This window comes from Leucopleurus acutus (assembly GCF_964270905.1).
Source record: "Leucopleurus acutus genome assembly, chromosome: 1".
NCBI classification, from domain to species: Eukaryota; Metazoa; Chordata; class Mammalia; order Artiodactyla; family Delphinidae; genus Leucopleurus; species Leucopleurus acutus.
In genome coordinates this window covers 63,472,230-63,616,408 of record NC_139142.1, presented here as the reverse complement: position 1 = coordinate 63,616,408, position 144,179 = coordinate 63,472,230, and the positions used below count along the sequence as shown (strand labels likewise).

Sequence of the window (144,179 nt, the reverse complement as noted above, 5' to 3'; positions counted from 1 at the left end):
AGCACCTGGCAACGGAAAACCCAAGAAAAAGGGATTTAACTTGAACGCCTTTAAAGAGATTCATGTGAGCTACTCCTATGACAACACAGATGGATTACACACCAATGAAGTTAGTTTGAGGCTAAGAGTTCATTTAAATATGAGACGGCTCCTTTTAAACTCTGTGAGTTGAAAGATCCATGACTGTTGCATACCTGTTTGCATTTTTTTTTTTTAAGGATCTTCCAGAAAAGGATCATCTCACTTTCCCATGACAGCCTATGCCTGGAGGGAGCTTCAGTACTGCACCTGCACAGCTAAAGAAGAGGCCTTGTTCGTAAAGGCTGGGCCAGGGATTCTGCAAGAAGCTCAGAACATGACTTAAGGCTCTGTGTGAAGTCCTCGGATTTTGACACATATGCAGATAACTTCCCCTGCCATCCTTCACTGATCAAGCAACACCGGGAGTCAAAAGCACTTCTACAGTCCTTGGGACTCTAGGGACACACCGCTTAGGGGACTGCTGGTGCTTCCTACCTCCACCTTGGATGTGTTGAAAGAGTGGCAGATCAGTAAAAACTGAGGGGTGAGCAACCCTGATGACTCATCTGTGAGTCCATTCAACATTGTGTGCCAGAACTGGGAGGACAAAGGGAATCTTTGAAAGGCCCGGTACTCAAGAAGCTCACAGCCCAGATTCATAACAGATGATTACATACCAGTCTTTTACAGAGGTAAGCAGCTGAGGCCGGGAGCATGGAGGCCTATTAGTCACAGGCTTCACAGAGGAGCACCCGTCTTCATCAGACCCCTCTCTGCCTTTTGTCGACAGATCCTGCCTTACTGTGATGTGAGCACTGAAAAAGTCAAAATTTGGTAGGACTGAGAAAATTTTAAATCTGCCTTGCCATTACCCAGGCTAGGATAACAGACACAGTTAAAAGCAGCTGCAAAATAACAAGAAAAGCCTCTCTCCCCGTGACACACTACAGGTGTAAAGTATCAAAATCTCACCCTTCTTTGCATGACTCCTGCTTTCTTAACACACTGAAAGCATTTGTTCTCTAAAATCATAGATGATCAGAAACTTTCCTATTTGAAATTATATCCATAAAAATGAAACATTCCATTCCTGATTGAGAATCCAAGCCACTTTGACACAGAGCAGCAGCCTTGATTTACAACCCAGGTGTAAAGCTTCAGAAAAGGAGTTGTGGACACAACATTCCACACCTAAACTTTTACTTTCCAGGGAAACATCACTCTGAGCTCAGTTCAACAGTTTAAGCCTGACACTGACCACATGAGCCCTGCTTTGCTTTCAGCCTGTCACTGCTTCTTTGAAATTTTATCTCCACCATTCCCTCAAATCTTGTATTTTTAAATTTTTTTTTAATTTATTTATCTGCTCCAGGTCTTAGTTGTGGCACGAGGGGTCTTGGTTGTGATATGCGGAATCTAGTTCCCTGACCAGGGATCGAACCCCGGCCCCCTGCATTTGGAGCGTGGAGTCTTAACCACTGGACCACCAGGGAGGTCCCTCAGGTCCTGTTTTAACTCTATACTTTGTTTGGTCCTCTGGTGAGTAGCCTCCCTCATTGTAATGGGTTAATAAACCAGACTTTGTCACATTACTGGTCTGTGGATGGGCTAAGACAGCATCATAATCTATGAGAGCCTTGTTGATTTCCAGAATCCTATAGTAACAATCTAGATAGTATTTGGGATATGACTATACAGCTGTGGCAGAGGAAAGGCTTTGTACCTGAGGTTTAGTTTCTTAGTACATCTACCCATTTGTTAGCTTGAAATTTGATTCCATGCTTGAATTACAATGATTGAAATGTGGTAACTGCACTTAAAGAGTCTTAAAGTCTACTACAAATAAATAAATAAATAAATAAATAAATAAGATACATGGAAAATTTGCATTCAGAGAAAAAACTTTCCCAAAGAAGAGTTTGATCTAACAAAGAGTTAAAACCTCAGAGGGCTGAATTCCTGGCCAATTCATACCAATCGTGTAAGACTCAGCTCAAACATTTCCTCCTCTCCAGAGCTGTCCCGAGTCCTTCCTTTTCTGTACTCTGGTGGCACCTGGTGTTACATTTGTGCCATGGCCGACACCACACAATATTGTGATTGTTTGTTAACCTGTTTTCGCCACTCATCTCAACTCGTTGAGAGCAGGCCCCTGTCTGTAAATTCCTAGCACCTGACACAATCCCAGGCAGAGAGGAGCTCAGTTAATGTTGATGAACTAATGAATGAAGGGGAGACTGGCAGCAAGAAAACCAGTTGGCAGGTGGTTGTAATGGTCCAAAAGGGATGGAAATGACCTGGACTCAGTGTGACTAGAGGAAAATGATAGATAAGTAGGGGACATTTGAAAGGAAGATGGAAAAAAAACAAAAAAGACTCGATAACTAAGTGGAAGTGGGAAACAAAGAAAAATTTTCAATTTTAAGCCTACACAGCTAGGAAGTGGATACCACAACAGGCATAAAGGAATCCTAGAGTAGACAATTTTTTCAGTTTTGGGGTTTTCGGGTTTGTTTTTTTTTTCTTTGGCCATGTCCTGTGTGGCATACAGGATCTTAGTACCCCGACCAGGGATCGAACCTGAGCCCCTTGCAGTGGAAGCCTGGAGTCTTAACCACTGGACTGCCAGGGAAGTCCCTGTTCAGTTTTAGATAAGCAGATTTTGCAAGGTCCTAGGAAAATCCAGTGTGCTTCTAGACATTCAGAATTAGAGTCAAGGCTCAAAATAGACTTGGGAATCATTAACACTGAGACTGAAACTTTTGAAAAAGTGGATGAACACTCTAAGGAAGAGACTATGCACTGAATGGTTGAGGGACTGAAACTTGGAGAATGAAAAGGTCTAGAGGAAAAGAAGTAAAAAGGCAACAAAGAGCGTGTTCACAGAGGAACAGGGCAGTACAATATCCTGCACAGCAATGGAGAAGGACCACCTGCAGGTGAGAGGAGGAAAACCCAAGAAAGTCACCTGAAAAACTATCAGAACTCCAAGTTCAGCACGGTAGTGAGTTATAAAATACAGCAATTGCTTACAACAATCAGTGGCTTTCCTCCAACTATTACCTGTTAGAAAATATAATGGACAAAAGATACAATTTGCAATAGTGAAAACAAAAATACCTAGGAGTAAACTTTGAAAATGTGAGGTAAATTTTACAAAGTTACAAAAACCGAAAGATTTTTTTTTAATATTTATTTATTTATTTACCTGGCTGAGCCAAGTCTCAGTTGCAGCGTGTGGGATCTTTAGTCGCAGCATGTGATCTCTTGGTTGTGGCATGTGATCTCTTGGTTGTGGCATGTGGGATCTAGATGGAACCCGGTTCCCCTGCATTGGGAGCGTGGAGTCTTAGCCACTGGACCACCAGGGAAGTCCCCAAAACTGAAAGATTTTAACAATGAAGAGATGTAGTAGATGGGAAACACTGTATTATGAAATGTTAGTGTCCTCCAAATTTACACATTAAATACAATTTAAAGCCAAAATAAATTCCAAGTGGACCAATGAGATACTTGAAAAATAAAAAACAGATAAAAGATGTATAAATGGGGAGAAAAGGGAGAATGTGTCCTAGGCATAATCCCAAAAGCAGGACTAGTAAAAAAAAAAAAAAAAAAAAGATTGATAGCTATGATCGTGAACGGACCTGATCTTAGACCCCAAGCACCCCAGCTCAGGCCTTTAAAATGTCCTCCCCAGTCCTTGGATCTGTGATCCTTACAATCTGCCCCCCCCCAGCCCCCAACACCAACCCTGGCCTTAGCTCAAGGTATTTCTATCCCTTGTACAGATGAATCATCTGTAAGTATTTGCCAGTGACCTTCACAATCCCACTGTAGGTGAAGCAACACTACAGATTCTCAAATTCCGAAACCACTCCCACAGCCTTGTGATACAGCTAGCCCTCAGCCCTGGCTGAGAAATAGGATCAAGATAAAAACACAACCAGGCCACGGCTGGCACTGATAAGCCCAAAGCCAAAATTCCACACCATGAGTGTGTTTGGGCTGGGGTTGTTCCTGTCCTAGAAGTAACAGCAACACACCCCACCTGACCAAAAACAGGGACCAAAAGCAGGGGAAAGATAGTAGCAAGTACCTATTAGGATAAATGTTCAAATGTTCTCTGGCTTGTTTTTTCCTTGTCTTAAGAAAAAACAGGGACTTCCCTGGTAGCACAGTGGAGAGGAGTCCACTTTCCCAATGCAGGGGACCCGGGTTCAATCCCTGGTCAGGGAACTAGATCCCACATGCAAGCCGCAACTAAGAGTTCGCACGCCACAGTAAGGAGCCCACTGGCCGCAACTAAGGAGCCCACATGCTGCAAGTAAGACCTGGTGCAACCAAATAAATAAATTTTTTTTAAAAGATAAGTTATTACACAGCCTCACACCATACACAAAAATAAACTCAAAATGGCTTAAAGACTTAAATAAAAAAATAAATAAACAATCCTTCATAGTGGTTCTCAAACTTCAGAGCACATCAGAATCACCTGGAAGGTTTGTTAAAAAGATGGCTGGGGGCTTCCCTGGTAGCACATTGGTTGGGAGTCCAGCTGCCAGTGCAGGGGATGCGGGTTTGATCCCTGGTCAGGGAGGATCCCATGTGCTGTGGAGCAAGTATGCCCTCAAGCCATAACTACTGAGCCCGCATGCCACAACTACTGAAGTCTGCATGCCTGGAGCCCATGCTCTGCAACAGGACAGGCCACTGCAATGAGAAGGCCGCACACCACAACAAAGAGTAGCCCCTGCTCGCCGCAACTAGAGAAAGACCACGCACAGCAACAAAGACCCAATGCAGCCAAAAATAAATTAATTAATTATTTAGGAAAAAAGAAAAGATGGCTGGGTCGCACCCACCATGGCCTGGAGTGGGACCTGAAGGTTTGCATGTCTACAGGTGAGTTAAACCAAATTTTGAAAAAACAAATCATCACAATCTTATACAAAATCTTTCAGAGCACAGAAAAATAGAGCTCTCCCCACCTTGTTCTATGACAGGATATAAACTTGATCCTAGAAACAGATAAGAACAGCTAAGAAAGGACAAGTACTGGACAACATCACTTGAGAACATAGGTAGAAAAATTAAAATTGACAATCTGATTCTAAAATTTATATAGAAATACAAAGGGCCTAGGATAGCCGAAACAACTTTAAAAATACCAAAACTAGAGGGATTATACTACCTGATTTCAAAGCTTATTATAAAGCTATAGTAATTAAGACAATGTGGTATTAGCATAAATATAGACCTATATTTCAATGAAACAGAATAGAGTCAAGAAACAGACCTACACATATATGATCATTTCATTTTCAACAAAGGTCCCAAGGCAATTCAATGGGAAGGATAATCTTTTCAACAAATGGTGCAGGAACACTATTGGGTAGCTATATACAAAACAAAAAACAAAAAAAACACTCAACCTTTATCCCACATCACATACAAAAACTGACTTAAGACAGATCACAGACATGAATGTAGGAACTTAAAGTGTAAAACTTGTACTTTTTTATTATTTTTGGCCGTGCTGCACGGCACGTGGGACCTTAGTTTCCCAACCAGGTATCGAACCTGTGCCCCCCGCAGTAGAGGAGCGGAGTCTTAATCACTGCACCACCAGGGAAGTCCCTAAAGTATAAAACTTGTACATGAAGGGACTTCCCTGGTGGTCCAGTGGTTAGAATCCGCCTTCCAATTCAGGGGACGCCGCTAGATCCCTGGTCGGGGAACTAAGATCCCACATGCCGTGGGGCAACTAAACCCACGCCTGGAGCCACAACTACTGAGCTCGTGCACTCTAGAGCCCATACACCACAACTAGAGAAGCCCACACGGCACAACTAGAGAGAAGCCCACAACGAAGACCCAGCGCAGCCAAAAAAAAAAGAAAACTTGTAGAGGAAAATAGGAGAAAATCTTAGTGACCTTGGGTTTTGCAAAGATTTCTTAAATATGACACAAAAAGAAAACATTGATAAGTTGGACCTCATCAAAATGTAAAACTTTTACTCTGTTAACTAAAATGAAAAGGCAAGCCACAGACAGACAAAATATTTGCAAAATACATACCCAACAAAGTAGACCCAATTTTAAAATAGACTGTTCACCAAAGATGGCAAGTAAGCATAAGAAAAGGTGATCAACATCAATTAGTTAATAGGGAAATGCAAATTGAAACCATAATGAGAAATCTCTACACGCCCAATTGAATGGCTACAATTTAAAAGACAGACTAGGGACTTCCCTGGTGACCCAGTGGTTAGGATATGGCACTTTCACTGCCTGCTAGGCCCCAGTTTCAATCCCTGGTCCTGGTGGGAGAACTAAGATCCCACAAGCCATGAGCTGCAGCCAAAAAAAAGACAGACTTAAAAAATAAAAAGACAGACTATACCAAATGTTGATGTGCACCAGCTGGAACTCTAATACACTGCTGGTAGGAATGCAAAGGGTTGCCATCACTTTTGAAAATAGTTTGGAAGTTTCTCAAAAAGTGATATATATACCAACCATGCAACCTAACCATCCTACTCCAAAATGTTTACCAAAGAGAAACGAAGGCATGTGCCCCTACAAAGACATGTATATGAACATTTATAGCGGTGTTATTTGTAATGGCCAATAATTGGAAACATCCCAAATGTCTATCAACAGGTGATAAATTGTAGTATAATCCATAGGAAGTTCATACAATAGAATACTACTCAGCAATAAAAAGGAACAACTATCTATAATATGCAACAACATGGATGAATCTCCAAATAAGTAGTCTGAGTGACGGAGGTCATACAAAGAGTATATACTGCATGATTCTATTTATATAAAATTATGGAAAATGCAAATTATAGTGATAGATCAGTGGTTATCTGGGGTGAGGGGGTACAGAGGAAGAGATGGATTACCAAGGGGCGTGAGATAACTATCAGGGTGATAGATATGCTCAATATCTTGACTGTGGTGATGGTTTCATGGGTATATACATATGTCAAAAGTAATAAAACTGTACATTTTAATATGCATTTTATTGTATATGTTTATACTTTAATAAAGCTATAAAAACATTAAAATATGCAAAACAACTCCAGCGACATATGAAAACTATAATTTGAACCTAAAACTGCTTTTAAAAAATTCAGTCTATTAAAAAAAAACAAACCTATAATTTGGTCAGGGGAGAGGTTCCCAAGACCACCCCCAGTTTCAATGATTCATTAGGAGGACTCACAGGACTCAGCGTGTAGTCACATTCATGGCTATGATTTATGACAGTGAAAGGGTACAAAGCAAAATCAGCAAAGGAAAAAGGCAAATGGGCAAAGTCCACAGAAAACCAGACACAAGCCGCCAAGAGTCCTCTCCCAGTGGAGTCACCAGGACACACTTAATTCCCCCAGTTGTGACAACACGTGTTCTCTACCAGAGAAGCTCATTAGAGACCCTGCTCCCAAGGTTTTTATTTGGGCCTGGTCACGTTGGCACCCTTGGTCTAGCAGTACCAAAATTCCAGACTCCCAGGAGGAAAGCCGGTGTTTAGCATAAACCACATTGTTTATACAAACAGTTTAGGCACAGTGGGTTATTTCTATCAGTTAGGGTGGTTGAAACCCTCCCCAGATTCTTAGTTTCCAGATGCCAGCCAGGGCCAACCTTGTAAGCAGGCTTTTCAAAGGATAGCAGTCAGGGGGACTTCCCTAGTGATCCAGTGGGTAAGACTCCACACCCCCAATGCAGGAGGCCCAGGTTCGATCCCTTGTCAGGGAACTAGATCCCACATGCACGCTGCAACTAAGAAGTCCGCAACTAAGAGTTCACATGCCACAACTAAGAGACCCACATGCTGCAACTGAAAATCCTGCATACCACAACGAAGATCCGAGTGCCGCAACTAAGACAAGGCACAGCCAAATAAATAAATAAATAATAAAAATTAATTGGCTTTAAATGGGAAAATTGTATACTGTGTGAAATACAAATTTTTTTAAATCAGTTAGGGTTGGTGAGTTTTGGTGAGTGGGGACAGTGCGACTGAGCATCTGCAGTTCCCAGGCTTGTACTGACAACAGGGATGGCTCCACTTCCCATCTAAAGGAAAATACCAGATTTTTTAAAATATAGCAGATGTAGAGAGATATAATCTACATACCGTACAACTCACCCATTTAAAGACAACCTATTTTTTTATATATCAATCTTATATTCAGTCATCTTGCTAAATTCCCATATTCCTGAAAACCTGTCTGGGCTTTTTTAGGTAGAGAACTCTATCATCTATGAATAATGACATTTCTTTTTTCCTTTCCAATCCTTATACTTCTTTTTTTTTTTTTTTTTTTGGCCGAGCCTCGTGGCTTATGGGATCTTAGTTCCCCAACCAGGGATGGAACCCGGGCCCCAGCAGTGAAAGTGCCGAGTCCTAACCACTGGACCGCCAGGGAATTCCCTAATTTATTTTTCTTATCTTACTCCACTGGCAAGGAGCACCAGAAAAGGAGCAAGGAGCAACCTAGGCCAGACACTTACTAAAGTTTGGGCACTCTAACAGAGACCATGATAATGATATTGTTTAATTGTACCTTAAAAAATCCAAAAAAAAAAAAAAAAATCCAAACATAATCTGAAGTTAGAAACAAAAACTAAGTTCAAAATTTTAAATCTGAAGATGCTCCACTTCAAGTGAAAACTCCATCCTTAAACAACAAGCTCTACCAGAGAGATTTAGAAGTTACATCCGTACTACCAGTGAAGGAACCATCAACAGACTCCACTGGTGTGCAGGGGTTTCAGGGTAAAGGAATTGAAAAATGTGGCAGTACTAAAACAAAAACAATGAATAAGCTTTCCCAATTCTCTAATTGTAGCACAATTAGTGATTATTTGAATTTGGATGAAATTACGGAAGATGATTTGCATGATGGTTAATGCTTGAGTAAAACAGAGGAACATTCTTTTGAGAGGAAGCACTAGACCCAGCATTAGTGATCCGACTTCAGTGAGAGTGAGGAAAATGAAGAACTCACTATAAGTAGAAATGAAGGAAAGTTTGTTTTAAGTGAAGGAAAAGCCCCAGTAAAAAAGAATCCACCTAGGGCTTCCCTGGTGGCTCAGTTGTTGGGAGTCCGCCTGCCGATGCAGGGGACGCGGGTTCGTGCCCCGGTCCTAAAAGATCCCACATGCCGCGGAGTGCCTGGGCCAGTGAGCCATGGCCGCCGAGCCTGCGCGTCCGGTGCCTGTGCTCCGCAACGGGAGAGGCCCGCGCGTACCGCAAAAAAAAAAAAAAAAAAACCCACCTAAATTAAAATGTAATACTTTGAGGATACCAGTAGATGGGGCTGCTGTAGCAGCTAAAATAATCAACTCACACCAAAAAGTGTTTCTCTCACTTTAGAGCCTATAAGGAAACCATTACAAATATTCAGCCCCGCAGCTAAAAGCAAGAGGTCAAAAGATCCCACCAGCAGCATCAGGAAGTAGTGGCAAGAGCAGCAGACTACTTGTGAATGTTTGTATTAAGTCTTGATACTTGGTACAATGTTTTAAAATTCCAAGCATATTCCTATAGAACACAACATCTGCTGAAACAGAAATACAGAAATTGAGAGATCAGCACTTCTATTTAAGGCGTGGAGGAAAGCTATGTGAATGCCTATCTGTGCATGTGTCTGTCTGTTTAAACAATCACTTTGTATTAAATCAATAATATAGCAGGGCTTCCCTGGTGGCGCAGTGGTTGAGAGTCTGCCTGCCGATGCAGGGGACACGGATTCGTGCCCTGCCGTAGAGCGGTTAGGCCCGTGAGCCATGGCCGCTAGACCTGCGGGTCCGGAGCCTGTGCTCCACAACGGGAGAACAACGGGAGAGGCCCACAGTGAGAGGCCCGCGTACCGCAAAAAATAATAATAATAATAATAATATAGCAAGTGCTTCTCAGGTACTTAGTTAGCCCTACTATAATGCCAGGTAATATCTTTTTTAGGTAGATCTAAATTTATCATGAATAAATAGAGTTACAAGTATTTTATGTAAAGGTGTGAATTTTAATCATCTGCTAGTTATAACTATAATTTATATCATATATAGACATCATTTATATATGTCTCAAACCTTGTTATCCATTAAAAATTAAAAATACCTAGCCTAGTTTATTGTGCTTTGTAAAAACATAGGTGTTAACACAAAAAAAGCAATCCAGAATTATGATTAAAGTGGGCATTTGCCTTTTTATTAAAAAGCAATTGCTCCTTCAATAGCTGAATGGCTTAACAAACTGTATCACATAGAGAAAATGTAATACTACTCAGCAATAAACAAGGAATGACCTATTGACACATGCAAAAATTTGGATGGATCTCAGGGCATTATACTGAGTAGAAAAAAAAAAAACTATTCTCAAAAGACCACACACTGAGGTGGGAATGTAAATTGACACAGCCACTATGGAAAACAGAATGGAGGTTCCATAAAAAACTAAAAATAGAACTACTGTATGACCCAGCAATCCCACTACTGGGCATATACCCTGAGAAAACCATAATTCAAAAAGAGTCATGGGGCTTCCCTGGTGGCGCAGTGGTTGAGAGTTCGCCTGCCGGTGCAGGGGACACGGGTTCGTGCCCTGGTCCGGGAAGGTACCATATGCCGCGGAGCGGCTGGGCCCGTGAGCCATGGCCGCTGAGCCTGCGCGTCCGGAGCCTGTGCCCCGCAACGGGAGAGGCCACAACAGTGAGAGGCCTGTATACCGCAAAAAAAAAAAAAAAAAAAAAAGAGGGGGATGGGTGAGGTGGATGAAGAAGAGTTCATTGAGAACTTATCTACGAGACAGACTCACAGACATAGAGAACAGCCTTGTGTCTGCCGGGGGCGGGGGGAGGGATGGATTGGGAGGTTGGGGTGAGCAGATGCAACTATTATATAGAGAATGGATAAACAACAAGGTCCTACTGCATAGCTCAAGGAACTATATTCGATATCCTGTAATAAACCATAATGGAAAAGAATGTGATAAAGAATGTATATCTATATACGCATAACTGAATCACTTTGCTATAGAGCAGAAATTATTACATTGTAAAACAACTATACTTCAATAAAATTAATTTTTTTTTTAAAGTTCATTGAGGGGGCTTCCCTGGTGGCACAGTTGTTAAGAATCTGCCTGCCAATGCAGGGGACATTGGTTCGAGCCCTGGTCTGGGAAGATCCCACATGCCACAGAGCAACTAAGCCCGTGCACCACAACTACTGAGCCTGCGCTCTAGAGCCCATAAGCCACAACTACTGAGCCCACGAGCCGCAACTACTGAAGCCCGCGTGCCTAGAGCCTGTGCTCCGCAATAAGAGAAGCCACCGCAATGAGAAGCCCACGCACCGCAACAGACACAACGCAGCCAAAAATAAATAAATAAAATTATTTTTTAAAAAAGTTCATTGAGATCTCAGACAACAGGGGAAAAGGGAGCCAAGGTATAGAATCTACCACATGGAATGGAGCAACTCTGTATCTGGAAGGTATGCTCATCACCTGAGGAAGGACTAAAGGAAGACAACATAAAGAAAAGACTTGGTAAAACTGGAAGAAGAAAAAAAAAAGATTTGGGGAGAGGATCTGGTGGGTACTGAGGAATTCAAAATTGTTTCCACTTTCTAGCTTAAGGTCTTACTCTCCTATTGATATGTTTCTTTGAGGGGTGGGAGGGCAGTATATTCCCATTGGAAGATGGTAGGAAATAAGATTCACCTTAATTGAAATGTGCTTTATCATCAACTTTGCTATTGCATAAAATAAAGGATGACAATTGTTATGGGCTTAACTGTATCCTCTCATAATTCATATGTTGAAATCCTAACCCCCAGTGCATCATAATGTGACTGTGCTTGGAGACAGGATCTGTAATGAGGTAATTAAGGTCAAATGAGGTCATATAGATAGGCCCTAATCCACTATGACTGCTATCCTTATTAAGAGGAGATGAGGACAGACATGCATACACACAGAGAAAGATCATGTGAGGACACAGCAAGAAGGCAGCCTTCTGCTAGCCAAGGAAAGAAGACTCAAAAGAAACCAAACCTGCTGACCTTGATCTTGGGCTCTCAGCCTCCAGAACTGGCAGAAAATAAATTTCTGTTGTTTAAGCCACCGAGTCTGTGGTATTTTGTTATGGCAGTCCTAGCAATACATCAATCTAAATAAAAAGTACTCTGCTAGAGTTGCTTTCATGCCAAAGAAACTTTCCTGTGCTTCCCTAGGTCTCACAAGCCAACATCTATTAAGAGATAGTAAAATCTGTCATGCTATTAAGAATTATTGAAATTGCTTAATTATCCGAATATGGGATGTTGATAAACTACTGCCAACTTTTTGTCCCCTTACTGATCCATAGGAAGACTCAAACAAATCCAATTTATCCATTTGGCACTGCAGGCAGAGTGCCCAGGGCCCACAAGCTTTTCCAGAAAAGGAAATGTACAAGAAAATGTCTGAGATCTGGGCATGAAAAGGGCAGGTACTAGTTCTAAATAAGAAAACAAAACTACAAAATTAAGAGATGCTTCATTAAATTTATATATAAACTTCATTAATTTTTCATTTTAAAACACATACAAATTTCCCTACATTTGAAAATAATGAGGACTTTAGCTTTTTGCATTTCTCAGGAATTCTCACATATGCACAATGATTGCTTAAAACTCACATCAAATCATGAGTCAACACACTCAAATAATTTCAAAAACAAGAATAATCCATTCAAAAAATTTTTGAGAAAAATTTTCAACATTGGATATGGGTGCATCTTAATATTTGATGACATTGGATATGGGTGCATCTTAATATTTGATGACTTTTCTCCCTCCATTCCCTAACTGCCTGTCTCCTTCAGCTCCAAATCACTAATCATAGTTCAGAGAGGCGGGGGCAGTGATTCCTGCAAGGGAGGGCTGGGGGGTTGTGAGGGCAAAACTTCCAGGGGCTAGGAGGATGAGGAGCTCAGAAAAGAAGCAAACACAGGGACTTCCCTGGCAGTCCAGTGGTTAAGAAACTGTGCTTCCGCTGCAGGGGGCACAGGTTCCATCCCTGGCTGGGGAACTAAGATCCTGCATGCTGTGAGGTGCAGTCAAAAAAAAAAAAAAAAAGAAGCAAGCACAAACAGGTCGTGTATGATATACATGGAAATGCAAAACATATAAGCCTAAATACATCCTGGACCCTTTAAAACGTAAGTGACAGATTTAACAAGTAGTGTATCTAATGCTGTATTTCCACATCTAGAGGCAGGAGGCCACCTCTAGAGAGCAGCCCCTGGCTTACATCCAGCAAGAAAACAGCAACTTCAGTCCTACAACATTGCAACAACTTGCAGTAGCTTGGAAGTGGAGTAGCTAGTGGAATCTTCCCCAGTCAAGTCTCCAGATAAGACTCCAACCTAGCCAACAACTTGATTACAACCTTCTCGGACCCTCAGTAGATGACACTGCTAAGCCATGCCCAGACTCCTGACTCACAAAAACTATGGGATGACAAATATATGTCACTTTATGCCACTAGGTTTGTGGTCATCTGTTCCACAGCAATAAAAACTAATACAGTGAGCCAAGCTAGGCCCATATGTTTATTTAAGCCTCATTTAAATATTAAATAATTTATGCTTCACTTAAGAAAGGAATTGGGGCAGATTAAGGCTACAAGTGGTCCTTTAAGGTTCATGTGTAGCTGTTTAACACACAGATTAGAGAAAAACAATTAAAATTACAAAATGTGAGAAGGTTATGGTGAAAAGCACTATGATTGTTGAATAATCTGAATGTAATCAAATTGTAAATAACAGCATCCTAAGAAAACAAAAGAAAAAAATACTCAAAAGGTATGCATTAAAACTGAGGTAGGGACTTCCCTGGCAGTCCAGTGGTTAAGACTGTGCTTCTGAGACTTCCCTGGTGGCACAGTGGTTAAGAATCCACCTGCCAATGCAGGGGACACGGGTTCGATCCCTGGTCTGGGAAGATCCCAGATGCCGCGGAGCAACTAAGCCTGTGTGCCACAACTACTGAGCCTGCGCTCTAGAGCCCGCGAGCCACAACTACTAAGCCCACGAGCTACAACTACTGAACCCTCATGCCTACTGAAGCCCGCGTGCCTAGAGCCCATGCTCCGCAACAAGAGAAGCCACCGCAATGAGAAGCCCGTACACTGCAATGAAGAGTAACCCCCGCTCACTGCAACTAGAGAAAGCCTGCATGCAGCAACAAGGACCCAACACAGCCAAAAATAATTAATTTAATTAAAAAAAAAAAAAAGACTCCATGCTTCCACTGCAGGGGGCATGCATTTGATCCCTAGTCGAAGAACTGAGATTCTGCATGCCAAGGGGCACAGACAAAAACAAAAAGAGGCAGAAAAATTGTTGCAGCCCTCTCTGCTTGAAGTCAAAACAGTGTTGACCACCAATCTCCTTTAAGTAATATTTCAAGGATTTTTTTTTAAGTTAAAGGGACATAAAGAATAATTGTACATAGTTTTATATTTTGTAATACTTAAATGTATTATAGTCTATTCATGGATCACTTTATATTTTCTTCTTGTTGCAACATCTTCATGGTTACCCTTTGGATTACAACTGTCATCTTACATTTCTAAGAAACTAGCTTGAACTCAGCTTTAGTAGTATACAAAACTGATTCTATACAGTTCTGTCCTTCCCCTTTATATTGTTACTGTTACAAACTGTATCTTTGGACATTGTGATTTCCTGCCTCATGTTTATTATTTAGTCACATTCTGAGTAGGGCCTCCAACAATGTGCCTTTTTAATATCTGCTCCAGGTGATCTTTACGTGTAAGACCACTGAGATACTCCTACTGAAGTGGAAATAAGGGTACAATGAGGGTGGTGGAGCAACCTAGGAAAAAAGTAGGGTTTGCAATGATAGTAAGACAGAAAGACATCTTGCAAAGTTACAATAAGGCAAACACAAGGTTAAAATAAACAGACTAGGGCTTCCCTGGTGGCGCAGTAGTTGAGAGTCCGCCTGCCGATGCAGGGGACACGGGTTCGTGCCCCGGTCCAGGAAGATCCCACATGCCGTGGAGCAGCTGGGCCCGTGAGCCATGGCCACTGAGCCTGCACGTCCGGAGCCTGTGCTCCGCAACAGGAGAGGCCACAACAGTGAGAGGCCCGCGTACCGCAAAAAAAATAAAATAAAAAATAAAATAAATAAACAGACTAATAGTGTTATTCTGTAATGTTATCATCTGGCAACATGTTGAAATGTTTAAAAGTATATATATTGCTTCCAACTGATATCATAAAAATTATCAAGTATGCTATTAAGACATTGGAAATTTCCTAAAAGCAAATTCTTTATCATTTTTTTACCTCCATCTAATTCTTACCAACACCACACCATTACTGGTTCAAGTTCACCTTATGTGTAGCTTTTAGAAAGTGCAAACTACAAGGAGGTGGAAAGGATATGTTTTCCCTTCTGGAGGTGTATCATTCTCTGAGGGAGTATGCAGAGGTCCCCGTCAAGCTCTGTTGAGCCCTGACCTCTGTGGGGAATCACTGCTCTCCTTCAACCTTTTCATTTTATAAGTGGAAAACTGGGACTCAAAGGAACAGACCTGCCAAAGATTAGCGTTGCTGAGCCTGAATTAAAACCTATTTCCTTGGAATTTAAGAAAAAAAAATGTCATGAAGAACCTAGGAGTAAAACAGGAATAAAGACACAGACCTACTAGAGAATGGACTTGAGGATATGGGGAGGGGGAAGGGTAAGCTGTGACAAAGCGAGAGAGAGGCATGGACATATATACACTACCAAACGTAAGGCAGATAGCTAGTGGGAAGCAGCCGCATAGCACAGGGAGATCAGCTCGGTGCTTTGTGACCACCTAGAGGGGTGGGATAGGGAGGGTGGGAGGGAGGGAGACGCAAGCGGGAAGAGATATGGGAACATATGTATATATATAACTGATTCATTTTGTTGTAAAACACAAACTAACACACCATTGTAAAGCAATTATACTCCAATAAAGATGTTAAAAAAAAAAAACAACCTATTTCCTGATTTCTTTCCACTCTATCACATCTCTATTAAAATAACAAGAGGACCGTGAGTTTCCTAATGTTGTTTTTGGAAACAGTCCAATCATATTCTTTTTTTTTTTTTTTTTTTCCCCCGGTACGCGGGCCTCTCACTGCCGTGGCCTCTCCCGTTTCGGAGCACAGGCTCCGGACGCGCAGGCTCAGCAGCTGTGGCTCACGGGCCCAGCCGCTCCGCGGCATGTGGGATCTTCCCGGACCGGGGCACGAAGCCATGTCCCCTGCATCGGCAGGTGGACTCTCAACCACTGCACCACCAGGGAAGCCCCAATCATATTCTTTTAAAAGGCTAAAATGTACAGATGCCTACAATGCAATTTCCTCCAAGCTGCCACTAATAATTTTTCTATTATTAAGAGCAAAAACAAACACACCTTCATTGCTGGCAAGAGAAATTCTGGAATAAATGGTAGCACAAGCGACAGCAACAAAATTTTTAAGTCTAAGGCTGGAGGGTGAGTTTGCTCTTCCTCACCACAAATTTCTATTTTACTGTGTTAATTCATTAAGTTTAGAATACTGATTAAGTACCACCCTTTTAAGGAAAGACCTATGTTAATTACTCAAGGCACCCCAATACTAACTTCATGTAATTGTAAGTTATTAATACTATTCACTCCATCCTATGGGTTAGAAGGGAAATAAAGATACTTCTTAGCAAAAACAATATAGACAGAAAGGGTGGGAGGGAGGTCCAAGAGGGAGGGGATATATGTATACATACAGCTGGTTCACTTTGTTGTACAACAGAAACTAACACAACGTTGTAAAGCATCTATACCGCAATTTAAAAAAAGAAAAAAATATATATATATAGACAGAAGTGAGGAAACAGTTTCTAGATTAAGCACACCAAGGGTATATCCAAAATAAAAAATAAAAATAACACTCTGAAACAAAAGTTACCTGTAACTCCAGAACATTTTAATTCTAAAGAGCTTTAATAAATAAAAAGCCCATTTCCAAATATCTATCAAAAAGAGAATGAATAACAAGTCCCATCAGAGCTGGGGAAACATTTTTTTTAAAAAGGAAGGGGAGGGATGAAGGTAGATAACCATTTTTTTCCAAAAAGATAAAGATAAAACACTGCTTCCTCAAATAACCACTCAGAATGTCACTTGAGATGAGTAGGCAGGAGGAATATAACTGTCCATATTTGCCTTGTATACAGTACTGGGCAACTAAATGCCAACTTAGCTATTTAGGAATGGCTTGCTAAAACGTTGAAAAAATGAAAGACTTCATCCTTGTCGTAGACTGCCACTTCGGTGGAACATTCAGTGCACATGACTGGGTGATAGATTTCTTCCACATCTGTCTCTGCCTGCTCCGCAGCATCTTCTTGGTTAGACCTCATCTTCTTATGGCCTCGCCTTTTCTTCCTGTTCTCTGGGGTTTTGTATCTTAGAATCTCTTCTTTGTTGATAGAACAATTCATTACAAACATTGCTCTATACTGAGTTTTGTATGATTCATGCCTAAGAGGAAAATGAAATGGAGAATTTGGATTTACATTCTATTTTAATAGTTACACATTTAGATAAAATGTGAGAATACCAAAAACTTACTGAAATACCAACCAAAGTAAAAACATGAGAACAAAACGGGAAATTAAAGAGTTTTTAAGAGTTATTTTATGAAAAGGAAGAGAATTGTTAACAGATACTGATGAATATATTCTCTTTTCTACTGCTCTATAAGTAACTTTTATCTCAGAAAAAAATGTTTTGATTTGCTCTTCCACCTTAGAAAAGAAAAGCTATTGGAAACCTGAGAGGTAATATTTAAAAAATCTTTGACTGTGTCTTTTTCCTGTTGTGACCTGAGACTCTGCCCTCCTCTCATTACTAGGTAGTGCCATTCTGGTCACTATTTTAGTAAAAGCTACAGTTTTAGAAGCTTAAAGAGCATCTGATTTATAATGTCCACCCTTGGCTTTACTCCAACAGTCTAAAGAATAGATAATGTTTTCCTTGTTCTCCTCATACACTTAATATTTTCCTACTTCTTTCTTGACTTAGTAAGTTATTTTCCTTTTTTTCCCCCTTAAACATCATGCAACAGAAATATCTATCTGGTTAGAAACAGTGAAGTCAAGTTATGCCTTCATTAGTTCTGAATGCTGATCATCTCCTCTTCCACCACCACCACTACCAGGCTGGTGTTTCTCAAGACGAAACCATAAAACTTTCATTTATACTCCACCGTACTGGAATCCTATCTTAATATGGAACACAATTTTTACCAAGCCCAATTTCTACTGTTAGATCATGAAGCAACTTTGTTTGGGTATAGAAACCCTGTAACATGGTAACATGGTTTAATTTAAAAGAGAAGCAACTTAAGTACAAAGATATTTTACTTTTTATTTCATATTCTAGGTGTCAATTTATATACAAAAAGCTTAACAGGGCTTCCCTGGTGGCACAGTGGTTGAGAGTCTGCCTGCCGATGCAGGAGACATGGGTTTGTGCCCCGGTCTGGGAAGATCCCACACGCCGCAGAGCAGCTGGGCCCGTGAGCCATGGCCGCTGAACCTGCGCATCCGGAGCCTGTGCTCCGCAACGGGAGAGGCCACAGCAGTGAGAGGCCCGCTTACCACCAAAAAAAAAAAAAGCTTAACAGCTCATATGGAGAGTACAAAAATTAATTGTTGCAGATGATCAGAAACCTCAAGCTAGCTAATAAGAGTAAATTACATCTGGCTTCCCATTAGTAACTAGAACAAATCCACCACCTAACATCATCATTTAATTTCAGTTAACCTGATTCAGAACATGGACTAAGCCAGACATTTATAAGGCTACCAGAAAAAGAGAAAAGAAAATAAAGAAAAGGAGAGGAAAAGGGCAAAAGTATATTTGGATTAACAGAATATATGGGAAAAAAACACATGATCATCTCAATTGATGCATAAAGAAAATCTGAAAAATTCAACACTCTTTCGTGATAAAAACACCCAATAAACTAAGAATAGAAGGAAACCTCCTCAATATAATAAAGACCACATATGAAAAATTCATAGCTAACATCATACTTAATGATGAAAGACTGAAAACTTTTCCTGTAAGACGAGGAACAAGACAAAAACGCCTGCTTTCACCACTTCTATTCAACAAAGTACTGGAAGCTCTAATCAGAGCAATTACGTAAGAAAAAGAAATAAGGGCTTCCCTGGTGGCACAGTGGTTGAGAATCTGCCTGCCAATGCAGGAGACACGGGTTCGAGCCCTGGTCTGGGAAAATCCCACATGCCACGGAGCAACTAAGCCCGCACACCACAGCTACTGAGCCTGCGCGTCTGGAGCCTGTGAGAAGGCTCAGCAAGAGAAGGCTGCGACAGTGAGAGGCCCGTGCACCGTGATGAAGAGTGGCCCCCACTCACCGCAACTAGAGAAAGCCCTCACACAGAAACGAAGACCTAACACAGCCAAAAATAAATAAATAAATTCATTTAAAACAAAAGAAAAAGAAATAAAAGGCATCCAAATTGGAAAGGAAGAAGTAAAATTTACTTTGTTCACAGATGACATTATATTATATGTAGAAAACTCTGAAGATTACACAAATAAACTATTAGAGCTAATAAACTAATGCAGCAAAGTTGCAGAGTACAAAACGAACACATGGAAATCTGTTGTGTTTCTATACACTAGCAATGAACAATCCAAACAGGAAAGTAGAATAGAGATGACCAGAGGCTGGGGTGAGTAGGGGTGGAGAATAGGGAATTATTGTCTAATGGGTACAGAGTTTCTGTCTGGCGTGACGAAAAAGTTCTGGAAATGGATAGTCATGATGGCTGTACAATTGTGACTGTAGTTCATGTCACTGAATTGTACACTTAAAATGGTTAAAATAGGGAACAAGATAAGAGTGCCCATTCTCAGCACTCCTAGTCAATGTATTTCTGGAAATCTTAGCCAAAGCAATCAGGTAAAAAAAAAAAAAAAAGGAAGGAAGGAAGGAAGGGGGGTGGAGGGAGGGAGGGAGGGAGGGAGGGAGAAAGGAAAAAAGAAAGAAAGAAAAGGTGTCCAAATAGAAAAGGAAGAAGTAAAATTGTCTGTTTGCAGATGACATAATCATATATATATAAAACTCTAAAGACTTCACAAAAAAAAATGTTAAATAAACAAATTCAGTAAAAATTCAGGATACAAAAGCAATGAACAAAAATCTATTGCATTTCATTAAGAAACTGAGAAATTAAGAAAACAATCTCATTCAATCTCATCAAAAATAATAAAATACTTAGGAATAAATTTAACCAAGGAGGTGAAAGATCTATACACTGAAAACTATGAAACACTGATGAAAGAAATTGAAGAAAACACAAATAAGTGTAAAGATATCCTGTTTTCATGGATTGGAATAATTAATATTGCTACAATGTCCATGGTACCCAAAGCCATTTATAGATTTAATGTCATCCCTATCAAAATTCCAATGGCATTTTTCATAGAAATAGAAAAAAAATCCTAAAATTTGTTATGGAACCACAAAAGACCCCAAATAGCCAAAGCAATCTTGAGAAAGAAGAAGAAAGCTGGAGGCATCACACGTCCTGATTTCTAACTATACTACAAAGCTATAGTAATCAAAACAGTATGGGATTGGCATAAAAACAGAGTCATTGATCAGCAGAACACAATCAAGAGCCCAGAAATAAACCCATGCATACACCATAAACTAATATTTGACAAGGGAGTCAAGAATATTCAATGGGGAAAAGACAGTCTCTTCAATAAATGGTATTGGGAAAACTGGATATTCATATGCAAAAAACTGAAACTGGACCCTTAACTTACACCACTGACAAAAATTAACTTGAAACAGATTAAAGGCTAAAATGTAAGATCTGAAATTATAAAACTCATAGAAGAAAACATAGGGAAAAAGCTCCTTGACATTGGTCTTGGCAATGATGTTTTGGAGCTGACACCTAAAGCACAAGAAACAAAAGCAAAAATAAACACGTGGGACTACATCAAACTAAAAAGCTTCTCATAGCAAAGAAACAATCAACAAAATAAAAAGGCAACCTATGGAATGGTAAAAATTATTTGCAAATCATATATCTGATAAGGGGTTAATATCCAAAATATATAAGGAACTCATACAGCTCAGTAGCAAAAAACAAACAAAATCCGATTAAAAAATGGGCAAAGGACTTGAATAGACATTTCTCCAAAAAAGATATACAAATGGCCAACAGGCACACGAAAAGGTACTCAATATCACGAATCATCAGGGAACTACATACCCGAACTACTCATACCTGTTAGAAAAGGTATTATCAAAGAGACAAGAAATAACAAAAGTGAACCCTTGTGCCCTACTGGTGAGAATGTAAATTGGTACAGCCACTATGGAAAACAGTATGGAGGAGGCTCAAAAAGTTAAAAATAGAACTATCATATGATCCAGCAATCCCACTTCTGGGTATGTATACAAAGGAAATAAAATCACTATCTCAAAGAGATATCTGGGCCCCCACCTCAGCCAGGTGATCAAGGTCAACATTAACAGTCATAAATCGGGCTTCCCTGGTGGCGCAGTGGTTGAGAGTCCGCCTGCCGATGCAGGGGACACGGGTTTGTGCCCCGGTCCAGGAGGATCCCACATGCCGTAGAGCGGCTGGGCCCGTGAGCCATGGCCGCTGAGCCTGTGCGTCCGGAGCCTGTGCTCCGCAACGGGAGAGGCCACAGCAGTGAGAGGCCCGCATACCGCAAAAAAAAAAGTCATAAATCATGTTGATAGTTTGTGCCCATGACATAATGTAATGAAAATAGCACTTTATTTCTGTGGTCTTCCTCCCAGAAACCTACTGTAGCCTCACTTACAATAGCCAAGACATGGAAACAACCTACATGTCCATCAACAGATGAATGAATAAAGAAAATATAGTATGTATATACAATGGAATATTACTCAGCCATAAAAAAAAATCCTGCCACTTGTAAGAACATGGGTGAACCCTGAAGGCATTATGCTAAGTAAAAAAAGTCAGACAGAGAAAGACAAATAGTGTATGATCTCACTTATATGTGGAATCTAAAAAAAAAACTGAACTCATAGAAACAAAGTAACTGGTGGTTGGTGGGGAAGGGCAGATGGATGAAGGCGGTCAAAAGGTACTTATAATGAATAAGTTCAGCAGATGTAAGGTACAGCAATGATGACTACAGTTAACAATACTGTACTGCATACTTGAAAACTGCTGAGAGTAAATCTTAAAAGTTTTCACCACACACACACAAAAAAAGGTAACTATGTGAGGTGACAGCTGTGTTAACTAACCTTATTGTGGTAAACATTCTGCAATAAATTGAATATCTAATCATTACACTGTATACCTAAAGCTTATACTACGTTGTATGTCAATTACATCTCAATAAAGCTGGGAAAACAGCTTTATTTAAAATTAAAAATAGGAACTTCCCTGGTGGCAACATGGCTAAGACTCCATGCTCCCAATTCAGGGGGCCCAAGTTCGATCCCTGCTCAGGGAACTAGGTCCCACATGCATGCCGCAACTAAGAGTTCACATGCCGCAACTAAGGAGCCTGAGAGTCACAACTAAGGAGCCCGCCTCCTGCAACTAAGACCTCGCACAATCAAATAAATAAATAAAGTAAAAATTAATTTTAATTGTTTTTAAAAATTAAAAACTAAATTAATTTTTTAAATTAAATTTTTAAAAAATTTTAAATGGTCTAGTTGACAATAAATTGAATATTCAAATGAAGTACTCTTTTACAGCAAAATTTTTAAGACAGTTAAAATAGTAAATTTTATGTTACATGTATTTTATCACAACAGAAAAAAAAAAAGAGTGTATTTGAGAGATTTTGTCATTCCACAACAAATATGCAGTTTTACTGAACCCTTGTCAGCACTGGCAAGTACTTTATTAGAAAACCTATTTATAACAGACTATGTGTAACAAAAATTATTTGTATAAAGATTAGTCATGCAGCACCAGGGATATATAAGGACAGAACTTTATCAGAATTCCTAAGTACCTCAAAAGTCTATTTCTGATTTAAACAAGAACTACCAAGTGTTTTTTTTCGTGTGTGTGTGTGTTTGTGTTGTTATCCTTTATCCGTTACCTTTGGCAATCAAGACACAGTGTGGTCATGCAGGCAGGGCAATTCAAGACAGCATCACTATTTGGAAAAGGCTGTTGTTGTTGACGTGGCCGCTGTATTCCAAAACCATGGTAGCTAGAACAGAAAAAGAAGGTGAAGAGGGGAAACACATTAAAGCCAGATCTTGCTTTCAAACGCCACTCTCCCAATAAAAGAAACCAGTACCCCTTAGAGAAATGGTTGATTCCAGGAATGGGGCATACAAGATGGACCTGGAACATCCTGTAGGGCCAGAAAGTAAGGAAGTGCTCAGAAAGAAAAAACAAAAAACCCACAATGAGACAGGAATGTTAAAGGGGCACAGGAGCCAACTGAAAGAGTTCCCAATGACTGAAGCCAAAACAATTAGAGCATCAAAATAAAGTAGTATTGAATTATAACCAAAATATAAATAAATACCCATGAGTCCATGCTGACATAAATGACTTAATAAATAAATAAATGGGGGAGAACAGACACATCTCCCATACATAACAATTACAAATAATTTATGAAGATACTCTCCCCTCAAGGAGGTAGAGCATAACTCCAGACTCCTTAAGTCTAGGCTAAACATGTGACATTCTTCCAAAGAGTATGGTACAGAAAGGGGTGGAAAGAGTAACCTTACAGTAGAGAAACCTGACAAATACTACTTCACTATAGTGAACAAGATCGACATTAACAGCCATAAATCACACTGATAGTATGTGCCCTTGATACAAAGTGATGAAAACGGCACTTTACCTCTGTGGTCTTCCTCCCCAAAACCTCTAATTCCAGTCTAATCATGAGAAAAACATTAGATAAATTCCAGTGCTCGCTTCGGCAGCACATATACTAAAATTAGAACGATACAGAGGAGATTAGCATGGCCCCCGTGCAAGGATGACACGCAAATTCGCGAAGCATTCCATATTTTTTTATCTATGATTGTTGAATCATTCCATGAAAAGGCACTCTACCACAAGATCAGCTGGATTGTGCGTTTAACAGATGTGGGAGTGGGGGAGTTGCTTGTTCATCCCTTCAGTTTGCACTTGGAACTCCTCTGATACCTCAGAGTTGGGATGGAGCTGGCCAGCCTGTGAAGACCTCCTTTGGGGGGCGCGGGGAGAATTTTTTTCCCCACTTTTATGAAGTGTTTTTTTTTTTTTTTTGATGAAGATATGTTCTTCTGTATACTATGCTTTCAAAGTGCTAACTGTCGTTATCTAGCGTTATCTTGTTGTTTGTACAGAACTACACTGGCCTAGCACAGGCAGATATAGATTTTGTTATACTTGTCATAGCTGTTTTAATAAACTTGAGTTCTGCTGCTGAAAAAGAAATATTCCAATAGAGGAGCCTCCCACAATATACCTGACCAGTGCTCCTCAAAACTGTTAAGGTCATCAAAACCAAGGAAAGTCTGAGAAACTGTCACAGCCAAGCAAAGCCTAAGGAGACATAACAACTAAATGTAACATGGTATCCCGGATGGGCTCTTGAAACAGAAATGGGTATTAGGTAAAAACTAAGGAAATATGGGGGAATTCCCTGGAGGTCCAGTGGTTAGGACTCCACACTTGCATTGCTGAGGGTGTGGGTTCAATCCCTGGTCAGGGAACTAAGATCCTGCAAGCCACGTGGTGGAGAAATAAATAAATAAAGGGGGTCATTTGAAGCCCACTGGGCTTCACTGGGATGGTGCAGGATCAATAATGTGACAGAGATGACTGTGCTTTAAATACAATTGCTACCCAAAGGTAAAACAGGATATTTTTAAAAAAGAGAAAAAAAACCTAAGGAAATCTGAATCAAGTATGAACTTTAGTTAACAACAATGCATCGATTATTAACTGTGACGAATATACCATATTAGCGCATGGCGTTAACAACAGGGGAGACTCGTGCGTTGCTGTTGTTGCGGGGGGTGTGGGCAGTACCATGGCAATTCTCTGCATCATCGGCTCAATTTTTCTGTGCACCTAAAACTATCTGGCACAGCAGCGGAACTGCCGCCAGATCCACTGTCAGTCCACGCCGCCTGTCGCGCCGCCTGCCCGCCCGGCGTCCACTGCCACTGCCACCGCCATGGGAGTGCAGGCGGAGACCATCTCCCCCGGAGAGGGGTGCACCTTCCCAAAGTGCGGCCAGACCTGCGTGGTGCGCTACACAGGGATGCCTGAAGATGGAAAGAAGCTGGATTCCTCCTGGGACAGAAACAAGCCCTGTAAGTTTGTGCTGGGCAAGCAGGAAGTGATCCGAGGCTGGGAAGAAGGGGCTGCCCAGATGAGCTTGGGTCAGAGAGCCAAGCTATCTCCCTCTCATCTTTGACGTGGAGCTTCTAAAACTGGAATGTCAGGAATGGCCTCCTCCCTGAGCTCCCCATTCTTGGATGTGCCATGGAAGGATCTGGTGCCTCCAGATGAGCACAGCGAGTCCGTACGGAGCTTTCCCTGATGTTCCACTACACTCTGTATAAATATCTTCCCAGACTGAATGTGTTGTCACCGGCTTTGCTCTTCCCCTTTCTCCTTGTATGTGTGTTGACCTGAACTATATGCCATAAACCTCAAGTTACCCATTTTAGTTTGCTTTCATTTGGGGGTGAACACTGGGTTTCAGTCCTTTGGATCTAGGTTTACAGTTACGTATTATTCAAGTATTAACAGCACAAGTAATGGGTTAACTTTAGGAATTGTTGTGGGGGGGGCAATAATCTCTATATATTTTTTTTGGATGAAAGTTTTATCTATTATATATTAAACATTATTGCTGTTGCAACTGCAAAGCCATAGCAGATTTGAGGTGCTCTTGAGGGCCGAATTATTCTCCAAGTTAAGCGACGTCCTCGGGCTGAATTAAAAGCCCTACCCAAAACTAAAGTGGGAAGGGGAGAGCCTTTGCCTCCACTGTCCCACCTCCACCCTCCCCTTAACCCTCTGCCTTCTGAAAGCAGATCGTTTTCACTGAGATGTTGGACACTACAGGTGTCTATCCCTGGGCCAGCCAGGGACCTCTGAAGCCTAATTCATGGCCTGGATTTTTTTTTTTCTTTTTCCATCCTCTGGTTTTTCTAATGGATATTTAGGACTTTTGTAATCTCATAGCTATCCAAGCTCCACTTCCTAAATTTTAAGAATTTCAATCGAAAGTTAAATTGAAGGTGCCGTTTGTAGACACAACACCCATGAAAGCCCAGCCATCATAACAAATCCCTGAGTGCTGTCTTAAAAAAATTAAGCTGGTCATCACAGCTTCAGCATCTCCTGTTTTTTGATGCTCAGCTCCCCGTGCTGATCTCAGAGTTTGCTCCTTCACCCCCTCTCACCCCTTTGCTGTCCTGTGTAGTGATCTGGTGAGAGAAATTGCTGCCTACTCCCACACCCCTACCGCTACCCCCAGCACTACATATGAATTTCATTACTGCAATGAAAGTGCCTTATGCTGGCTTTTCTCAAAAAAAAAAAAAACAACTATTCTAAAAAATAGTCTACTAATTTAAAAAAAAAACCCACAATAAAGCTACGTTTAAAAAGCAAGGGTTGGGGCTTCCCTGGTGGCACAGCGGTTGGGAATCCGCCTGCCGATGCAGGGGACGTGGGTTCGAGCCCTGGTCTGGGAGGATCCCACATGCCGCGGAGCAACTAAGCCCGTGAGCCACAACTACTGAGCCCGTGTGCCACAACTACTGAGCCCGTGTGCCACAACTACTGAAGCCCACGCGCCTAGAGCCCGTGCTCCACAACGAGAAGCCACTGCAATGAGAAGCCCGCAGACTGCAACGAAGACCCAATGCAGCCAAAAAATAAATAAATAAGTATATTTAAAAAAAAAAAAAAAAAAAGCAAGGGTTGGGCTTCCCTGGTGGCTCAGTGGTTGAGAATCCACCTGCCAATGCAGGGGACACAGGTTCGAGCCCTGGTCCGGGAGGATCCCACATGCCACGGAACAACTAAGCCCGTGTGCCACAACTACTCAGCCTGCACTCTACAGCCCGCGAGCCATAACTACTGAGCCCATGTGCCACAACTACTGAAGCCTGCCTGCCTGGAGCCCGTGCTCTGCAACAAGAGAAGCCACCGCAGTAAGAAGCCCGCGCACTGCAATGAAGAGTAACCCCCACTCGTCGCAACTAGAGAAAGCCTGCACGCAGCAACGAAGACCCAACGCAGCCAAAATAAATAAATAAATAAAAATTTAAAAAAATTTAAAAAAATAAAAAGCAAGGGTTGTGGACTCCCCTGGTGGTGCAGTGGTTAAGAATCCGCCTGCCAAAGCTGGGGACACATGTTCGAGCACTGGCCGGGCAAGATCCCACATGCCGCGGAGCAACTAAGCCCGTAAGCCACTACTGAGCCTGTGCTCTACAGCCCGCGAGCCATAACTACTGAGCCCACGTGCCACAACTACTGAAGCCGGTCCTAGAGCCTGTGCTCCGCAACAAGAGAAGCCACCACAATGAGAAGGCCCTGCACACCAGAAAGACCCAATGCAGCCAAAAAAACAAGAAAAACCCACAACATTGTAAATCAACTATATTTCCATAAAAGTTATTAAAAAAAGCAAGGGTTGTAAGCTCTAAGTGCCTAAGGATTTTGGTCTGTTTTGTTCCCTGCTGTATTTCAAGAATCTAGAACAGTGTCTGGCATATAGTAAATTCTCAACAGATATTTGCTGATTTAAAGAATAAAGCAGGAATCTGCTTATGAAGACACTAAAGTATAAAAGTATATATTCTTAAAAGGGGCTTATGGAAAACACCTAAAAATTGAACAGCAAAATGCAAATCACTTGGCATTACTTCCTAAACTCTTTAAATATTTGTGGGGAAAAATACTGAGACCATGTGGTATATATTTCATAATTGTTGTTAAATACCTCCAATGCTTAGCAAATTTCAAAACCCAAACTCCAAGAAAATAACTTAATCATTCATTCAATAGGTGCTAAGTGCCCATACAGCAGTGTGCAAGATGCCTGGCATACAGCATTGAACAAGACAGGTATGATCACTGTCCTTGTGGTGCTTAAAATGTAGTGAATTCATTATTTGAAGCTGGTTTCTGTGGTCTTAAAAGGCAACTACTGCTTGACACAGGAATGTGAATAAGTCAATAAGATGTTATTTCTTCTCAAGATTACATAAGAATGAAAATACATTCCATCTTACTTCCATGACAAATTCTGTTACCAGAATATGGAGCTAGACCGTAAGCTCCTTAATTATTTCAATAGCACTCATAGCACTTAAAACGTTCATTTCACACTGTAAGTGTGAAAAATATTCATCACATAAATGCAAGGGGCAGTTGGAGGAAGTGGTGCACGGGTGAAACTAGGAGAGGAAAAAAGGACAAAGTGGGAGGGTGGAAGCTAAAGGGTGGTGCACAAAGACCCACATAACATCACAAGCCCTCTGGGCTTGACAAGTACAGATTCCTGGGCCCCACCCTAGCAGAATCAAAACCTCCTCAGTAGGACTCAAGGGTTTGCATTTCATTCTAACCAGGTGATTCTGAAGCACAGCTAGGTTAGGGAAAAATAGTTGTAAGTTGCCCAGCTTTCACTTTTATGATAAATCAGCCTTTATCAGATCAAATTTGAAAATGAGTATGGAGTTTCCTCTTAGGATGATGAAAATGGTTTGAAATAAATATAGGTAGTGGTTGCACAACATTGTGAATATACTACATACCACTAAATTGTTTTCTTTAAAATGGTTAACATTATGTCATGTGAATTTTACCTCAACTTTAAAAAATCATATTTGTATACCGTATGCTAACGCATATATATGGAATCTAAAAAAAAAATAAAATGGGGACTTCCCTGATGGCACAGTGGTTAAGAATCCACCTGCCAATGCATGGGACATGGATTCGAGCCCTGGTCCGGGAAGATCCCACATGCCACAGAGCAGCTAAGCGCATGCGCCACAACTACTGAGCCTGCGCTCTAGAGCCCGCAAGTCACAACTACTGAGCCCACGTGCCACAACTACTGAAGCCCATGCACCTAGAGCCCGTACCCTGCAGCAAGAGAAGCCACTGCAATGAGAAGCCTGCGCACCACACGAAGAGTAGCCCCTGCTCGCCGCAACTAGAGGAAGCCTGCGTGCAGCAACGAAGAACCAACGCAGCCATAAATTAATTAATTAATTATTTTCAAAAAAGGTACTGATGAACCTAGTGGCAGGGCAGGAATAAAGATGCAGACATAGAGAATGAACTTGAGGACATGGCGGGAGGAAGCTGGGGCAAAGTGAGAGTATCATTGACATATATACACTACCAAATGTAAACTAGCTAGTGGGAAGCTGCTGCATAGCACAGGGAGATCAGCTCGGTGCTTTGTGTCCACCTAGAGGGGTGGGATAGGGAGGGTGGGAGGGAGATGCAAGAGGGAGGGGATATGGGGATATGTGTATACGTATAGCTGATTCACTTTGTTATACAGCAGAACCTAACACAACATTGTAAAGCAATTATACTCTAATAAAGATCTATAAAAAAATTTTTAAATTTAAAAAAAATCAAATTTGTAAATAGTTAAAAACAACAATTCAAGCATTCAAGTAGAAAACATAACATCCACTGTTTATCCACATAAACTCTTGTTTGGCAGTACCACGGCATGCAGGATCTTAGTTCCCCAACCAGGAATTGAACCCGTGCCCCCTGCAATGGAAGCACAGAGTCCTAACCACTGGACCGCCAGGGAATTCCCCACATAAACTCTTAATCTCCAAGTAATTTTAAATTGTTGATTTGAAAAAAGTCAGTTTTGTTTCTTAAAGGGAGAGACTGACTAGCTATAGCAGTCTGAATGCAACAACAGTTTTTAAAAAACCAATGGCCTAAAGAATGTGTGTATGTGTATAACTGAGTCACTATGCTGTACAGGAGAAATCAGCACAACACTGTAAATCACCTATACTTCAATTATAAATAAGTAAATAAATATTTTTTAAAATAAATAAAAAACCAATGGTCTGACTGAAATTTGCTTTTCATTTTTAAAATAAACTATTCAGCAGTTTTTTCACAAACTTAACGCATGTCTGTATAAACATATACACATACACTCAAAATGTGAATATAGCGAAAATCATCTTTTAATCATTTTTCCTAAAGATTCTAATTTTAAATTTAAGTTCTTACCCTCTTCTCTGTGCATCAACCCAGGCCTGATCTCTGTCATCTTTTTCAGGATCATATAGTAATTCATCATTTGTTGGAATTCTGTGTTGTTTCTTCTTCTTTTTCTTGGTCACCTGTGCTAGTTTTGAAAATGTTAACGATATGGCTAAGTATCATGTCTAAAATCCACACCTCTTTTATACAAAATGAAGAAACCTGTTTCCTAAGGTACATATTTTTTCTAGTTATATTTTTCTAAAAAAATATTTTAAACTATTCCTCCAAATAAAGTTCAGAACTGAGTTCAAATAATGAGACGTCAGAGTCTCAAAAAGGCCACTCAAAGTAAGTCAAGAATAGAAACTTTTTTTTTTTGGCCATGCTGCACGGCTTGTGGGATCTTAGTTCCCTGACCAGGGATCAAACCTGGGCCCTGGCAGTGGAAGTGCAGAGTCCCAACCACTGGACCACCAGGGGAGTCCCTAGAAACTATTTTTGATGTCTTAAATTCTCCGTAAGTTCTCATACATAAAATGCTAGTGAAATCAGAACAAAAATGAATGGAAAAAAAAACTATGGTCATCCACATACACTAGACCTACTTGGGCAGGTCAATGTTAATGTAACAACATATAAAAATATAAAATTGTTTACCATATAAATTTGTTATTTGTGTATTCCATCATAATTACTGATAAAATTAAGTTAGTTTTAGCTCTTGTCATTGTGTTCAACTTTGCTCAAATTTATACAAAATCAATTCCAAAGAACAGAGAGATTGATTGATTTAAAAAAAGCAACAAGTTAGGGAAAATTCTGCAAGAGATTAAAATCTAGACACTATCTGCAGTTGTGAAAGCAAATGTTGCTGTGCTAAAGAACCTGAACGAAGAGGGGGCCAAGAGCCCTGAGGAAAGAGGTACTGAGTCAGGACACACTCTTCCTCTCCCCAGACGTGCCGCTGCAGCACCACCCTCAGTCCCTGTCCTCAGGTGTGTTCCCATCTGTTCTTACGCGCAATCCTGCTTTTGTTTTCACATCAACTGCCTGCAATTTCTTAAAAGATGAAACTCAAAGGGAAAACCTAATATCAAATAATTGCTAGGTAAACCTTCCTTCATAAAATATAACTGCTAAACCTGGTAAACATGTTACTTACCTGCTTTGTCTTCATCCTCAGAATCAGAATCAAAATATATATCGTCATAGTACTTTGTCGGAGCTGTTCTAACTTTCCCATTTCCTGAGGAAGACCCTAGTCAAACCATAAGGGAAGTTTAAAAACTGAATCATACTGGATTGGCAAGGAAAAAAACTCCATATATTCTTCCATCACTTCAAAGTGATACCAACTCATTCCCAATTTCATTTGGGTGGAAGAATACTTTCACATCAATGACTTACTGGATTTCTGTGCCCTATGCAATTACAGAGAACTTCCCCTCCTTGAATAACTGTTCCAAATCATGAGAAAATTATTCTCTCTCCTTTGCCACAAAGAGACTGAAAGCATATATAAATAATGATAAAAGCACATCTAATTAAATAAAATAGCCATATTTTCACATTGCCGGCATATATCTCTCTACCTTTCAGCCATGCAGTATACTGTGGAGAACAGGGAATAAACATCTTGTTTTAAGGAACTTTAGAAGAAAGAGGATAAGAGCTCTACAAATAGTCAGGCAGAATGAGTCAAGGACACATTCTTTCTCTCCTCAGCTGTGCCTAGTGCCACGACATCACCTATACTTATGCCATCATATGCCTGCATCCCTAATTCTTCCTCTTAATTAACATCTGCTTTTGCTTTTATCATTATTACATATGCTTTCAATTCTTAACAGTTAATATACAGCATAACAACATGGAAACCAATTCTGAGGAGTCCTACCTTCACAAACAAGTTTTCGAGTCAGATATATTTTACATAGAAACCAAGTATCAAAATGAAGTATGTTTCATTACTTACTAAAATGAGACAGGAATTTGTGGTGACACATCATTCAACCTGCTATATCAGTGCTATATAACCTTAAATATACTTCTATAAGCTAGTGTGTCTCTTTTTCTTTTATCCTGAGGTAAAAATTACAAAAGGAAATCATACAAGTAAACAATGCTAAACAGTCTCTTTCCAGCAACACAGGAAACTTCTTCACTAGCAATGAAAGAAAACTACGCTCAGGTTGCCAAGCACATTTATTCATTCATTCAATAAGTATTTACTGAGCACCTACTGAAAGTGCTGGGGCCATAATAGAGCACAAATAAGGGTCCCTGCCATTATGGAACTTAGAAAAATATCTATATGAAAATCTAACTAAAAGTTTACCTGTTTCTAGAGAGGATAACTTGTCCTCCATTGTTTTTATGGTGGAATTTAATTCAGCTTCCATTTCTTTTTCAAATTCATCTTCACTAGAGGATTCACTTTCTCCAGTAAGACATTCTCTGATAAGTTTTCGTTTTTGCTCGGGAGTTCCATGTAAAAGCACATCCACCTCATCTTCAGAACTAGAACACATTTAAATCATAAAGAATATAAATATTAAAGAATTAAAATAACTTCAAATGCCTATCATCTCACTGCCCAACAAATTTAAATTTTATAAGGTTGCATTTGATTCAGCTATCATTACATACAGCTCTTCTCACTTGATAGTTCAACCATTTCTGCATATTTCCAAATATATTTTTTAATGTCTGCATAACATTTCCTCTTGCAGATGCTGTACAGTTATTTCTCTTTGCTATTAAACACTACAATGAATATCTCCGTATATATAATTTTGTTTCTGTTGATTTCCTTAGGTTAAATGTCTAAAATTAGATGCAAACGTCTTTCTGACTTCTAGAATTATCACACTACTTTCCAAGAGTACTGCACCGATTCATAATTCCATCAGCAATGAAAAATTTACCTTACAGAACTGGGAGTTTGTTTTAAACTCTGGATACTTAAATAAAACTTAATATATGTAACAAATAGATAGCTAATACATCCACACAAAATGTAACAGACAGTAAGTAAATATTACAGTTTAAAAGGCATAGTGCTACAGAGAACTAAAAAGAGAGAGAGGGCTAAATTATATTCCAAATTCTCCTGAGCAATTTCTGCCAATTTCCTTGGACTTTTGTGCCTGGGTTTCCCCATCAATAGCAGTATGACAGAATTAAACGAGATATCAGAAGGAATGAAATGTTATCAAGATGAAATGCCTAAGACTTTTCTACTATAATCAATAGTACACACATAATGTTCAATTATTCATGATCTGATGAGCGGTTACAGACTATTCCTGGGTTTTGCTTCTCTATTTTTCTCTTCTACAACAATGCTTGTGAGCCTCAAGCAGAAGGTAAATAAGAAAAATACAATTCACACCAATCAATTTTGCTAATGATAGAGGACTTATCCAGATTCTACTTCCAAGAAAATTCCCCATCTGACATTCCTCATCCTGACCAGCATGCTCCCTTTCTCCATTACCACTATATTCACTCAGGTCCTCTTTTTTTTTTTTTTTTTACATCTTTATTAGAGTATAATTGCTTTACAATGGTGTGTTAGTTTCTGCTTTATAACAAAGTGAATCAGTTATACATATACATATGTTCCCATATCTCTTCCCTCTTGTGTCTCCCTCCCTCACTCAGGTCCTCTTAACTCTGCCTGTACCACCATGGCCTAAGGATCTCCAGGTCTCAAAACTCTTCTGCTTCTTTCCACCCTTAACCCTGCTGCCAGAATGTTATTCCTAAAGAACTCTCATCACATCACTACCCAAATCCAAAAGAAAATCATCCATGACCAAAACTCTAAGTACAGCATTCAAAAGAACCTTCCACAATCTGGTTTCAACCTATCTTTCCAGCCTTACCTCTCACTATTACCCTTGAACTACCCCAGTACTCTTCAACTGGGGGGCAATTTTGCCCCCCAGGGAACATTTGGCATAGCTAGACATATTTTTGATTATCAAAACTGGGAGGTGGGAGGAGGGGTACTGGCATCTAGTGGCATATTTACTGCCTGCTGTAAAAGAGGTGGATTCTCCAAGCTCAAGTGGTCCTCAGCCATGGTACCAACCCAACGAATGTGTAGCACCCATCTGGGCCTCTCCATGTAACCCCTACAGGAGTTGGGAAGTAAGAGCAACCAACACAAACATGATGCTCATGCTGTATGCTCTGCTGTCAGGTGTCTCCAACTCAGAAGACTCATGTGTTCTGCCAGCTTCCATGAAACAGTACTACGCTATAAAAGATTCACTTCTAGGTATGGTAAAATCAAATCCTGAGAGACACCTCTTAAACACCTCTCTAACACAATCTCCCTTTTTAAAATGAGCATTTGATTCAGAGCCTTGAGCGGGCAATACTGCCTAATAACACTGTTTTGTTTTCAAAGTATTTATTTTTACCGTTACCTTACCAGTGGCAACTGTCACAGGAATATAAAGCCTCTTTAAAGACATTTAACTACATGGGAATTCCCTGGTGGTCCAGTAGTTAGGACTCCGTGCTTCCACTGCTGGGGGCCCAGGTTCAATCCCTGGACGGGGAACTAAGATCCTGCAAACCGTGAGGCCAAAAAAAAGACATTTAACTACAAAAATGTAAATTAACTTAAAGAAAAAGATTAAATAAATAATAAGAGGGGTGAATATGGGGATGGTAATGGCAGAATAGCTCAAGTTCAGGAAACACTGAATCCAATCAAACTGAATTACTAATTGAGTTTCACAAACTGGACCCATTAATTGAAATTCTTCATAAGGGAATCTTGGAATCCATCCTCACTCCCCACAACAGAAATCTTCAGAGCAGTGTGATCTCCCATGCCTATAATCCCTCCTCAGGATAATATAAGGAAACATTGTGACTGAAAGAAGGACAGTTCCACTGAAAGCTTAGTTGTACAGAATGTTTTAAAGTTTATGAACAGGATCTGCTGACAGTTTAAAAAATGGCTAAATTTTCCTGGAAATCTCTTGTCAAGATAACTGCAATTTTCCTCCAGATAGGATTAATCCCTCCCTTCTGGAAATTCCCATAGAACTTCATCTGTGACTATCCCAGGTCATCTTCTTCTACAGTGGTCTTCTGAGATACACGTTTACTTCCGAGACATATATCTTCCGAGATATATTTATCATATGTCCCCTACTTTACCGTTAAACCTGTCAAAGACAAAAATCTTATGACTGACCTTTGTAGCCCACAGCAAGCATACAATAGGTGCTCAAAAAAAAAAAGTTAAATACCCCCTTATTTCTGTTTATTGCAGTTTAGTCTCATGATGGTCACTTCACAGTAACTCCCATGGCCTCACAACATACTCCTGATATACTTATTATACCTCCATTTTATAGATGAGAAACCGACGATAAAGGACTTGCCTTCGGTCACAGTGCTAGTAGCTGCAGAAGCAGGATTCGATTTCACGGCTTTTGAATCTTACGCCTAATTCCAGAATGTGCCCCTTACCCGCGCCAGTGTCGGTCCCGCCTCCCCCGTGGCTACGCGACCTCACCAGACCCCCCTCGGCCTCCCACAGGCGACAGCGAGGCGCGACAGGGGCCCGAACCGCTGGACAGAGTATCCGCACGGGTCCGGCAAGCGCAGCGAGAGGGGGAGGCCTCGGCCTAGCCTCGGCCCGAAGCCTCGGGGACCGGGGTGGGGTAGGGGCCTACCTGCTCAAAGCCGGCTCCTCGTCACTAGGCTCTTCAACTGCGTAGGGGTCATAGTCATCTTGGAGGCGGTTCATGGCGGCCTGCCCCCTCCGATACCGTCCACAGGCGTCAGCAGAGTACCTGCTTTCTCCGCAAGTCCCTTTCCTAAAGCGCTCCAGCACCACTTCCGCCCGCACGTCCGCGCCCTCACTGCGCGCCTGCGCAGATCTTCCAAGCGAGGGGCTGGAGGAGGAAGCGGGGGAGGTGCCGCGAGAAGGGGCGGGGAAGGGGCGGGCGGGGAGGGGAGGGGCGGGGCGGAGGGGAGGGGCGGGGCGGAGGGGCGGGGCGGGGCGGAGGGGGCGGGGCGGGGCGGAGGGGGAGGGGGCGGGGAGATCAGTAAGTTTTATATATATATATATATATATATATATATATATATATATATATATATATATATATAGTTTTGGCCATGCCCTTTGGCTAGTGGAATCTTAGTTCCCTGACCAGGGATTGAACCCAGGCCCATAGCAGTGAAAGCCCAGAGTCCTAACCACTGGACCGCCAGGGAGCTCCCTTCCCTGGTTTTCAACTATTGTTCCACCCAACTCTTTTTCGAGGTACAATACTCTCCCATGAGTCACAGTGATGTGAAGAAGACACCTGTTGGGGAACCCATTTTTCCTTTTCTGAGAATTGTGGCCCTCCTCAAGGATGTGCCCTTATATCCATATTCATTCTGATCCACAAAAATTGAGTCATTACTTATTTACTCCCATAAACTTAAAATTAAGAATTAGAGATTCTGGGACTTCCCTCCCTAGTGGTGCAGAGGTTAAGAATCCGCCTGCCAATGCAGGGGACACGGGTTTGAGCCCTGGTCCGAGAGGATCCCACATGCCGCGGAGAACTAAGCCTGTGGCCCACAACTACTGACTGAGCCTACATGTCACAACTACTGAAGCCCGCGCGCCTAGAGCCCGTGCTCAGCAAAAAGATAAGCCACCGCAATGAGAAGCCCGCGCCCTGCAGTGAAGAGTAGCCCCCGCTCGCCGCAACTAGAGAAAACCCGCGCAGCAACAAAGACCCAATGCAGCCAAAAATATAAACAAATAAATAAATGAATTTATTTTTTAAAAGAAAAGAATTAGAGATTCTAAGGAGTTGGCTGTAATCCTACAACTGGTAACAGAACAAGTAAACTCAGGGGCTGAGCCTGCCATTTTTGGTGGCTGCTTGGGGGTTACATATGCTAATGACGAGCAAGCAAAGAAAAGCACGAGTATGTAGCAAACTGAAACAGAGAGGCTTTCCCTGAGCCCCTTGTCAAAAACTGTAAGCCCTCAACCCCACCCTCTTCTCTCCATCCCATCTTCTCTAACCCTAAATCCACTTTTCCCCCTTCAACTTCATGTTACTTATTTGTTTGCTTACTTCTGTCTCCCTCTTCCATTTCTCTATCGCTGCACAAAAACATCACCCCAAAACTTAATAGCTTTAGAACAGAAACACTCATCTATTTTTATCCAAATCTGCAGTTTTGAAAGGCATTACCCTGATCCCCAATGTCTAGGGTCTCAGTTTGGGACTAAAACCTGAGCATGTCTCTTTTCCATGCATCGTTCTCCACAAAGCCTTGGGCTTCTGTTGAAGGAGATGATTGGTGGGCTGTGACCACTGGTTGATCTTTGAGCTGGACTCAGGCAATCAAGTTTCCTCACCTCCTCCCCTATTCTTCCAATGTACACTTTGCCTCCTGTTCCCCTCCTGTTCCTCCCCTGTTCAGACAGTGGGAGCTGTCCGAATGATGAAGCCTTGAGTGAGTAGGGTGTTGTTGAGACCATCTGGACAGTATACCTGACAACCCAGTTAAGTCTTCTGTATAAACTTTTAAGAATTGGCTGGGGGACTTCCCTGGTGGCACAGTGCATAAGACTCTGTGCTCCCAATGCAGGGGGCCCAGGTTCGATCCGTGGTCAGGGAACTAGATCCCACATGCATGCCGCAACTAAGGAGCCAGCGAGCCGCAACTAAGGAGCCCACCTACTGCAACTAAGACCCAGCGCAACCAAAATAATTTTTTTTTTAAAAAGAGACCTTTAAAAAAAAAAAAGAATTGGCTGGCAGGGATAGAGATCTTCTACTCTTTCAGCACCCAAAACAATCCTAGTAAGCTCCCTTGCCTCTTAAACCTGCCTGCCTCTTTCTTTACTCTCTCCTTAGTGAGGGAGGGGAGTCAGTTTGTAAACCAGCAGCTTCCTCACAACATGGCAGCCCCAGAGTTGTCAGCTTTCTCACTCACAGCTCAAGTCTCCCACACAGCGTTCTCGGAGGCCCAGAAGGAAGCTGCAAGCCTTCTGCTGACCTAACCTCAGAATCCCCCGAACATTACTTTGGCCTCATGCTGTTGGTCAGCCTAGTCACTAAGTCCAGATTCCAGGAGAGGGGTAGATACACCTCTCAATGGGCAGAATAGCTGGGATATAAAAGGTCTTAGTTTACAGTCTTAAAAATTGTGTTTGGAATTCCCTGGTGGTCCGGTTGTCAGGACTCCGCGCTTCCACTGCAGGGGGCCCAGGTTCAATCTCTGGTCGGGGAGCTAAGATCCTGCAAGATGCCTGGCACAGCACAAAAAAATAAAAGAAAGTGTGTTTGTCTCACCGTCTAAAAACAAAATGAGAGTTCAATGGATTAAATGGACTATTTCAGAACTCGTGAATTGACTATTAAACATAATCGACTGTTTTTAACAAATTTTAAGTGTTTTAAATGTTTCAAGTGTTTTAAAATACTTTGTGGGGGAGGTCCCTGGTGGCCTAGTGGAGTCAGGCTTTCACTGCCTGACCCAGGGTTTAGTCCCTGGTCGGGGAACTGAGATACCATAAGCCACGCGGCACGGCCAAAATAAAACAAAAACCTTTTGTGTTTGCCGGTATTATATACTTAACTCCAGCACTGCACAATTTACAAAGTGGAAGAAGTTTGTAGCAATACTTTGCCCTGTTTAATTCAGTGTTAAAATCTTGACTTTTTTTTCCTTTAGTTTTCACCAGGTTTAGTTGTTGTGTGTTTTGAAGCAGTTCATGTGTTGAAGTAGTTGATGAGACGCTAACTCAAGAGGACGCCACGAACAAAACGATCGCTTTTAAGTTGATTGGGGAAATCTTACTACGTAAATGCTTAATGGGGGTGGGGAGGAGGGAAAGGTCTTCATAATAACCATGCCTAGTGGGGATGAGTTCGGTCGGCTGCGAAACCAAAACGAAGAAGGTGAGACCAGACCCGAGCCCCGACTCACACCCTCAAATGCCTGGCACCAGGCGTCCCGAACTCCAGCCGTCCCCATCACCCCTCCGGGTCCCGATCCTTCGCTGCGCACCCAAGCCACCTGGACCACCAACGGCGACGTGTCTCCGCTGGGAATTAGAAGGTCCCACATCCACCACAGAGGACGTGGCGTACACCTAGAGAAACCTGGAGGTCAAGGAAACCTGTCCTAGGCTCTTCGAGGCCACACAAGCCGAAGAAAAAGTAACAAACTAGAAACCCGCCTGAGGGCTAACTACCCCCAAACATAGTAATTTCTCAATGGAAATGACAAGGTTCACTCGACCTGTCTGCCTATTTCTCTACCATAAAAGACAATTATTGACCTACCTCACAGGGGTGTTGTGAGGATTAATAAATGTTGGTACAGTGCTTTGGAAATGTGAAGATGCTGTGTAAATGCTAAAAATAGCAAGTTCAGAGCAAAAAGCTACACAAGTTTTCACAATCCGTCAGCTAATGTGTTTCTACCGAGGTGGCCTTTTTCTGGGAAAGAAGTACAGTGGAAAGTACATCCCTTGGCCCTTTGGTTTACTGACGGGGTGGGCGTAGACAGGAAGCAGCAATTGTGGGCTGCACATGAGCGTGGGGAGGTGAGGGGTGCTTCCTAAACACATGTATTAATGAGTTGATGACTGTCCGAGGGTCTTCTCACTAACAAAACGTACAGAGAAGGGAAAGAATGCATGTTACTCCGTCGAGGTCATACGGGAGAGATTTACTTTGTAGGTCCAGAACAATTGAAAGGTTTATTCCATAGCTCACTGCTAGTCCCTGATAAAAGTAGCCAGCGCTGGTGAGTCGTGGCATTCATAAAACTTCTTAACCATCTCCTGCCTGAGGGCCGCAAAGGTGCGACGGGAAGACGCCTAGTGGCAGAGACAAGGCAGCAAGGGGCAGTCTGGGGTTTCCCTCGGATGATGCTTTATGCTCTGCAACCCCGGCTGTGGGAATGGCCTGGGGAGACAACGTTGGTTGCGGTGGGAAGCAAGGGACTGAGGGATTCGGAGTTTATGCGGTGAGAGTGGAGGATGGCAGGAGAGGAAATTTGTGAGAAAAAAGAAAGTGTGTCAAGCCTACCTGTATGTCAGTGAGGCACCAACCGGGTGAAAAAAGTGTATACAATATTATTAATGTTCCGTAGTAAAACTATGTTAAGTTGAGGTCAAAATGATGTTTCTCTTCCGCTGGAGAGGCGGGGTGGGGGGGGGGGAGGGTTCGAAAGGAAAACTGCTGAGAAGCGCATAGCTATTCAATACTGTAAAAATAAGAAGTGAGGGTCTTCCCTGCTGGCGCACTGGTTAGGAATCCGCCAGCCAATGCAGGGGACACGGGTTCGAGGCCTGGACCGGGAAGCTCGCACCTGCTGCGGAGCAACTAAGCCCGAGCGCCACAACTACGGAGCCCGCGCGCCTAGAGCCGGTGCTGCCCAACAAGAGAAGCCACCGCAGAGAGAAGCCCCCGCTCGCCGCAACTAGAGAAAGCCCGGGTGCAGCAACGAAGACCCGACGCAGCCAAAAATAAATGAATTTATAAAATATAAAATAATAAGTGAAATTCTGTGTTTCGCTGCTGCTGGATAGAAGAGTATCAGTGTCAGTTTCAGCTCACCAACCCTCGGCTAGCACATATCCGGTGACATTATAGAAAGAGCGGAGCCTGGGTTCGAGCCCTGGTCGGGGAAGATCCCACGTGCCACGGAGCAACTAAGCCCGTGCGCCGTAACGACTGAGCCTGCGCTCTGGAGCCCATGGGCCTAGAGCCCATGCTCCGCAACACGAGAAACCACTGCAATGAGGAGCCCCCGCTCCTCACAACTAGAGAAGGCTTGCGCGCAACAACGAAGACCCAACGCAGCGAAAAAAGAGTAACAAATATCTATAAACTCAGTTTTATAGATTAGATACGTACAGGAAATTGGTGGTTGCCAAGGGTGGAGACGGTGGGAGGTTGCTAAAATTTGGGGTAGGGCATGTGAAAAGGTACAAATCTCACTCATAAGTCAGGAGGACATACTACACAGCATGATAACTAAGATTAAAAAATAAATTAAAAAAATAAAACACAGAGGGGAGCACAAACGCAATCCCGCACTGCCATAAATCATGCAGTTCCGTTTCTCACACTTGGGGAAATCACAACGGTCAACATCCGCAGAACGACGAATAAGCTTCGTTCTGGGTGTGACCACTCGTACCTCGAGTCAAAGCGAAAACTTGCTGAGAAAGTCTGGGTTCTGTTCTTAAGCCTGCGATCAGTAACCTTTACACGTTATGTGTGTATGCGTATATATATTTGTATGTGTGGGTCTTTGACCACGCCCGTCGGCTAGCGCAACCCTAGTTTCCCGACCGGAAGCTGAAAACAGGCCTACGGCAGTTAACCACTGGGTCCTCAGGGAACACCGTGTTTCTTTTATTTTATCCCTTAACACTAGGTGATCTTCAACATTGTCTGTTTCCGATGTACAGCTTCAGAGCGTTCTCCATTGGACGTTACTTCAAGATACCGAATTAAATGCTCTACACAGTAAATCCTCCTTACTCAGCTACTTTAAATACACTGTTTCGTATCTGTTAGTAGGTCCGTACTCCCCACAAACTTTTCCAAACTCTGTTCCCGATGACGGCGAGTGTTTCTATCTTACAGAAAGCACAATTATTACTGTACTTTCTGGATTTCAGAAAGTGGCATAACGACGTTCCTTCTCACCTGACTTTCCTAGAATAATAACCTGTTTTCGCTCGTATTACTGTAAACAGTAGTACGTACTATCCTACCGTTCTGCGTTCCTTCGCGGCTCACTTTTTTATTACTATACGCAGACTCAGACTGCTTCTGAGAAACCACAATAAACATGAAGAGCATGAACGGCAAAAAAGCGTTAGGTGGTTGCAGTTAATAGCCAAAAACCAGAATGTCAAACTCCACTTTAGTACGCGGCTCAGCACACTACAGCTTCCCTGCAACGTCAGAACGAATAATTTCAGTGTAGCGAAACAACTATCTCACAGAATTCACAGCCGCACGCAAACACTGCACGAAACCCCCAACAAAAAGCGTGGGAGCGCACACAGAGAAATACTTGCTCGTTGACAGTCATTAGGTAGTTCTACTATTCAACAAACACAGACATCAGGGGAAAGCGCGAACGCAGTCCCCCACTACCACAAATTATGCAGTCGAGTTTCCCACATTTGGGGAAATCGCAGGGGTCAGCACATCCGGAGTGCAATGGATAAGCCTCGCCCTGGGAAAACCACCTTCGTGATCATGGTATCTCCCCTGCCAGGTAAGTATGAGTTGCTATGCGCTCCTCGTCCCACACCCTCGCGATCGCCCACCTCTTCACGCACGCTCACTTCCCTCACGCCCTCTCCGCGCCCTCCGCCCCTGCATGCCCCTCGCTCCGGGATCGCCCACCCCGGGAACAACCTCGCGAGTCCTCGGCTGTCCACACGCAGGACGCGGAAGCCCAGCCGGAGTGGGACCAGCAGCCTCCGCGCGCCTCTCTATCTGCATACGCCACGCCCCTCTCCGGAAGTCCCGCGCCTCTAGTCTTTCCCCAAGCCGGCTGAGGACAGCAGGGAGAACGCAGGAGGGATCTGCTCAGAGCCTTCGACTTAAAATGAACATTAGGTTCTTGTTTAAAGTTACATTGAGGGGTTTCACTTTTCGCACCGTCTATGTCTAACCTTTTCCCCATTGGGAAATCGCTATGTTTGGGGGCACTTAGCCCTCAGGCGGCTTTCTAGTCTGTTACTTTCTCTTTGGCTTGTGTGGCCTCGAGGAGCTTAGGGCAGGTTTCCTTGAGCTCCAGGTTTCTCTAGATAGGACCCAGGCGGAGTGGGACCAGCAGCCTCTGTGCGCCTCCTCATCTACACACGCCACGCCCCTGCCGGGACCTTTTCGGCGTCCCGTTCTTTCCCGCGGGAGATACGGACCTACTAATTCCCGGCCGAGATGCGCCGGTGTCTCCGGAGGGAGGGCGTGGGCGAGCGGCGACGAATCGGGACCTGGAGGCGGGACCCGGGAAGACAGGAGCTCGCGGCGCCTGGCGCCCTGCAGTTCAGGAGCAGGTCGGAGCTCGGGTGTGGTCTCACCTTCCTTTCAGTGAAAATGACACGGAACACAATGTCAATCAAATGTTAAATAGTAAGATCAGAGTTTCGTCATCAGTTTAACATGAAATTGTTTGAGTCCTCATCCATGATCTTTCGTTCAGATTATGCAGTAATCGAATCCTGCAATAGCAAAGAAAAACGAACAGAGACTATCAGGGCAAAGCGTTCCTGCAAGGGGTAGATGTGTGGGCCGGGAACGGGTGTTGAATGGTTTCCGAAAATCGAATGCACGGAATTGTCACGTTTTCGTCCTGAGGGACTAGGCTGCCTCTTTCAGCCGCCCGGATTTGTCTTTTCTTCTTCCATACGTGAAGATTCTTTCTCGAGATCAAGTGGATCCTCCCCAGACGTGAACAAAATGATTCAAGTATTGTGTGTCGACTTCCAGTGGACCTTGTGCTACATTATACTACTGTGGTCGGTGCTTCGGAGCAAAGCGAGGCTAGACACAGGACTGGAGACTATAGGGTCAGGGAAGGTTTCCTGAGGTCCTAACTGCGAAAAGATCAGAGCAAACGTATTGTAGCACCCTTTTTTCTTTTTCTTTTTTGGCTGCGCCGTGGGGCATGAGGGATCTTAAGTTCCCCAACCAGGGATGGAACCCACGCCCAGCTGCAGTGGAAGCGCGGAGGCTTAACCACACCACTGGACCGCCAGGGAAGTCCCAAGCACCCATTTTTGATTACTGCTTGTCTCAGGAAGTTTCCTTTCTTAGTGTGTGTTTCCTAAAAATAGAGCATTTTCTTATCTAAACCCAGGATAATTATAAAAATCAAGAAATTAGCATGGATGCAATATTATTATTTACTCTATAAGCATTATTCCATTTCTATCAATTGTCTCAGGAATGTCCTTTATAGCAAAGGAAAATTCAAAATCACATGTTGCATTCTGTATCCTGTCTCTTTAACCAATTTTAATCTGAAATAATCCCCAGGCTCATCGTTTTATTTCATTATGCAGGCATTTTTGAAAATTACAGGCCAGTTATTTTGTAGAATAGCCTTGGTTTTTAGGTTGTCCCGTATTTCCTCATAATTACATTCAAGTGTGCTTTTTTTTTTTTTTTTTTTTTGCGGTACGCGGGCCTCTCACTGTTGTGGCCTCTCCCGCTGCGGACCACAGGCTCCGGACGCGCAGGCTCCGGACGCGCAGGCCCAGCAGCCATGGCTCACGGACCCAGCCGCTCCGGGGCATGTGGGATCCTCCCGGACCGGGGCATGAACCCGTGTCCCCTGCATCGGCAGGCGGACTCTCAACCACTGGGCCACCAGGGAAGCCCCTCGAGTGTGCATTTTTGACACGTAGACGACATAAATGGTACTGTATCTGTTTACATGTTGACTTATGTCCCTCCCCCCCCACCCCAAAAAATGCTGAAATCCTAACCCCTGGTACCTATGAATGCGACCTTATTTGGAAATAGAATCTTTGCACATACAGTCAAGTTAAGGTGAGGTCAGTAGAGTGGGCCCTAATCCAATATGAATATTGTCCTTGTAAGAGGAAAATGCCATGTAAGGACAGAGACACGTAGGGATAACGCCATGTGATGACAAAGCACAGATTGGACTGATGTAGCTGCAAGTTAAGGATCGACTGTCACCACTAGAAGCGAGGAAGAAGCAAGGAAAGATTCTACCCAGACTCTCAGAGGGAGCATGGCCCTGCTGACTCCTTGAGTTTGGACTTGTAGCTTCCAGAACTGTGAGAGAATAAATTTCTGTTGTTTTAAACCATCCAGATTGTGGTACTTTATTATGACAGCCCTATCAAATTAATCCAGTGTCCTCCTCTGGGCATCACACTGCAGGCACGTGAAGTCAGTTTGTTCAGTTATTGGTGGTGTTAACATTGATTACTTGGTTAAGGTGGTGTATCAGTTATCCAGTGCCGTGTAACGAACTACCCTAAAACTTAGTGATTTAAAATAGTGACCATGTTATTTGCTCACCATTCTTTGTGTCAGCAACCGCAGCTGGGCTGAGCCGGGCAGTTCTGCGGCTCTGATGTAGGACCACTCGTGCAGCTGCAGTCAGCTTGGGGGACACTGGGGCGGGTCAGTCTGAGGGCCCTCAGCTGACATGATTCATCTTCACTCCCGTAATTTCATCCTCCAGTAGGCTAAGTCAGACTTCTTCTCATGGTGGTCTCAGGACAGCAAGTGAGAGCGACTCCCAACGAGCAACTGTTTTTCAGTCTTCTGCTTCCATCGCATTTACTAATGTTCCATTAGCCAAAGCAAGTCACGTAGCCAAGCCCAGAGTCAACATGGGAGGGTGCTGCAGAAGAACATGGTACCGGGGCCAGTATTGTAAACCTCTGCCACTGGGGGTGCTCACCAGGTCTGCCCCTTGTAATTATTAAGTAATTTGTGTGGAGATAATTGAGGATATGTAAATATCCGTTACAAAACCTTAGCCCAATAGTTTTTAGTATCCACTGTTGACTTGCATTATGGTTGCCAAATGTTGACCTTCTAATTCTGTCATTCATTCTACATTTCTTAGTTGGCATTCTGTCGTAAGGAAGAATTGTCCTTCCTTCCCTATGTAATCAACATGAACTCATGGTTGTGTTTAGTTGTTTATAATCCATGACTGTTTTCGTTTATTTTGATGTTTGGTTGTTCTCATGCTGGGCCTATGAAAGACCCTTCAGGTTGGCTACTGTGTCCTTCTGACGCGTCCATATAATTTTTGGAGCATTTTCTGGCACAAGATAGTCCAGGCTCATCTTGTGCCTTCCCTGACTCCTGAAAATCATCTGTTTCTCCAAAGAGCCCTGGTTCTCTTTAGTGGAGAATGACATTTAGAAAGCAAGATCAGGACAGTGGGTTTCCCTACACATGTCTATATCTATTAAAAATAATGGGCCCAGGAAGAAAGACGCATACATAGACACTGGACTTGAGGACACGGGGAGGGGGAGGGTAAGCTGGGACGAAGTGAGAGAGTGGCATGGACATATATACACAACCAAATGTAAAATAGCTAGCTAGTGGGAAGCAGCCGCACAGCACAGGGAGATCAGCTCGGCGCTTTGTGTCCACCTAGAGGGGTGGGATAGGGAGGGTGGGAGGGAGACGCAAGAGGGAGGGGATATGGGGATATATGTATATGTATAGCTGATTCACTTCGTTATACAGCAGAAACTAACACACCACTGTAGAGCAACTATACTCCAATAAAGATGTTTAAAAAAAAGGGGGGGGGGTTGCCCAGGTACTTCCGTCGTGGCACAGTGGTCAAGAATCCTCCTGCCAATGCAGGGGACACGGGCTCGAGCCCTGGCCCGGGAAGATCCCACATGCCTCGCAGCGACTAAGCTCTTGCGCCACACCTACTGAGCCTGCGCTCTAGAGCCCGCGAGCCACAACTAACTGAGCCCGCGAGCCGCAACTACTGGGCCCGCGTGCCACAACTACTGGGCCCGCGTGCCACAACTACTAAAGCCTGCGTGCCACAACTACTGAAGCCCGCGCGCCTAGAGCCAGTGCTCCACAACAAGAGAAGCCACCGCGATGAGAAGCCCGCTCACCTCAATGAAGAGTAGCCCCCGCTCTCGCCGCAGCTAGAGAAAGCCGGCGCACAGCAACGAAGACCCAATGCAGCCAAAACTAAATTAATTAATTTTAAAACAATAATAATGGGCCTATACTGATATCTTCAATTCCAATTTTCAACTTAACACCACATGGCTCCTCCTCGCCCTCCGCCATTCTGTATTTGTATCTCCTTTCTTCAACAGTGAGAACCTTGACTCCCAGCCTCCATTTACTCATTAGCTCAATCCTACAATACAACAGCATTGGTACAAAACTGTTACAACCACATAGCTATGAAATGCCAACCTACTAGTATTTGCAGTTCTTGTCTTTAGAGTTGAAAACGGTTATGGTCAATGTACTGTGTTCAAAAGTCATTTCGGTTGGTTATTTCCACTCCAGTGTGGTTACACTAGTCATCTGAGATACAGTTAGGTTAATTTGTACTTACATCCAATTTTAGGGTCTTTTCCCCCTGTATTTTTTAAAAAATGTCATTTATCTTTGGCTGCGCTGGGTCTTTGTCCCTGCGCGTGGGCTTTCTCCCGTTGCGGCAAGCGGGGGCTACTGTTCGTTGTGGTGCGCGGGCTTCTCATTGCGGTGGCTTCTCTTGTTGCGGAGCCCTGGCTCTGAGTGGGCGGGCTTCAGTAGTTGTGGCTCGCGGCCTCTAGAGCGCAGGCTCAGAAGTTGCTCCGCGCGGCCTGTGGGATCTTCCCGGACCTAGGGCTCGAACCCGTGTCCCCTGCATTGGCAGGCGGATTCTTAAGCATCGCGCCACCAGGGAAGTCCTCCCCCTGTAAATTTTTTTTAAGCAGCAGTTTTTCTTTCTTTCCTTCTTCCTTCCTTCCTTGATTTTGGCTGTGCCGGATCTTAGTTGCGGCATGTGGGATCTTTAGTTGTGGCCTGTGGGATCTTTAGTTGCGGCATGTGAACCCTTAGTTGCGGCACGCATGCAGGGTCTAGTTCCGTGACCAGGAACCGAACCCCGGCCCCCTGCATTGGAAGTGCGGAGTCTTTCCCATTGGACCACGAGGGAAGTCCTTCCCCCTGTGTTTTAAAAACATATCCAAAATGTTAACAGAGATCCCCAAATAATTACATAGAAAGGTACGCTCAGAAAACTGTCACTCTCTCCTTGCACTCACCCATATAGGCAATTTCATCAGTTCCGGTTTAACACTCCTGGGTTTCTTTTTGACAGACGGTGTACAATTTTCTTTTTTTTCACATCTTTCATAGACAAAGGGTAGCATACTACATATATGCGTGCACTTTATTTTTTTCACTTAACATCGTCAATGCGTCCTACCTATCTAGAGAAACCTGGAGGTCTAGGAAACCTGCCCTAAAGCTCCTCGAGGCCACACAAGCCAAAGAGAAAGTTAACAGACTAGAACAGACTAGCCTGAGGGCTAAGTGCCCCCAAACATAGCGATTTCCCAATGGGGAAAAGGTTAGACATAGACGGTGCGAAAAGTGAAACCCCTCAATGTAACTTTAAACAAGAACCTAATGTTCATTTTAAGTCGAAGGCTCTGAGCAGATCCCTCCTGCGTTCTCCCCGCTGTCCTCAGCGGGCTTGGGGAAAGCTGAGAGGCGCGGGACTTCCGGAGAGGGGCGTGGCGTATGCAGATAGAGAGGCGCGCGGAGGCTGCTGGTCCCACTCCGGCTGGGCTTCCGCGTCCTGCGTGTGGACAGCCGAGGACTCGCGAGGTTGTTCCCGGGGTGGGCGATCCCGGAGCGAGGGGCATGCAGGGGCGGAGGGCGCGGAGAGGGCGTGAGGGAAGTGAGCGTGCGTGAAGAGGTGGGCGATCGCGAGGGTGTGGGACGAGGCGAGCGTAGCAACTCATACTTACCTGGCAGGGGAGATACCATGATCACGAAGGTGGTTTTCCCAGGGCGAGGCTTATCCATTGCACTCCGGATGTGCTGACCCCTGCGATTTCCCCAAATGTGGGAAACTCGACTGCATAATTTGTGGTAGTGGGGGACTGCGTTCGCGCTTTCCCCTGGTGTTTGACTTGGTGAACAAATAGACGACAGTTTCGGTAGTGCACCCATGGAGTCGTTTTCGGTTGCTCAGTGTTGTTACGCGCTGCCTGTGCTGTAGCATTTTTTTCTGTGTGCTTGCTGTGCGCAGCTCGACGCTTTTCAGTTGCCGACTGTTGTGCTGTGGCCTTCCCGGCAGTTCCTCAGGAGCAGTGAACGCACAACGTGTCTTGCTTCGGTAGTCTGACCCGGCCTCTCTTCGTCGGTTGACTCACCTATCGGCTTCCTGGTTCATCTGGCGTTTACCAGCAACGTCCGCGTTACCAGGCAGCGGAATGCAGAAGTCAACGTTTGTGAAGAGGCCAGTGCCTGCAAGAAAAACCGTTTCCCCAGCACGAGTGAAACCGGAGCCTATCATACTGGCAAAAATCAGCTGACAACACACACTATGTAGGCCGGTATCGTATAGAGTCCCGAACATAATGTAACTTGACTTATGAAATAGCAGTAGAACCACAGACACAGGAAACAAAGCGCTGGAGAAAGCGAAGTCAGGAGTACGGGGTTGATTGAATATGGAATGCTATATATAAAATAACGGAAGTTAACCTGTGAAGAACATTCAACTTCTATACGGCATCCTGAAATAACGTATAATGAAAAACAACCCGAAGTTCTACTACACCTCCAACTGGCACAGTATTGTGAACACTTAGTTTAATAAGTAAAAGTTTTTAAAAAGAAGTATGGAGGCAACTCCCTGCCTGTCCGTGCTTAGGACCCCGTGTTTCCACTACCAAGGCCCTCGGTTCAATCCCTGGTCAGGAAACTGAGATTCCCGAAGCTTACGGGTTTAGCGAAAAAGACCCTAGATATGTATTTGCATGTTATATATACAACACCTGCATAAACACACACGCGTACACATATATGTAACTTATTGATCTCAGGCTTCAGAACAAAAAACGGAGTGGAAACTGTTCTCCAGCAGGTTCTGACTGCAGGTAAGATGAAAACTACGGTGTCCTTCGTACAGAAAAATCACGGAACACTCCCTGTTCAGCTTCATCAGCAACGTCTCTGAACCCCATTTGCCTGAGTCCTAGGGTGAGAGCTACTAAGGACAGAACCAAAAACCCAAACGGAGCCCCTGAGCCCTGGGAGAGGGCGCACCAGGCCACGCCCTCAGCCTCCAACCTAGCCTCTTTCAGTTCCTTATCACTTTAGGAGAATGGGATCAGTTTTACAGATAGCAGAAAAAATGCAAGTCAAGTGTGTAAGCACCTTATTTTTCTCACATACCTGCCCCTTCTCTTCATGTACGGCTTCTGCTGATTGAAGCTGTAGGGGAGGCAAAACTTTACTTTTTACCCTTTGAGGCTCTCTGGCAGGGCCTGAGTATTAATGGATGTAAAACAGGAGGGGGGCACTTCCCTGAGGGTGCAGGGATTAAGAATCCGCCTGCCAATGCAGGGGACACGGATTCGAGCCCTGGCCGGGGCACATCCCCACATGCCGCGGAGCAACTACGCCCGTGCGTCGCAACTACTGAGCCTGCGCTCTAGAGCCCACGAGCCACAACAACTGAGCCCGCGCGCCTAGAGCCCGTGCTCTGCAACAAGAGAAGCCACCGCAATGAGAAGCCCGCACACCGCAACGAAGACTAGCCCCGGGTCGCCGCAACTCGAGAAAGCTCGTGCACAGCGATTAATTTAAAAAAAACAAAAAAAAATTTTTAAACAGGAGGAAAACATGCAGATTTTTACATGTATGTAGATGAAAACCCAAATTAAGTGGGTCTCCGAGGAACCCTGGTTCCTTTTTTTTTTAAATAAATTTTACTTTTGTCTGCGTTGGGTTTTCGTTGCGGCGCGCGGGCTTCGCATTGCAGTGGCTTCTCTTGTTGCGGAGCACGGCGCGCAGGCTTCAGTAGTTGTGGCGCTACGGGCTTAGTTGCTCCGCGGCATATGGGATCTGCCCGGGCCAGGGCTCAAACCCATGTCCCCTGCATTAGCAGGCGGAGTCTTAACCACTGCGCCACCAGGGAAGCCCACCCTGGCTCCTTTTATTGGCCCTGGTTCCTTTTGTTGGAGAATGATACTGAGAGACCAAAATCTGGTGTGTCATTGCTGTTAGGCCCTTGTACCTATTTTACTCAGTGGATTATATTCCGTTATTATCATTACCTTGATTTGGCAGTGGGAACCCTTTCCAATTGGCTCTTGTGTGCTTGACATGCCACCGAATCAGTCACTGTACATTCCTTTACTTTTGGGCACAGTTGCATGTTCCAGGCTTGTATTTTCCCCACCTAAGAGCCTCGCCTCCCCTGGGGGCTGATATGCCCCTCCGCCCTCCTGCCCACAATGACTTTCTGTCGCAGTGAGGCTTACTGCGGAGCGATGGAGAAGGACCATCAGGTTTCTCAGGAGAGAGCACATCCGGGGCTCCACAAGGCCCATGGATATCCAGCCTCGGCTCCCCTCCTTCGCCCACCTACCCCGATTCCTTTGGCAGAGGCGGCTGCTTCCTGAAAGAGGTCAAGGTTCTGTGGACTTCCTGGAGAGGCACTGGAGTCCAGAGGGAGGGGCAGAGGGCACAGGTGTCCAGGTTGGACTCCTTACAAACGTTTCTGATCCCCCCTGGTGTGTGCCCACCGCCCAAGACCGCTAACCCACCCAGCAAAAGTCCCACAGAGGCACGGCAAGCCACACCAAAGTGGCCTTCCCTCAGCTGGGTGTGTCGCCGCTCTCTGACCGGGCAGCAGGCACCTCTGCCCCTCGGAGGGTGAGGGGCAGTGCCTCAGAGGTCCCCTGCTACTATTCTCTGTGACACCCAGACAAGAAGAGTTGGCCGTGCTGAGACTCACACTCCCCTGTGCCGGTCACCCAAACCCACGCACCCCGCCCACTCCCCCAAAGCCAGGTTCCCAAGGGTTCCACACCTCCACATCCCGTCGGGGGTATATCCAACGAAGGCCTGAGGTTCTCTCTTTGGTCCTCATCCGCTGGTCTCTGCAGATGGTGACATTTGAGGCTGAGGTCTTTCTGTAGCTCCAGAGCAATAGACTCTTCCTGAAGGTCACCTGTCAGACTGCAGTGGCACGGCCTCCCAGGCCCACGGAGACTCCACAGACTCCAGGTCAGCCCCTCTTAGTTAGCAGTGGGACCGTGAGGAGGGCTGAGGCCGCAGCGGGGGGGCTTGCCAGGAGAGGAAGACGGGTGGGGAAATGCAGTCTCCGGTTTGAGAGACAGAACCAGAACCGAAAAAGGGCTTGTGGGCTCAGGGGTCAGGGGAGGGCAGCGCTGGGCCCCTGAGGTTTCAGAGAGCCTCGCTCCCATCGGGGTTCTGCTGTGACTCCTCTCGGTGAGTCTACGGCGTTTCCTTTCCACAGGAAGGGAGGGGCAAGGACCACCCGCGGCGTTCTTCTCGGCACCCACACGTCCCACCCCAACCAGGCTCTGTCCGCAAGGTGAAGCTGCTCCTTCTTGCTGAAAGCCCGGCCCATTTCCTCCTGGGTGCTCTCTGCTTGGGCCTCAGCACCTTCCTCCTGGCCCCGCCAATTCAGCCTTAAGGACCCAATAAAGGTAGCCAGCTGGTCAGAAGCCACAGGCCAGTGGTTTGTGCAAGGAGGTGAGGTTGAGAGCCCCTCCATGATGGCAGCTCCCCACCTGCCCACCACCCCACCCTCCACCCTTCTGCTCCCTGCCATCAGCCCCCATTGCCCCTGGCTCTCAGGGCTCTCTGAGCTCTGCCTGTGCTTTTGCTGTCAATCTTCCTTTCTCTCTCTTTCTCCCGCCCCACCCCCTTTCTATCTATCTATCTATCTATCTATCTATCTATCTATCATCTAATCTATCTAGCTAGCTATCTATCCATCCATCTATCTATCTATCTACCTATCATCTATCATCTATCTATATCCATTAGATGTAGCAGAAGAATGGGTGCGGGCGTTTTCCCACCCTTGTACAGAGTGTGAGCGATCTTTGCTCTTTCGGCGGGAACTCAACCCCTCCAGCGGCTACCAGGAATAGGTGCGAAGGCATATGAAAGCTGAGGTTTCCAGGGGGCCACACTACCCTCCTCCCCCTCAGACTGACAGGACACCTGAAAGGTTCTCATAGGCACTGTCAAGGCCCACTGAGAGCCCTGCTGCGTTTTGCTCCTGCTGGTGTCGGCTTCCGCGCAGGTACACAACTGTCAGTGTCTTGGAGGGTGGCAGAATGCGGCTTGGAAGATCTCGGGGTGGCAGTTCTGCCCCACAAATAGATTAAGACGGTTGGGAAGGTTCTCTGTCTCCCTGGGTCTGTACCTGTAGAGACCATGGGAAAGACAGGGAAGGAGAGAGAGAGGTTGGGAGATTGGAAGACTGTGACTGGGAGAGACAGAGACAGTGACCTTCCTTTGGGGGACAGAGCTGGGGACTGAGCCCGGGAGTGAGAGGGGGTTTCCAGGAAGGGTGCCGTAGTTGTCCCTGACCGTGTGATGGCCTGTGTGCTTGTCGGCCTCCAGGGCTTTGGGTGGGCAGCTCCTGCGTGCCCACCTGTTTGGCAGGGATGTGCGCGTGTCGAGCAGAGCGGGGGCGGTGGGTGAATAAAAGTGGAGAGGGCGCGGGCCGCCGTGGGGCCGGCGGGGCTGCGCGCTAAGGCGGGAGCAACCGGGCTGCGGGCGGGCGTGTGGCCTGCGGGCGGGAGGAAGGCGCAGGCGTGTTCCCTGGCCACGGCCCCCACGTGGCTGTGCGGGCGGCCCCCAAAGGCTTTCCCGCCTCTGGCCGGGGAGAGAGGATGCTGCGCGGCCTCAGGGCCTTGGGCGGGGCTTGGCCCCGGGCGGGGGGGGGGGGCGGTGCCCTTCACGAGGGCGCAAAAGCGACGGGCACCTCCTTCGAGCCGGAATCGAACCAGCGACCTAAGGATGTCCACACGTGTCGGCTCTACAGTCCTCCGCTCTACCAGCTGAGCTATCGAAGGGTGCGCGCCGCCAGGCCCGGGCCCTTAACTCTTTCTGGAAATGCCGGAGCACGGCACTGGGACGCCCGAGGTGAGATAGACCCAGGGCTGTTTGGAGATGAGTTCGAACAGGCGAGGGCAAAAATGGGCTGAAACTTTCTTTTGCTGAAAGCAAGGCGAGACCGGACCCGAGCCCCGACCCACCCCTTCAACTGCGGGGCGCCGCGCGCCGCGAGCTCCCGTCTTCCCGGGTTCCCCCTCCAGGTCTCGATTCGTCGCCGCGCGCCCACGCTCCCCCCGCCACGAGACACTCGTTCCGGTGTCCCCCACGGGGAAGAACAGGGCGCTGGGAGGGTCGCGCTGGGGGCGTGGCGTATGTAGATAAGGAGGGGCGCAGAGGCTGCTGGTCCCACTCCGCCTGGGCCTCCGCGTCCTGCGTGTGGACACGCAGAGGCTGCCTGTTGTTCCCCGGGAGGGCGAAGGCGGGGCGAGGGGCGTGCAGCGGCGCAGGGCGCGGAGGCGGCGTGAGCGAAGTGACCGTGCGTGCAGAGTGGGGCGAGTTCGTGGTTGTGGGACGAGGAAAGAAAGACCTTCAGTTTTGTGTGAAAAGAAATACCGGTATTACTCCGAAGTTTTCGCTTCTCATGTAAAGCTGTTGTTGAACTGACAGTGTTTAATGTTTCGTGGTATATGGAAAGTTTCAAAGCGTAACTTGTAGTTGTAATACTCTTCTTTTTCTGTGTTTTCCGCGCGCTCTTTATTTCAGCCGGGTTACGTTAAACTCGGCGGTTGTGCAATAAGTCTGTTTTTGCTTTTTGAAAAGTGTTTCACCAAAGAGATAGTTCGGTGACTTTACGTTGTATGATTAAGATAGGGCTGTAGATGAGCGTAAGCAGTGTGGTAGAAAAAGCGAAAATGTCTGTGCGGAGCAAGAATCGGCGGCGCTGATGTGAGGTCGCAGGTGTCCTGGTTGTGAAGCTTCGAAAGATCTGTTGGGTGGGACTCTTAGGAGTGGTCGGTTTTGTCGGATCTATCTGCCAGCTGCTTGACCTGGGTGTTTGAGGGTAGCGAGTGTCTAATATACCAGCAGCAGGCAGTCTAGGCTTTTTGCGCTGTAACAGGATCACCCTACTTGATGTAGATGTAAGCATAGGGTGACGGTGCACGCGTATTTATGACTCCCTTCCAGAAATAGGGACTTATGCATTTTTTTGATACGTTTGGGAAACTAGGCAACACTCTGGCTGTTTGGTAAGACCGTTCTTGAATGCTGTATGGAGAAAGTCCCCTGATTGCTTAACATGTGCCCAGGGAGAAACAGGAGACTGCGGTTGTATTTTATGAGGTGGACCTTTCCTCGAGTGATAATGTTGCCGTTTCACCATCCGAAGTCCCTTATGTTCAGACCTCCCCTGACCTCACCGGCACTGGAACAAGTGTGATGTGAGAGTGAATACGAAATGGGAAGGAAAAAAATAATTTCCCCTTGGTGCCAAAAGGGAAAGATATTTCTCCCTCATTCTTAGAAAATTTGCTAATACTGGTTCTCTCCGTTTGAGATATATATGTAAATGCTATTAACAGTTAAATGTATCCTTTGCCAGTTTTACAACCTGAGAATGTCTGGAGGGCCTTGAAACCATCTTTTTGAAATGTGAACATTAAGGAAGGTAGTGCTCCATCTCCCTCTACCTCTGGGAGTTTAGCTTAGGTGGCTGGCTCCAGGTCGTAACCACTTGCTTGTCATGGAGATACGAGTTTTACTTCTCTTTGGATAAAGGCACACAGATGGCCACTACAATTACCAGTTGAATTTAGGATGAACTATGTGTAGCAAATGGTGTTGTCAAGTCCTCCTATTGAGGACAAGTTCTTGAGAACATCTATGTAATAAGTCGTATCTGCCTGCTTATATAACAGGGAACATATTGTTACGGGATAAATTGTGTCCCCCCACCCCAAGTTCATATGTTGAGGCCCGAGCCCCCATCTGAGTGTATTTGGAGACAGGGCCTTTAAGGAGGTAATTAAGTTTAAATGAGGTCATAAAGGTGGGGCTGTAATTCAATATGACTGGTGTCCTTCATTAGAGACGTCAGGGATGGCTGCAAGACAAGGGGAAGCCTCCGGAGAAAGCAAAGCTGCCAATATCTTGGTCTTGGATTTACAGCTCCTGGAACTGAGAAACATTTCCATTATTTAAGCCTCACCCCAGTCTGTGGTATTTTGTTATGGCAGCCCAAGCTGAATTATATACTGTCTTTGCAATCTCTTTGGTGGTTTTCTTGTGATGCACATTACAGTCTGGTTTAGTGGCTTTTCAATAAAAATGTTGACTTCTTTTCTTTCTACCTTTGTGGAGAGGATTCGCTGGGTTGGCAGGAGATGTTATTCTCCTCAAGAGTCTGGCAATAAGGACAGGATTGGTCTGGCAGTTGCTGATTGGACTGAATCAGCTAAAAGTCTTGTGGCCACACAACAGTCACTTAAGAGACCCTGAGTTATTTTTAAAAGTCTCCCTTACAGCTCTCTGCTCTTTTCCAATACTGGCTGGAGGAACCACCCTCTTCAATATCAACGTATTGAGTAAGCATTGGTAATATAGGTTCTAAAATCCTGTCAGGATCACTATTAGCATTGAGGGTAAAAAAATATAGGAAACCAGATCTGTTGCAGACATGTCTTGCTCTTAAATGGTTAATTTCTCCACCCCTCTCCCCCCCCCCGCCCCCCGGCCCCTCACCAATGGCCATGCATATGAGAATCTAGTCTTGGGCTTCCCTGGTGGCGCAGTGGTTGAGAGTCCGCCTGCCGATGCAGGGGACGCGGATTCGTGCCCTGGTCCGGGAAGATCCCACATGCCGCGGAGCGGCTGGGCCCGTGAGTCATGGCCGCTGAGCCTGCGCGTCCGGAGCCTGTTGCTCCGCAACGGGAGAGGCCACAACAGTGAGAGGCCCGCGTACCGCAAAAAAAAAAAAAAAAAAAAGGCCTCCCAGAACACGTCAGTGAAGAAAAAATCAGGAGGAGGGCCGCAGACTGTAATTTATACAAGAACTTGACACTTAAGTTTTCTAGAATAACCGACATTGGAAATGAGCTAAACTGAAAAGATAGTGATTCTTACAGTTACATTATTCCAGTCAATTCCACTATGCACTCTCAGTATACAGACATGGTTTGTAAGTCGAACAATATTGGTGATTATTAGCAGACCTCCATTACTTTAATACCAAAGTAAAGATGTTATGGAACAACCTGAATGAACTTCTTGGCAGCCCAAGAACATAGTTCACCAAATTCTCCCGCAGTGTAGGTCCGGCCCAGGGCTCGGAAGAGCAGATCCAGCTTTAGGCTGAAAGTCGGCATGGCGAGTCCGGCCTACAATTTTAAACTGTAAAAACGATAAACAAATTAGTATAGTTAAAAAGCTTCTTCCCCTCCAGCCACGAATGACTCAGCATTGATAAAACACAGTAGTACAAGGCCCCAATACATAAAAACATGTACTTGTTTTAAAGACACAGAATAAACCAGAAAAAAGCTTTAACGTTTGTCCTGGCTAACAGGAACGACGCACTCAATTTTCTCACATTTGGAAAAACTACAGCTGTCAAAACAGCCCGAGAACAACGTAAGAATTTTCATCCCGAAAAATTACATACTGCTAACTGAAGAACTCCGGGCCCTGCGCAAACACCTCCGCTACCGACATTCCCACCGCCTCCCCCGCCCCCCAATCCCTCCTCGGCCTATACCTAAGAGCCTGCCCCACTCTGCACGCACGGTCACTTCGCTCACGCCGCCTCCGCGCCCTGCGCCGCTGCACGCCCCTCGCCCCGCCTTCGCCCTCCCGGGGAACAACAGGCAGCCTCTGCGTGTCCACACGCAGGACGCGGAGGCCCAGGCGGAGTGGGACCAGCAGCCTCTGCGCCCCTCCTTATCTACATACGCCACGCCCCCAGCGCGACCCTCCCAGCGCCCTGTTCTTCCCCGTGGGGGACACCGGAACGAGTGTCTCGTGGCGGGGGGAGCGTGGGCGCGCGGCGACGAATCGAGACCTGGAGGGGGAACCCGGGAAGACGGGAGCTCGCGGCGCGCGGCGCCCCGCAGTTGAAGGGGTGGGTCGGGGCTCGGGTCCGGTCTCGCCTTGCTTTCAGCAAAAGAAAGTTTCAGCCCATTTTTGCCCTCGCCTGTTCGAACTCATCTCCAAACAGCCCTGGGTCTATCTCACCTCGGGCGTCCCAGTGCCGTGCTCCGGCATTTCCAGAAAGAGTTAAGGGCCCGGGCCTGGCGGCGCGCACCCTTCGATAGCTCAGCTGGTAGAGCGGAGGACTGTAGAGCCGACACGTGTGGACATCCTTAGGTCGCTGGTTCGATTCCGGCTCGAAGGAGGTGCCCGTCGCTTTTGCGCCCTCGTGAAGGGCACCGCCCCCCCCCCCGCCCGGGGCCAAGCCCCGCCCAAGGCCCTGAGGCCGCGCAGCATCCTCTCTCCCCGGCCAGAGGCGGGAAAGCCTTTGGGGGCCGCCCGCACAGCCACGTGGGGGCCGTGGCCAGGGAACACGCCTGCGCCTTCCTCCCGCCCGCAGGCCACACGCCCGCCCGCAGCCCGGTTGCTCCCGCCTTAGCGCGCAGCCCCGCCGGCCCCACGGCGGCCCGCGCCCTCTCCACTTTTATTCACCCACCGCCCCCGCTCTGCTCGACACGCGCACATCCCTGCCAAACAGGTGGGCACGCAGGAGCTGCCCACCCAAAGCCCTGGAGGCCGACAAGCACACAGGCCATCACACGGTCAGGGACAACTACGGCACCCTTCCTGGAAACCCCCTCTCACTCCCGGGCTCAGTCCCCAGCTCTGTCCCCCAAAGGAAGGTCACTGTCTCTGTCTCTCCCAGTCACAGTCTTCCAATCTCCCAACCTCTCTCTCTCCTTCCCTGTCTTTCCCATGGTCTCTACAGGTACAGACCCAGGGAGACAGAGAACCTTCCCAACCGTCTTAATCTATTTGTGGGGCAGAACTGCCACCCCGAGATCTTCCAAGCCGCATTCTGCCACCCTCCAAGACACTGACAGTTGTGTACCTGCGCGGAAGCCGACACCAGCAGGAGCAAAACGCAGCAGGGCTCTCAGTGGGCCTTGACAGTGCCTATGAGAACCTTTCAGGTGTCCTGTCAGTCTGAGGGGGAGGAGGGTAGTGTGGCCCCCTGGAAACCTCAGCTTTCATATGCCTTCGCACCTATTCCTGGTAGCCGCTGGAGGGGTTGAGTTCCCGCCGAAAGAGCAAAGATCGCTCACACTCTGTACAAGGGTGGGAAAACGCCCGCACCCATTCTTCTGCTACATCTAATGGATATAGATAGATGATAGATGATAGGTAGATAGATAGATAGATGGATGGATAGATAGCTAGCTAGATAGATTAGATGATAGATAGATAGATAGATAGATAGATAGATAGATAGATAGATAGATAGAAAGGGGGTGGGGCGGGAGAAAGAGAGAGAAAGGAAGATTGACAGCAAAAGCACAGGCAGAGCTCAGAGAGCCCTGAGAGCCAGGGGCAATGGGGGCTGATGGCAGGGAGCAGAAGGGTGGAGGGTGGGGTGGTGGGCAGGTGGGGAGCTGCCATCATGGAGGGGCTCTCAACCTCACCTCCTTGCACAAACCACTGGCCTGTGGCTTCTGACCAGCTGGCTACCTTTATTGGGTCCTTAAGGCTGAATTGGCGGGGCCAGGAGGAAGGTGCTGAGGCCCAAGCAGAGAGCACCCAGGAGGAAATGGGCCGGGCTTTCAGCAAGAAGGAGCAGCTTCACCTTGCGGACAGAGCCTGGTTGGGGTGGGACGTGTGGGTGCCGAGAAGAACGCCGCGGGTGGTCCTTGCCCCTCCCTTCCTGTGGAAAGGAAACGCCGTAGACTCACCGAGAGGAGTCACAGCAGAACCCCGATGGGAGCGAGGCTCTCTGAAACCTCAGGGGCCCAGCGCTGCCCTCCCCTGACCCCTGAGCCCACAAGCCCTTTTTCGGTTCTGGTTCTGTCTCTCAAACCGGAGACTGCATTTCCCCACCCGTCTTCCTCTCCTGGCAAGCCCCCCCGCTGCGGCCTCAGCCCTCCTCACGGTCCCACTGCTAACTAAGAGGGGCTGACCTGGAGTCTGTGGAGTCTCCGTGGGCCTGGGAGGCCGTGCCACTGCAGTCTGACAGGTGACCTTCAGGAAGAGTCTATTGCTCTGGAGCTACAGAAAGACCTCAGCCTCAAATGTCACCATCTGCAGAGACCAGCGGATGAGGACCAAAGAGAGAACCTCAGGCCTTCGTTGGATATACCCCCGACGGGATGTGGAGGTGTGGAACCCTTGGGAACCTGGCTTTGGGGGAGTGGGCGGGGTGCGTGGGTTTGGGTGACCGGCACAGGGGAGTGTGAGTCTCAGCACGGCCAACTCTTCTTGTCTGGGTGTCACAGAGAATAGTAGCAGGGGACCTCTGAGGCACTGCCCCTCACCCTCCGAGGGGCAGAGGTGCCTGCTGCCCGGTCAGAGAGCGGCGACACACCCAGCTGAGGGAAGGCCACTTTGGTGTGGCTTGCCGTGCCTCTGTGGGACTTTTGCTGGGTGGGTTAGCGGTCTTGGGCGGTGGGCACACACCAGGGGGGATCAGAAACGTTTGTAAGGAGTCCAACCTGGACACCTGTGCCCTCTGCCCCTCCCTCTGGACTCCAGTGCCTCTCCAGGAAGTCCACAGAACCTTGACCTCTTTCAGGAAGCAGCCGCCTCTGCCAAAGGAATCGGGGTAGGTGGGCGAAGGAGGGGAGCCGAGGCTGGATATCCATGGGCCTTGTGGAGCCCCGGATGTGCTCTCTCCTGAGAAACCTGATGGTCCTTCTCCATCGCTCCGCAGTAAGCCTCACTGCGACAGAAAGTCATTGTGGGCAGGAGGGCGGAGGGGCATATCAGCCCCCAGGGGAGGCGAGGCTCTTAGGTGGGGAAAATACAAGCCTGGAACATGCAACTGTGCCCAAAAGTAAAGGAATGTACAGTGACTGATTCGGTGGCATGTCAAGCACACAAGAGCCAATTGGAAAGGGTTCCCACTGCCAAATCAAGGTAATGATAATAACGGAATATAATCCACTGAGTAAAATAGGTACAAGGGCCTAACAGCAATGACACACCAGATTTTGGTCTCTCAGTATCATTCTCCAACAAAAGGAACCAGGGCCAATAAAAGGAGCCAGGGTGGGCTTCCCTGGTGGCGCAGTGGTTAAGACTCCGCCTGCTAATGCAGGGGACATGGGTTTGAGCCCTGGCCCGGGCAGATCCCATATGCCGCGGAGCAACTAAGCCCGTAGCGCCACAACTACTGAAGCCTGCGCGCCGTGCTCCGCAACAAGAGAAGCCACTGCAATGCGAAGCCCGCGCGCCGCAACGAAAACCCAACGCAGACAAAAGTAAAATTTATTTAAAAAAAAAAGGAACCAGGGTTCCTCGGAGACCCACTTAATTTGGGTTTTCATCTACATACATGTAAAAATCTGCATGTTTTCCTCCTGTTTAAAAATTTTTTTTTGTTTTTTTTAAATTAATCGCTGTGCACGAGCTTTCTCGAGTTGCGGCGACCCGGGGCTAGTCTTCGTTGCGGTGTGCGGGCTTCTCATTGCGGTGGCTTCTCTTGTTGCAGAGCACGGGCTCTAGGCGCGCGGGCTCAGTTGTTGTGGCTCGTGGGCTCTAGAGCGCAGGCTCAGTAGTTGCGACGCACGGGCGTAGTTGCTCCGCGGCATGTGGGGATGTGCCCCGGCCAGGGCTCGAATCCGTGTCCCCTGCATTGGCAGGCGGATTCTTAATCCCTGCACCCTCAGGGAAGTGCCCCCCTCCTGTTTTACATCCATTAATACTCAGGCCCTGCCAGAGAGCCTCAAAGGGTAAAAAGTAAAGTTTTGCCTCCCCTACAGCTTCAATCAGCAGAAGCCGTACATGAAGAGAAGGGGCAGGTATGTGAGAAAAATAAGGTGCTTACACACTTGACTTGCATTTTTTCTGCTATCTGTAAAACTGATCCCATTCTCCTAAAGTGATAAGGAACTGAAAGAGGCTAGGTTGGAGGCTGAGGGCGTGGCCTGGTGCGCCCTCTCCCAGGGCTCAGGGGCTCCGTTTGGGTTTTTGGTTCTGTCCTTAGTAGCTCTCACCCTAGGACTCAGGCAAATGGGGTTCAGAGACGTTGCTGATGAAGCTGAACAGGGAGTGTTCCGTGATTTTTCTGTACGAAGGACACCGTAGTTTTCATCTTACCTGCAGTCAGAACCTGCTGGAGAACAGTTTCCACTCCGTTTTTTGTTCTGAAGCCTGAGATCAATAAGTTACATATATGTGTACGCGTGTGTGTTTATGCAGGTGTTGTATATATAACATGCAAATACATATCTAGGGTCTTTTTCGCTAAACCCGTAAGCTTCGGGAATCTCAGTTTCCTGACCAGGGATTGAACCGAGGGCCTTGGTAGTGGAAACACGGGGTCCTAAGCACGGACAGGCAGGGAGTTGCCTCCATACTTCTTTTTAAAAACTTTTACTTATTAAACTAAGTGTTCACAATACTGTGCCAGTTGGAGGTGTAGTAGAACTTCGGGTTGTTTTTCATTATACGTTATTTCAGGATGCCGTATAGAAGTTGAATGTTCTTCACAGGTTAACTTCCGTTATTTTATATATAGCATTCCATATTCAATCAACCCCGTACTCCTGACTTCGCTTTCTCCAGCGCTTTGTTTCCTGTGTCTGTGGTTCTACTGCTATTTCATAAGTCAAGTTACATTATGTTCGGGACTCTATACGATACCGGCCTACATAGTGTGTGTTGTCAGCTGATTTTTGCCAGTATGATAGGCTCCGGTTTCACTCGTGCTGGGGAAACGGTTTTTCTTGCAGGCACTGGCCTCTTCACAAACGTTGACTTCTGCATTCCGCTACCTGGTAACGCGGACGTTGCTGGTAAACGCCAGATGAACCAGGAAGCCGATAGGTGAGTCAACCGACGAAGAGAGGCCGGGTCAGACTACCGAAGCAAGACACGTTGTGCGTTCACTGCTCCTGAGGAACTGCCGGGAAGGCCACAGCACAACAGTCGGCAACTGAAAAGCGTCGAGCTGCGCACAGCAAGCACACAGAAAAAAATGCTACAGCACAGGCAGCGCGTAACAACACTGAGCAACCGAAAACGACTCCATGGGTGCACTACCGAAACTGTCGTCTATTTGTTCACCAAGTCAAACACCAGGGGAAAGCGCGAACGCAGTCCCCCACTACCACAAATTATGCAGTCGAGTTTCCCACATTTGGGGAAATCGCAGGGGTCAGCACATCCGGAGTGCAATGGATAAGCCTCGCCCTGGGAAAACCACCTTCGTGATCATGGTATCTCCCCTGCCAGGTAAGTATGAGTTGCTACGCTCGCCTCGTCCCACACCCTCGCGATCGCCCACCTCTTCACGCACGCTCACTTCCCTCACGCCCTCTCCGCGCCCTCCGCCCCTGCATGCCCCTCGCTCCGGGATCGCCCACCCCGGGAACAACCTCGCGAGTCCTCGGCTGTCCACACGCAGGACGCGGAAGCCCAGCCGGAGTGGGACCAGCAGCCTCCGCGCGCCTCTCTATCTGCATACGCCACGCCCCTCTCCGGAAGTCCCGCGCCTCTCAGCTTTCCCCAAGCCCGCTGAGGACAGCGGGGAGAACGCAGGAGGGATCTGCTCAGAGCCTTCGACTTAAAATGAACATTAGGTTCTTGTTTAAAGTTACATTGAGGGGTTTCACTTTTCGCACCGTCTATGTCTAACCTTTTCCCCATTGGGAAATCGCTATGTTTGGGGGCACTTAGCCCTCAGGCTAGTCTGTTCTAGTCTGTTAACTTTCTCTTTGGCTTGTGTGGCCTCGAGGAGCTTTAGGGCAGGTTTCCTAGACCTCCAGGTTTCTCTAGATAGGTAGGACGCATTGACGATGTTAAGTGAAAAAAATAAAGTGCACGCATATATGTAGTATGCTACCCTTTGTCTATGAAAGATGTGAAAAAAAAGAAAATTGTACACCGTCTGTCAAAAAGAAACCCAGGAGTGTTAAACCGGAACTGATGAAATTGCCTATATGGGTGAGTGCAAGGAGAGAGTGACAGTTTTCTGAGCGTACCTTTCTATGTAATTATTTGGGGATCTCTGTTAACATTTTGGATATGTTTTTAAAACACAGGGGGAAGGACTTCCCTCGTGGTCCAATGGGAAAGACTCCGCACTTCCAATGCAGGGGGCCGGGGTTCGGTTCCTGGTCACGGAACTAGACCCTGCATGCGTGCCGCAACTAAGGGTTCACATGCCGCAACTAAAGATCCCACAGGCCACAACTAAAGATCCCACATGCCGCAACTAAGATCCGGCACAGCCAAAATCAAGGAAGGAAGGAAGAAGGAAAGAAAGAAAAACTGCTGCTTAAAAAAAATTTACAGGGGGAGGACTTCCCTGGTGGCGCGATGCTTAAGAATCCGCCTGCCAATGCAGGGGACACGGGTTCGAGCCCTAGGTCCGGGAAGATCCCACAGGCCGCGCGGAGCAACTTCTGAGCCTGCGCTCTAGAGGCCGCGAGCCACAACTACTGAAGCCCGCCCACTCAGAGCCAGGGCTCCGCAACAAGAGAAGCCACCGCAATGAGAAGCCCGCGCACCACAACGAACAGTAGCCCCCGCTTGCCGCAACGGGAGAAAGCCCACGCGCAGGGACAAAGACCCAGCGCAGCCAAAGATAAATGACATTTTTTAAAAAATACAGGGGGAAAAGACCCTAAAATTGGATGTAAGTACAAATTAACCTAACTGTATCTCAGATGACTAGTGTAACCACACTGGAGTGGAAATAACCAACCGAAATGACTTTTGAACACAGTACATTGACCATAACCGTTTTCAACTCTAAAGACAAGAACTGCAAATACTAGTAGGTTGGCATTTCATAGCTATGTGGTTGTAACAGTTTTGTACCAATGCTGTTGTATTGTAGGATTGAGCTAATGAGTAAATGGAGGCTGGGAGTCAAGGTTCTCACTGTTGAAGAAAGGAGATACAAATACAGAATGGCGGAGGGCGAGGAGGAGCCATGTGGTGTTAAGTTGAAAATTGGAATTGAAGATATCAGTATAGGCCCATTATTATTGTTTTAAAATTAATTAATTTAGTTTTGGCTGCATTGGGTCTTCGTTGCTGTGCGCCGGCTTTCTCTAGCTGCGGCGAGAGCGGGGGCTACTCTTCATTGAGGTGAGCGGGCTTCTCATCGCGGTGGCTTCTCTTGTTGTGGAGCACTGGCTCTAGGCGCGCGGGCTTCAGTAGTTGTGGCACGCAGGCTTTAGTAGTTGTGGCACGCGGGCCCAGTAGTTGTGGCACGCGGGCCCAGTAGTTGCGGCTCGCGGGCTCAGTTAGTTGTGGCTCGCGGGCTCTAGAGCGCAGGCTCAGTAGGTGTGGCGCAAGAGCTTAGTCGCTGCGAGGCATGTGGGATCTTCCCGGGCCAGGGCTCGAGCCCGTGTCCCCTGCATTGGCAGGAGGATTCTTGACCACTGTGCCACGACGGAAGTACCTGGGCAACCCCCCCCCCTTTTTTTTAAACATCTTTATTGGAGTATAGTTGCTCTACAGTGGTGTGTTAGTTTCTGCTGTATAACGAAGTGAATCAGCTATACATATACATATATCCCCATATCCCCTCCCTCTTGCGTCTCCCTCCCACCCTCCCTATCCCACCCCTCTAGGTGGACACAAAGCGCCGAGCTGATCTCCCTGTGCTGTGCGGCTGCTTCCCACTAGCTAGCTATTTTACATTTGGTTGTGTATATATGTCCATGCCACTCTCTCACTTCGTCCCAGCTTACCCTCCCCCTCCCCGTGTCCTCAAGTCCAGTGTCTATGTATGCGTCTTTCTTCCTGGGCCCATTATTTTTAATAGATATAGACATGTGTAGGGAAACCCACTGTCCTGATCTTGCTTTCTAAATGTCATTCTCCACTAAAGAGAACCAGGGCTCTTTGGAGAAACAGATGATTTTCAGGAGTCAGGGAAGGCACAAGATGAGCCTGGACTATCTTGTGCCAGAAAATGCTCCAAAAATTATATGGACGCGTCAGAAGGACACAGTAGCCAACCTGAAGGGTCTTTCATAGGCCCAGCATGAGAACAACCAAACATCAAAATAAACGAAAACAGTCATGGATTATAAACAACTAAACACAACCATGAGTTCATGTTGATTACATAGGGAAGGAAGGACAATTCTTCCTTACGACAGAATGCCAACTAAGAAATGTAGAATGAATGACAGAATTAGAAGGTCAACATTTGGCAACCATAATGCAAGTCAACAGTGGATACTAAAAACTATTGGGCTAAGGTTTTGTAACGGATATTTACATATCCTCAATTATCTCCACACAAATTACTTAATAATTACAAGGGGCAGACCTGGTGAGCACCCCCAGTGGCAGAGGTTTACAATACTGGCCCCGGTACCATGTTCTTCTGCAGCACCCTCCCATGTTGACTCTGGGCTTGGCTACGTGACTTGCTTTGGCTAATGGAACATTAGTAAATGCGATGGAAGCAGAAGACTGAAAAACAGTTGCTCGTTGGGAGTCGCTCTCACTTGCTGTCCTGAGACCACCATGAGAAGAAGTCTGACTTAGCCTACTGGAGGATGAAATTACGGGAGTGAAGATGAATCATGTCAGCTGAGGGCCCTCAGACTGACCCGCCCCAGTGTCCCCCAAGCTGACTGCAGCTGCACGAGTGGTCCTACATCAGAGCCGCAGAACTGCCCGGCTCAGCCCAGCTGCGGTTGCTGACACAAAGAATGGTGAGCAAATAACATGGTCACTATTTTAAATCACTAAGTTTTAGGGTAGTTCGTTACACGGCACTGGATAACTGATACACCACCTTAACCAAGTAATCAATGTTAACACCACCAATAACTGAACAAACTGACTTCACGTGCCTGCAGTGTGATGCCCAGAGGAGGACACTGGATTAATTTGATAGGGCTGTCATAATAAAGTACCACAATCTGGATGGTTTAAAACAACAGAAATTTATTCTCTCACAGTTCTGGAAGCTACAAGTCCAAACTCAAGGAGTCAGCAGGGCCATGCTCCCTCTGAGAGTCTGGGTAGAATCTTTCCTTGCTTCTTCCTCGCTTCTAGTGGTGACAGTCGATCCTTAACTTGCAGCTACATCAGTCCAATCTGTGCTTTGTCATCACATGGCGTTATCCCTACGTGTCTCTGTCCTTACATGGCATTTTCCTCTTACAAGGACAATATTCATATTGGATTAGGGCCCACTCTACTGACCTCACCTTAACTTGACTGTATGTGCAAAGATTCTATTTCCAAATAAGGTCGCATTCATAGGTACCAGGGGTTAGGATTTCAGCATTTTTTGGGGTGGGGGGGGAGGGACATAAGTCAACATGTAAACAGATACAGTACCATTTATGTCGTCTACGTGTCAAAAATGCACACTCGAGGGGCTTCCCTGGTGGCCCAGTGGTTGAGAGTCCGCCTGCCGATGCAGGGGACACGGGTTCATGCCCCGGTCCGGGAGGATCCCACATGCCCCGGAGCGGCTGGGTCCGTGAGCCATGGCTGCTGGGCCTGCGCGTCCGGAGCCTGCGCGTCCGGAGCCTGTGGTCCGCAGCGGGAGAGGCCACAACAGTGAGAGGCCCGCGTACCGCAAAAAAAAAAAAAAAAAAAAAGCACACTTGAATGTAATTATGAGGAAATACGGGACAACCTAAAAACCAAGGCTATTCTACAAAATAACTGGCCTGTAATTTTCAAAAATGCCTGCATAATGAAATAAAACGATGAGCCTGGGGATTATTTCAGATTAAAATTGGTTAAAGAGACAGGATACAGAATGCAACATGTGATTTTGAATTTTCCTTTGCTATAAAGGACATTCCTGAGACAATTGATAGAAATGGAATAATGCTTATAGAGTAAATAATAATATTGCATCCATGCTAATTTCTTGATTTTTATAATTATCCTGGGTTTAGATAAGAAAATGCTCTATTTTTAGGAAACACACACTAAGAAAGGAAACTTCCTGAGACAAGCAGTAATCAAAAATGGGTGCTTGGGACTTCCCTGGCGGTCCAGTGGTGTGGTTAAGCCTCCGCGCTTCCACTGCAGCTGGGCGTGGGTTCCATCCCTGGTTGGGGAACTTAAGATCCCTCATGCCCCACGGCGCAGCCAAAAAAGAAAAAGAAAAAAGGGTGCTACAATACGTTTGCTCTGATCTTTTCGCAGTTAGGACCTCAGGAAACCTTCCCTGACCCTATAGTCTCCAGTCCTGTGTCTAGCCTCGCTTTGCTCCGAAGCACCGACCACAGTAGTATAATGTAGCACAAGGTCCACTGGAAGTCGACACACAATACTTGAATCATTTTGTTCACGTCTGGGGAGGATCCACTTGATCTCGAGAAAGAATCTTCACGTATGGAAGAAGAAAAGACAAATCCGGGCGGCTGAAAGAGGCAGCCTAGTCCCTCAGGACGAAAACGTGACAATTCCGTGCATTCGATTTTCGGAAACCATTCAACACCCGTTCCCGGCCCACACATCTACCCCTTGCAGGAACGCTTTGCCCTGATAGTCTCTGTTCGTTTTTCTTTGCTATTGCAGGATTCGATTACTGCATAATCTGAACGAAAGATCATGGATGAGGACTCAAACAATTTCATGTTAAACTGATGACGAAACTCTGATCTTACTATTTAACATTTGATTGACATTGTGTTCCGTGTCATTTTCACTGAAAGGAAGGTGAGACCACACCCGAGCTCCGACCTGCTCCTGAACTGCAGGGCGCCAGGCGCCGCGAGCTCCTGTCTTCCCGGGTCCCGCCTCCAGGTCCCGATTCGTCGCCGCTCGCCCACGCCCTCCCTCCGGAGACACCGGCGCATCTCGGCCGGGAATTAGTAGGTCCGTATCTCCCGCGGGAAAGAACGGGACGCCGAAAAGGTCCCGGCAGGGGCGTGGCGTGTGTAGATGAGGAGGCGCACAGAGGCTGCTGGTCCCACTCCGCCTGGGTCCTATCTAGAGAAACCTGGAGCTCAAGGAAACCTGCCCTAAGCTCCTCGAGGCCACACAAGCCAAAGAGAAAGTAACAGACTAGAAAGCCGCCTGAGGGCTAAGTGCCCCCAAACATAGCGATTTCCCAATGGGGAAAAGGTTAGACATAGACGGTGCGAAAAGTGAAACCCCTCAATGTAACTTTAAACAAGAACCTAATGTTCATTTTAAGTCGAAGGCTCTGAGCAGATCCCTCCTGCGTTCTCCCTGCTGTCCTCAGCCGGCTTGGGGAAAGACTAGAGGCGCGGGACTTCCGGAGAGGGGCGTGGCGTATGCAGATAGAGAGGCGCGCGGAGGCTGCTGGTCCCACTCCGGCTGGGCTTCCGCGTCCTGCGTGTGGACAGCCGAGGACTCGCGAGGTTGTTCCCGGGGTGGGCGATCCCGGAGCGAGGGGCATGCAGGGGCGGAGGGCGCGGAGAGGGCGTGAGGGAAGTGAGCGTGCGTGAAGAGGTGGGCGATCGCGAGGGTGTGGGACGAGGAGCGCATAGCAACTCATACTTACCTGGCAGGGGAGATACCATGATCACGAAGGTGGTTTTCCCAGGGCGAGGCTTATCCATTGCACTCCGGATGTGCTGACCCCTGCGATTTCCCCAAATGTGGGAAACTCGACTGCATAATTTGTGGTAGTGGGGGACTGCGTTCGCGCTTTCCCCTGATGTCTGTGTTTGTTGAATAGTAGAACTACCTAATGACTGTCAACGAGCAAGTATTTCTCTGTGTGCGCTCCCACGCTTTTTGTTGGGGGTTTCGTGCAGTGTTTGCGTGCGGCTGTGAATTCTGTGAGATAGTTGTTTCGCTACACTGAAATTATTCGTTCTGACGTTGCAGGGAAGCTGTAGTGTGCTGAGCCGCGTACTAAAGTGGAGTTTGACATTCTGGTTTTTGGCTATTAACTGCAACCACCTAACGCTTTTTTGCCGTTCATGCTCTTCATGTTTATTGTGGTTTCTCAGAAGCAGTCTGAGTCTGCGTATAGTAATAAAAAAGTGAGCCGCGAAGGAACGCAGAACGGTAGGATAGTACGTACTACTGTTTACAGTAATACGAGCGAAAACAGGTTATTATTCTAGGAAAGTCAGGTGAGAAGGAACGTCGTTATGCCACTTTCTGAAATCCAGAAAGTACAGTAATAATTGTGCTTTCTGTAAGATAGAAACACTCGCCGTCATCGGGAACAGAGTTTGGAAAAGTTTGTGGGGAGTACGGACCTACTAACAGATACGAAACAGTGTATTTAAAGTAGCTGAGTAAGGAGGATTTACTGTGTAGAGCATTTAATTCGGTATCTTGAAGTAACGTCCAATGGAGAACGCTCTGAAGCTGTACATCGGAAACAGACAATGTTGAAGATCACCTAGTGTTAAGGGATAAAATAAAAGAAACACGGTGTTCCCTGAGGACCCAGTGGTTAACTGCCGTAGGCCTGTTTTCAGCTTCCGGTCGGGAAACTAGGGTTGCGCTAGCCGACGGGCGTGGTCAAAGACCCACACATACAAATATATATACGCATACACACATAACGTGTAAAGGTTACTGATCGCAGGCTTAAGAACAGAACCCAGACTTTCTCAGCAAGTTTTCGCTTTGACTCGAGGTACGAGTGGTCACACCCAGAACGAAGCTTATTCGTCGTTCTGCGGATGTTGACCGTTGTGATTTCCCCAAGTGTGAGAAACGGAACTGCATGATTTATGGCAGTGCGGGATTGCGTTTGTGCTCCCCTCTGTGTTTTATTTTTTTAATTTATTTTTTAATCTTAGTTATCATGCTGTGTAGTATGTCCTCCTGACTTATGAGTGAGATTTGTACCTTTTCACATGCCCTACCCCAAATTTTAGCAACCTCCCACCGTCTCCACCCTTGGCAACCACCAATTTCCTGTACGTATCTAATCTATAAAACTGAGTTTATAGATATTTGTTACTCTTTTTTCGCTGCGTTGGGTCTTCGTTGTTGCGCGCAAGCCTTCTCTAGTTGTGAGGAGCGGGGGCTCCTCATTGCAGTGGTTTCTCGTGTTGCGGAGCATGGGCTCTAGGCCCATGGGCTCCAGAGCGCAGGCTCAGTCGTTACGGCGCACGGGCTTAGTTGCTCCGTGGCACGTGGGATCTTCCCCGACCAGGGCTCGAACCCAGGCTCCGCTCTTTCTATAATGTCACCGGATATGTGCTAGCCGAGGGTTGGTGAGCTGAAACTGACACTGATACTCTTCTATCCAGCAGCAGCGAAACACAGAATTTCACTTATTATTTTATATTTTATAAATTCATTTATTTTTGGCTGCGTCGGGTCTTCGTTGCTGCACCCGGGCTTTCTCTAGTTGCGGCGAGCGGGGGCTTCTCTCTGCGGTGGCTTCTCTTGTTGGGCAGCACCGGCTCTAGGCGCGCGGGCTCCGTAGTTGTGGCGCTCGGGCTTAGTTGCTCCGCAGCAGGTGCGAGCTTCCCGGTCCAGGCCTCGAACCCGTGTCCCCTGCATTGGCTGGCGGATTCCTAACCAGTGCGCCAGCAGGGAAGACCCTCACTTCTTATTTTTACAGTATTGAATAGCTATGCGCTTCTCAGCAGTTTTCCTTTCGAACCCTCCCCCCCCCCCACCCCGCCTCTCCAGCGGAAGAGAAACATCATTTTGACCTCAACTTAACATAGTTTTACTACGGAACATTAATAATATTGTATACACTTTTTTCACCCGGTTGGTGCCTCACTGACATACAGGTAGGCTTGACACACTTTCTTTTTTCTCACAAATTTCCTCTCCTGCCATCCTCCACTCTCACCGCATAAACTCCGAATCCCTCAGTCCCTTGCTTCCCACCGCAACCAACGTTGTCTCCCCAGGCCATTCCCACAGCCGGGGTTGCAGAGCATAAAGCATCATCCGAGGGAAACCCCAGACTGCCCCTTGCTGCCTTGTCTCTGCCACTAGGCGTCTTCCCGTCGCACCTTTGCGGCCCTCAGGCAGGAGATGGTTAAGAAGTTTTATGAATGCCACGACTCACCAGCGCTGGCTACTTTTATCAGGGACTAGCAGTGAGCTATGGAATAAACCTTTCAATTGTTCTGGACCTACAAAGTAAATCTCTCCCGTATGACCTCGGCGGAGTAACATACATTCTTTCCCTTCTCTGTACGTTTTGTTAGTGAGAAGACCCTCGGACAGTCATCAACTCATTAATACATGTGTTTAGGAAGCACCCCTCACCTCCCCACGCTCATGTGCAGCCCACAATTGCTGCTTCCTGTCTACGCCCACCCCGTCAGTAAACCAAAGGGCCAAGGGATGTACTTTCCACTGTACTTCTTTCCCAGAAAAAGGCCACCTCGGTAGAAACACATTAGCTGACGGATTGTGAAAACTTGTGTAGCTTTTTGCTCTGAACTTGCTATTTTTAGCATTTACACAGCATCTTCACATTTCCAAAGCACTGTACCAACATTTATTAATCCTCACAACACCCCTGTGAGGTAGGTCAATAATTGTCTTTTATGGTAGAGAAACAGGCAGACAGGTCGAGTGAACCTTGTGGTCTGAGGCCACAAGGGCAGCCACTGAAGGGACTGTTCCCGAATCCAGAAGCTACGGCCCTCCACCCCACGTTCACCCACTGGTGGGCATCGCAGGGGCATATTCTCAGCAGTGAAGGGGACATGGAGGACAAAACAATCTCTCAGGCAACACAAACATCAACAGTTCAAACGCACTGAGGAACGTCAATAAGAGAGAAACACTGACCCAGCACACCAGTGAGGCAAGAGCCATGCAGCAGAAAAGGCTGGAATCATAGCGACTAGTCCTGAGAACCAGGTAGGTGTTCTTAAAAACGGTTTGGGAAAACAAACTAGGAACGCGGTGGAAGGGTGACCAACTCAGATGCCTGTGGTTTCCACATGGGAAACTGTGTGTGTGGAAAAATCCAACCACGCAATCTAATTTTAAACTAGAAATAACAATGTTCCTTCACATTAGAAAGGCCAAATATCTGTAAATGTAGATACTAACAGTATCCATTTTGTAATGCAACTTTTATTCCAAATATTCCAACTTTTCCCCCACTGACAAGTGCTGCTCCCTATAGCACTCCTCTTTCTCTCTACACACCAGTGTATACACTGGTGTATGTTGCACGGTTAATTAGCTGAACTAGGGGTGGAATCCTGGAAAGCACAACAGACCATACTCTCTGTTCCTGTTTTAGAAACAGCTGTCTCTAACCTGTCTCTGCCCAATTCCATCTTATATGAAGTGCTAAAAGCACACAGAGAAGCAGTTCATTCTTTTGTAAAGTGGTGAACTTGGTTCGATATGCCATTTTAAAAGAAATAAGAAAAAAGAAAAACTAAGACCTGCATTGTAAAAGCATAATATAGGAGTAGACTATAGCTACTCCAAATTTTAGAGTGACCAGAGTTAAAAACTATTACTGTTATCACTGTTTATTTGACAATAGTTCGTTTAGTCTACAAGTTTAAGGCAAACATACTAATGCATTTGCTTTTCTTCAGAAATCATACTTATAAAGATTACGTAAAGTCTGTCCCAAAACTTCTAAGAAACGTTCATTAATTAAAAATAAGTCTCATTAAGATGCTTTACCAGGATACAAGAACTAAGGTGGTGTACAATGTTTTTTTAAAACAAAATTCAAAAAAAGGTAACGGCAATCCTTATCTTGTTTACACAATGTATTTTGAAAGGGTTAAACTTCAGAAATTACTTAAAAGTAAATAAGATTAGCAGCCATAAGGAATACTATTCATAAAATAAGCACAGTTCTAGAGGCTACTTTAAAAAAGGCAGTACTTTGGGCTTCTGAAGAGGAGGAGGGCGCGATGATCATCAACTGTCCGCGGCGCAGGCGCAAGCGCGCAGGTCCCATCATGCAGCCCACAGCACCCGAGGGCGGCACCGCGCCATTGTTTCTCAGAAAAAGGGAGAGTAGATGCACTTTGTCAGCTGTTTCTTTTGTTTCCAGTGAGCAGTAAATGTCTAGCATCATTAAGAAAAAAAATAAAATCTGACGGAAGGCAGCCCTTTTTAACTGGAAGGCAGAGTGTGGCTTATGTGTCTCCATTTAACACTGCCAGGCAGTTCTGCAGCAACTGCAGGTTACCCTAAAAAGGGAGGGAAAATAAATGAAGTTCAAACAGTGTGAAAGACTCTTACTGAAAATATACAGTATTAGAAATCAAGTAACTTTACATTTAAGATACCAGAATTTTGAAAAGTCATTTATTATATACAAATAAAGGTTTAAAGACGTAAAATTACAGAATTTGTTCCATGCACAGTATTTTCCACATACCAGATTGTTCAGTAAATTTCCGTCTAGACCAATATTAATATTTGGCATGCTCTAGTGAGGGTTATAAAATATGCCCTTTGTATGCAGATTAAACCACTGAGTATGTTCTGATTGTAAGACAGGTTCTTATCACATTCCTTTAGCCATTAAAATATAGCATTAGATTTATAGCACTTTTTATAAAAACAGTAAGATTACATACAGAAGTATTCTATAAAATTCATACCTAAATGTCCATTTGTAAAACATGTGAACTGGTACCCACATTTAGAGACATATAAAGGCAAATTTAAGTATATTTAGATTACATTAATATATAAACAGGAATGAAGGAAAACCTCCTCCTTAGAGTAGAAAGTCAACTAAAATGTATAAAGAATGATGGAATTAGAAAATGACCATTTGGCGATCATCATCATCATAAACTGACTCAAGCAAAAATCATGAATGGATGCCAAAAGCAGTATGGGACTAAAATGCCAATACTGTAGCCATCAGCTATGTGCAGCTGCATAATGAAAATCTGTTAATTAAAATTAAATAAAAACTCAGTTCCTCAGTTGCATTACCCACATTTCAAGTCTTCAATAGCCACACATGACTAGTGCCAACCACACTGGACAGAACCCAGACTTCCTGATTACAGATTACAGAATATTCCCACCATGGCACAAAGCTGTGCTGATTACAGAATATTCCCACCATGGCACAAAGTTTTATTGGTCGGTGATGGTTAAGTGATGGGGTATTTAACAGTCTCGGGTACCTCCCCACAGAATACTTCTTAATCCAAAGTATAAAATATCAACTTTGCCACTGTGAAGCCTGCAGACATCACTTTAAGCAAATGATCAAAGTTGTACATTGCCAGTAAGGCAACTGATCAACAGCATGTGCCTCCTCCTGCGTGATGCGCCAAGAAGATCTGACATCACTTCTGGGTGGAATTCCTGTCCGAAGTGCACAACCTAAACCCACTAATTAGACAAACCCGAAGTGAGGGGCATTCTATAGGCCTGTGCTTCAACAGTGTCCAATGTTATGAAATATGAAGATTCAGCAACTTTTCCAAATTACAGAAGTCTAAGAAGACACGTGCACTGAATGCAACACGTTCTCTTGAATTTCCTTTTGCCATTAAGGACATTATTGGGACAACTGGGGAAATGTGAATAAAGGCCTCTGGATTAGATAACAATTATGTTGATATTAATTTCCTCAACTTTATAACTGTACTGAGTATTTTAATTACTTGATTTTAGGAAATTCACACTTAAATGTATAAAAGAGAGAAGAAGCATCATATCTGCAGCTTACTCATATGGTTTAAGACAAAAACAGGTGTGTACAGGGGTGTGTGTGAGAGTGTGAGTGTGTGTGTGTAAAGAGAAACAGGGAGGAAGGGAGGGAAAAGGACAAAGCAGATGCGATAATATGCACATTTGGGGAATCTGGGTGAAGAGTATCCAGGAATTCTTTGTACTTTCCTTGCAATGTTCCTGAAAATCTAAAATTAAGTGAAAAATAAACATTAAACATTTTTAGGTGTTCAAGTTACTGTCAATTTTTGGCCAGTATAAGAACAGAACTGTGCCTGTCTATAGTTATGAAATTACCTTCTTAGATACACTTCTTACAGGTATATTCCTCAAGTGGGACCGCTGAGTCACAGGATGCACATTCTGCAGGCTGACACCTGCCAAACTGGCCCTGCCAAAGGTGGACCTAACTGCAACTACAACGGGGTACACAGGGACTCACATCACACCCTCACAGTTGGCTCATCACTTTTTTTTTTTTAACTGCCCATATCACACATTTTTTACTTCCTTAATAAAGAATCTGAGCCTATTTTCAAGGACACAAAAGTGACCTAACTACCTAGTTAACTAGATTTCAATTATGTGGCAAAGACATATATAATACCAGTTACAATAAATAAAATCCAAAGTAGTTTCAAACCATCTTGTTGTACATTTAACTATTATCTACTCTTTTTGGAATAATTTATGTGGCTCCTGGGACCAAAATGAGACTTTGTTCAGATTTACAAAGTCATTAAGAAATCTCAGACAACAGAGTAGAGTTGCCCAACCTCAGCACTCCCAACATTTGGGCTGTGTGATCCCTCCTCGTGGGGGCTGTCCGTGTATCGTGGGATACTGAGCAGCACTCCTGGCCTCTACCCACTACACACCAGCAGTGACCCCACCCCCACCCCCAGATGCGACAACCACAAATGTCTCCAGAAATTGCCAAATGTCTCCTGGGGGGCAAAATCACCACCAGTTAAGAACCACTGGACTAGAAGAGCTATCAGAAATTTGAACACAGAGAACACATTTCAGGAAGAATTTGAAAAAGTACAGAATCTGGAAACCAGAGGCTGACATCAATCTAAAGCAGGGTCAGCAAACTTTTTTTGTAAAGGGTTATTCAACAGTAAACATTTTAGACTTTGAGAGACATTTGGTCTCTGTTTCAACTACTCAACTTTGCTGTAGTAGCATGAATGCAATCATAGACAAAGCGTAAGTGAATAAGCTTAAGCGAATATGCTTGGCTGTATTCCAATAAACCTTAATAGGTTAAATTTGAGTTTCATACAATTATCACGTCATGAAATATTATTCTTTTGATCTTTTTATAATCATTTAAAAATATGAATGCCATTCCTGGCTCACAGGCTGTACAAAATAGGTTGTAGTTTGTCAACCCCTCCTTAATCTATAACAAAATCCTTGATAGTTTATAAACTCTTTAAAAAGAACAAAAACAGTGAACACTGGAAAACAACACAGGCTCAATACGAATAAATCATGCCAGGCTTATAAAAACATTTTCTTTTTTTTGGGCCACAATGCATGGCACGTGGGATCTTAGTTCCCCGACCAGGGATCAAACCCACGCCTCCTGCAGGGGAAATGCAGAGTCTTAACCACTGGACCACCAGGGAGGTCCACACATTTTCTTCTGACAGGGTTATTAGCCCAGCAAATCAGACAACGTATATCTTGATTTTAATAAGTAACTTGATACTCCTTATGTCCTTCACAGATAAAATGGGAAAAATAATGGTTGATAATAGTATAAATGAATTCCTAACTATCCAAATAACTATAACCAAAGAATATTAATTAATAAGTTAATATCAATTAGTACAGAAAGAAAGGAACTAAATTTTTTTTGGTGCCACTTACTTTCAAAAGGTAGGTTAACAAATAGTGATTCCTTTAATCCTGATCAACCTTTTAAATCAAAACTTAGATGAAGACATAAAAGGGAGTTCATACAAATTACAAATGTCCATCACTTGACAGGATAAACTAGTGTAATAGTCAAATACTATATGATCAAACCCAAGTTTCCAAAAGATCTCAATGTGCTGGGCTAAGACGAGCAAGCTTAAATCTAACAGACATAAACGTGGCCGGCAATTACATTTTTAAAATAAGTGCTCAATAAATGAAAAAGTTCTAGAGAGCCATTGTACAACAACATGAATATACTTAATACTACTTAACTGTACACTTAAAAATCGTTAAGATGGTAAATTTTATGTTATGTGTTTTTTACCACAAAAATGAAAATAATTACTAAAAAAATTAAACACACAACCACAGGGCGGAGGTTCAAGAAGTGACTTAGAAAGAGAGAAAAAGTGTGATTATAGCCAAATCAAGCTGGTGAAATATGGCAGTTAAAAAAAACCGTATTTTATACATATAAAACATGCTTGGGGCTTCCCTGGTGGCGCAGTGGTTGGGAGTCCGCCTGCCGATGCAGGGGACGCGGGTTTGTGCCCCGGTCCGGGAGGATCCCACGTGCCGCGGAGCGGCTGGGCCCGTGAGCCCTGGCCGCTGAGCCTGTGCGTCCGGAGCCTGTGCTCCGTAGCGGGAGAGGCCACAGCAGTGAGAGGCCCGCATACCGCAAAAAAAAAAAAAAAAAACATGCTTGGAGGGGAGGGATAAATTAGGAATTTGGGAGTAACATACACACTACTATATATAAAACAGATAAACAACAAGGACCTACTATATAGCACAGGGAACTATACTCAATATTCTGTAATAACCTCTATGGGAAAAGAATCTGAAAAAGAATATATACATGTATATGTATAACTGAATCACTTTGCTGTACACCCGAAACCAACACATTGTAAATCAACTATACTTCAATAAAAAATAAATTAGTTAAAAAAATAGAATAAAACATGCTGTAAGATGAAATGTGAACAATAATCATTCTATGTATGTAAATGTGTTTCCATTTTCAGGTATAATATTTTAAAAGAGTAATGACAGTAGGGCAACAATACAATAAAAATCTTGTTGAGGTGTATGGGATGAAAAATACTTAGCCAAAGGATGTCTGGCATGGAGAAGAGAAGATATATAGAGAATATGAAGGATGTAAATATCTGAAGGGTAAACTGTGAAAGAGGAATTAAACTTATGTCAAAGTTACACAGAAGTAAATTCGTGCTCATTATAGAGTATACCAAAAATCTCAGTGTAGTTTTAAGCTTTAATAACTTTATACTTATAAATGGTATATAAATTTATCACGAAATAACATGAAAGTTTTTAAAAATTCCTTTAATATTTATAGTTTGGGGAATTTTGAATACATTTAAAATTTTCAGTCCCTTTGAAGATGGCAAATGTTAAATAAAATTTTAAGTGATGTTTTTATTAAGTAAGATTTTTTTTAACAACTAGTCAAAAAATGATACTGTTTTTCCATATTAGGTACTAGAGTCTTGCAAAGCTGACCATTAGAGACATTATAGATATTTTTCTTGTTTAAATTAGATAACCTTTAAAATCCCTCTCAATTCTAAGATTCTCTATTTTTAAAATTAGTATAAAGTTTCATAACTGACTCATTTGTAAATTATGTCACTTAAATTATTAAATCTTTAATATACTACCTTTGCATGCTTCAGTTCTAACTCTGCCAGTTCCACTAAATTTTTTCTGAATGCAGCAACTCTTCTTGTCTTAAAATCTATAAGCTCTGTGAACAAAACAAATTAGGATTAACTATTTATATAATAGTCCAAACCATACCTTATGATTAAAGGTTAATATAAGAGTACCTTGTTTTGCAGATTCAGATATTTTTTCAAATTTCTGACAACATAACTGTTGGGACGTTTCAGCCTGCAGAACATCTTTATTTTTTGCTCTTGCTTTATCCAGTGCTTTATTAGCATTTTCATAATCCACTAGTGACCTAGATCTTCGATACAGGAGATCCTATAAAATAGAATGCTTCACGATAATATATGCTGCATGTTTCTAGTAGCTGCCCTCAGCCACCGCCACCCCCATCACCAGAGCTAACACACAGTGAATGCCACATGTCATTCTTCTAAATTTTTTTAGTAACAGCTTTATTGAGATATAATTCAAATCACCACATAACTCACTCATTTATTTATTTTTAAAATTTATATATTTATTTGGTTGTGCCAGAGCTTAGTTGCAGCAGGCGGGCTCCTTAGTTGCGGCTCACCAGCTCCTTAGTTGTGGCATGTGAACTCTTAGTTGTGGCATGCATATGGGATCTAGTTCCCTGACCAGGGATCAAACCTGGGCCCCCTGCAATGGGAGCTCAGTCTTAATCACTGTGCCACCAGGGGAGTCCCTAACTCACTCATATAAGTGCAAGATTCAATGGTTTGTAGTATGCTCAGAGAGTTGTGTAACCATCACTAGCCTCAATTTTAGAACATTTTCGTCACCCAAAAAGAAACCAGGTCCTTTAGCAGTCACGCTCCATTTCCTTCCACAACCCCCACCTCCAGCCATGGACAACCATTAATCTGCTTTCTGTCTCTATAGATTTGCCTATTTTGGACATTTCATTAAAAAAGGAATCAGGGGGCTTCCCTGGTGGTGCAGTGGTTGAGAGTCCGCCTGCCGATGCAGGGGACACTGGTTCGTGCCCCGGTCTGGGAAGATCCCATGTGCCGCAGAGGGGCTGGGCCTGTGAGCCATGGCCGCTGAACCTGCACGTCCGGAGCCTGTGCTCCGCAACGCGAGAAGCCACAACAGTGAGAGGCCCGCGTACCGCCAAAAAAAAAAAAAAAAAAAAAAAAAAAGGAATCAGGGACTTCCCTGGTGGCGCAGTGGATAAGACTCCACGCTCCCAATGCAGGGGGCCCGGGTTCGATCCCTGGTCAGGGAACTAGATCCCATGTGCATGCCACAACTAAGGCTCCCGCCTGCCGCAACTAAGGAGCCCGCCTGCCGCAACTAAGACCCTTCGCAACCAAATAAATAAATACAATATTTTAAAAAGGAATCATATAATATGTGGCCTTTTGTATTTGGCCTTTTTTTTTTTTTCCTTTTTGGCTGTGCTGCGGCTTGCGGGATCTTAGTTCCCTGACCAGGGATTGAACCTGGGCTTTCAGCAGTGAAAGTGTACAGCCCTAAACACTGGATCGCCAGGGAATTCCCGTGTCTGGCTTTTTCACTTAGTATAAAGTTTCAAGTTCATCCGTTTTATAGCATGAATCAGTACTTCATTCCTTTTATTGCTAAATCATATTTCATTGTATGGACATACCACATTGATTTATCCATTCGTTAGCTGACAGACATTTGGTTTGTTTCCACTTTTTGGCTATTTCATAATAATGCTGTTATGAACATGTGTGTACAAGTTTTTGTGCGGACATGTTTTCACATTTCATTTCTCTTTCATACCTCATTACTTAGGAGTGGAATTACTGGGTCACTTTGTAACTCTATGTTGAATCTTTTGAGAAATTGCCAGATTATTTCCAAAGTCACCGCACCATTTTACATTTTCCCACCAAAACTATATGAGGGGTCCAATTTCTCCACATCCTTGTCAATACTGTTATGTCTTTTTGATTACAGCCACCTAGTAGGTGTGAAGTGATATAGCACTGTGGTTTTAATGTGCATTTCCCTGAGGGCTAAAGATGTTGAGCATCTTTTTACATATTTATTGGCCATTTGTATATCTTTTTTGTCTTTTGCCCACTTTTTAATTGGACTCTTTGTCTTTTTACTAAGAGTTCTTTATATATTCTGAATACCAGTCGCTTATTAGGGACTTACATGATTTCCAAATATTGGGTTGGTCAGAAAGTTTGTTCGTAACATCTTATGCAAAAGCCAGAATGAACTTTCTGGTCAACCCGATATTTTCTCCTGGTCTGTGGGTTTTTATATTTTTCTCGATAGTGTTTTTTTTTTTTTTGCGGTACGCAGGCCTCTCACTGTTGTGGCCTCTCCCATTGTGGAGCACAGGCTCTGGACGCGCAGGCTCAGCAGCCATGGCTCACAGGCCTAGCCGCTCTGCGGCATGTGGGATTGTCCCAGACGGGGGCATGAACCCGTGTCCCCCGCACTGGCAGGCGGACTCTCAACCACTGCGTCACCAGGGAAGCCCTCGATAGTGTTTTTGATACAAAAAACTTTAAGCAAAAGTTTTTAAAATTTTAATAAAGTCCAATTTATTATTTTTATTTGGTTGGTATGCTTCTGGTTATGGCTAAGAAATCAATGCCTAATTAAGGCAATCAAGAAGATTTATGTTTATGTTTTCTTCTAAAAATGTTATAGTTTTAGCTCTTACATTTAGACCTTTGATCCATTTTGAATAACTTTTCTATCCATGGTGTGAGGAAGGTCCAACTTTATTCTTTTTCATGTGACCATTCAGTTGTCCCAGTACCTTTCATTGGAAGTCTATGTTTTCCTCACTATATTGTCCCAGCACTCTGTCAAAAATCAACTGACTGTTTCGTCAGCAAAATAGGAATAGAAGTAACACTCTCAACTTGATAAAGAACATCTACAAAAAACCTACAGCTAACATCATACTTAATAGTGAAAAACTAGAAGCTTTCCCACTAATATCAGGAACAACACACGGATGTCCCATCTCACCACTCTTTCTCAATATTGTACTGTAGGTCCTAGCTAATGCAATAAGAAAAAGAAATAAAAAGTATACAGATTGGAAAGGAAGAAACAAAACTGTCTTTTGTTTACAGATGCCAGATAACAAGACTGTTTATATAGAAAAACTCCTGGAATTAATAAATGAGTATAAAAATGTTTTACAAGAGAACATCAGTATACAAAAGTAGATTGCTTTCTTGTATACCAGCAATGAACAAGTGAAATTTGAAATTAAAAACACAATACCATTTACATTAATTAGCACTCCAGAGAATGAAATACTTAGGTATTAATCTAACAAAGCATGTACAACTTTTGAGGAAAACTACAAAACTCAGATAAAAGAAATCAAAGAACTAAATAAATGGAGAGATATTCCATGTTCATGGATAGGGAGACTCAATATTGTCAAAATCAGTTCTTTCCAAATTGATCTATGGATTCAACATAATCCCAATCAAAATCCTGGCAAGTTATTTTGTAGACATCAACCAATTGATTCTAAAGTTTGTGTGGAAATGCAAAAGACACAGAGTAACACAACAGTGAAGGAGAAGAACAAAGTCAGAGGACTGACACTACCTACTTTAAACCTTTCTATAAAGCTACAGTAATCTAGGCAGTGTGGTACTGGTCAAAGAACAGACAAATAGATCAATACAACAGAATAGAGAGCCCAGCACTAGACTCACACAAATACAGACAACTGATCTTTTGACAGAGGAGCAAAAGGAATACAATGGAGAAAAGATAATCTTTCCAACAAATGGTGCTGGGAAACCTGGATATCCACATGCAAAGAAATGAATTTATACACAGCCCTTACACCCTTCATGAAAATTAACTCAATGGATCATAGACCTAAATGTAAAATGCAAAACACAGGAGAAAATCCACATGACCTTGCACGTGGTGATGACTTTTTAGATACAACACCAAAGGGATGATCCAAGAAAGAAATAATTGGTAAGTTGAACTTCTTTAAAATAAAAATTGCTGGGACTTCCCTGGTGGCACAGTGGTTAAGAATCCACCTGCCAAGGCAGGCAACATGGGTTCGAGCCCTGGTCCAGGAAGATCCCACATGCCACAGAGCAACTAAGCCTGTGCGCCACAACTACTGAGCCTGCGCTCTACAGCCCGTGAGCCACAACTACTGAGCCTGCGTGCCATAACTACGGAAAGCCCACGTGCCCTAGAGCCTGTGTGTCACAACTACTGAGCCCATGTGCCACAACTACTGAAGCCTGCGCGCTCTAGGGCCCATGTGCTGCAACTACTGAGTCTGCGTGCTGCAACTACTGAAGCCCACGCACTTAGAGCTCACGTTCTGCAACAAGTGAAGCCACCGCAATGAGAAGCCTGAGCACTGCAACAAAGAGTAGCCCCCTGGGGCTTCCCTGGTGGCGCAGTGGTTGAGAGTCCGCCTGCCGATGCAGGGGACGCGGGTTCGTGCCCCGGTCTGGGAGGATCCCACATGCTGTGGAGCAGCTGGGCCCGTGAGCCATGGCCACTGGGCCTGCGCATCTGGGGTCTGTGCTCTGCAACGGGAGAGGCCACGGCAGTGAGAGGCCTGCGTACCGCAAAAAAAAAAAAAAAAAAAGAGTAGCCACCACTTGCCACAACTAGAGAAAGCCTACGCGCAGCAACAAAGACCCAACGCAGCCAAAAATAAATAAATAAATAAAATTAAAAGAATAAAATAAAATAAAATAAAAAATGTCTGCTCAGCAAGACAGTGTCAAGACGACGAGCCACCAGACCAAGAAAAATTTTTTACAAGGTATTTGATAAAAAGGACTGCTGTCCAAAATACACAAAGAACTCTTAAAACTTAACCACCAAAGTAAAGAATCGGCCATAGACCTTTTTTTCAAGACAGACACCTCACCAAAGAAGACACAGAGGTGGCATATAATAAGCTTGTGAAAAGATTCTTCACATCAAATGTCATCACGGAAATGCAAATTAAAGCGACATACCTCTACACACCTTGTTAGAATGGCCAAAATCTACAATTCTGACAATACCAAATGCTGGTGAGGATGTTAAGCAACAGGAACTCTCATTCGTTGCTGGTGAGAATGCAATGATATAGGCACTTTGGAAGACAGTTAGAACTAAACATACTCTTATCATACGATCTAGTGATTGTGCTCCTTGCTATTTATTACTCAAAGGAGTTGAAGACTTATGTTCACACAAAAACCTGCACACTGATGTTTACAGCAGCTGTACTGATAATTGCCAAAACTTAGAAGCAACCAAGATGTCCTTCAGTAGGTCAGTGGATAAATAAACTTGGTATATCAAGGCAACAGAATGTTATTAAGTGCTAAAGAGAAATGAGCTATCAAGCCATGAAAAGACATAGAGGAAACTTAAATGCACATTACTAAGTGAAGAAGCCAATATGAAAAGACCCAACTATATGACATTTTGGAAAAGGCAAAACTATGAAAGCAATTAAAAAATCAACAGAGGTTAGGAGGAAGGTGAGTGACTAGATGGAACACAGGATTTCTGGGGCAGTAAAATTATTCTGTAAAATCAAGCCTTGGTAAGCCTCAGTAAATTTAAGAAAATTGAAAAAGAAAAACAGCTGAAAGAAAATTGAAATTGTATCAAGTATCTTTTCTGACCACAACACTATGAGACTAGATTTCAATTACAGGAAAAAAACTGTAAAAAATACAAACACATGGAGGCTAAACAATACGCTACTAAATAACCAAGAAATCACTGAAGAAATCACTAAATAACCAAGAAATCACTGAAGGAAATCAAAAAATACCTAGAAACAAATGACAATGAAAACATGATGACCCCAAACCTATGGGATACAGCAAAAGCAGTTCTAAGAGGGAAATTTATAGCAATACAATCCTACCTCAAGAAACAAGAAAAATCTCAAATAAACAACCTAAACTTACACTTAAAGCTATTAGAGAAAAGAAAAAAAAACCCTCAAAGTTAGCAGAAGGAAAGAATTCATAAAGATTAGATAAGAAATAAATGAAAAAGAAATGAAGGAAACAATAGCAAAGATCAATAAAACTAAAAGCTGGTTCTTTGAGAAGATAAACAAAATTGATAAACCATTAGCCAGATTCATCAAGAAAAAAAGGAAGACTCAAATCAACAGAGTTAGAAATGAAAAAGGAGAAGTAACAACTGACACTGCAGAAATACAAAGCATCATGAGAGACTACTACAAGCAACTGTATGCCAATAAAATGGACAACCTGGAAGAAATGGACAAATTCTTAGAAAAGTACAAGCTTCCAAGACTGAACCAGGAAGAAATAGAAAATATGAACAGAACAATCACAAGCACTGAAACTGAAACTGATCAAAAATCTTCCACACACACACAAAAAAAAACTTCCACCAAACAAAAGCCCAGGACCAGATGGCTTCACAGGTGAATTCTATCGAATATTTAGAGAAGAGCTAACATCTATCCTTCTCAAACTCTTCCAAAATACAGCAGAAAAAGGAACACTCCCAAACTCATTCTACGAGGTCACAAACACCCTGATACCAAAACCAAAGATGTCAAAAAAAACCCTACAGGCCAATGTTAGTGATGAACATAGATGCAAAAATCCACAACAAAATACTAGCAAACAGAATCCAACAGCACATTAAAAGGTTCATACACCATGATCAAGTGGGGTTTATCCCAGCAATGCAAGGATTCTTCAATATATGCAAATCAGTGTGATACACCATAGTAACAAATTAAAGGATAAAAACCATATGATAATCTTAACAGATGCAGAAAAAGCTTTCGACAAAATTCAACACTCATTTATGATAAAAACTCTCCAGACAGTGGGCATAGAGGGAACCTACCTCAACATAATAAAGGCCATATGTGACAAACCCACAGCCAACATCATTCTCAATGGTGAAAAACTGAAACCATTTCCTCTAAGATCAGGAACAAGACAAGGGAGCTGGGGCTTCCCTGGTGGCGCAGTGGTTCAGAATCTGCCTGCCAATGCAGGGGACATGGGTTCGAGCCCTGGTTTGGGAAGATCCCACATGCCGTGGAGCAACTAGGCCCGTGAGCCACAACTACTGAGCTTGTGCGTCTGGAGCCTGTGCTCCGCAACAAGAGAGGCCACGACAGTGAGAGGCCCGCACACTGCGATGAAGAGTGGCCCCCCGCTTGCCGCAACTAGAGAAAGCCCTTGCACAGAAACGAAGACCCAACACAGTCAAAAATAATAAAATAACAAAAAACATTGAAATAAATCACATTTCACTTAAAAAAAAAAAAAAAGACAAGGGAGCCCACTCTCACCTCTATTATTCAACATAGTTTTGGAAGTTTTAGGCACGGCAATCAGAGAAGAAAAAGAAATAAAAGGAGCCCAAATCGGAAAAGAAGAAGCAAAACTGTTACTGTTTGCAGATGACATGATACTATACACAGAGAATCCTAAAGATGCTACCAGAAAACCACTAGAACTAATCAATGAATTTGGTAAAGTAGCAGGATACAAAATTAATGCACAGAAATCTCTTGCATTCCTATACACTAATGATGAAAAATCTGAAAGAGAAATTAAGGAAACACTCCCATTTACCACTGCAACAAAAAGAATAAAATACCTAGGAATAAACCTACCTAAGGAGGCGAAAGACTTGTACTCAGAAAACTATAAGACACTGATGAAAGAAATCAAGGATGATACAAACAGATGGAGAGATATACCACGTTCTTGGAGTGGAAGAATCAACATCATGAAAATGACTATATTACCCAAAGCAATCTACAGATTCAATGCAATCCCTATCAAACTACCAATGGCATTTTTCACAGAAGTAGAACAAAAAATTTTACAATTTGTATGGAAACACAGAAGACCCTGAATAGCCAAGGCAATCCTGAGAAAGAAAAATGGAGCTGGAGGAATCAGGCTCCCTGACTTCAGACTATACCACAAAGCTACAGTAATCAAGACAGTATGATACTGGCACAAAAACAGAAATATAGATCAACAGAACAGGATAGAAAGCCCAGAGATAAACCCACTCACATATGGTCACTTTATCTTTGACAAAGGAGGCAAGAACATATACAATGGTGAAAAGACAGCCTCTTCAATAAATGGTGCTGGGAAAACTGGACAGCTACAGGTGAAACAATGAAATTAGAACACTTCCTAACACCATACACAAAAATAAACTCAAAATAGATTAAAGACCTAAATGTAAGGCCAGACACTATAAAACTCTTAGAGGAAAACATACGCAGAACACTCTATGACATAAATCATGGCAAGATCCTTTTTGACCCACCTCTTAGAGAAATGGAAATAAAACCAAAAATGGGATCTAATGAAACTTAAAAGCTTTTGCACAGCAAAGGAAACCATCAACAAGATGAAAAGGCAACACCTGGAATGCAAGAAAATATTTGCAAACGAAGCAAGTGACAAAGGATTAATCTCCAAAATATACAATCAGCTCATGCAGCTCAATATCAAAAAACCCCCAAAAAACCCAATCCAAAAATGGACAGAAGTCCTAAACAGACACTTCTCCAAAAAAGATATACAGATTGCCAACAAACACATGAAAGGATGCTCAACATCACTAATCATTAGAGAAAAGCAAATCAAAACCACAATGAGGTATCGCCTCATACTGGTCAGAATGGCCATCATCAAAAAATCTACAAACAATAAATGCTGGAGAGGGTGTGGAGAAAAGGGAACCCTCTTGCACTGTTGGTGGGAATGTAATCGATACAGCCACTATGGAGAGCAGTATGTAGGTTCCTTAAAAAACTAAAAATAGAACTACCATATGACCCAGCAATCCCATGATTAGATGGGAATTTTCTGTACAACATCTCAATTCATAAATTAGCATGGAATTTGGAGTATCTGAGCCACTAACTTTTCAGTGCTTTTTAGATGTTTTTATTAAAACTTTTTTTTGATTAGTAAGAGTTTTAGTTTTGCACATAGATTTCCAAAAGGAAACTTGAGATGCCTTAAAATAAAACATACTTCTCTGTTTTATGGCTCTCTCACCCTCTATAGAGGACTTAGATAGACAAAATTAGGAATCCTTTAGCTGTACAACTGTTATTTGGGGGTTTTACTTTTGTTTTTGCAGGTATTTCACCTGACTAAATATACCAAATTCAATTAAAAAAAATTTCTAGACAAATTCTATCAGGAGTTTATAGAGGAAACATTTATGTGGGGTTCCCTGACCTACAATTTATAAAAGGAGAAAAAAAAATCATACTTAAAAATGTAATTTAAAATCAAGAGATAAGTCATCTTTAACAATCTTAAGTCTAACAACCTCTAAGGAGATGATGGCTTTTGTAAAGCAGTCCATTTAAAAAAAAAGAATAGTTACCTTAGCAGCTTGAGATTCTCTTAAGTAATATTTTAAAAGGTCAGAAAGTTTGAGGTCCTCATCAGCTGACACTCGGGCTTCTATTTTCTGAAAAAGGGGAAAAAATTGGGTATTTAATCAGTACTTACATTCTATACTCAGTGTTTTCTTTCTTAATTATTGTAAAAATATTAGTTATAAATAACTACAGTATCAATTCCTATTTAAACTAAGTTTCCTTTCCTTCTCTTTTGTTAGTCTGTTAGTTTTTTTTTTGTAACTGACAAAAAAATGAACAGATTAGTGAATTTATGAAAGGATTCTATATTTGACTCAAGTTCTTGGCTGTAATGAGTTTCAATATCATATTTCAGGTTCACCTGTATTTTTCTCTCTATGCATTTCAATGGCAATTGATATGTACACATGATTATAAAGTAATAGAGGCTGGCAACAGCAGTAGACTAGGTAATTCAAACCAATCCTTCTGCTGTGGACAACCAGAAAACAATTTTAAAACATTAAGTCTGACTAAAAAGATGAGAACTCGGGACTTCCTTGGTGGTCCAGTGGTTAAGAATCTGCCTTCCAATGCAGGGGACAAGGGTTCAATCCCTGGGCGGGGAACTAAGATCCCACATGCCACGGAGCAACTAAGCCCACATGCCACAGCTACAGAGCCCACACGCTCTGGAGCCCGTGCGCCACAACTAGAGAGAAGTCTGCATCACAACTAGAAAGAAGCCCACATGCCCTGGAGCCCGCAGCACCACAACGAGCAAGAAGCCCATGCGCTACAACTAGAGAGAAGCCGGCCTGCGCTACGAAGAGCCCACATACCGCAACAAAAGATCCTGTGTGCCGCAATCAAGACCCAACGCAGCCAAAAATAAATAAATAAATAAAAACAAGGATGATTTAAAAAAAAAAAGAAAAATAAAAAAGAAAAAGATGAGAACTCTTCATTCAGTCTGGAGAGACAGAGAATAAAGAAGAATGTATTATGTCAACCAAATACAATGTGGGAACCTTGTTTGGATCCCGATTCAAACAAAGTCCACCGTAAAAAGCCATTTATGAGACAACTGGGAACATTTCTATACTAGATATTGATGACAGTATGGAGAATCACTGATAATTGTATTGGTACATTAAAAAATTTTTTTAAAAATATTTATTTAGTTGGCTGTGCCAGGTCTTAGTTGCATTATGCAGGATCTTTTTTGCCAAGTGCAGGATTTTTACTTGAGGCATGCAAACTCTTAGTTAAGGCATGTGGGATCTAGTTCCCAGACCAGGGATTGAACCCCAGCCCCTTGAATTGGGAGCGTGGAGTCTTACCCATTGGACCACCAGGGAAGTCCTGGTACGTTAAAATTGATTCTTATCTTTAAAAAAGAGAGAGAGAAATGTGCACAAAGGGCAAAAAACAATAAACATGGACTTCTGGGAATAAAAGAACTTTAAGTAATGTAGAAAATGTTAACATTAAGAAAATCTGGGTGACACATGTAGAGGAATTCTTTGTACTATTCTTGCAACTTTTCTGCGACTCTGAAATTGTTGTTAAAATAAAAAAAACCCTACACATCCACCAGAACAGCTAAAATACCAAATATTACAAACTTGTGCAGCAGTGAGATGCTCACTTTCATTCTGGTGGGAATGTAAGTTGTTACAATCACTTTGGGAAACAGTTTGGCAGTACCTACAAAAGCTTTTCACATGGATATCCTATGAGCCATCACTTCCTCTCCTAGTTACATACATTCAACAGAAATGAATACTTATGTTCAGCTGAAGATAAATAAGAATGGTCTTGGCAGTACTCTTTGTAAAGAGCCCCAAACTAGCAACTATCCAAATGCCTACCAGTAGAAAAGATAATAAAATTAGGTATGTTTTTGCAATGGAAAACTATACAGCAATAAGAATGAAGGAGCTATACCGACATGCAACACCAATGAATCTTATGTATGTAATATTGAGTAAAAGAAACCAGACATAAGGATATATACTGCATAATCCATTTACATAAAATATGAAAATAAAATTATTTTTGCTGTTAGAAGCTAGGACAGTGGTTAGCCTTGCAGCCGAGGTGGTGACTCAGAAGGCAGCTGAAGGGGAACAACAGGGCATCTGAGTTGCTGGTAATGTTCCATTTCTTGATCTGGGTGTTCATTACATGAGTGTGTTAAACTGTGACATTTCACTGAGCTGTACACTTCTGTTATGTGTTTTTATAAACACTTTAATAAAAAGTTTTGAAAAAATCTTAAAGTTTCTTTATGGAGAAACAAACTTACAGAACTTCTTGACATGCTAGATGATGTTCAGTGCTTTTAAATAGGGCTTCTCTCCTTCCATTAAGAAGTAGGGTATGTGTCTTCTCCCCTTCAGTCTGGGCTCTCAGACTGCTTGCCCAATACAGGAATGATGCTGCGCCAGTTTCCAAGCCCAGGCCTAACGAAACTAGCAGCTTCTACTTCCCATAATTTGGGATACTCGCTTTTGGAACCTCTTTACCATGCTGTGAAGAAGCCTAAGCAGCTCCATGGGAAAGCCACATGTAGGTGTCACAGCCAACAGCCCTATCAGAAGTTCCTACTGATAGCCAGTATCAACCCCCAGACATATGAGTGAAAGAGCCTTCAGATGATTCCAGGCCCCGGCCTTCATATCTTCCCTGTTGAGGCCCCAGACATCATGGAGCAGAGGCAAGCCATCCCTGCTGTGCCCTTTCAGAATTCCTGAACCAAAGAGTTCACTGGCATACTAAAATGGTTGCTGTTTAAAGCTACTGATTTTAGGATGGTTTGTTACACAGCAATAATAACCAGAACAATGTGAAAATGCTAAAGGAAATAAAGAATTTTGGGGCTATGGAAATGTGCCACCCAGATCTCCAAGAGAAATGTCTGCTGCAAGGAGCACAGTTGACTGATAGCCCCAACTGCAGTATCTCTGGATCTGGAACCACGTTCATACGAAAGTTATGTTCCATCCTCCCCACCCAGCCCATTCTTGCCTGATGTAGAACTCCTCTAATGGGCAGCTCTGGCTCAGGCACTCCCCTCTGACGTGGACAAAGCTTTCTTAGGACTGCACTATAGTCTGAAACTCCTCCTACACAGTCCTCCTTCCTCTCCCTCTCCTTTTGCAGGTGTAGACCTGCACTATTATCGGAACGCTCCCCTCCTGTCTACTCCTGCTCGTTCCTCTTTTTTTTTCACAATAAATCTCTTGTACATTTAATCCCACCTTGACATCTGCTTCCAAAAGAATTGACACACAAGGCTGTTTGTGACAGATTCCTATTCTTTTGATATAAATGAACACGCACACAAAAACAACTATATCTTCCCAGAAAATGCTCACTGGTACAAATATCAAAGCAGAATAATGAGCTATATGGACCCCAGTATAACATTTACTTACATATTTAAGAACTTTTTCCTTTGTGATAGAGTATCTCCTTTTCTTCAACTTGTCTCCACTACTCAACTGCCAAGGTCATGATGAAATCTGATTTCTACAACGGACTAGCCACCACGACTCTCAGCTAAGTACCATTACAAATCTAGTAAACATTTTCACTATCAACTGATAGAAAGAATGATCATAAATTAACATGACCCCTGAAAACCAAGACTATATCAGTATTAAATTATTACTACTATGAATGAAAACTTTCTGCAGTTATATTTTTGTCTTACGTTGATACAACTCTTTTTTAAAGCAGGGTGTCATGGGGGATCAAAAGCAATAATCTTGGTAAAGTTATAGTGAATCTAAGATTTTCTTCTAGCTTACAAAGCCCCAGGAAAAAAATGATCTTTCATAAAAATAAACCCAGCCTCCCAATGAACACGTTTTCTGATCAAGAGTATGAACTTTTACACATATACCAAAAGACCATAACAAAAACTAAATTTCCTGAAAAACTCTCATTATTTCCAAATTTAAATCTGCCTCTTCAACCTTTTGAAGTATAACTCATCTTCCTCAATAAAGTTAAACACAGCCCAACAAGTTAAACACTACCGTTTGCAGAGATTTAGACTCCCAAAGGTTAATTATTAGTACTTACTCTTGTTTTATCAAAAAGTTCTGAAACTTTAAGAAAAAACCTGGAAGGGAAAAATATTTCATCATAAATAATTTTCTATTTCAAATGTTCAGAGAATATACCCCAAACCAGATTAATAATGAACATTCTTACCTCATTACAATATTTGTCTTGTTCACTGAAGACTTCATTTAGTTCAACAAAAATCTCTGTACGTCCACCCATGTAACAGATTCCTTTTGACATACAATTACAGAAAATCTTCCCATTTCAAGGTGGCGGTCTAAGCCATGTTAAAAACTTAAAAAATCTGTCTCGATATCCTTTGGTAATATGCCACATAATATTAAATAAAACCATACCTTTAAATTATTACAGAAGTACAGGGCAATGACATCAAAAGAGTTATGTCTTAAATACTTTCAAATGGAGCTGCTTTGTTTTGGAAAACAACACAAAGGAACAGCCAATCTCTACTTCATAGCTCACTTTCACTTTGTTTTTTGGCTGCACCGGGCAGCTTGCAGGATCTTCTGCAACCAGGGATTGAGCCCGGCCACTGCAGTGAGAGCCCAGGGTCCTTACCACTAGGCCACCAGTGAAGCCCCCACTTTCACTATTAATTAAAAAGCCCATCTCTCAAACGCTGACACCAACTAAAAAAATATCCCCATGCCAAACTATTAAATGGTATCCTGTAAAATATGTAATTATCGATGACATTATATTTGGATTAGGGCAAATACTATTGAAAGCTAAAATGAATTTTATGAACTTCACATTACTAAAAAGAACTTGCTTTGAGAGGTTTATAAAAGATAACACATGGCAAAGTTGACGTTTTTCCTTCTTATCAAATACTTAAGAACTAACTCTTTGGGAAGGTAGCATGTTAATTAGCGTTTTGCTGAAAAACTGGATTTGCTGAAAAACTGGATCTGACATGTCTACTGAGACAGGATATACTATAGAAAAGTTCAAGGATGTGGTTTGGAGAAAGGCATGGACTATGAAAATAGTTTTTCCACTTAAAATTTTTAAAATGTGTTTGAATTATTTTTCAATAGAGAGCTGGGTTTAAACATTATAGGAGCAACTAAGATTATTTATGGTACATTGAAATCTGGCCTCCAACAAAAAATATATATATGTATGTGTGTATGTGTGTGTATATATATGTATATGTGTATATATATATATACGTGTGTGTATATATATGTGTGTATATATATATATTCTAATTCTAAAACAGCATTTCTTATTTATAATAAACATTATAAAAATCTAAGAACATTTAAACATAAATTCTGTCTCTTTCACACACACAAATTGGCAAATTTTCATCAAATGAAACACTGTAAATGTTAAAATTATATATACTAAGGTCGATTTTTTATTTCTCAGGTTTAAAAAAAAAGGAGGGAAAGGGAAGAGAAAAATGACACTGACCTAAGTTCATAAAGAAGCTCCATATTATCAACGTGTTTTGACAAAAATATTCCAAAATGCCTGCTGGGTCAGAAGTATTGTGTGTGCCTGAGCTGCCAACAAAAATTTTCTTTTACTTATATTTAATGTTTTAAATCAGAATGCTTACTTGCATATATCTGTAGAATCCTGAGTTCCTAAAGCATATAATGAAGAACCAATTCTATTGTAATCATCTGCAGCACCTATGGAAAAAGTTTTAAGAATTTAATATATTTATTCATTGATTCAAAAATAGTTACTGAATACCTACCTGTCAAAAAAATGTGTATGTAATATGAGATGCCCAAAGTCTAGTGAAAGAAATGACAAAAACTATAATACAAAATGATGAATTTTATATTAGAAGTAGGTATAAACAACATCGCGAGCAGGGGAAACAGATGATTTCACCTGAGGAGGTCAGGGAAGGATTTACAGACACTATAGGAGTTGGAGCTCGCAGGATGAGCAAATCTTTACTAGGCAAAGAGGAGGAGAGTGCATTCTGGATAAAGGGAAGAGCATGGAAAAAGGCCAGGGAGACATAAAAGAGCAAAGTATATTCAGAGAGCCTTCTGGGACTATGGCACTGCAGGGTACAGAGGGGAGTGGAGAGGGTTGAAGATGGAAAAATCAATTTATTTTTCTTCCAAGCATCTTGGGGGAAAGAAAGGTTTTGTAAGCCATGATGAAGTTTGGACCTGATCTTGTGGGAATGGGTGTTATTAAACATTTTAAAATCCTAGTAGTGGTGCAATCAACCTGATATGGATTTTAGATTAGAAAATTCTGCTGCCTTGAATAAAGACTAATAGTGGAGAGACACAGAAGGCACAGTGACCAACCAGGAAACTGCTGTGTCAGATGCTGAGGGTCAGGATCAAGGTAGTGGAAACATTAAGAGCAGAGAGGAACTAACAAAGCTGGAAGATATTTAGGAAATGTAACAGGTAAGATTTACAAACAGTAGACCTGAGGCAGGAGCTTGGGAAGCTAGATGAATGGTAGTACCACTACCCTTGGGTGCTAGGAAGCAAAGTACTCAACGTCAGCACAGTACTCCTCCTAGGACTTGCCCCACAGGACAATGCCCTTGTTGAGAAAAGATTATAATTTCAGAAAAGGAACAGCACAGTGCAATGGTTAAGAGCATGGACCTGTAACCAAACTGTCCAATCTCAGCTTCCCAATTTACCAGCTGTATGACCTTGGGCATATCACTTAACCTGCCTGTGCCTCGGTTTCCTCATCTGGAAATAGGGATAATAATGGTACCCAATTCACATAATTATTTGGAGAACTAAATGAGTTAGTAAACATTACTATAAACTTGGCACATAGTGTATACAGTACTATACAAATGTTTGCTATCATTAATGAAATCCTAGACATGCCTACTTTGTATTCCCACTTATACTAGTAGTATTTTTACCAGGCTTTTATGTGTTTATCCCCTAACAATACAGTAATGCTTACATTATACTTTCTTATTTTGCACAAAATTACATTCAACTGATATGGCTGAAATTTGGTGACTACTTACTTATTGTTACTCAAATCTTCTATCCTGATATCTTTTATAAAGAAACTTCAAGTACAAACTTCAGACTATGAACAGTAACTTATATATAAGACTCTTCACTACACCCTAACAGGTTAAGTTAAAAAAATAATACTCAAAAATCACTTAAAGATTGGTTTATTGACAGGTAGGAATCAAAAATGGTTTCTGTGTTTAATATTGAATACATTAATAGTTTATGCTTAGGCTGACCCTGAAATTATTTTTTGGAGCAAGAAATTCCTGTATTCTAACTAACATTAGGCTTTGAGAACACTACCCTCTTTAGTTATTACAGCATTATGTGATCACGAAAAATATACAAACTGTCCTGATTTTATAAATCACAGTGACTTATAAAATTATTAAGTTGAAAAGCTTAATTTTTCATAATCCAGGCTAAGTTAATTAATTATGAAAAAGTAGTTTTTACTTTATAATTTTGTAAAATTTTATTACAGTTGACCCTTGAACAATGCAGGGGTTATGGGTGCCAAGCCTCCCCGCAGTGAAAAATCCCTGTTTAACTTTATAGTTGCCCCTGTATCCACGGTTCTGCACCTGCAGATTCAACCAACCTCGGACCGTGTAGTACTTTTACAATACTACATATTTACTGAAGAAAAATCCGCATATAAATGGATTCACATAGCTCAAACCTGTGTTGTTCAAGGGTCCACTATATATGTAAGGTAATTAATTATATGTAACAGTCTTTTTTTTTTTTTTTTTTTTTTTGCGGTACGCGAGCCTCTCACTGTTGGCCTCTCCCGTTGCAGAGCACAGGCTCCGGACGTGCAGGCTCAGCGGCCATGGCTCACGGGCCCAGTCACTCCACAGCATGTGGGATCTTCCCAGACCAGGGCACGAAGCCATGTCCCCTGCATCGGCAGGCGGACTCTCAACCACTGCGCCACCAGGGAAGCCCAACAGTCGTATTTTTGTAAAACAGGATCACTATCATCTCCCCTAAAACACCATTCCACTTGGTCAAATAAACAGAATCAGTAAGAATCACTAATATTCTGTTTTCTTAACAGATGATTCCTATAGTTCTTTATACTTCCATGGCACTAATATACACCTCTATGACAGGATTAATTACAATATATTGTAATTTTTTGCTTTTAGTGTTTATCTCACCTGCAAAATTATTAATTCCTTAATGGCAAAGACTGTTATTTTCTTCATCTTGAAATCATCAATGTCTAACATGATGGTTGGCACATAATAGATATGCCAATGTTTATGAATTAAATAACTTTTTAAGAAATTTAAAAAGTATATATAGTAGGCTTCCATTTTTAAATCATCAAATCTAAACTTAAAGGTATTCCTAATTATTACAATCAACACTAGTATGTACCATTTCGTATTTACAAAGTTTTTCTTTTATGGGGGAAGGGGGTGTGCCTACAGGCTGGGGCCAGGGCCTAGTGGGGGTGGGTGGAGTGTGGGGTTTCCTAGGAAGGCACACAGGGTGCCGCTGGAGCCCTCACGGTGCACTGTGTGACTCTGGGTGTGTGTGGGGAGTAGGGAGTAGTGTGGGTCCTGATGGAGGGGCCAGGAGAGGATGGGTTGGGACAAAGTTTTTCTTAACAGAGGAGTGAAAGTATGAGATATTTTATCCTTAATGCCATTTTATAAACAAGGAAACCAACACAAGACTAATTATGTGAACTGCCCAAGGCTCTAAAGCAAATCAGTAATGAATTTAGGAAGGAATTCAAGTTTCCCACACTTTGACTATATAGTTCTTAACTACTGAACAGGCAACAAAGAACTACTACTTCATTAGAATGAATCTGCAAATCACAAAGATATAGGAAAATAAAATACAAAAAGAACTCTTAACTCTCTCAAAAGAATGACACAAGAATAGAAGTTACAAGGCCTGAGACTTCTTTACTTCCTCCTTTCTATTAGAGTATGTAACAGTACCCCAAAACGGAGGTTCGTACTTCTAGGTACCTACGGACCTGTCTGTATATCAGAGGCTCTAAAACGTTTTGGTTTTAGGACTCCTTTACACTCTTAGAAATTACTGAGGACCCTGAAGAGCTTTTGTTTATGCGGGTTACATCTATCAATATGTACTGTATTTTTAAAAAAGTAAAACAAAAATTTTAAATATTTACTATTTTAAAATAACAATATTAAAACCATTAATACGTTTTGGTTTTCTTTTTTGGCCGTGGGGCATGTGGGATCTTAGTTTGCCGGCCAGGGATAGAACCCGTGCCCCCTGCATTGGAAGCACGGAGTCCTAACCACTGGACTGCTAGGGAAGTCCCATAAACCATTATAAGTTAACATAACATTTTAAATGAAAATAACTATTTATATATTTTAAAATTAGTGAGCACAGTGACACTGTTAGAGTTTTGCAAATCTCTTTTGCGTCTGGATTAATAGAATAATAATAATAGAATAGCTCCATTCTCTTATCTGCTCTGCATTCACTCTACTGTGATACGTTGTTTTTGTTCAAGTATCGGGAGAAAATCTAGCCTCAAACAGATGTGTCGTTGGAAAAGGAGGAGGCATTTTACTAATATTTTCAGAAAATTGTGGATACTCTACTCAACAAGCAGTTTAAGTTTAAGGGTTAGTTCCTGTGGGGAATCTAAAATCCTATCAATGAACTTTGTGTACTCTATTACATTAAATCTAATGATATAAGTGATATTTACCCCAAGAATATAAGGTTGGTTTAATATGTGAAAATCAATCAACATCATTAACCATATTAATAGACTAAAAAAGAAAAACCATATGGTTATCTCAATTGTTGCAAAAAGAGCATTTGACAAAATCCAACATTCATTCCTGACTTAAAAGGCATCTAGGAAAAATCTACACCTATTATCATAATTAACGGCTTAAGACTGATGCTTTCCCCATAAGAAACAAGGCCAAGTTGCTTGCCTTCACCACTTCCATCAACACTGTACTGGAGGGTATAGCTATAGTATAATGGGGCAAGGAAAAGAAATAAACAGCATTCAAATTGGAAAGGAAGAAGTGTAACTGTTTTTATTAGCAGATGATCGTCTATGTAGAAAATCCTAAGGAATCTATAAAATAGTTAATAAAGCTAAAAATTGAGTTGATCTAGTAAGGTTGCAAGCTATTAGCTCAACACTGAAAATACAATGTATCTCTATATATCGGCAAAAAACAACTGGAGACTGAAATGTAAAAAACACAACATTTACAATAGCATCAAAAAATAATTAGGGATCTAATTAAAGATGTGTAAGATCTGTACAAAGGAAACTATAAAACATTGCTGAGAGAAGACCTAATTAAATGGAGATATATAGCATGTTCATGTATCAGAAGAACCAATAGTGTTAAGATGTCAATCCTCCCCAAATTAATCTACAGATTCTATACAATCCCAATCAAAATCCCAGCAGGCATTTTTGTAGAAAGTGACAAACTGATTCTAAAATCCATATGAAAATGTAAAGAAACCAGAGGGGCCAAAATAACTTTGATAAAGAAGAATAAAGTTGGAGGACTTATACAAGAAAAGATGTTCAATATCATCAATCATTGGGAAATGCAAATTAAAACCACACTGGCCTAGCAGAATGGATAAAATTTAAAAGACTGATTATCTTTATTGGCAAGGGTGTGAAGCAACTGGAACTCTCGTCCACAGCTGGCAGGAATGTAAAGTGATACAATCATTTTGGAAAAAAGTTTGGCAGTTTAAAAAAAAAAATTAATTATACACTTACACTTGACCCAGCCATTCTACTTCTAGGTATTACCCAAGAGAAATGAAAGCATATGTCCATACAAAGACTTACATACAGGTGGTTTATGTCAGCTTTATTTCAAATGGCCAAAAGCCAGCAACAACCCAAATGTCCACCAACAGCTGAATGGATAAACAACTGTGGTATAGCCATACAATGGAATACTACTCAGCAATAAAAAGAATGAACTATTGATACATACAACATGGATGAATCTCAAAATAATTTTGTTGAATTTCAAAGCCAGACCATAAAGAATACATACTGTATGATTCCATTTATATACAACTCTAGAAAATGCAAGCTAATCTACAGACAGAAAGCAGATCAGTGGTGGCCTGGGGACAGGCGCAGGAGGGAGCGATTACAAAGGGCCACAAGGAAACTTTTGGTGGTGATGGATATGTTCATTATGTTGACTGTGGTGATGATATCATACATATGTCAAAACTTATCCAACTGTACACTTTGAACATTGCAGTTTATTGATATCAATTATATCTCAATATAAAACTTTTAAAAAAAACCCATTTTAATCTATCTTGTACTTTAAATAGATCTTTTACATACATAATTTTGATCATTAAGAAAATACTAGTTCAATGAATCACACAGATCTTCCAAATGTTGACACACTTCAGTATATAATATCAAAAATATCACACTAATATTATCATCAATCTCCTCAGATTAAGTCTTTAATTATTGAAAAGCAAGCTCATGGTGACTGATACAAGTTTTCCAAAATTCTAATTATTGCTGGAAAGCCTGACCTTTATCATTGTCAACAAACACTGTCAGCTGTTTTCCATGAAGTGTCAGGCCCATTTAATTAATTTTTAATAAAATGTCTACCAAATACTCAAGTTTCAATAATCATAGTTTGTCAGTTGTTCTTTCAAGTAAAAATGGTATTTTATGAAAAAAAGCAGCTAGTTCAGTTGCAACTCATTCACTAAAATGCTTTTCTAGAGAGAACCATCATACATCCATATGCAAAGTGCTTTATGCATACCTCCCATTTCATCACTCAGAATATTAAAAAAAGTATACTCAAGGGAGGAGACTTTCCACAAGTAATAAGTTTCACTGCTTCATCAAGGACATTCTTTTTTTTTAAATTTAAATTTAATTTTTATTTTATACTGGAATATAGTTGATTTACAATATTGTGTTAGTTTCAAGTATACAGCAAAGTGATTAGTTACACATATACATGTATCCATTCTTTTTCAGATTCTTTTCCCCTGTAGGTTATTACAGAATACTGAATATAATAGCTCCCCTGTGCTATACCATCAAGGACATTCTTAAACGAAATTTTAAATTGCAAATGCGCTGTGGGAAAGAATACAAAGACTATTAGTTTGGTGCCACTGCCGTGATTTGTGCTAAAGCACCAGCAGTTTATCCACCACAGCGTTTGCAACATCGGTGTAAATGTCAACATGGTGAAAAAGACAAAAAGCATCAGTTTTATTATGAAAGTAGTTTTGACCTCACAGACTTGCTTAAAAGGGCCTTAGGATCAAAGCTTCAGAGACCACAGTTTGAGAACCACTGCCCTATATCAAGACTTTTACAAACTGTAAATAACATAATAACTTTATAAATATTCCATTAAACAATATAAACTTTAGCCACAGAGAAAAACCTTACTTTTGTGGGATCTTGTCATTCTATCAGATTTAGCAGATGCATCCTTAACTCGGTTATGATATTCTAAAAGGAATGTTCGTTCATGCTCAAAGAAATCATCTACATCCTATGGGATCAAAAGAAAATATGAGTTTTTTTCACTTACTTGCTTTAGTCTAACACATAAATCACTTTGTTATCCTTATAATCATAAAAGATCATCAGTAAAACAGCAGAGCTATCCTCTAATAATCAGACATTATATTGATTTCATCAACAAGTTCAGACTTTAAAAACATGTGTTTCTATCTATCAAGTAAGAAATCTTCTAGTTTTGCAGCTGAAGGCTTAGAGCTCCCCATTATGGTTGAGACTCACGTGTTGTACTCAAATGTGTTCCTACTTGTGCTCCGCCTCTACAATCCTGTTCTCCAACAGATATACTTCTGCCAGTGGGAGTGATCATTTGCTTTTGAGAAAAAAGGGAAAGAAGCCTGGCAGACAAGTGAAAATCTGTTTCTCTTGGTCTGTTATGCATTCTATGGGCCATTCCTGAATGCTGTTCCTGAATCCCTTAGTCATTAGGGCCCTCTTTGACTGCTTTAGGGAACCTGGCCAAACGAGCTATCTGGGAGCAATTTTCATATTAAACACTGTTTTCAATCTTTTCTGGAACAAAACTAGAAATACTTTAAAAGTAAAAACTATTAACAGTACTTTCCTCCCTTCTAAAACAGCAATTGTTTATTGAAAAAGCACCAGCTGAAATGATGTAATTTGAGACCGACATCAACAGTACACAGAAGCAGAAGTTAGTACTGATAAAATGTCATTTAAAATCTGCTAATTCATGTGTACCAGTTTTCTTAAATGTAAAAATGGAGCTAAACTAACTTGCAGAAGATTAATGAAAGATTAATGAAGATTAATGAAGATTAATGAAATGTGGGATACCAAACACCACACTGTAAATGTTCAAAAAATGTCAGCTATTACTTCAATAAAATTATCAAAATCATAATCAATATAGTGGTTTATACTTAATGTTAAAAAACAATTCAGTGGGCTTCCCTGGTGGCGCAGTTGAGAGTCCGCCTGCCGATGCAGGGGACACGGGTTCGTGCCCCGGTCCGGGAAGATCCCACATGCCGCGGAGCAGCTGGGCCCGTGAGCCATGGCCGCTGAGCCTGCGCTCCGCAACGGGAGAGGCCACAACAGTGAGAGGCCCGCGTACCGAGGAGAAAAAAAAAAAAAAAAAAAAAAAAGAAAACAATTCAGGGACTTCCCCGGTGGTACAGTGGGTAAGACTTGGGGCCGGGGTTTGATCCCTGGTCAGGGATCTAGATCCCGCATGCATGCTGCAACTAAGAAGTCTGCATGTTGCAACTAAAGATCCCACATGCCACAGTGAAGATCCTGTGTGCTGCAACTAAGACCCAGCACAGCCTAAATAAATAAATAAGAAAAAAAAAAGTTCAACATTAATTATAATTAATATCAAATAATTTAATTAATATCAAATGATCTGTCTCTGCAAAATTAAAGTATAAATCAAATAGCACTTTACACCCAAGTTTTACTATAGATGTATTTATAAAAACAGGCAATGATGACAAAGCATTATTTATCTCTTATTAGTATTTACTTAATAATGTAATATAAACATTTATCTCTTATATTTTAATGGTTAGAGTTTTCAGAAAAATCCATTTTTGTACCATTTTCAGAAATCATTAAGAAAAATTTAGGTGTTACCTTGGTAAATAATTAACTTTGTAAGTATATTCACACATATCATCTCATTCAATCTTTCTAACAATCCTGTGAGCTAGGTGGCATTACTGACCAAATTTTGAAAATGGGAAAACTGAGGTTCAGAGAAAGAAAGTGACTTTTTCCAAGGTCCTGTAGCTACTATGAGACGAAACCAAAACCTCAACTGAGCTCTTCTAACTCCAAATCTGAACCCAGGTCTGCCCCTAACATTTGTAAGACCAACTGGATAAGTGTACAAATGGAGGCAGACCCTCTGTGCCCCACCCTGTGACTCTGTAAGGAACCCAGAGGGACCTCACGTGCACGTGGCTGGACGTTCATTCCACCCTGCACACTGACTTTCTGCCCTGTGCCTTCCCTCTACTCCTTGACCACCTGTGGAGGACAGCCACCAGCAGCCCAGTCTACCCACTGGCAGATGAACTTAAGGAAAAAGCCCGTGCAGGACCTGAAAGAAGGCTTGGGATTTGGGCAAGGAAATACGGGATTCTAGATACCTGGAGAATGGTCTGGTTTGGAGGAAAGGGGCATGGGCTCTGGGTGGGCAAATCCACTTGGACCTGCAGACCTACTACCCCTTAGAGAAGGGAGCTCTTGAGGAACCCAGGGCGAGGGGCCCAGTTTCCCAGGCCTAAGAAGTCTACTATCCAAACTTCTCTTTTACTCTAATATAATCTTCCGCATATCTGAAATCTCAATCTATCTCCCTCTTAGAAGAAGTAAATTCTCAAACCTCTGTTAATTAAATAGTCTTACCTTTACTCCAGAAACAATTACTCCATCTGCTGATTTAACCATGTTTTTAAAGAAATCTTCAAGTTTCTCTTTTTTATTTTTCCCTCGCACACTCAACTGAAAGAAAGGTTAATTTAAGTTAGCATTTCTTTTAAGATTACAAATGAGAAGTTAATGCCTCCTTTATTCTCTGATATCAAAATGGCAATCTCAAAAGGACCCCGTTTTTAAACTTAATAAAGTGGCAATTTCATCACGTATATCAGTGATTTTCAAATTTGGGGACATTAAAGAGGAATCTGGCCTCACTCCCAAAGATTCAGGTTCAGCTGATCTACAATAAGGCCTAGCTTTCCCAAATTTTATAAGTATATTTGATAATTTTGTTGTAAGTAACCCTCTCATCATACTTTGTCAAACACTACTATATTATACAAAGTCAACTAAATATTAACTCAGGAAGGAGTTCCTTTGAACATGCACAATTTACTGGAGTACAATATACCATCATATGATTCTGTAAAAGCTCTGAAAATACATTTTGAAAATTCTTCACTCCAAACCCATCCAAATATCATCTCCTCACCTGTTTTGGGGTCAGCAACTCATGATACAAAGGACACAAAAGATGACTCTGTCTGGCATGAATGGTATATCTAAAGGCAAAGGTGAGAAGCAGCTAGCTCTTTGACTTTACTACTTGCTGCATCAGGGACCCCATGAAGGAACATCCCATCTAATTTCCTTATCTACTGCCATGGCTTCAATGCCCACCTTTACGTAAGTGACTCACAAATCTCTCTCTAAGCTCTTTCCTGAACCTTAGATCCTAATTCCAATTGCCTACATCATATCCTTACACAGAGATTCTGCTAACCCCACATTAGAAAAATCTTTTTTTTTTTTTTGCGGTACGCAGGCCTCTCACTGTTGTGGCCTCTCCCACTGCGGAGCACAGGCTCCGGACACGCAGGCTCAGCGGCCATGGCTCATGGGCCTAGCCGCTCCGCGGCATGTGGGATCTTCCCGGACAGGGGCACGAACCCGTGTCCCCTGCACCGGCAGGTGGACTCTCAACCACTGAGCCACCAGGGAAGCCCTAGAAAAATCTTAAAAGAGTACTCATTATAGTCTAATCTCCAAGTTTTCCCTCTTCCTGGTTCCCTATTCATGCACTGCCCCCCGCCCCATCCAACCAGTCTCTCAGATTCTCGTATGTTCCCTAAAGCCCCGTACCTTTCATTAAAAATCTTGAAGTAGGGCTTCCCTGGTGGCGCAGTGGTTGAGAATCTACCCGCCAATGCAGGGGACACGGGTTCGAACCCTGGTCTGGGAAGATCCCACATGCCGCAGAGCAACTAGGCCCGTGAGCCACAACTACTGAGCCTGCGTGTCTGGAGCCTGTGCCCCACAACAAGAGAGGCCGCGACGGTGAAAGGCCCGCGCACCGCGATGAAGAGTGGCCCCTGCTCGCCGCAACTAGAGAAAGCCCTCGCACAGAAACGAAGACCCAACACAGCCAAAAATAAAAATAAATAAATAAAAATTAAAAAAAAAAATCTTGAAGTAATCTACAATTTCTTTCTTTCTCTCACAGCTCAAATTCTACCAGCAAATTTCTGAAATGTGTCCCTTTCCACTCCCACTGTCCTGTAGAAGTCCTCATTATCTCTTGCCTAGACTACTACATTGGACTACTAGTTAACATCCCTCATCTCCTCCACCCAATCCATTCTGCTGCTTGTGATAACTTTCCAACATCACACTTTGGAAACTTAGTAAGTTTACAAAGTTTCATAATGTTCAGAGAATGAAGGCCAATCTCCTTAGCACGGTACTCAATACTTCGAAAAATCTGGTTCAACTTACCTTTCCACCTACCACTCTACCCCTAGAGAGCCTTATGTTCCAAACTGTTCTCAAAAGAAGCTCTGAGCTTTTAGGTTCCTCTGCATCTGAAATGATACCTCTTTCACCAAAAATTCTTTTTTCAAAAAAATTTTTGGCCATGCTGAACAGCTTGCGGGATCTTAGTTCCCTGACCAGGATCGAACCTGGGCCCCTGGCATTGGAAGCTCAGAGTCCTAATCACTGGACCACCAGGGAATTCCCCCACCAAAAATTCTATTCAGACTTTAACATTCAAATTAACAGGCATCTCTTCATGTAACCCTTTCAAATTCCCAGTTAGAATTCACTGCTCTATCTTAGGCCTCCCAAAGCACTCTAGGTTTTTTTTCTTTTTTTTCTTTTTTACTGAATTTTTGATATTAATTATTTCACTAATTCACTCATTTAACAAACCATAATGCATGTATACTATAACCATGCACTGTTGCTGGGTGTTAGGAATATTAAGACGATTAAGAGGTGAGGTGGTCCCTATTCTTAAAGTAACTTATGGTGCAGAGGAGGACAGAAGAGAAATAAACACATAATTACATATAGTGTGAGGAGTATAGTGTTAAAGATATCCATGGGGCACTAGGGGAGCACCCAAGGAACTTAATACAGACTGAGGGGTTGAGAAAGATAAGACTGGAGGTTGAATGACCAGTCAGGGACTGCTTCGAAAACCCAGGCAAAGATTATGCAAGTCAGGACTAATCTTTAGGTCTAGTGAAGGAAGGATGCACACACATTCCTAATATAGTAAAATAAAACAGAGAGAACTTGGTGACTCCTGAATAGGCAGTAGGAATCCTGAGTAATTTTCACAGTGTAAGGGACTGGGAGGTAGTGACACCTTCTTTGAGATATACAGAGAATACAAAAGGAGGCATGAATGTAAAGAAGAGTGCAGCTGAGGGTAAAATGCCAAGGGGACTCAGGGGTGATACAGATTCCTTCCTCCCTTCCTCCCTCCCTCCCTTTCGCTGTGCCACACAGCTTGCGGGATCTTAGTTCCCCAACCAGGGATTGAACCCGTGCCCCCTGCAGTGGAAGCGTAGAGTCCTAACCACTGGACCTCCAGGGAGTTCCCATCGATTTCTAACTTAAGAGCATATTAGAGTAGATGGAGCCACAGAGATGATATGACTTAGAATTTACAGAATGAGAAGTCTAGAGGAACTTTTAGACTTCTAGAGAACTCAGTGAGGAACCGTGGAAGAATCAGATTTAAATGAATGGATATATGGAGGATAAAGCCCATGAAAGAGACTGGGAAGTAGCTTTAGAGTTAAGATGAAAACACATCAAGAGACATTCCCATAGATCCACAAGTACATGGGAGCCAGCATAGCTAGAAAGATATCTTAGTCAACATGGAAAAGCATGATGTATTTCACCACATTAATAGAATAAAGGACAAAAACTGCATGATCACCTCAACAGATGTACTTTTTCATTATAAAACCACTCAAAAAAGTAGGAATAGAAAAGAACTTCTTTAAGCTGACGAATGGCATCTATGAAAAAACCCACTGTTAACATCATACCTGACAGTGAAACAGTGAATGCTTTCTCCCTAAGATCAGGGACAAATCAAGGATGTCTGCTCTTGTCACTTCCATTTAATACTGTACTGGAGGTTCTAGTCAGGGCAGTTAGGCAAGCAAAGGAAAAAAAGGAATCGAGATTGGAAAGGAGAAAGTAAAAAAGAAAAGAAGCTATTCAATGAGTGTGGCCACCAAGGTGGTTGAAGGCTGCGGGGATGCAGGCGGCTCAGGGATTTGATTTCTGACTAGTGTCCCCCACTCTGTGAACAAGGCCACTATCTGATCAAGAAGAATTACTGAAATCAGCTTTAATGGAAAATGGGAGAGACCTGTCTAAAGTCATAACCTTGTTATAAGGAACAGAGCAGGCACTCTAGGTGAGATGAGAAAGACAAAAGGGCTAATGACAGGGTCAAAGTGCAGGAGAGGTCAAGGGTCTAGATGCAGCAGTGAGTCAAAGAACTACTCTAAGGGGAACAGGGAAAAAGGGAGCTGTGAGGACAGAAGGCTATGTCTGGAGTCTATAATATTAGGGTTTAAGAACTCAGAGGTGGGGCTTCCCTGGTGGCGCAGTGGTTAAGAATCCACCTGCCAATGCAGGGAACATGGGTTCGAGCCCTGGTCTGGGAAGATCCCACATGCCACGGAGCAAATAAGCCCGAGCGCCACAACTACTGAGCCTGTGCTCTAGAGGCTGCGAGCCACAATCGCTAAGCCCATGTGCCTAGAGCCCGTGCTCCACAACAAGAGAAGCCACCACAATGAGAAGCCCACGCACTGCAATGAAGAGTAGCCCCAGCTCGCCGCAACTAGAGAAAGCTTGCGTGCAGCAAGGAAGACCCAATTCAGCCCAAAATAAACAAATAAATTTATTTTAAAAAAAAAGAAAAAGAAAAAGAAAAAAGAACTCAGAGGTGAGACAAGGTCCTGGGTGTGGTCACTGATGTGGCAGGAAGAAACGAATGAAGATTAGGGTGTTGAATAGGTAAGATATTCAATCTACTGCTAAGCAGATTAAAGCTATAGGTACTGGAAACAGAAGGGGCAGAGCTACATAAGGAAAGCAATACTACAGGCAATCATTCCTTATAGCAGTGACCATTTCTCATAAGACTAAATGCTGGAACAAGATTTTCTAGGCCTTCCAAATGTCCCACAGCCTTTTCAGACTTCAAGACACTTTCACTCTATTTCAACAGCTCATCAGTCCCATGACCCTCTGAAGCTCAGATAGTAGAACAGCACAGACAGATTTCTTTTCCAGCACCACTGAACAGAGTAAAGATCTGAGAAACAGCATTAGAGACAAGGTTGAGAAAAACCTTTTAATTGTGGGCCTATGATCTTCTACAACCTGTTAATATACTTGTTATTAATTAATTAAAAAATATTTGCAAAACACTTTCCAGTCCATCTTTCTAGGCTTTCTCCAAAACAACCATTTGCTGATATTAAAAGGGTTACTAAAATGCATCATCAACATCATCTCTATTAAGCACATACTAATTTGTAAGGAAGAGGGACTTCCCTGGTGGTCTAGAGGTTAAGACTCCGTGCTCCCAATGCAGGGGGCCCGGGTTCGACCCCGGTCAGGGAACTAGATCCCACATGCATGCCACAACTAGAGAGTTCGCATGCTGCAACTAAGAGTCCACATGCCACAACTAAAAAGATCCCATGTGCCACAACTAAGACCTGGTGCAACCATAAACAAACAAACAAACAAAAACAACAACAAATATATTAAAAAACTGTAAGGAAAAAAATAAATCTACCTTGGTGGGAAAAAAATTATGAAATCCTAGGATTTATGAAAGCTATTTATAAAGGTGAACTAAACACTTAATAATCTTTCACTTATTATTTTAACAAATATTAATTTTACATTTTAATGGTCAGGCACAATTCTAAAATAGTGAGGATACAATGGTGAAAAATTCAAGTCTTACTCCCAGAGAGCTTACTTTTTAGTAGGGGGAGATAGATAATGGATATACAAACAAATTTTTTAAATACAGATATAGGGACTTCCCTGGTGGTGCAGTGGTTAAGACTTGCCTGCCGATGCAGGTGACATGGGTTTGAGCCCTGGTCTAGGAAGATCCCACATGCCATGGAGCAACTAAGTCCGTGCACCTCAACTACTGAGTCTGTGCTCTAGAGCCCGCAAGCCACAACTACTGAGCCTGCGCTCTAGAGTCTGTGAGCCACAACTACTGAAGCCCACATGCCTAGAGCCCGTGCTCCGCAACAAGAGAAGCCACTGCAATGAGAGGCCGACGCGCCGCAATGAAGAGTAGCTCCTGCTCTCCACAACTAGAGAAAAGCATGCACACTGCAATGAAGACCCAACGCAGCCAAAAAAAAAAAATTAAATAAGTAAATAAATACAGATATATAATTTCAGATAGTACCAAGGGCTGTGGCAACAGGATAGAGTACTTGGAGCCTGAGTACTAAGGTGGCCTTGTGCTGGTACCACCATGCCTCACTTTACACCTATGTTGCTCTACCAAATTATTGTTAAGGTTTTAGCCCAGGCCATAATAAAGGCCAGCATAAACAAATTCATAAAGGTAAAAAAGTGATGACAGCATTCTATCATGTGTTTGTTAGCAACCCTATTCATGAATCATTTTCAGACTCTTATAATTCACAATATAGCCAGCATTCTTTACAATTCCTAGTTATTAAGTGACCACAGGCCAGTACCACATACTACACTTATGCTTGTGAGAGTACCCATGCTAAAGTGCTACATTTTGAGTTACACTTCCATACCCTTTTAAAAGTTTTCTCTACTGCTAGACTTAGGACGTTTTATTGTCACAGATACTAAAACCAAACCAAGAGGGAAAATTTGTATACACAAAATTCTTTGATCTTGACTTGTAAGCAAACAAACCACTATGTTTACATTTGTTTTCTACTAAAATTATGAGTTAATCTTGTCATCCAAATATAGATCCCAAGATCTATATCACCTGTCCACTGAAAAGTTTTTCCAGCACCACAAATGAAGAAACTTTCAAAGTTCAACCACCTCAAATCTCTTTTTGCATTATAACAGAGTTTTCAGGCCGGGAGGGAGGGAGGAAAAGTAGGAGCAATCGGCACTGAAGAAGGCAGGTTAAACAGATCAAGAGTCAATGATTAACCCAAAAGTAGTATTGAATTCTTTACCTCAAGTACTTCTCTGGAATTCTCCATAAGGCTTCAGAAGCCTCCGAACTCAAATTTAAGAACATTAATAAATTTAGTAACCTCTATTTCATTTTTTAAAAATAATTTTTTAAAAATTTTCATTTCTTTCTTTTTTTTTTTCTTTTTTTTTTTGTGGTACGCGGGCCTCTCACTGTTGTGGCCTCTCCCGTTGCGGAGCACAGGCTCCAGACACGCAGGCTCAGCGGCCACGACTCACGGGCCCAGCCGCTCTGTGGCATGTGGGATCTTCCTGGACCGGGGCACGAACCCGTGTCCCCTGCATTGGCAGGTGGACTCTCAACCACTGCGCCACCAGGGAAGCCCCATTTATTTATTTTTGACTGCGTTGGGTCTTCATTGCTGTGTGCAGGCTTTCTCTAGTTGTAGCGAGTGGGGGCTACTCTTCGTTGTGGTGTGAGGGCTTCTCATGGTGGTGGCCTCTCTTGTGGAGCATGGGCTGTAGGTGCGTGGGCTTCAGTAGTTGTGGTGTGCGGGCTCAGTAGTTGTGGCTTGAGGGCTCTAGAGCGTGGGCTCTAGAGCACAGGCTCAGTAGTTGTGGCACATGGGCTTAGTTACTCCACAGCATGTGTGATCTTCCCGGACCAGGGCTCGAACCCGTGTCCCCTGCATTGGCAGGAGGATTCTCAACCACTGAGCCACCAGGGAAGCCCTATTTCTTTTCTTTTTCTTTTTTTTTTTTTTAATATTTATTTATTTGTTTTTGGCTCCATGCGGGCTTCCTCTAGTTGCAGTGAGCGGGGGCTACTCTTTGTTTCAGTGTGCAGGCTTCTCATTACGGTGGCTTGTCTTGTTGAGGAGCACGGGCTCTAGGCGCATGGGCTTCAGTCATTGTGGCATGTGGGCTTCAGTAGTTGTGGCATGCAGGCTTCAGGAGTTATGGCTTGTGGGCTTTGGAGCGCAGGCTCAGTAGTTGTGGCTCACGGGCTTAGTTGCTCCGCGGCATGTGGGATCTTCCCAGACCAGGGCTCGAACCCATGTCCCCTGCGTTGGCAGGCAGATTCTTAATCACTGTGCAACCAGGGTAGCCCAATAACCCTATTTCTTAAGAAGTTCACAATTCAGGATGAAAATCAATATTCCAGTAACAACATAATATACCATCATCTAAAAAATTAATCCACTCAAGTTCTACTGAAACTGCATTATCATTGAAAAAGAATCATTTTTTTTGCATCCAGTAAGTTTTATGTATATATATATTTTTCTAGAGACTCAGGATTTACAGATGAGTAAAATCAGCAAACTGATATAACCAATTATTTATACCAACAAATAATATTTACACACCAGAATAAAGAAATCAGATTTATATAATGCAACAGCATAAAAACACTGTTCTACAACTAATAACTTAAGATGACTGATCAAGATCTAAGCCCTTAACACATCAGTGAGAGTTGTGAATTTGCCCAGCATCTCAGCTCCACCTAGAGATGTGAGGGACTTAGGGATGGCATTCTGCTCCAGACGATAATAGCATCACATTTTGTGTTGAATCTAAAAGACTCTTTTCTGAGATGAGGAACCCAGCAGGGATTTTTCTCACTTGACTGGGAGGTGAGGTGTCAAAGTCAAATGCTCTTAATTCCAGCCCCGCCCCGGGCTCTGCTACATTGGGTCTTGTGGGTCGTGTGGCCGTTGCCCCGGCCTCTGGGGCCTTTCAGGGACTCAGCCCTTCAGCGCCGCTACCCCAAGCCTAGCTCATACTGGGAGCCGCTCCAGCCTGCCAGAGACAATGCCGCTTAAACATCTCCCTCGCCAAAGGCAGGCGCCACCACTGGGCACATTGGTCATTGGTCACTGGTGTAGTGGTGGATGTCCAATTTGATGAGGGACTGCCACCCATCCTAAACGCCCTGGAAGTGCAAGGCAGGGAGACCAGGCTGGTTTTGGAGGTGGCCCAGCATTTGGGTGAGAGCACAGCAAGGACCACTGCCATGGATGGTACAGAAGGCTTGGTTAGAGGCCAGAAGTCCTGGATTCTGGTGCACCAGTCAAAATTCCTGTTGGCCCTGAGACCTTGGGCAGAATCATGAATGTCATTGGAGAATATATTGATGAGGGAGGTCCCATGAAAAAGAGTCATTTTAAACTGCTTGAAAAATAAGAACATTTTATAAAATGTTTTTATAAGGCCTTAAGCCTTTTCTAACAACTCCCTACTCTTTCCAATGATGCTTTAAAAATAAACCTTGATCACTACTTTGATCAATACTCACATCTTGATTATATTCCAGGAAGACATGGAAATTTAAATCTTTCCTCAAAATAGGATGTGCTGCCACACGACACAGGAACACTTCATGCATTGCAACGGTCTTCTTGAATATTGCCAAATACTCGCTAGAAACAATACACAAAATTAAAGGTAAAATACTGCAGAAAAACATCTGCAACAATTTTTTCAGCAAATACTTTTTGAATTATTCTAAATGCAAAATTAGAGACACAAAGATATAATCCATGTAAACAAAACTTTTAGTTGAACTGTTAATGAAATATTCAATATATAAAACCCAGCTCTGAAAAGACTTCATGCTAGTTAATAGTATTTATTACATTTAAATGTTAATATTTTTAGGTTTTATGAACGTTTCTTCCTATGCAGGTTGATGTTAAAGGTAACTATAGGGGTTTTTGTTTTTAGCTTCAGAGAAAGTATACTACAAATTATACTGTACAACTTTAATAATTCAATTTCTAGATAATTACTGCTTTTGAACACCTTCATACAAAAAAAATCAGAAACCAAACCTCAGTATCAGTAATCATATTTTCAACATTAATAACTATTTTCATCTAATGACCCAAGCACACAAGAAAGAAACACACCATGGAGAGACTAATTTTTGCCATTACAATTGAAGAATTGTGTTTAAAATATTTTACTATCATCAGTGAATCACAGTGATCATATAGTAATACACGTCAGTTTCGAAAAAACACTCAAGGAAAAGGCCCAATATTCTTGCTTCAACTACGTGCAAGGAGGATAAGTTTTACATACCAGCAAACCAGCAGGACCAATGTTGGGAGAAGTTTGATCTCTGTGAGGGTAGTCATTCAGTGAAGACAAAAAAGAAGGATGCAGAGGATGGAGGTAGCAGGAGAATAAACCCAAGGTTCTCTGTTATCCAACCCCTAACCAGACCACAAAAGAATCATGATCAGGGCCACTGGAAAACCACTGATTCTTTCAATATTAATGTGCTCTGCTAATTTCCAGCTTTCAGCCTTATAAACTATAGAATTATATATCTGTCTGCTATCAGACTACTGCTTGCACTCAGTATGGACAGAATTCTTAAAATATCTGTCACTTACACTTTAACAAAGAAGACCTACTTTGTTAATTTATCTTGTCAAGAGTTTAGCATCTGAAGGAGTCTAGTAGCACTGTGAAAATATGCTTAAAAACTGAAATTCAGTGCAAGAAGAGAAAAGGAAATGCACAAAGGGGAGAAATGACCAGAAAAAGAGTGATGAACGTGATGATAATGCAAGGAAAGTTATTTCCTTGTATAACTCTCAAAATACAGAAAAACAATATACAGCAAATCCAAAATTATTTTGAATGTTTAATAAAAGAGGAAAAACTGTATTTTCAGCAAATATGCTAAAAATGAAATAGAAATTATCTCAATTTTTTTCAAGGATTTAATATGTCTAGTATATATGAAACTAGTAATCACTTAATAAAAAACATTAAAAAACTATTCTCTATTCTCTCTCTGCTCCTATTCTTTTCCCTTCAGCCAGAAGCCACAGGCAGAGAAAAGAGGAGGGGGAAAATTACACACACACACACACACACAAACACACACACACACACACACTTTTTGAAAAAGAAAGCAGAATATATTCAGAGTTGCTCAGTGCACACTGCTATGAGATACAGAAGTCTTGGTAGTATGCACTTGTCAAAAAAAGAGAACCAGGTGAGTAGTGACTAAGGCCTTGTAAATAACAAATGAAAAGATTTACACTGTGCTTTAAAAAAGTCATTATTTCCCTTTCTACTATTTTTTTATAAACTTTTGGATCCCCTGTTTTCAATTTTCAGAGTTTATTTAAAAATGTAATTTAAAGAATTTTAAAGTGCAGACAATTATTCTATAATTTTCCTGTAGGCTCTGATCATGACCATTAACACTGGTTGTATGGCTTAAACCTGTATCTTCCAGAAAGGGTCAATGTGGTGAAATGATTGAAAGGATGGGATATCAGAAAGCAAAAAAACAAAAACAAAACAAAAAAGGCACTAAAATAAGCACAATTAACAAGAAAAATCACATACGCTTCCAGCTCCTGTTTCATCTTTGTGAATTCTTCCTTTGTCATAGACCCTTCTCCTTCTCCAAGTTTCTGTAGTTTTTCCCTTGAGGCATCAAAATCAGGTCTTGGTGGTGCTGGAGGGATCTGTAATGGAACCAAATCACTAGTTTTTTGACCGCACTACACGGCATGCGGGATCTTAGTTCCCTGACCAGGGATCAAACCCATGCCCCCTGCAGTGGAAGCACGGAGTCTTAACCACTGGGCTGCCAGGGAAGTCCCCCATTTCACTAGTTTTAAAGACTTTAATTTCTTGCAGCAATTGTACTACTGCCACCATAAAAGACTATTGTCTGAGAGAGCTAAAGTCATCCTGAATGAACTGGATACCAGGAATATCCCGATTAAGGTTAGAGAATTTGATTAAGTCTAGAAATTAAGATCCTTGAGATCCTTTACACCAAGGAAGAAACAAGAGCAGAGTACTATTTTCTGGTGTTAGAACAGTACCAGAACTTTAGTCTGCAGATTCTAGATGTGGCAACCTAGAGTCCTCAAATGTCTATGTGCATTAAGCTTTGAGTACACACTAAATAAATGTGTAGCAAATATGTATACTATTTTTCAAAAGTATGTAAATGGTATGATTAGAGTGTACCAGAGGCAGAAAGCACTGACTTAAAAACAAGAGAACAAGATACAGACTAATGACTAACCTCATCTTATTCACCCACAGTAAGTGGGTAAGTAAGCACTACCTTAAATAAAAATATAAGATCTAGAAGAGACATATTATTCAAGGGAAGGATATAAGAAAAACCTTATCGTAGGAGGAAAAGCCTACAAGTAAGAACTGTTAAGGGGAAATGATGGAAAGCAAACAGAGCAAGTAAGAGGAAGAAAAGGTTAAGTAGCGGAAAGTTAAAATAACAATGACTTGAAGAAAAGGATTACACCAAGAAAAGCAATAGGAAAGGAAGCATCAAATACAGATCAGCACACATTCATTGATGCCCGCACACAGCATCTACTATGTGCCAAGCATGATACTGAACAACTGGCATATAAAGATAGATAAGACATAGTCTTGACCTTTGATGAGTGTTTAGTCTATGGGAGAAAAAAGTAGTAAGAAAATGTCATCACACAAGAAGATGAGGGAAAAAAAGGCGGAAATAGGAGGAGGTTCCAGGCTGCTAAACACATCGACATGCTGGGAAAATGGAAGGTGGTACAACATCCTGGAAAGGTCATGAAAGTTATCTGTCAACCCCCCACTCCAATACCTCATCCTATGCATCTCTTCTTCCATTTGGCTGTTCCTAAGTTGTATCCTTTATATAAACTGTTAATTAACCAAAAAGAAAAAAAGAAAAAGTACTGCCAGTTGTCCACCAAACTCAATTTGTAGAAAGAAAAAAAAAGCAAATGATTGAGAAGGAGGGGCCACAAGGATAAAGGTGGAATCAGGCGAGGTCAGGATGATTTCAAGGAAATCAAATGAAACTAAACTTCAGAAATCTGACTGTGGTCAACAGCTGAGGCACAACACCCAGTGCATATTTATATTCGATAATCTCTTAAGGAGCCCTCCAACTCTAAGTATCTGTCTACCTAAGGGTTCAAGACCAGTATGGTTTGTAATACCCCCTTAGCTACTCCCTAGGACAAGCCCATTTCTATTCTAATAAACAGTAGGAATTTAAGTTTAAATGAGGGGGAATAACGTATCCATATCCCCACACTCCCAAACAAGACAACTCAGGATAAAAGTGGTAGTCGATTACATTTTGTAGCTGGCAATTTAAAAAAAATGACCTCAGTTCACTAGAAGTGCAAAAGAAGATTTCAACACATAATAAAGTATCTAAAAAGCTCCTAGAAAATGGGATTAAAATGGAACCTCAACACTTACAATGTAACCTGCATAGTCTTCATTTTCAACGAAGGAATCGTGAAGCCAGATAAATTCCTCATGTTGTCGAACAACTGAAAACTCGTTTTGTTTAAAATTTGGCAATGAACTCTGCAAAGAAAGAGATTCTCTCAAAAATCGAAGTTACACTAAAAACACTTTTAACATTTTATACCTTATTTTTTAAAATTAGTCTTTTATGAAAGATTCTCAGTGCTTTTACACTCTATTATGAAAACCCTGAGACACCCAGACAAAATTATCCTGGGATCTTTGAGAAAATAAGCTGACAGCCTCTTATTATATTGTACTTCTACCATTACAAAGTTATCCTATAAATATAACAAACTCAACTATTCAAACAAAGAAAAATAGATCACAATCTGAAAATGTGCCTGAGAACTGAAATTTAAAAGAAAATAGTCTGTTAAAACAGTAATTTAGGGCTTCCCTGGTGGCGCAGTGGTTGAGAGTCCGCCTGCCGATGCAGGGGACACGGGTTCATGCCCCGGTCCGGGAAGATCCCACATGCCGCGGAGCGGCTAGGCCCGTGAGCCATGGCCACTGAGCCTGCGTGTCCGGAGCCTGTGCTCCACAGCAGGAGAGGCCACAACAGTGAGAGGCCCGTGCACCACAAAACAACAACAACAACAACAACAACAGTAATTTAACTGAAGGAATGTACCAAAATTGAAAATAACAAGAATGGTAAAAGATATTAAAGTCTAGAGAAAATTAAATTTGTACTATGTCTAAGTTCTATGATTAATTCTCAAATGTTAATCTTTAAAAAGTACACTTCCCTAAAACGTTTTGTTAAAATAACAGCAGTGAATTATAAACAAAAATAGAATTACTGATTATGTTCAAAACCAAAATTCTAGTCAATATATTATTACATATGTAACATTAGCACAATAACTAAAATAACAGAAGTACAAAATCCCATTTACCTTTGTGTGAACAGTGAATTTTACTTTATCTCTCTCACTAAGAGCATCAGAAATGTCCACCTGCAGAGCAGCATCACTTTGAAGATCTACATTTATTGCTTTAAGCTAGAAAAAGAATAACTCAATGAAAATTCTGTAGGCTTTTATACAATTTAATTCTTCTCCCAGACAATAAGACAATGCAAAAACGAAACTAAAGAATCTGAAATCTAAAAAGTACTCAAGCTCATTTACTCTATATATCTATATCTGTACCTATCTGTCTATCTATCTATCTATCTACTATCTAGAGGGAGATGCTTTGGGTATGTTATTATCTTAACCAATTTTCATTCTACACCACTGCAACTACACTTTGCTTTGTATGAGTCAATGTGCTAAACATTATTACAGTTTCACCCAAAAAGTAAACTATTTTCCAAGAAGATGGTCCTTTAAAAGTTCAAGTGTTCTAAAAGGTATCTACCTTTAAGAACAAGAAAAATAATAAAAAGAATATTGGCCAATCATTTAAACTCTATTGCTTATTTTAATTCAGGAATATACAATAAAACTATTAATAATAATTAAATATATTACATATATGTATTATGTATATGTAAAATGCAAAAAATATGATAACATATAATACTCAATAATTAACTCCTGTGATATGAATTAAATTTTACTCTACAGTACTCTTTAATTCTTCTAAATTAATTTTTACTCTATACACCCATTTCTATTTACCCATTTATGAGAAAAGTTCTCCACATATAATTCTAATCATAATTCTACTTATAATTCTTAAATTTCATCCATTTTTCTTCCCCTTTAAACAAACAAACATTCTAACATCTTTGGGTAATTTGGAGATTTACAAAAGAAGCAAACACACTAAAAGATAAAGTCTCAGCCAGCTGCAAAGATATGAAATATTTAAAGTGTAACTAAGTAGCTTGCTTCAAATACTCTAGTTGTAAAAGCCAGGACTGACTTTGGAATCTTACCTAGTCATTAGTGTTTCAAATTTCAATTACAATGTAAATGGAAAAAATGCTGGAAGCAAAATTGTTTATTCTATGATCTCAATTATATTAAAAAAATGCAAAAATGGTTCTGAAGAACCTAGGGGCAGGACAGGAATAAAGACGCAGACATAGAGGCTGGACTTGAGGACACGGGGAGGGGGAAGGGTAAGCTGGGACAAAGTGAGAGAGTGGCATGGACTTATATGCACTACCAAATGTAAAACAGATAGCTAGTGGGAAGCAGCCGCATAGCACAGGGAGATCAGCTCATGCTTTGTGACCACCTAGAGGGGTGGGATAGGGAGGGTGGGAGGGAGACGCGAGAGGGAGGGGATATGGGGATATATGTATACGTATAGCTGATTCACTTTGTGATACAGCAGAAACTAACACACCATTGTAAAGCAATTATACTCTAATAAAGATGTTAAAAAAATGCATACATAAAAGGCTTATAGGAAATACAACAAAATGTGAGTTGCAGTGGATTTGCTTCTTTGTACATTCTTTTATTCTACCAACTTTCCACAATATGCATGTATTACTTTTATAAATAGGAAAAAAATAAGCCTTTAAGGAATCTTGCGATTTATTAAAAGATGAATTTTGTGAAGTTTTCCATTAAATAGGGTTGTTTATTAGTAATGAAAGTAACATACTATTTCATTTTTGCTCTTTTGGTTCTATATTGACTAGACATGTTTTTAAAAAATAAATACCATTACATACAATCTAACTTAAGAGTCACAGAAGAAATTAATCACTATTTAAATTGCATGGCCTTTAATGAAAACTTTATTGATAACTTTAATAAGTTTATATTAAAATAAATTTCAATCAGTAATATTTTTAAAAGTTAATACTATAAACTTACATAAAAATATTTAAAAAATTGCTATTGTACTCAATGCTACATGTAGCCCACTGTCTGATAAAAGAAATGAACTTAAAGGTTGTTTTGAATTACAAAGGAGTATTCTTTTTCATTTTCCAACTATCTTCATTGCTTCTGAAGTATTGGAAACATTAGAGAGTACTTTGTTCTTTGGTTTTCTTGCTTTTATTTAGTCTTATGTCTTCAAACTGTCCTTCCTACCTGTTCTCTAACCCCTTACCTTAATTCTAATTTAAGAAATCTGTTTCCTTATTTCTCTTTACTCACATTCAGGGCACCCTTAAGATGTTTATTGTGGTGGGATGAATTACAGCTCCCCAAAAGACATCCATATCCAAATCCCTGTGAATGTTACCTTATATGGTAAAAAAGATGGGGAGATTATCCTGGATTATCCAGGTGGGTCCTAAATACAATTACATGTATCTTTATAAGAAGGAGGCAGAGGGAAATTTGACACAGACAAAAGAAGAGAAGGCAACTTAACTACGGAGGCAGAGATTAGAGTGGTAAAGCCACAAGCCAAGGATTGCAGGCAGCCACGAGAAAGCTGGAAGAGATAAGTAACTAATTCTTCGCTAGAGCCTCAGGGAGCATGGCCCTGCCAACACCTTGATCTCAGCTCAGTGATAGTGATTTCAGACTTCGGGCCTGCAGAACTGTGAGAGAATAAATTCTGTTGTGTTAACCCGTCAGGTTTGCAGTAATTCGTTATAGCAGCCACAGGAAACTCATAAATTTATCATATGGTTTTTGGAATAATAACCTTAGCAATTCTCCATTTCTTGTTTTCACTGCCTAGTCTAGGATTTTTCAGACACAACTCATAAGACTCAACCTGGATGCTTGTTAAAAAATACAGAATCCCACGCCCTATCCCAGACGTATCAAAACAGAATCTTCAGAATGAGCCTTAAAAACCGTACTTGGGAACACTGGCCTAGATTTTCCATGTTGTCCTTGTCTTTACATTCTGTCAAAACTTCATCTCAACTGCTAATATTTTCTTTTCAATGATTATATAAAATATTTCTGCCAGATTTCATATCTCTACGTATATTTTAATTTTCAGGTTTATTTTCTTTTTTTTTAACCGTTGCGCCATCAATTTGGAAACACATCTTTCAGGATTTCCACATATGAAGGGCTGTTATTTCTTCTTCCAATTAAAGATTATTTTAAATTATTAAAATATTTCTCTGTCTTACATTTCGTTATCCTTTTATACCAAATACACTGTTCCCCTTTTTTTGCTTTGTTTTGTCTGATAGTAAAACACCTGGGTTTTTAAAATTGTAACTTATCAATAAATAATATTACTGTATTATACATTTACCACTTTTGGTCTTGTACTTTATTTTTTAGGTATAGTTTACATATAATGAACTGCAGATTTTAAGTATATAGTTTGAAGAGTTTAAACAAATATGTAGGTTACACCCCTGTAATCATCACCATAATTAAGATATGGAACATTTCCATCAGCCCCAGAAGTTCCCTCCTTTGCTTTTATTCCTCTACTTCTTACTTTCTAACTCTTTGATAAATTCTCTCTTGTATGCCTTATTAAAGCATATTAAAGCACTGGAAAATATGTCTTCCAATCAGTTGTGCCTTAGATTTAATAAAATATCATATTATAAATTTAGTGTGTGGTTTTTTTTGTTTTTGTTCTTTTGGTCATGACGCACGGCTTGCAGGATCTTAGTTCCCCAACCGGGGTGGAACCCAGGCCCCCTGCAGTGGAATCACGGAGTTCCTAACCACTGGACAGCAGGGAATTCCTGTAAATTTAGTGTTAATTACATAAAATGTACACAGATTTTCCAGGTGGATTTTTTTCTTTGTTTACAGAAAAGTCAGTAATTTTAGACAGTTTTGGTTAAGGGGAAGAGTCAAAGCAAACAACTTGTGATTCATCAACATTTAATTAACTCTGCAAGTAGTGAGGTCAGTTTGAGGAAATTCTAACTGGACTATATTCACCAGTTTAATCCTTATCTGGGCCAATACTTCCTTTTGTCAAAGACTGACTAGGTTAAACACCTGTGTCATGGTCAAGAGAAAGCCCAGGCAGAGAAAATGATTAAGCAAAACACACTATCCTTAGAAAAATAATCTAAAGACACTGCCCTACTGCTGATAGATTAATTCTTCACATATAATTACTTAGTAAAGAGGACATTCACTATTAGTTTACTACACTGATGTGTTTACATGTTAAAGTATCAACCTTATGACACTCCTAAAAACTTAACTGTTAATCTTTTGCGAGAAAAGTACATGTACAGAGATGGATGGATGGATGGAGGAGGAAGGAAGAAGGAAAATAACTGATTATTTCAACAGCCTCCCAACTGGTCTCTTGCTTCTGCCTCTTTCCCTCTTCAATCTATACTCCTTATAGGGCCACTGGAACCATCCCACTAAACTAGAAATCACTCCTCTGCTCAAAACCTAAGGGGTTCCCACTTAGAGAAAAGCCTAATCCTTACAGTGGCCCCCCAGGCCCTATTCTTCTGGCCCACTGCAGCCCTGAAAGAAAGGCGCGAACCGTAACAGGGCTAAGAAACTATTTCTAGGGAATTACAGTATAATCAGTGAAAAACCCCATGAGGCAGACAGAAATTCTGTTAAGTTCACTAACTCAGGCCAAAATTTAAATCTATTTTACTCCTAGTCCAGTTATGATTTAAAAAAAATTTTTATTGAAGTAGTTGATTTACAACCAGTTATGATTTTGGAAGTCCTGTAATAAATTATTTCCATTATGATACTCTGTATACTCAGCAGTCAAATCAACGGTTGATTATACATATACTTTCCGGAAACTAGATTCCCTTTCATCCATCATACTAGGAATAACAAAACATTACTAGAGTCGCATGATGTCACTCCAATGCCTTTCTTGCTGGTCTTGTCAACTCCCATTGCTCTTTTGCCGTACTTGGCTTGCAAATTCCCACATGTAGGATCAATTCAATCATCAACTTTCTTTGCTTTTTTGAGCTGAGTGTGGCTAAAGTCACAACTGTCTGTGCTTGTCCACTACAAATTATTGCTCTCCCAACTGCACTAGACTCTTAAAACCATTCAACAGTCCAGGGCCGATCTGCTCAGCTCCCCTTCTGATTCCCCGAGCAACCACTCCAAAGCTTTACTATCTCAACCCTCGATTGCATTGCCACCCTATGCTCAACAAGTGACCCTGTCTCCCACATCCCCAAGAAATAAACATTAGCAGCTGTTTTCCCTCAGACCCATCAATAAGCCTTTCTATAAATAGATCTGTACTCACCATCTCCTCTGCATTCTCAGAAGGAGTGGTGTCCCACGGAGAGCAGAGCTCTCCGGCTACCTGAGCAGGTAATCTGCCTGTTTGCTCTAGAACCTGCTTGTACACTGCTCTTCTAGTCAAGTTAGCCCTGGTCTCACAACACGTCCACACAGTGAGGACCTAATTTCCAAATCCAATACTTTGCAGTCTTCTTGATCTCTCTTCGGTATTTTGCCTCAATGATCATTCTGACCATGTCCTTAAAACTCTCTCAACTTCTGGGGACTCTTTTCATTTTCTCCCCACTCATCTCAGCCCCATCAGTTAGTCCATTTCTTCTCCTTGGCCTGTGAATGCTGTTTCCCGCTGGGTACTATCTAGCGTTGGCAAACTCGGCCATTCTTGACTAATAACTCTGAAATTTATACCTTCAACTCACACCTCTTATTCTAAGTTCCCAATCATAATTTCAAGTTACTAACTAGACATATCCACCTGGATGTATTTACTTATTAAACAACTGAGTGCCTTCAACGTGCCAACCACTGTCAGATGTGCTTGCGATAGAGCCATGAAAGGACACAATCTTCACCCTTTCAGATCTTACTTTCTAGTTTGGCAGGGAAGGGATTAGACACTTCACAGGCACTTCAAATCCAACATATCTGAAAACCAAACTTATTATCTACCTTCTAACTCTGCTATTCTCTCGTATATTCCTCATCTCCTTCTCCTCTGTCTAGCACATGTATTTATTCAGCCACTATGCCCTGTGCATTCTATCTTCTAAATATCTCTCTGCTATGTCCCCTCCTTCATCCCTTCTTCCACTGCCTTAGTTCTACCTTTAACATTTCTCATCTGGACTGCCGCAAAAGCCTGGTAACAGGTTTCTCTGCTTTCTGCAAGGAAGAAGCAATCCACCTTCCACACTGGAGTCATCTACAATGCTATTTTCATCTGGGCATATGTCCTTCCTAGCTGGTGATCCCTCAGGACTTCCCACATTATGCACTTTATCTGTATTACCCATATCTACTCCTGCTTCCAGTAAGAAAAAGTGCTCCAGGTGGAACCTAATGACCTACCTACATGTTATCCTCTCTGCTGGCAAGCCTTCCCCATCCCTGGGAGCCTACACAATCAACATTTAAGGCTTAGCTCCTGTAGGCAACAGCACAGTGGTTAACAGCCCAGTACCTATAGCTAGACTCCCTGAGTTTGAATACAGCTCATACCGGCTGTATGAACCAGGGCAAGTTATTTAATCTCTCTGAACCTCACTTTTCCTTTCCAAAGTAGGAATAATAGTAGCAGTTACTTCACAGGGATTTGAGAATTGAGTTGATGTGTGGAAAGTCCCTAGTATGCAGCAAACGCTTCATCAGTTGTGTAGTTACCATTATGTCTTCACTCTCCTTCGTACTCCCACAGCACTTCACTGGTAAGCTCCTCACTACACTGCCATGGCCCCAGGGCAGGAACTTTCTCTTCTTCCTCTGCCAACATTCATCTTATCCTTTGCCAACGAAATCTATGTCACGTTTTTATCAGAAATAACTATCAATAAATGTGGAATATGTTCAAGCTAAATGCTGAGTAGGTACAAAAGAAAATGCAAACATCTGGGCCAAGTCTTAAAAGGTTAAGTCAAATTTCATGTGAAAAAAAAGGTGAGGGAAAAAAAAACCCACTCCACAACACTGAGAAGCATGCATAAAGCAGACATTAAAGTGCAGAGGTGGTTGGGCAATGACAAGTAGACTAGAATATGCCTCTTGTGTGTGTGTGTGTGTGTGTGTGTGTATGGGGCAGGGGCATCTTGAGAAATGAAGTCAGCCAGAAAGCTTTATGAACGGTGTTCAATGCTAGCATAAGGAGTTTGGACCTTACTGCAAAAAGAACTGGGTCCCCGTAAGTCCTTGTGACTATTGGTGCCATATGATCTAATCATTTCAGTTAGGTAACTACCAGTCATGTGCAGTCTGGACTGGAAAGTAGAGAGCCTGGAGACAGACCAATGAGATACTGCTACAGTCCAGGCAAGAGATAGAGGGAACTTAACTGTGGCCATATAAATGAAAGATGGGCTAACAACATTTCTGAGGTGAAATTATCTGGCCTCAGTGACTGTTCTGGTATGGGGATGAAGGTTATGATTCAGAAGCTTCTTGCATGAAGGACTACAAATGATGACATTAATGAAGATAAGGAATAAGAGGGAGGAGCAAGGCTAGGAGTCCAGGAGAGGTGCACTTCCTCCACCTGAAGTAATTCTGAAAACAATAAACATATTATTTAGAATTCAAATCAAATGCTAAGAGAATTACGCCATCATGCTGGCATGTACTGCTCTATTTAACAAGCACATCAGAGCAAAATGTGTCCAGTTCAAAGGGCTCATTTGTTTACTAAATAATATGTTACTGTCCTTCCTTTGGGAAAGAAAAAAATACCCTTCTATGCAGAGGTGTAACCGAAGAGATCAAAAAGTGGCCAATAATTTTCAATATTGTGTATTCTTAAAGTCTGCTTTTTAAGTTTCTTACAAAACAGTATATTCTTAAGGCTGTAAGACTCTCTTCTGTTCCAAATCATAATGAAAATTTAAGGCTGCTTAAAAATGTATTTAAAAATGCTGTCTTTAATTTTGCTTACTTACTGCTTTGAATGAAATGCTTGCACTATTATTTTTGAATCTGTGATGTCCCCCCTACAATTTGTATCAAATAGGTACTGCATGCTTTTTCTCTATCAAGACTTTCTTAAAAGGCTGAACAAGCAATCTAAACTAAAAGTGCAATGCCTAAAAGTTCTAATCTATTTATGGCACTCTATTTCTATCAGGACAAACACAATATAAGGAAATTTAAACAGGCCTGAAATTTCTGTTCCTGCAATGAGGCAATAGCAGGATAACTTTGTGCAGCCATAATCAGACTTCAGTGTACAATGGAATCATCTTGCTAGTTAACAAAGTACTTATCTGTCCTCCCTACCTCAAGAGATTGATTTACTAGAGGGTGGGCCCAGAAACTTTTGACTTTAGTTTTTCAAACACCCCAGGTGATTCTGATTCAAGTGTTTCAAGACGACTTTGAGAAATATGTGCGCTGGCTTTGATGTCAGCAGCATGGTTTAAAGTCCACCTCTCTCACTCACTGGCTGTGTGACTTCAGACTACTCACTTAGTTTCTCTGAGGTTCAGATTTCTCATCTGTAAATGGGGGATACTAAAAGCTTCACAAGGATGATAAGAGGATATAAGGAAACAATGCTTATACAGTGCTAACACAGTGCCCAGATATGACTATTACTATGATTCCCCTACCCCAGAAGATACATATACACATTCATACACATGCACTTTGTCTTAAAATTCATTAGAACCTAAAATTTTAAGAAATAACCAGAAATCCTACATGATGCTTTCATGCTAACTAGTAATTCTAAATGATGCTTTTCTGTAAACTGAGAAATTTATTAATTCATCGTTTATAAAAATATGCAGCACCTTCTGCATCTTTCTTACCATTTTAAAACTTTATAAAGGTCATCAGTTAATACTAACTACCTTATCTCTTATTTAAAAAAACCAGGAATAACATCCTATAAAAATATTTTATCACCTGCCCAAAATCGACTAACAGACGTGTCTCTCACATTGTCTAAGATAAATAAGTAAAAGCAAAACGGAAAACTAAAGTGCAAACTGTTAAATGTGAAGGAACCATGGAACGTTGCTGAGCTGCAATCATCATGTATCAATGTTTTTCAAGTGCTCACTTGTACAAGGCACTATACAGATTACTACCCTTCGGCCAAGGTAAATGGGGGTAGAGCGTGGGAGGGAGGAATCATAGCCCTGAAGGCCCTTTCTGAACTGAAATGCACTGCCTCAAATCACCACCAAGGGATCTCTGCAAAAGATGTATTTTTTTGGACATTAGGAAAAGTAAAGGTACTGTGGACTACCAGCACTTCACAAAATCTGGTAGGATACTGGAGAAGAGTTTAGATTCGGCGACTGTAAAATCCCGTGCAAAAGGGTAATTTAGAACAACCCCGTACTATAAGGTTTTAGAGGAAAAGAAGGGTGGGCAAGGGCGGGTTCGAGAGGTCCCCCCAAGGGGAAATTGAAGGTGCCGGCAGGAAGGTCTGACAATGGGTTTTCATAGTCCCCAACGTGGTGGCGGCGGGTGTCCAGCTCCGGCCTCCACCTCCACTTCCCCACCTGCACCCGGACCGGGCGGGGAAGGAGGTCCACAGAAGAGTCGGAGCCGCGGCGGGGGCCGAGAGCGGCCGCGGGTCCCCGGGAAATCAGAACCGAACGGCCCCAAGGGAGGAAGGGCTGCAGGAGGGCGGGGCGCGGTGCGGCGAGGAAATCGAAAGGAGGCCGGCGGGGAGGGGGTGCCGCGCGACCAGAGACACCCCTCTCCCGTACCACACCCCTGGACCAAGGCGGGGGAGGGAGGGTCCCGCTAGCCAGAAGGAGGCAGAACTTACTCCGCGGTCCTCCTCCGAGAGGAAGTCGGGGCCGTCGTCCAGGCCTTCCTGCGAGGTCGGCGGGGCCCGCCGCGCCGGGGAAAGGATGGAGTGGGGGGACACAAGGGGAGACATTAGTGTCAGGCCGGCGCGGCCCCCGCACCCGCCCCGCACCCGCCGCCCCCAACGCGCGCCCGGGGCTCGGCGCCGCGGACACCCACCATCATGGCTGCTCCGAGGCGAGGGCTGGCGCAGGCGCGCACCGCACCGCGGGCCGGAGGGAGCCGGCGGCGGCCGGCAAGCGGGGCGGGGCCGGCGGCGGGGCCTCGGAGCAGCCCCGCCCCGCCCACCCCGACGGGGCCGGGGTCCGAGAGCGCGGAAGAAGGAAGGAAGTGCCCTCCGCCCAAGGTCGAACCACCCTTGGCCGAGTGGGCCCGAAGGCCCAGGCTCACGTGTCTGGAGACTGCTCGCGGCTGGGCGGCTCTGATCCCAGAAGGGCCGAAGGCCACCCGGGGAGCTGTCCAGTTCCCGTTCTCTGAGGGCTGCGGCGAAAAACCAAGCAAGCGCCCTCCAGAAGCCACAGTAAATCATCTAGTCTTTGTATAGTGGCACACGATAATTAATCACAATTAATATTTTGCCCGTAGAAGTTGTGGGAACCCAGGCCCTTTACACCGTCATCAGTCAGGGGCTGTAATCAAGCTTTTACTGCTAGCGAGGCAATAACTATCTCAGGGTTTGGGGCGCTAATGGTTGAGCACTATGTAAATGAGCTGTTCACATTACAGGAGTATTCCTTTTCTTTATACCAAGAAATGTCCCCAGGCATACTCTAACTGTCCAGTTGTAGAGCACCACACGGGTGTCCATAGGCACTTGAGACAAGACAAGAGTCATTCCTTACCCCCTGCCCCACTTTTTCTATTACACACACGCACAAACAAGCAATCCTGTACTCCCATTCAGTTAGTGGCATCAGTATCTTCAGATGTTCAGGCCAGAAACCTAAGTCCCATTCAAGTCCTTCCTTCCTCTCCCTCACTCGTTACACCATTTAGTAACCAAATCCTATTACATCTGTAATTTATCATGTGCCATTACCTCTTAAACTGGTCTCATTCCTCCTCCCAACCCCCTTCCACAGAAATTACCCTCAGCATCTCTTGTCTGGCCCGTTTTTTAAAAACCATTAAAAAAAACTGAAGTAGAGTTAATTTACAATGTTGTATTAGTTTCAGGTGTACAGCAAAGTGATTAAGTTTTATATATATACATGTATATACATATATATATTCTTTTTCAGATTCTTTTCCATTATAGGTTACTACAAGATACTGAATATAGTTCCCTGTGCTATACAGTAGGTCCTTGTTTATCTACTTTATATATAGTATTGCATATATGTTAATCCCAAACTCTTAATTTATCTCCCCCCCACCCTGGTCTGGCCCTCTGCAATACTCTCATAACTTTTCTTAGTTCCATCTCTCTCTCACCATTCTATACACTGCTGCCAGTTTTCCTCCTAAGACACAGGTATTGATGATTATGCTACTACCCTGTTCAGTAATCTTCCCAAGTCTCCCTTACGTGAAGGTCCAGCTCCGCGGCCTGTGATTCCAGGCCCTCCACAGTTGATTCCCTATTTTGCCAGGCCCTTCCATCCTATCTTATTGAATTGAAGCTCTCAAAACAGTAATGGGTTTTTTGACGTTGTTTTTTGGGGGGTTTTGGCCATGCTGCGCAGCTTGCAGGATCTTAGTTCCCCAACTAGGGATTGAACCTGCGCCCTCTGCAGTGAAAGCGTGGGGTCCTAACCATTGGGATGCCAGGGAATTCCCACAAAATAATAATGTTAAACTTCCAGACATTTTCACGAGAACTTGTAACTTTCATTTTGTGTGTAAGGAGACCTTAGGCATAGAGAGGTTAAGTTATTGCACCAACAAGGGTTATTCTCCGACATGAGGGGGACGACTTTTTTTTGGTCTTTTGTTTCTTATTTCCCAGTGCATTGTAGTAACTACTAGAGTAATGTTTTTCACTGGGAGTCATGAGGCATCATGTGGTGTCCGTGTAGTGTCATGAAGTGTCAGGAGGAATGTTCCAGTAACTTGTTGCTGATAAAAGGTGCCAATATTTCCCAATAATTTGTTTTTGGTTTGAAGATAATGCCTATAAGGTTACACTTCCTAGATGGAGACAGAAGAGCGGAGCTACAGTTAATGAGTGGGATTTGTACACAACCGGTACAAGGGTCAGGTGTGTCCTTGTGCACAAAGATCAAGGAGTGCCACATAGGACAATGTCAAATGTTTCTGATCATTAACCAAGTGTTTTAAATTTCAATATTTAAGCCAAGTCCAGGAACATTGTACAGAAACATTAAAATTCTCAAATGCCAAAACTTTAAGATCACTAGTTCTGAAAAACAAAGACATATCGTAATTACTGTAGCTAAAATCAATAGCTGAAAACTCACAGGAGCAGAGAACCCAAACTTGAAATAATAAAGTTGCTCATTAATATCTGAGCCTTCCTTCCTCAGCAAAGGTCTCGAAATATATTGTGTGAATGATAAGAAGGAGTGATCAGTAACTGATACTAACAACTATCAAAAAGCCAGTTATAGAAGTTAAGGAATATGAAAAGAAAAGAAATTAAGATAAGCTCACATAACTGATTTTTCTACTACTTGTAAAATAAATCAAGAAGATATTAAAGCTAAACCACTTCTCGAATACTTTTAACCAAATAATCAATTTTTCATCTTGTTTGATAGATTTCTATGAAATTACCTACTTTATATAAATTTCATGAGCAAATTATGTTGAATCACAGTTTGATTACTTCATAGATTTAGCTATAGGAAAGTAAAATGTTGTAATAGTGAAGAGTTTCCCAATAGTGTACTTCGAAAGACATGCATTGGAAGATTTTAAAGAAGAGTAAAATTTTAGAGAATAATGAATGAGTTACTTTAAAATTTTGGAAATCAAAAATTGGATTGATGTTGAACATATTTGTCAAACAAAAGTCAAGTTTTTTTTTTTTTGGAAGAAAAACTTCAAAAACATGAAACAATAATTATTTAATTAGATGGAGAAGAAAACGAATTCCTTTTATCATGTCCTGATCAAAGAAGTCTTCACCAAAATGTATTTTTACCAGTTTCTCACTTCCTCAAATTCTAGGAGATTATTTTTGGTTTTGGATAAACTTTAGGTCCTAATTCTTCCCTCCTTCTCCCTGGAGTTTATGCTACAACAAAATTCTCTACCGAAGATTGTTGTACTATACTATGCAATTTTTTTTCCAAGGTAAGCTATATCATTAGGATGTTTTCAGTTGAAGGTAACAGAAACTGCCAATTCAAATAAACTTGAGCAGTAAGGAAACATTACCTCACAACAAAAAATCAAGACATAAGGAGTGGGCTTCCCTGGTGGCGCAGTGGTTGAGATCCGCCTGCCAATGCAGGGAACACGGGTTCGAGCCCTGGTCCAGAAAGATCCCACATGCCGTGGAGCAACTAAGTCCGTGCGCCACAACTACTGAGCCTGCGCGCCTAGAGCTGGTGCTCCAAAACAAAAGCCACCGCAATGAGAAACCCGTGCACTGCAATGAAGAGTAGCCCGCACTCATCGCAGCTAGAAAAGGCCCGCGCGCAGCAACGAAGACCCAGCACAGCCCCAAATAAATAAATTAGTTAATTAAAAGAAAAAAGACATAAGGAGTTTCTGGGCATAGTATAATCAGTAGCTTAATGGCGCCATCAAGGACCTAGATGCCTTCTAATTCTCCACTCTGCCATTTTCGGTAATAACCTCATTCTAAGACTGGTTCTCTTCATGGTCCAAGATGACTGGGGCAGTTTTAGGTTTCACATACCGACAGAACAACATCTACAAGCAGAAAAAAATTTGCTCGGCAGACCCCTCCCTTTTGTAGGCCTCTCATATCTCCCAGTCTAGAACGGGGTCACATGCCCACCCTTAAAGGGGACGGGTATAACTATGATTGTCTTAAGTCTTACCCTTAGGCCAGTCAGGAATTACCTCCAGGGCTGGGACTGGGGCTAGCCTCCCCAAACCGAAAGGCTTTTTAGAAGAATGTGGGTACCTGAATAAAATTGGAGCTTCCAGGAAGGAGAGGAAGAGAAGCAGATGTGGGGTAGAAAGCTATAAGTGCTATTGTATAATAATAAAATAATATTGTATAATAGCAGTCAACAAAGCAATCAACAAAGGCATGTTCTCTGACACTGCTCAAATCTGTTAGCTTCAAAGGTAGCTCTGAAAAAAATGAATCACTTATAATCCACTACTTGGAGATAATCTCTTCATATTTTGGCAAATATCCTTGTTTTTTAAATAAATAAATATTTATTTATTTTTGGCTGCGTTGGGTCTTTGTGGCTGCACACAGGCTTTCTCTAGTTGCAGCAAGCGGGGGCTACTCTTTGTTGCGGCGTGCGTGCTTCTCATTGCAGCGGCTTCTCTTGTTGAGCGGCACAGGCTCTAGGCACGCAGGCTTCAGTAGTTGTGGCACGCGAGCTCAGTAGTTGTAGCTCGTGGGTTCTAGAGCACAGGCTCAGTAGTTGTTGCCAGCGGGCTTAGTTGCTCCGCGGCAGTGGGATCTTCCCGGACCAGGGCTCGAACCCGTGTCCCCTGCATTGGCAGGTGGATTCTTAACCACTGTGCCCCCAGGGAAGTCCTGGCAAATATCCTTTTAAATGTTTTCCCGTGCATATGCCTCATGTAGCATTTTAATTTACATAATCAAGACTTTTTTGTAATATTATGTCATATTATTAAGTATATTTCTATTCTTCAGCATGAATTTTAATAACTGTATAATATTCAGTCAGCTAGATGGTGGCTCAGTGGTTAAGAATCTGCCTCCCAATGCAGGGGACATGGGTTCAAACTCGGGTCAGGGAAGATCCCACATGCCATGGAGCAACTAACCCCGTGCACCACAACTACTGAGCCTGCGCTCCAGAGCCCACGAGCTACAACTACTGAGCCTGTGTGCCACAACTACTGAAGCCTGCTCGCCTAGAGCCTGTGCTCTGCAACAAGAGAAGCCACCACAATGAGAAGCCCACGCACCGCAAAGGAGAGTAGCCCCTCCTCGCCGCAACCAGAGAAAAGCCTGCATGCAGCAACGAAGACCCAACGCAGTCAAAAATAAAATAAAATAAAATAAAACCAAACAACTGAAGGAAATTTTTGGCCAACCCAATAAATATAAAGTCCATTGTATAAAGTCCCTCATACTGCCTTCTACCCATACACATACCCATACATGGGTATTCTATATCTAGCACAGTGCCTGCCACATAGCAGGCATGAAAGAAAACATTCATTGAACAATTTATTTACAAGATAAGAATGAAATCTCATTGTTTTAACATGCGTTTCTTGAAAGACTAGTGACTTTGAACATTTGTTTGTTCATTTATTTATTTGTATTTCTTCTTCTGTGAATTACCTATATCTGCTCTTAGCCTATATTTTTACTAGTGTTTTTGAAAGCTTTTTATATATTAAGGGTAAAAGCCCTTTATTAAGGATGATAAAGATATATTTTAAAGTTAACTTTGCCTTTTAATTTTAGGTTACGATATTGCTGACATGCCCAAGTTTTTAAATTTAGTGTACTTAGATCCATCCATCTTTTCCTTTAGGCTTCTATTTTAGTGATAATGCCAAGAAAGATCCTGCCTCTTCCAAGGTTACATAAATATCCACAATTTTTTTTTTCTAGTAAGTTTGTAGATTGAAAGTTATTGACTTCAGTTAATGGACCAAATCAGATAAATAAAGTAAATCTCCTTGATCCTCCCCTATAATTTAGGAGTTAAAAAAAAAAAGCAAAGCACACCTTAGTTAAATAAATCAATACGCAGGCAAGCAACACAGAGACCATATCTAGAAGATTAAAAAAAAAAGTCATGTCGCAGTAGATTGAGGGTGGAAAAGATAATGTTCCAGATATGAAAATTACCCTTAGAGAAACAATCAACTCCCACTTCCCTGGGATTCAGACCTGGGAATCAGCACCAATAGCGAACCAGCTGATCTTGACCATGGTGTCTGAGGACCAAGTGAAGAAGCAACATGATATCTATAGAACCCGGGCCCTAGGGCACATGTGGATTAATTGATTCATGTTGGTACCTCTGATTCTATTTGGAAGAATTCCATTTGGAAGCCAAAGATTGTTGAACTAAAGTCTAGCACACTTTCTTTTGCTTATACTTAACATGAGTTGCTTAAGGGACAGATGGGGAGAACAGTTTAATTTTGCTCCATGACTAGAACAATAGCAGCACATATATTACGTTAAATTATTTCTAAGTTACATTTTGATATTCATGACTTGATGCCCTCATTTCTCCATCCCAGAGCTGCAGTGGAAGCACAAGACATAAAACCTGAAGGAAATATGAGAAAGTACCTGAAATATGACACTCATAAGTGGTCAGAAAATAATATAATATAATATAACATAATATAATAGCTCAAATTCAAGATTCCCCAACTCCTTATGCCCAGATGTAAAATGCTTTAGGAGAAGGGAAACCAAGCCCTATTTAGATATACTTTCTCTCATCTTTTGTCATATTCCATTATTTCACTTGAGGATTCAGGCCCTACAGAAAAACAACCAGAGTACAAATGCTTCATTTATTTATTTATTTATTTATTTATTTAGCTGTGTCGGGTCTTACTTGCGGTGCGTGGGCTTCTCTCGAGTTGTGGTGCGCGGGTTCCAGAGCGCGTGGGCTCAGTAGTTGTGGCGTGAGGGCTCAGTTGCCCCGCGACATGTGGGATCTTAGTTCCCTAACCAGGGATCGAACCTGCGTCCCCTACATTGGAAGGCCAGTCCTTAACCAAGGGAAGTCCCAAGAGTGCAAATCTTTCAAACAATTATTTGAAATAAAATATGTGGTGTAATGACTTAAGTTGCATTCTAGGTACAGTGGAGCAGGCTAAGAATCCTACTGTTTATTACCTGTCAGAAGAATTCTATCCAGAGATCATTCTGATTTTATTTTAAAGTCAGAAAACTTTCAGACATCTAGAGAATTTAATTTCAAAAAATTACATTTTTACTCAGATTTTCAAGAACACACCTTTTGTACAACCTAAGATGGAGCTGTGTTTTTTAGACCATAGAAAAAAGGATTTTAAGAGATTTTACAAAATTATTGAACTCTATGCAGCACGTAACCCATTATTCCTCTAGTTAATTTCTACCCTCAAAATAAAAAATGTGCTTCCACCAAATAAGATATTCTACTCTATTTCTCTAGGGTTTCCCGCCCTTTGTCATTTGTGTGTGTGTGTGTGTGTGCGCGCGTGTGTGTAAGAAGCTTTTTCACTTCCCCTTTTCTCCATATTTGGAATCTGAAATATTTTTTAAAGTCCTTGTCTGCAAAGAATGTTGATGACTCAAGTTGTCTCCAGAAAAATGATTAATCCATAAACCAAAAACTTAACAACTTCAAACCATTTTTGGATATTCTGTCTACTCACAGTGCACTGTCATCAAAACTATAGGTTTTCATCTTTTGAAGACTGAATTCAGGAGTTGAGAAACCCCTTGACTTCTCTTAATCATATCACATTAATTTTTAGAGCAAGGTGCTTTTATTCTTTTGGTCACTTAACAGATAATTAATGTTGGCAATTACGTTCACTCTGCTGACAAATATGGCTTTTATAATTTTTCAATACCAAATGAGTTCTCCTGGATGAAATTTCAATTTGGTAATTGGATTGTGCAATCTTATGTGCACCAGTGAGTGAGGCACTGCAGCTTAAAAAAAACTGTGGGGCTATTAACAGGTTTCTATAAACATGCTTTCTAAAGCATTTGTTTACAGGGACTTCCCTGGTGGTCCAGGGGTTAAGACACTGCGCTTCCTGGTCGGGGAACTAAGATCCTGTATGACGCGCAGTGCAGCCAAAAAATAAAAAAAAGCAAAAAAAAAAAAAAAAAACAACCCCAATAAATTATTTGTTACAAATGAGCTGTCGGATTTTTTATTTTTTGACCCTTCCACCCATTTTGCTCCTGTACCCCTCCCTATCCTCTGCCTCTGGTAACCACCAATCTGTTCTCTGTATCCATGAGCTCAAATTTTTTGTTGATTTTTATTTTTTTAGATTCCACATGTAAGTGAGATCATACTGTATATGTCTTTCTCTGATTTATTTCACTTAGCATAATGCTGTCAAGGTTAATTCATGTAGTCCCAAGTGGCAAGATTTCATTCCTTTTTAATAGCTAAATAATAATCCACTGTGTGTGTATGTATATGTATATATAACATTTTCTTTATCCATTCAGCCATCAGTGGACACTGAGGTTGTTTCCTTGTCTTGGCTACTTTAAATAATGCAATGAATGTGGGTTGCCTATATCTTTTTGAGTTAGTATTTTTGTTTCCTTCAGATAAATACCCAGAAGTAGAAGTGCTGGGTCATATGGTAGTTCTATTTTTAACTTTTTGAGGAACTTCCATATTGTCTTCCATACTGGCTGCATCAATTTACATTCACACCAACAGTGTGTAGAAGTGTTCCCTTTTCCCTACATCCTGGCCAACACGTTGTTTCTTGTCTTTTAGATAATAGCCATTCTAATGGGTATGAGGTGACATCTCACTATGGTTTTAATTTGCATTTCCCTGATGATTAGTGATGTTGAACATCTTTTCATGTACCTATTGGTCATCTGTGAGTCTTTGGAAAAATGTCTATTCAGATCTTCTGCCCATGTTTTAATCAAATTTTTTGTTTGCTTGCCATTAAGTTGTATAAGTTTTTATATATTTTGGATATTAACCCCTTATTAGATATATGATTTGCAAATATTTTCTCCCATTCAGTAGGTTGCATTTTCTTTGTTTATGGTTTCCTTTGCTGCACACAAGCTTTTTAGTTTGATATAATCCCACTTATTTTCTTGCTGTTGTTGCCTTTCCTTTCGGTGTCGGATCCAAAAAATCATTGCCAAGACTGATGTCAAGAAGCTTAATGGACTTACCTTGTGATGCAGTGGTTAAAAATCGCCTGCCAATGCAGGAGACATGGGTTCAAGCCCTGGTCCAGGAAGATCCCACATGCCGTGGAGCAACTAAGCCCCTGCGCCACAACTACTGAGCCTGCACTCTAGAACCCGTGAGTCACAACTACTGAGCCCACGTGCCTAGAGCCCGTGCTCCACAAGAAGAGAAGCCACCATGATGAGAAGCCCGCGCACCACAACGAAGAGTAGCCCCTGCTCACCGCAACTAGAGAAAGCCTGCGTGCAGCAACAAAGACCCAACGCAGCCAAAAATAAATAAATAAATTTTTTTAAAAAAGAAGCTTACTGTCTATGTTTCCTTCTAGAAGTTTTATGGTATCAGGTCTTACATTTAAGTCTTTAATTCATTTTGAGTTAATTTTTGTATACGGTGTAAGATAATGATCCACTTTCATTCTTTTGCATGTGGCTATTCGATTTTCCCAACACTATTTAATAAAGTGCCAGATATTAATTGACGTGTTTTTTAAGGAGGAAGATCAGAAAATAAATAGAAAATTGTCCCTTCACACACATACATCTCTAAAAGTAGATAGTGATTGCCAGGGGCTGAGGGGTGGGGGAATACGGAGTGACTGCTACTGTGTATGTGATTTCTTTTTTAGGGTGATGAAAATGTTCTAGAATTAGACAGTGGTGCTGGTTGCACGTGGTGAATATACTAAAAACCACGGAATTATATACTTTAAAAGGGTGAATTTTATGGTATGTGAATTATGTCTCAGTTTAGAGAAGAAAGAAGGAAGTGACTTTGGGGAATTTCTTAGGATCTTACACATAGTGTTTTTTGTTGTTGTGGTTGTTGTTCGCGAGCCTCTCACTGCTGTGGCCTCTGCCGTTGCGGAGCACAGGCTCCGGACGCGCAGGCTCAGTGGCCATGGCTCACGGGCCCAGCCGCTCCGTGGCACGTGGGATCTTCCCGGACCGGGGCACGAACCCGTGTCCCCTGCATTGGCAGGCGGACCCTCAACCACTGCGCCACCAGGGAAGCCCACACATAGTGTTTTTAAGAATGATATACCAAAATGTCACCATGTTCTTTTCTGAAAAGATATCTGCATCTTTGCATAAAGGGAGGATGAGTAATGTTTAGAAACCCCAGGGCTTGTTTGGAAAACCTGCTGCTTACCTGCTGCTTTCATCTTTTTAGGGGTAGCTTATCCCTTTGTTTAAGATCTAAGAATACCTGGGCAAGAACTATGTTTCCAGCAAAGACTAACGGGGTTAAACTCATTGTGAAGTGGCTTCAACCTATATCATAGGAGTCCCAAGCAAGGAAACTTTCAGGGATTGGGAAACCCTACAGCAAAAGGCCTAAAAATTCCCCCAAAAGGCTCAGCCATAGGCCCTGCCCCTCCTTCTGTCTGTCTCTTCAGTACTGTTGCTCAGCCCCAGCTGGGCCCAAGAGTGTCCAGACACATGAAGTTTTCCACTTCAGGAGTGAGTTTGAAGTAGTATTTGGACACTGCATTCAGTAGGAATAAAATGGCAGGTCCAGGAAACCCTTTGCTTTGTGGTGCTAAACTTTCCATCTCATTGTAATCAATAGAATAAGAGTATGTCTGGCCCAGAAAATGGAGCTGCCCAGATTTTGGTATGTGCAGGTAATGCAAGGCCTCCTCTGTTCTCACAGCCTGAATTGACTTTCCTTCTCATCTTTGCCTCTCCCACCCCTCCCCATCCTTCAAGATGGGCTCAGAAGTTGAGTCCACCACCTCCCCTCCTTTACCTATAATGGTTAAGAAAGGACGTGGGCTCTGGGGACAGACTCCTGTTCAAATCTTGGCCCTGTATCCTGTAACTATGGGTGGGTCAAATTGTCTTTCTGAGCCTATTTCCTCCTATGTAATATGGCAACAGTATCACAGACTCTGGAGTTAGACAGCCTGAGTGTAAATCTCAGCTTTGCCATTTAATTATCATGGAGCCTCGAACATTTTTCTAAACTTTGTTTTGTTCTTCGGTTTCTTCTTCGTTAAAATGGGAATAATAGCACATACCTATCTCAAAGGGTTTGAAGAGGTCTAAAAGAATCCTTATAAAGCACACAGAAGGGTATCTGGCTTATAGCAAAAGCTCAGATTTTGTTTTAATGCTTTTGCGATCATTTTCTTAGAACTATGTCCCACTCAAGAGATAGTGGGCCCCCAAAGCCATGTTTCAGTCATGGACAGTAAACCCCTAAGTCAAGGATGATTGGAGCAGAGAAGGACATGTGACTCAAGCTGGCTGGACCAATCAGATTCCTCTGCCTAAGGATCTTAGCAGAGACATGCGGCAACAGAGTTGGAAGCTGAGTCTTGTTAATGGCAGGGCCTATCATAAGAGGCAAGCACCCCAGAATACTGCTGAGGTTCCTAGAGCTGCTCTGACGGCAGCCCAGTAAGAAACCTGATTGTTTACTTTCTCCTTGTATCCAGTGAGATATCCCAGCTCTCTTCCAGTAATGTCTCCTTCTTTGGTTAAGCTTTTGGTTACTTGTAAGAAAAAGAAGTTTCAAGTAATACAAATATGTGTACTTTTGTATTGTTAGTTATTACGTGTGTGTGTGTGTGTGTGTGTGTGTGTGTGTGTGTATATATATATATATATATATATATATATATACCTAAAACTTCAATGGTGAAGCCCCGTATGATTTACTTCTAACTTAGGCAAAATGTATTTGGCAGTGGTGGGGAGGTGGGGGGCTAGTTTGAGAGTGGAGTCCCAGCTACATGCAGATATTCAGGAACTCAGGCCTCCCATCTTGTGGTTCTGCCATCCCCTTTAGGACAGTCATGGAGTCCACAGAATTCCGAGAATCTGTAAACTTGGATGGGAAAAATTTTACATCTCTGTATTCTCTAGCTTTTACTGTAGGCAGCAAATCACAGTACTGTTAGTGGTACCCATGACTGCCACCAAGACAACTCACAGATATTTTCATGTTATATTACAGTTGTTACAGAATCTTGAAATAATGTTTACGCTCACCACTATTTCAAAGTTAAGACAGTTACTAGATCTAGTTATGTAATGTGTTAATAAAAAAGCACATATAGGACTTCCCTAGTGGTGCAGTGGTTAAGAATCTGCCTGCCAATGCAGGAGACACGGGTTCGAGCCCTGGTCCGGGAAGATCCCACATGCCACGGAGCAACTAAGCCTGTGCACCACGACTACTGAGCCTGCGCTCTAGAGCCCATGAGCCACAACTACTGAGCCCATGCGCCACAACTACTGAGCCCACGTGCCACAACTACTGAAGCCCGCGCGCCTAGATCCTGTGCTCCGCAACAAGAGAAGCCACCGCAACGAGAAGCCTGCACACTGCATTGAAGAGTAGCCCCCGCTCGCCTCAACTAGAGAAAGCCCCTGCGCAGCAACAAAGACCCAACGCAGCCAAAAATAAATAAATAAATTTATTCTTTTTAAAAAAGCACATATATTATTGCATCACAATTTTTAAGAATTCCAATACTTATATTTCAATATGATTTGTTTTCTTTATAATCCTATTTTAGGCATTTAAAACATTAGTCTGGAATTCCACGAAATACCTGACCAGTACTCCTCAGAAGTACCTGTCAAAGTTATGAAAACCAAGAAAGATTGAGACATTGTTACAGACCAAAGGAGGCTGAGGAGACATAACAACTAGAGACAATGTGGTATCCTGGATTAGACGCTGGGACAGAAAAGGGATATTAATGGAAAAACTGGTGAAATCTGAATAAAGTCCAGAGTTTACTTAATAATACTTTACTAATGTTGGTTTTGGCAAATGTACCAGAGTAATGTAAGATGATAACCTTAGAGGAAACTAGAACTGAGTGGCGAGTACATGGAAATTCTACTATTGCAATGGACTGAATGTTTATGTCCTCCAAAATTCATATGTTGAAATCCTAACCTCCAAGGTGATGGTGTTAGGAGGTAGGTTATTTGGGAGGTGATTAGCGCCTCCCATGAATGGGATTAGCGCCCTCATAAAAGAGGTCCCAGAGAGACCCCTCACCCCATCTGCCATGTGAGGTTACAGTAAGAAAATGGCCGTCTATGAGGAAGTGGGCCCTCACCAGACACTGAGCCTGCTGGTGCCTTGATCTTGGACTTCCCAGCCTCCAGAACTGTGAGAAATAAATTTCTGTTGTTTATAAGCCATCCAGTCTATGATATTTGGTTATAGCAGCCCAAGTGGACTAGGACACTATCTTTGCAACTTCTCTGTAAGTCTAAAATTATTCCAAAGTAAAAAGTTTAAAAAAAAAAAAAGATTCTGAGAAGGGATGCAGGCATCCATGGCGCAAAATGGTTAGGAATGCCTGCCCAGGAGGTTCAGATGCTATTGAACAAGAGCAGGGAAAGCACCAGGATCATCAAGTGGGAAGCTTTAGCGGGTCAGGCCTGGCAGCGGGAACATCTCCTCTGCCCACCTTCAGTCAGGTGGCCCCTCCTGACACAAGGGGTCTGGGAAATGACAGTAACCTCTGGGCTGGGCAGAAACCACTCATTTCGGAAGGGTGCGTGACTCAGCTAGCCATCTGCCACTTGAGTTTCGAGCAGTGGAGTCACATACTTCCTGTCTATCAGTCAAGATTCTAATAGGAAACAGATGTCACACTCAACTTAAGAGATTCAAGGAGGGTTCATTTACAAAGTGAAAAAGTTCAAGGTTGAGGGTGGGGCTAACGCAGGACTAGGGCCAACAGAACCCAGGCCAGCAGAAGTCCCAAAGCATTTAAATCTTCTTGAGGACAGGAATAAGTCCACCATGGCAATAGCATAGTAAGGAGTCCTTAATGGATCCTCAACAAAGAGTTTTAACTAAATTGCAATAAAATGGAATTTAAGAGCTGGGAAATAGATATGGAATGGGCTCCAAGATATATTGTGGGAATTAAAAAAAAATAAATTTATTTATTTATATTTATTTTTGGCTGCGTTGGGTCCTCGTTGCTGTGCGCGGACTTTCTCTAGTTGCAGCGAGCAGGGGCTACTTTTCGTTGCGGTGAGTGGGCCTTTCACTGAGGTGGCTTCTCTTGCTGCGGAGCACGGGCTCTAGGAGCGTGGGCTTCAGTGGTTGTGGCTCACGCACTCAGTAACAGTAGCTCGTGGGCTCTAGAGCGCAGACTCAGTAGTTGTGGTGCACGGGCTTAGTTGCTCTGTGGCACGTGGGATCTTCCCAGACCAGGGCTCCAACCTGTGTCCCCTGCATTGGCAGCCAGATTCTTAACCACTGTGCCACCAGGGAAGTCCCTATTGTGGGAATTTTTAACTGATAGCTGCATACTTATAAAATTGAAAGATGAAAAAGTAAAAAAAAAAAAAGCTGGGAAATATAAAGCAAGGCTGAACTTGAGCAAAAAAAGTTAAAGAATGACTTCTCTGAGTGCAAAGAATTGAGTCAGACAGAACTGCTTTTGAGTACTGCCTTTGCCACTTCTTAGTGAAGTAGCGCTTGTTTTTGTAAATATTAAATATCAATTTAATCAATATCAATTTAATCAATAAAATATCAAGACATTCCTAAATTGTGTTCCCTAGCTCTCCACCTCTGGCCTGAGTCTAGAAGTTTACTGCCTCAGAGCAAGAAAAAGTGGTCCCTTGCTCTCGTTTGCAGGACACTCAGCTGGTGGAAGTAGATATAACATAGCGCTCCCATGATAGCTGAAACAAAATATTCTTTTTTTTTTTTAAATTTTTTGGCCACACCTTGCAGCACATGGGATCTTAGTTCCCGGACCAGGGACCAAACCCATACCCCCTGCAGAAGAAGCACGGAGTCTTAACCACTGGACCGCCAGGGAAGTCCCTGAAACAAGATATCCTTACCTGCTCCTAAGACTTTGCCATGGGGCTGGAGTGGAGAGGGAGAGAATATTGCCAGCCCCTTTTAGCCCTGATGGGGAGAAAGGGAAGCGAGGGAAGAGGAGGGCATGGATAGTCACGTGGGTCTTGATTTCGTCTCTTCAGACTTTGGGTCTGGAGAGACTGGGGGTATCAGATGCCTGGAGCACGCGCTGATGTAGGGAGAAGCCCTTGCTCAGTTTGAGGACTCAGAGGGCTGCCCCCTCGCTAACCTAACAGTTCAGCCCCACCAGGCAAGAGAGAAGTCTCGAGGTTTAGCTTTCCTTGGGATATGATCGAGGCCCAGAATTTCCCCATCCCTTAGACCTTCCTCAAAGTCAGAAGATTGCTGAGTTGGGTGCCAGCAGGTCTTTCATGGGTAAGGCACCTAGCAGATATTAGTACTGAGTATGTCGGCCATGAGGACTCAGACAAAACTTTGAAAAGGTCTGTACAACCTTCTCCATGCTTAAAGATCTTGGAACAGAACACATGAAACCTTCCTGTCTCCATCCCCACCCACGCCCCATCTGGGATGATTTCCACCTGGGCCTTCTCAGAAGCAGAGAGGTGGGCCAAATGACCTCTTGAGGTTTCCTTCTGCTTTTGCTGATTCAGAAAAGGTACTGAATTATTTACTCTTTTATATCCTACAACCACATTTTTCTAGTCACTTCTCTGACCTTGCTATTTACACAATTTCCTTTGCCTCGCTTGCACTTTCTAAAAAGGAAGGTCAGAACATGCGTTTCCTAATTTTAAACTCATCTTGGCAGCATACACTAAATTCTAGGTCATTAAAGGTGTTTCTTTTGCCCTCTTGCATTTCACTGAATGGAGCCATTGTATAAACCTGGTATGGGAGGGTCTCAGAAATTCAGGTGAAAACCACTGTCATCCCCCCGACAGGATTCACTGCAAGACCGAGGCTGCAGTAATTGTAACGGTCCGATGTGGGGCAGGAGTGTGGTGCTCTTGAGGCGCTAAAAGATGTTCAGTTTGCCTGGTGGGATACATAGTTTGGAAGCTTCCATGAAAGGCTATGGAGGAGACTGGCCAGCTATTCACCAAACCCTCTTTCTTTTTTTCTCCTGGCCATTCGAGGAGATTACGTTCCCCAGACCCCATCATATAGGAGTGGCTGTGTGACTAAATTCAATGAGCTATGAGTGAAAATGATGTGCACGTGTCTGCCCCTGAAAAACCTCTTATGTATTAGTTTCCTACTACTGCTGTTACAAATTACCACAAACTCAGTCACTTAAAACAACACAACCTTATTCTCTTATTTCTAGAGGCCATTAGTCCCAAATCAGTTTTACTAGCTAAAGTCAGGGTGTTAGCAGGACTGGTTTTTTCTGGAGGCTCTGGTGGGGAATCCATTTCCTTGCCATTTGTAGCTTCTGGAGGCCACCTGCTACATTTCTTGCCTCCTGACTCCTTCCTTTACATCACTCCAACATCTCTGATCTTCACATCTACTTACTTCTTCCTCCTTTGACCTTCTTGCCTCCCTCTAATATGAGGACACTAGAGGTTACATTTAGGGCCCACCCAGACAATCGGGATAATTTCCCCAGTTTAAGACCCTTATCACATCTGCCTTTTGCAATATAAGATAACATTCACAGATTCTAGAGATTAGGGTGTGGACATCCTTGGGGGCCATTACTCAGCCTACCACAGTGCTCCTACACACTTTGTCTCTCTTTCCACATCTTCGAGCTGAATGCAGAGAATGATAAAGCCCGGAGAGATGAGAGAACCACACAATAGAAGGAGGATGGGTTGCTGAATGACGGGGTAGACAGAGTTTCCCTGCGGATCACGCTGGATGAACTGTGAAATAAGGGATAAAAATCTTTTATTGTGTTAAATTACTGTGGTTGACTTGGATTATCGGTCCCAGTGCTTCCACCCTCCCTGGGTCCACACTTTTGCTGCGGCCCTTTGTACTTCCTGGC

At 42.7% G+C, this 144,179-nt stretch overlaps 2 protein-coding genes and 1 pseudogene across 4 annotated transcripts; 1 reads left to right on the top strand and 2 right to left on the bottom strand.

The window, feature by feature from the left end:
- Positions 1-16,776: 16,776 nt before the first annotated feature.
- Positions 16,777-36,316, bottom strand: EAPP (E2F associated phosphoprotein). Its single transcript, XM_082836394.1, has 6 exons — positions 36,099-36,316; positions 32,732-32,913; positions 31,556-31,651; positions 30,418-30,535; positions 23,252-23,365; positions 16,777-17,614 (listed from the first exon to the last, which is right to left on the bottom strand). The coding sequence occupies exons 1-6, from the start codon at positions 36,170-36,172 to the stop codon at positions 17,338-17,340; spliced, it is 861 nt and encodes a 286-aa protein (XP_082692520.1). The 5' UTR covers positions 36,173-36,316; the 3' UTR covers positions 16,777-17,337.
- LOC309960958 (peptidyl-prolyl cis-trans isomerase FKBP1A-like) lies at positions 25,346-26,730 on the top strand (annotated as a pseudogene). Its single transcript has one exon. The product of its transcript is annotated as a peptidyl-prolyl cis-trans isomerase FKBP1A-like (transcript).
- Positions 36,317-72,565: 36,249 nt separating the features above from the next.
- Positions 72,566-127,519, bottom strand: SNX6 (sorting nexin 6). 2 transcript variants are annotated; one of them, XM_082853505.1, is made up of 14 exons: positions 127,500-127,519; positions 127,300-127,347; positions 117,612-117,716; positions 116,659-116,769; positions 114,766-114,887; positions 112,688-112,811; positions 103,825-103,920; positions 101,314-101,419; positions 94,451-94,526; positions 92,875-92,914; positions 88,803-88,889; positions 79,565-79,724; positions 79,397-79,482; positions 72,566-74,269 (listed from the first exon to the last, which is right to left on the bottom strand). In XM_082853505.1, exons 1-14 carry the CDS (start codon positions 127,503-127,505, stop codon positions 74,216-74,218), a joined length of 1,221 nt encoding a protein of 406 aa, XP_082709631.1. In that variant the 5' UTR covers positions 127,506-127,519; the 3' UTR covers positions 72,566-74,215. The 2 variants fall into 2 exon arrangements, with proteins under 2 accessions (XP_082709631.1, XP_082709630.1); XM_082853504.1 differs by lacking the exon at positions 127,500-127,519 and having other exon boundaries at positions 127,300-127,471.
- Positions 127,520-144,179: the final 16,660 nt, after the last annotated feature.

Bases quoted from the DNA above. Each gene is read 5' to 3' on its own strand.
- EAPP (XM_082836394.1), bottom strand. From the start codon at position 36,172: ATGAACCGCCTCCAAGATGACTATGACCCCTACGCAGTTGAAGAGCCT. The intron at 31,652-32,731 runs GTAAACTTTTAG...TGGTTTGACTAG, and splicing joins GTTATCCTCTCTAGAAACAG to GGTCTTCCTCAGGAAATGGG. The intron at 30,536-31,555 runs GTAAGTAACATG...TTTCAAAACTAG, and splicing joins TGAGGATGAAGACAAAGCAG to CACAGGTGACCAAGAAAAAG.
- SNX6 (XM_082853504.1), bottom strand. From the start codon at position 127,413: ATGTCTCCCCTTGTGTCCCCCCACTCCATCCTTTCCCCGGCGCGGCGG. The intron at 92,915-94,450 runs GTAAGCATTCTG...TTTCCCTTCCAG, and splicing joins GATTCTACAGATATATGCAA to GTTTTTTCTTAAAGTTTCAG. The intron at 74,270-79,396 runs GTAGTATATTAA...CTCCCTTTTTAG, and splicing joins TAGAACTGAAGCATGCAAAG to GGTAACCTGCAGTTGCTGCA.